The sequence below is a fragment of the Bacillus rossius genome, chromosome 8, assembly GCF_032445375.1.
Source record: "Bacillus rossius redtenbacheri isolate Brsri chromosome 8, Brsri_v3, whole genome shotgun sequence".
Taxonomy (NCBI): Eukaryota; Metazoa; Arthropoda; class Insecta; order Phasmatodea; family Bacillidae; genus Bacillus; species Bacillus rossius.
In genome coordinates, this window is record NC_086336.1 from 34,847,852 (window position 1) to 34,969,747 (window position 121,896).

The 121,896-nt window shown below is 37.0% G+C and overlaps 1 protein-coding gene across 1 annotated transcript; it reads left to right on the forward strand.

Moving 5' to 3' along the window:
* The first annotated feature begins 68,351 nt into the window (after positions 1 to 68,351).
* On the forward strand, positions 68,352 to 120,664 carry LOC134535356 (uncharacterized). The gene is made up of 6 exons (XM_063374426.1): positions 68,352 to 68,726; positions 69,135 to 69,465; positions 102,335 to 102,390; positions 103,935 to 103,988; positions 107,547 to 107,633; positions 120,473 to 120,664. Exons 1-6 carry the CDS (start codon positions 68,574 to 68,576, stop codon positions 120,662 to 120,664), a joined length of 873 nt encoding a protein of 290 aa, XP_063230496.1. The 5' UTR covers positions 68,352 to 68,573.
* The last annotated feature ends 1,232 nt before the right edge of the window (positions 120,665 to 121,896 follow it).

Consider the following 121,896-nt stretch of genomic DNA (forward strand, 5'->3'; position numbering starts at 1 on the left):
CCTCAGGTACAAACAGACTATGTAGGATATTTCTGGCGTAAAAATACTAACATCAAATAGTAATAGGCAATGCATGTATTAAATTATCTATTAAATAACACTTATTGAAGTGGTTTAACCATATATACATTTTCAAAAATAATAATGATATTTTCTTTGAATGATTCTTGCAATAGTAAAGCTTAATTTAAAAGATGTTCGTGGACGTACGCAATTTCTGGTTCATTCTTGTGGTTTCTCTATGACCAGCTATGACGTATGTTGATTGAAATCTTTTAAATATAATTATATCACTGAGTAGCTGATGCGCCTGTGCTGCGCTGCGGAAGTCTGCAGACAGAACACTCTCGCACTGCTCATTACACAAACTTTCCCCCTGAGTATGCCATTACCGCACCTAGAACAAAAAAAAAACTTAACCGAATGTTAAAAATCAACATATAAAAATATCATGTCATAAATAATTACAGAAATAATGGATTAAGATCCGAAAGAGAATGAAGCATTAACAATGCGATAGCCGTTGTCATTGAGGTAATAGGAAAACATTTGGTCAAAATTCGTTAGAAAAAAATAAGTTAAAAAACTTAAAATGATTTTTGAAAAAAACAAAATCTATTCCGCGTACTAAAACTAACGGCTCTAGGCCTTTTTATCAGCGCCATACGCGAGCTTTAAACAGGGACAGACAGAAAAACTCTCCCTTTTATTAATAAAGATTAGATTTAAGGGGGATTAGCCCTCGCAATCTTGAAATTTTAAATATTTTGATACTGCATGCGATAAAGAATGCGCGCTAATTATTATTATTATTGGTTTGACATGGCATAGGACATAGCTTTGGCTACTTGTAGAAGTCAACACTTGGTTCGATTACCGTGATAGTTGTATTCGCCCGCAAGAAATAACAAGTTATTTCCTTGTAGCGCTTACAGTTAGTAAATATGTGTTTGCAACAAGGTATAGAAGGTCTGAGAGATATGATTTATACCAGGACATGCTACAAATTTGGATAAATAGTTCAAAATTATAAATATAGCAGAAAAAAATGGAAAAGTCCAAGATGATGGGGTCTAATTCCCTTTAAATAACCGGTAAAAATACAAAATTATAAATGCAAAAGTGGTTTAGGAACTTAAACCCTTCGGCTAGCTCTCAGATAGTTTGATAGGGGGGCCTCTCCAGATGTAGACTATTACAGTTATGAACACACGCTGGCACGCAGACGCGCCATATTCAGTCATGAAAGTGACAGAGCGCGTTCTTGATTTGAGATAGCGCGGAAAATGACGAAGAAGCACAATTAATTTTTTTTCATTATTAGTCGCTTTATCTCGTATTGCTGTGATTCACTTACTTTTATAGGCACGCACAAAGCCTGGGGGTTTGGCACTAGCTGTTGAACGACGGCCGTCTAAAAAAAAACCTTTTCGCTTAATTTAGTTAACGTAGCACGTAATTAGTCGACGCTGTGTTGCATTGCATTAGTTTTACTTTGTTTACGATTTTTGGATTTTCATCACGTGATTAATTGCCATAGACATCGGAACGGTTATTAATTCAAAACTTTTTTTTACATTCAGTAAGACGATAGCTTATGCATAGAGCCACATATATTACACGGCTTCATTTGGTAGCCAAGTAGACTTGAAGCATAACATCTCGGACACGATGATGATTGGACTAATTGCTCTTGTCACGCCCTTGACGACCCAGAGCCAGATGTAAACAGGGAGAAGTGATTACCCTATCACGTGTAACCCGTCAAAGGACATGACCTTGCTATCGACGAATGACCACTCTGAATTATAAAAAGGCATGATTATATATCTGTACCTCGGAGGCATAAGACACCATGTCCACTTTTGGCCAAAATGCACTTTTAACCATAAACTTGACCACCGTTTGACGTTCTTTCTAATGGCGTATGTCAAATATTCACATATTTTGGGTAGGAAATAGTTTAGTAAATAAGTGAGGTACTATTTGAAATTATTTAAACTGCTTTAATGAAAAATATGGTTAACGTGACTTAGAGACTTATGCCTCTGAGGTGCATACACAGGCTAGCTGAGACTAGCCTGCAAATAAATGAATCCGCCAAATAATCGCTACTCCACTTACACAGGCTCAGGCTGAATGCGACTGACAAACGTGCTTGTTCATTATGTTTAAATATATTAAACGTGTAATACGACTTATGGTTTAAGGTGTTTCCCAAAGCTCATAGACGCCTTCGAATTGGAGCTAATGATATATTTTTATTCCAAATAATAGAGGAAGTCAGATGAATCACTGATTGTCTGGATAGTGTTTCATTAAAACAAATTTCTACAAACCAGAGCCAAACTCATCGCTATCGTGAAATGATTTCATTAAAATATTTTGGGGTAGCACCTTTATTTTCCAAACGTTATTGTGACGTTTTCAACTTTTTTCCATGACGAACCTGCAGCCGAAATTTGTCCTTCGAATTCTGACTCAACTTGCGTTACTTATTTTCCTGTGTGCTTTGTTGGTTGCCCATAGTGATTAGCAAATGAGTGGTGATATTTAGGTCAAGTACATTGTTCGTGATGCTTTGTTCATCAGCTATTAATACAATTATAATCATCCACATGAGTTGCTTCTGTCCATGTGTCCGGAGTTGGTTCACTGAAATCAAAGCCACGCTGTGCGAGTGGTTGGATCACTTCGCCGAAACAGGCCGAACCAGGGGTTGCAAACGGCCACTCCGGAAGTGGAGAAACGGGGCGGACGTGGCTGCGTGCCGGATGGGTTTCGTCGGAGTGGTTCCGTTTCCGTTCGCCAACGCATTCCGCTGCTTCTAGTTGTTTCACGCACGGGGGAAAATTTTTTTTTCTGTGCTGTTACAAAAGATTCCTTTGGAAACCGGTTGCCAAGAAATTGTTTGTACCAGAAATACTGTAACTTTGTACAACACACGGCTGTGGTTATTTTGGCATGTATGAAATACGTTTTTTCGAGATAATACCGAGTATTTCGTACGAGAATTGGCGCATAATTTTATATTTTTAATTTATCTTTCGTTCAAGCCATAGTTACTATCACTTTTACTCTACTCGTGTAATCGCTTAGTCAGGTGTGCATTCGTGTTAGTAAGGCTGTGGGATCTCCCTGACTCGTAGACTAGAGAATTCACAAGCTCAAAATACGTCTGAAGGTTGCACAAACTTTACATAACATTATTGATTAAAACAATTTCAAATCGCCCCGAATAGGTAAATTGCCAACATCGAAAATTAATAAATCTAAATTCAAATTAATATGCAGACGTAAACAATTACCAGTGAAGCGGATTGGTCTACAACTAAAAATAGGTAATTTTATACCAAAATATATTTTCTTTAAAATATCAAAAATGGTTTTCGCAACACCAAATACATCCATTGAGCTGAGCCTGTTGAAATTAAATCACCGCGGCGTTGCTAAATACTTAACACCACTAATACCTAAAATACTGATTATAAAGAAAAACATTAAATGTGGATAACCTATTTGATATAAATTACACATTATTTCGGTAACATATAGGGGAAGGTCGGGTAATACCGGACAGCGGGTGATACCGGACAGTACCAGTTTCCAGAGGTGCGCGCTAGGGGCAGCACCAGTCGGTCGTTTGTCTCGTAGGTCTCTGTGAAGGACACGCAGTGTCGCCATTATGAGTTCGTGCGTTGTCTGCTTGTTGAGTAGTGCTACGTTTTATTGATTTTAGGCCAAGATCTTCTGCACGAAGATAACTTTGCCGGGTTGTTACAACATAACAAGTAAGATATTTATAAGTTTAAGTATAGTAACTTGTGTACTAACCATTTATATATTACCATACAGTGTAACATCTGTGTGCGACAAATACTAAATATTTTATGACGTAATTTCGATGGCATGTCCGTCGGGTAATATCGGACAACCTGCTGGAGGGTTATATCGGACGGTTGCGGGTGGTATCGGACACAATGGTAGAGTAATTTCCCGTCTATTCTGATTCAAGTATTCTTTCTATTTGCAGAAAATGGAGAAAAGAAGGGGAAGGTGGAAAGAAGAAGATATGAAATTAGCAGTAGAGCATGTTATAAATAAAGAAATGAGCATTAGAGAAGCAAGTGAACAATTTTCTGTTCCGAAGAGTACACTAGGTGATCGACTCATTAAACTTGGTTCGGGAAATGAGGCAATTATGAAACCACACATGGGTACTTTCAGTAATACATTCAGTGATGCACACGAGGAGCAGTTATACAACCATGTTAAAGCTTTAGATAGACAACTCATGCCATTAACTCGAGATGAATTTCTTAAATTATCTTTTGACTTGGCAGAACACCTAAATATTGATCATCGCTTCAATAAGCAAAAAGAGAGGGCTGGGAAAGACTTCTATTATGAGTTCATGAAGAGGCACCCCGATTTGAGCCTAAGGTCTGCAGAATCCACAAGTTTGCAGCGAGCTGCAGGGTTTAATAAAGAACAAGTTGATCGGTTTTATGAAAAGCTGACTGAATTAATGGACAAATATTCATTTAGTCCATCGCGGATCTTTAATGCAGATGAAACTGGGGTATCCTGTGTTCACAACAATCAACTGAAAGTCATGACAATAAAGGGAAAGAAACAAGTGGGGAAATTAACATCAGGCGAAAGAGGAAGAAATGTAACTGTTCTCTTATGCATCAATGCTTCTGGAGACATGTTTGTTCCCCCACTCTTTGTTTTCCCCAGAGTTCGCATCGATAAGGATCTCACTAAAGATGCTCCTGTTGGAAGTGTGTTTGACGGACAACAAAGTGGTTGGATAACCAAAGATGGATTCCTAAAATGGTTCAAATTATTTGTTGAACGAGTTGTGCCAAGTGAAAAGAACCCTACACTGTTAATTGTTGATGGTCATTCAAGTCACAAGGACTTAGAAGTGATTCTGTTTGCTCGTTCCCACCACGTCCATATCCTGAGTTTACCACCTCATACAACTCACAAAATGCAACCACTGGACAGAGTAGTTATGAAGCCATTTAAGAATGCTTTCAATGAAGCATGTTCTTTGTGGATGCGAAAATATCCAAAGCTGAAAATTGCTCTCAAGGACATAGCTGGACTGGTTAACTATGCATTAGCAAAAGTCTGCAGAATGGAACTCGCTCAATCAGCATTCATGTGCACTGGAATTTACCCACTCAACGGTAGCATATTCACAGACTTGGATTTCCATACTAGTTTGAATGACTTACCAATCACTGTTCAAGAAGAATCTCCACCGTGTGTTCGAAGACAGAGTTCACCAGAGCCTTCAACTTCAGATCAAGCAGTAGGTCTAACAACACAGCAAATGTCAACTCCATCATGCTCCAGAATGGAAGGTTCTGAAAGCACTGTACTGCACACTTCAGCCTTCAATGTAGTAGAACAAATTTCTCCACTTCCTAGCAGTGCAGTTGCCAAGTTGGCCTCACGAAAACGACGGGGAGACAGAAGTGAAGTTCTAACATCTAGCCCATACAAAAATGAGCTTGAAGCAAAAAGATGCAAGTTGAATGTGAATCAAAAGTCGCAAACCACTAAGAAACTAAAAGGGAAACATCTCAGAAAAACATCAATGCATAGAACACCCCAACCAAAAGTTCCATGTGCAACAAACGAAGAGACTACTGACTGTATCATTTGCGGTGAAAATTTCAGTGAGGATTGGATACAATGTACCATATGTAAAGGATGGGCACATGAAAACTGTGCTGACCTTGAAGGGGATGCTGTATTTTATAAGTGTGATGTTTGTAAGAAAACCTAAATGTTATTTACAGGCGGTATTTTGTAAAAATCTGAAGGGGAAATGACTGTCCGATATAACCCTCCAGTTTACTGAAACTTCCAAATACCACTGTTTGTTCAAATGTAAAATACTAATATTTCTAAATGTTTTGGCCCATTTTCTTTATTAGGCATTATAAATAATTAAAGTACAATTCCAGAGACATATGTACATTTCATTTTTTGCAGTAAGTTATATTTTTATTAAAAGAAAACCTAAGGTGTCCGGTACTGCCCGACCTTCCCCTATCGTAGTTTAAAATTGACTAGAATTGAAAAAGAAACAGCTTTTTACTAGCTCTATTAAAAAATTCTAAGAGTCTTTTAGAAAGATATTATGAGCTGGAGAAATGAAGATAAAAGTGCCACGCAAGTCTCCCGAGTGCTTTCAAGAATCTGACCCGGGTGTTTCCGTGCCTTAAAAATTAATTATTTTTGAAAACAAGCGTTTACAGGTTTTTTTCCCCTCCTATGAAATTACAGTTTTTTAAAACGATGTGCGGAAACAGAACCTCGGCGAACTCTCTTAAATGCTCTTCGTGAACGAACACCACTCGGTTATCTCGAGCGTTCTTTCGAAGCGCGTGGTTCCTCGTGGAGCTCGTGCATGCGTGCCCGGGTAGGCGTAAGGGTGTAGGGGGAGGACGTGTGAGTGCATGGAGTAGAACAAGGACAACCCGCCTAGAGGTCTAGCGGACACTCGCTTAGGCGTAGCGTCGGCGGGGCGTCGTGGCGCTAGCCGGGTCTCTCTCGGCCAGTCGTCCTCTCCGCTGTGTGGTTACTGCCGTCGTCTGCGCGAGGCATTGGCGGATCCAGAAGGGGGGGGGGGGGGGGGCATAGTGGCATGCCCCCCCCCTTCCTGAACCCTGAATAATTTCTGATTTTCCTAATCATAGTTTTCCAAAATTACCAAAGTATTATTACACACACACACACACACACACACACACACACATATATATATATATATATATATATATAATAGCACAATCTTGAAACATAAATCAAATGCGCAGGACTAAATAAGAACTGAAACAATATTATTCAGCTTCCAAACCACTGTTTAATAGAGCAGCAATCTGATTAGGACCGTACTAAACTTACTGTTCGGTATTTCAAATTCTAAATAAACTAAAAATTTCTTAGAAAAAAAATTATTTGGCCCCTCCCTGAGCCTCGTTCTGGATCCGCCCCTTGGCGCGAGGCCGGCCGCCTCCGTCTGCCTTGCGGGCGGAACGGGAATAATCATGTAAAGTAAACATATACATTTGTAAATATGTAAATTTACATCGAAGCAACTGCATCGCCACAAAAGACGTGTTCCGCAGTAACACTGTGTTCGTGTTCTTGCCCGCGCATTTATGCTCTGCGTCGTCCCAGTGCCTACATCAGTTCAAGTTGTTTTTCTAAACCGTTCTCTTATTAACTGCGCACGATTTTTAGGCATAGCAAAACCAAATTAAAGTCCAATCGTTAGTGATTAAATTATCTTTTCGATGCTTAAAATTATTTGTACAATAATAAAAATTTAATATCATACTAAAATTTTTGCAAGCGCGTAAACAAAAATATTCAGAATTGTTTCCAAAATCTTTTTCATGTGTGCAAGAAAAAACCATAGAATATTGCTGTTTAAATTTACAATATTTTTATTGCAGTTTCACCAATTATTTCTTGAAAACTGGTTTCCAAAGGTACTGTACCTTTTGAAAAAGAACGATTTTTTTCATGTACCACAATCGCATTTAAAACATAATTAATAATCTTAATTTTTTAAGTATTTTTAGATTTTATGCAGATTATGTACACGTGTTGCTGAATCCGTAGCGCGATAACTTGACGTAGCGGTGCACTGGTGAGTCATTGCAAGAGACCTGCAAAATTCACGGATTAATTCGGTGATAGGCTAGAATTCAAACACATATACCTCTTAGATAATTTTGCTATTGGCGTACTGTTCATCTGGACGAATCTCAACCAGTTATAAACCCTCAACCAAACAAGGATCGAATCACAGACAAACCAGCTGAGACGACTTACAAGTCGGCAGACAATGAACTTGCGTTATTGTCCGAGTGTACAGGGGTATGTGCAGTCTATCCTGAAGGCCATCGAAACCGCGAATTTTGCAGGTCTCTACATTGGTCTGCCACTGCCTTCAGTTGTGTATGCAACTCAACACACAGTCTTAAACTCCAAAGCTGAAAGATCCGCTATCTGACAAGGAGTCGAGACCCCTTCCAGGATTTCATTTACAGCAGAGCAGCCTCTTCGTTCAGTTTGATAACTGTGGCGTTCGACAGCAATTTACTCTTGAAATTTAGTTCGATTCTATTGCGTGCAAACGTTGGATCGATTCTTATAGTCAGTTATCTGCAGCAGTTCATTGACACATTCAAAACATTCCAGAAAACAATTGATTGATTGAACGGATGGAATTTATTGCTTCGTCGGAATGCACAACTGATCAATAAATAAGCCCGATGGAAATATATCGGAGGCATTATTTTTATTTCAGGAATCAGAAGTCGAGCACGTCTGATTATAACCGCTCGTGTTTAATCTCTTCTCAGACGTAATTAGCGCTTCATCGTTCTGTAATTCTGATAACATATATATTTTATTCTGCGGAGAGACAAGCCGTCGTATTTTAAAATAAATTTTACATTTATTTTTGACTGTGCATGCCATACAGATAACAGATTTTTACCCTTATTTTGATCCCGGGAAAAAAAAGTTGCAGACGTAGTAACGTAGAGAAAGTGCCTCCCACTCAAACGGACAAGATTTTTTTTTTTTTTTGTGAAATCCGTCTATTGATGTTATCTCTAGGTACGAGTGCAATGTAAACAGTGATGTATTTTTTTTTTGGTGTGAATTAGAACCATTCGTGGAAACTGATTTGAATCACCGAATCTGTGTCCTCTAAGTTTTACTGTTCAGTGTTGCCTTGTAAAGATCGACTGTGTTCAGTTAGTTGGCACGTTTGCTTACATTATCTTCAAATTGAAACTGCTTGTTTTGAGGAGTGATCATATGCCAAACATAATGAGCACAGCCTGTACATTGCACGGACGTGGTGAGTGAAGCTTTGGTTCCTCATATTCGCGGGCAACACGTTGCTAGCTAGCTGCCTCTCTGTTTACGTCACGGGTATCTGATGTGGATCACAAAACTTCGTGCTGGCGAAACAAAACTTTAAACGCCACTTGCACAACTTATTTGCTGGGTCCTGCGTAGCCGACCGAACAGCAAGCATTTTTACTATCGGTTTATTTTTTATTTGCTAACCGAGTTCAATGAATTCTTCCGAGCCTCATACGAAAAAACATTCAACTTTTTTTTTTGCTTTAATCCCTGTAACACGTTCGCATGTTCTTTGATCACACGACCAACAACCACACGGTCGAATATTTTAGTGTCAAATTATTTTCCCAGTATGGAATTAACATAAATAAATGCTATGTAAGAAACAGATATCATTGGCAGGGACGTCTTGAACACTATGGACCCGGGAACAAATATTTTCGTCGGGCTCCCACAACGCTTCAAACCCCTTACAATTTAAAAAAAAAGCAGACCTCTAAGAAATTATAATGCTGTATAAATAAAACAACAGCATTTTAAGAAAAGCTGTTAAATGTTTCTTTCAATAAAAAAAAATTATTTTCATCCGATTATACCTTTGCAAAAAGTTTTACAAATTTTTGCCTTGTAAAACTTAACAATTTACGTAATAATAAACAACTTAAAATATAACATACTTAATATCGAAGAACTTCAAATCCAGTAACCATTTTAAATTAGTTTTTCGCGCTTTCGTATCATAGAACGTTTCAATAATAGAATCAAAATTCACAAATCAAATATGCACAAAATAGTTTTTTCTGAAGTTTTTTGGCAGTTTTTTTTATTATTGGTATCTTTCTTTCTGCTTTTAAACACCTGATTTATGTCGGTATTCCGTAATTACGGGAGGAATTTAACACATTAAATTTTACTTGACTTGCATTTTTAAATAAGTAGATAATTTTTTTAAAAAATGTCTTGTATTGATGAGTATAATAAATCGGCTCTCATAATTTTAACTCCGAACAAAATTAGATTAGATGTACTCGTATCTATACTAATATTATAAAGCTGAAGAGTTTGTTTGCTTGTTTGTTTGTTTGAACGCGCTAATCTCAGGAACCACTGGTCCGATTTGAAAAATTCTTCAGTGTTGGATAGTACATTTATCGATGAAGGCTATAGGCTATATAATATTATCAATAACATTAGGGATCCTTACTAAAAGTCCAATTTAGAATCAAATGCGTTGGAGGGGATTAGATACAACATGCAGTACACGTCCGAAGTGTGTGTTGACAATGCCGCAGGCGCATAGAAGTTTATTTCCTATTGCCTATTAACATTGTTGCCACGCACTAGATGCCTTATCATTCTTAATTTTCCCATACAAGTAAAAAACACCCGTATGATATTAACAACGAAGCAATCAGTACCCTCATAATAGTTCAATTAGTTTTTAAATACTTTTTATCACTTTAAATCGCAAACCTAAACTATTTTTTTTCTCTCTCTGTGTTTAATTGATTTTTTATTGCCCTTTTTTTTCAAGTATATATATTTTACAGACTTGAATCTTCACAGTAATGTTCCTTATGTTACGCAGGATGACATTTTCCGAAAATTAGATCCCATGGGTGGTTAAAACCAGGCAACAGTGGGTACTTTGTCTGCATGAGAACAGGATTTTGCATTGTTCATGCCTTCTGCGTCTCCATGGCAAACGGGCATCGCGTGGCAGTGGCGTAATCACAAGGAGGGGCATGTATAATGAGCGGCGCAAGAGTGATCTGCCTGTAGACTGCCGTAGCGAAGTACGGGTACATCAGTTGTACGTTGCGTGCACGAGTCGGAAAACCATCGGTGCTATTCATTTTCTCTCCGGTACATTATACAGCATTTTAATAAGTTTTCACTTAATTTTTTTTATTTACCATTACTGTAATTGGGAGATGTGGCTTAATTTTTTCCCATTAGTATAACCGTGTGAATCCGGGTCGGGCAGCTAGTAGTTAATATGTCGCATAACAAATATTTTTAAGTTAACTATTTACTATCTGCATGTTCAGCGATATACACCACTGCATCTTGCGCGAGATTTCGATCTTTGTACTTACAAGTAATTTAATTAATATTCCAAGCAAACTGGAAACAACGGGATCGAAAAAGAAAACACACACACATACACATATATATATATATATATATATATATATATATATATAACACGACTATGGTTCGACTTCTCTATTTGTGCGTTGTGCCCACTTTAGACAAGGTAGACTATTCAATGGGCGTAAATAAATCTAAGTTACTGGCTGCAACAGAAGCTGTCCTGCTCATTACTTCGAAATATCTCCCTCACACATCACCCACCCGTCGCGGCCTGCAAATTTTTCATTGCTCTATCACGTTTTTAAACATTCTGCCTCCCAGCTATAACAAAGCCTTCTCCTCATCTAACATGAAACTAAATATCTTATGGATATATATTTTGTCTGTCGCAGTCTGTTATCATAACTTTCTTTCAGGCTTATTTGCATGCACAAGTTACCATGGCCCTGTTTTCCTGGCCCCCAGGGTTCCCCCCCTTCCTCTTCCCCACAGACATGACAACCCTGATCATAGGTTGCAAATAATGAATGGGAAAATAACAATTACGAAAACAATAATTTCCTCCGCGATAATGGTATTGTGTATAATTATAAAATACTCAAGCATAGTACCACTCGTTGGCGGGTTGGATTCTAGCTGTGCCTCAGAGTGCTCTCACGCACTCAGCCATGTAGTGCTCTATTTTCTTCAGCTCCTACAAATCTTTGAGAAATAACTATTACTTAGAAAGTAAGAACCTAGTATTATTGTATGCAAAATGAAAATTTAACACTACAGAAACAAAGAAATATTAAAAATAGTAGATCTTTCATCTAGTTTTATCATATACGTTTTTAAAGCCCACAATTAAAGTTAATATATTTTAAAATAATATAACCTAAATATAGCGTTTAATGACTATGATAAATATCTTATTAATTTTGATATAAAACTTTTTGAAATAATGAAAACACAGATTAAATAAAAATAAAAATAATAATAGCGATCTCAGATGGCTTTGTTAGGCCTAATAAAAGTTATTTCTGTTGCGTATTTCCATCTCTAATGACCTCGCTGTTGGCCAGACGTGAAAACTCAGCAGAAACGAAATTCCTCTCGGCAGAAGCAGATTACTTCTGGAAAACTCGCGCGTCGTTTGCTCCGTGCCGACGCCGCGCCGTCAAAAGCTCTCCTCCTCGCGCGCGGCGCTCTCCAAAGAGATCTTCTTTTCTCTCTGCCCGCTCGCCGCTTCTCCCACCTCCCTTTTCCCTCTTCTTCCCCCCCACTCTCGTCAGGGTCGTTCGTTGCCATGGCGACCGGTTCTCTCCAACTGCCTGGCCCCCTCCTCCCCCCCGGCCCCTACAGCGACCGCTCGCTACCGCCGTCAACCCCAACTTCGCTTCATCCCTTCTTCACTACCTCCAATAATCTTAGTGTCAGCTGCGCGCAAAGTAGTTTACCGCTCTCCCGACCACCCGTTTTCTCCACACCCCTCCACACCCAGCACTCCACCCCCTAGTAGGTCCGCTGATAAGAAAGGGAAATAAATTACACTCCCTCTCCCCGGAATTATCCTCGAATGGAGACACTCGCCTTGGGAGGTCTAGTTCACGCTCGTCGATTTCTCCCGCGCTTTCCGTCACGGGGCGCTAATGCCGGGACCGCAATGGCGCCAGGGCGCGAGGTGAAGCCGAAATATCGCGTTTATGTGGACACGTGGTTTCACCCGCGCGACGAACAAAAAATAAAACAGTAAAATAAAATAAAATTCTTATAGTCTTTGAATGATTCTTGCCACGGGGAAATATATTTAAACTTTTGTTTCGGACGTATGCTGATTTTCACTGCATGTCATAAAGAAACCACAAGAATGGACGAGAAAGATGAGTACACAAAAGCGCACAGAAAAAACAAGCCAAAATAATGCATGTCAAACGTAAGAATTCCGTGAAAGGAATTAGTCGGAAAAAAAAATATCACGGCACAGACGAACACAGTATACAATGACGAGACGGCTGAAACAAGAACAGAAAATGCAGAAAAACAAAAAAAAAACATCAACCTTGGACAACACTGGTGAACCCATCGATGATACAAATAAAGATAATCTGGGCTACACAACAACACGGGTGACGCACAGGCGAACCCAGTGATGAAGCTAAACATGTATTCTGGAAAGAAAAAAAATAAAATAAAAAATGACGACGTCACAGACGAACAACCGTACGAAACATACGACAGCTCTCAATGCTTGCAGGTTTTAATTAAATTGATAATGTTTGTTGCAAATCTGATATTCAGCGTGAATACATTTCAGAGGTTGCACTGATAAATTAAGCGCACGAAACCTTGGGCAACACATGAATAATAATCCATTTGTCCAACCATCTTTCGAAAACAAAGTTCTAACTAACGCCCATTTCAGTCCGTCGAGTCCGCCATTAATGTTTCACTGACGTTGCAGACGTGTCGAAACGAGATTGGTATGGATCAGTGTTGGCGCCCGACGCGCTGTTGTGACACCGGCATGAGAGACTGGAAAAATTCGCGGTTTCAATAACCTCTAGGATAGACTCCATGTACTAGGACAAATTGCACCTGCTCATTGGATAATGACTCGTGACACGCGTTACATTGGATGCTTGTGATTTGATTCTTCTTTTGTTGAAGGTTTTTCACTGGCTTGGAGACCTTCAGGTAAACGGTGGTCCAATCACTGACTCAGAATGAAGGTGAACGAGTTTGGAGTCTAGCCTACCGCGAAATGAATCCGCGAATTTTTTCCGGTCTCTTAAGCATGACTGCATCTTGAGGGCTCGTCACTTGTCACCTCGCGCGCCGGTGCCTACCGAGGGAGTTGACTTGCGTCGGTGAGGACCGTGAGTTCGAATCCCGGTGCGCCCGTCACACACACACACACACACACACACATACACTCACTCTCTCTCTCTCTCTCTCTCTCGTGTTCCTACCCCCAGTTGGTTTTGTCAAAAAAAGTTTCTGACAAAGTCATTGAATCAAAACGTGTGCAAAATTTAAAGGTTCCATAGCTGTTATATAATTTAGCAAAAAAAAATAAAAATCAATGCCTTCATAGCAACTTTTTGAAATTTCCTTTTACAAAGCTCTAGGACGTTCACTTTTTGTTACCTATTTCTATCTAAGGTTTAACCGATGGAGATAGGACAAAACGTCGTAACTTGTAGATCTCTCAAAATCCGTTACTTCTATGCAATTATTTTGTGTACGACGTTTTAGCCACAAAACAACTAAAAAAAATAAAAATAAAAATAAAAATTCCGGACTTGACTTTAATGAATCAGTTCGCCTTTTTGAGTTTTTTTTTGGGCATTAATATTTAAAACTGTTTCACTATCCCGTCGATAACATATTATAAGCTATAGATAAATTTATAGATCATTAAAGGTTAAAAATTGTATAGTTGAATGAATCAATGCGCCGAAAATGCTGTATATGAGTTTATAAATATGTTTACATATAACTTGCTATGCTCATATATATATATGCATACACAGAGAGTGAGTAACTACTGATTGAGTGAGTTTCGATTACGGGAAGTTAGTCATACTTGCCAACTTGCTTAGTGCTTAGTGGTTGTTCTACAGTAGGTTATGTTTTTGTGGCGTAAAATAAGGAACTTTATCAATATTGCATTTTAGGCATGTTGTGGGTGCATCGAAATGCGCGCGCACGATGAAACGCAAATCATCAGATTGAAGTACAATGGGCATTTGCATTTCGCTCATATTATCTTTAAAATTTAACTAATAGCTACAACTACAAGTATCCAATTTTCTTTTAATATTCAAACTAGTGAACATGAAAACTCTCGCTGCAGTTTTTTTTCTTAGGCATAGTTATATATTTTTTTTTAGTAAAGAAAAACTACAAATACACGAATACGATAGTAAACAAATACAACATGGATTTATGTATATCATGGGGATATACATATCAGAAAGAACATTATGTCATACCAATGAGATATAAAAATGCGTATATAAAGTGTGTTAGAGGGATAGAGAGTGAGAGAGTGAGAGTGTGAAAGAGAGAGAGAGTGAGTGAGAGTGTATGTGTCTTTTTAAACATAATGTGGCGACTTAAAAATTTTTTTTCTTCGGTTTAGCTTCCAATTCATCACCTAAGAAAATTGTTTTAGAACATACATTTTGTCGATGGTAGTTATGAGTTTATTGGTTTTATTTATTATGACGAACGTTGCGTTATCTCTTCCCGTTGACGTTAAACTGCAAATCCCCCCCCCCCTTATCCACCATAAATTCGATCAAATGTTTTTCGAGACCTCAAAGACTCCTAAACACAAAGACGTTGACCAGCCTGATAAACAAGCTGCGGGGGCGAGGGAGCCCAACCTTCAACCTCGCTGGAGCAAGTATACGGTAATCATCGTACAGCATATGCTGATACTTTTACATTTTATTATTAACTAACTGCAATACCCGGCGTTGCCCGGGCTGAACACAGGGTGTAGTTAGTAATTGTCTTCTTAATTTGAATGTCAAGTGTGAAAATTAATTTATATCACTTTCAGATCCCGACAGACGTTGTTCGTCCAGTTTATAGTTATTTACCTGGTCTGTATGTAATTTAGACTTTATAAAACAATATAGAAAAAAGCTGAAAAATAAGATAATACTAATATTGAAAAGATTCCATTATCTAGCTAATGCTCGGCCTGCATTGCAATGACTCATTCAGTTTTGTTTTGTAATATGTTTGAAGTAGTTCCACATATACAAATCATCTATCCATCTCTATATATTTATCTCAATCTACATCTATATACATCTATGTATCTCTCTATCTATATTTATCTCTTTATATCTACATATATACTTCCCACTATCTCTATATCTTCTTTATCTAAGTCTCTATATAGCTCTTTACATCTATAGGTATATATCTTTATCTAACCCATTTTATTCTCTATACCTCGCTCTATCTCAACTTATCTCTCCGTCTCTATCTCCATCTATATATATATATATATATCACTCTATCTCTGTCTCTCCTTTATATTTAAATAAATCGTGTCATGCGTGTGCACGTATACAACAAAAACAGACGAAGTGCCGCTATATAAAATGAAATAAACACATTTTTTGACATGATTCGTGCTCCAACTATTGAAAAATAGTTATACCGTCTCATTAACCTTCATGGGCATGCGCATAACAAATCACCAAAATTTCATCGCAATCGGATGAATGGTATTAGGAACGCATACGGCACAAACAAACGAAAATTAAAGACATGACAAACGCATCAAACGATGGTGCGTTTAAAATTCAAGGCAACTCTATCTATTGACGAAGTTAAGAACAAAACTGTTATTAGTGCCTTTATTTTGTTAGACGCTGCGAGCTCCACTAAGCGGACTGGTCCCACCAAGGAGAAAAATATTAATTTGCCAGACCTTACTATGTGTATGATCGTGTGTCAGACATAGATAAATGACACTCACTCACTATTTGTATGTCTATGACCTATGATTTTTTCTGTTATAAAATGAAATTATCACTTTTTCACTCCCTTAGGGATGGAATTTCATATTAATATATGGTCTATGTGTTAATCCGGGTTATAAGCTAGCTGTAGGACAAATTTCTTTCAAATCCATTCAGTAGTTTTTACGTGAAAGAGTAACAAACATCCATCCATCCATACTTACAAACTTTCGAGTTTATAATATTAGTAGGATTTATTTTATTTACCATTACCATGGACGTTAAATGGAGTGTTGAGCCACCAGAACTCGTATGCTCTTATTCTGTATTCTCTTTGGATCACGCTTGTGATTATAACCCAGTATTACTGTTCTAAATTTATATAGAACTAGATAATGCCCGGCATGCGTTGCAATGCCTCAATCAAATTTTTTTGTAATTTTTTAAACGTATACTAAGCATCTCTCTTCATCTCTCTAATTCTCTATCTCTCTATGTATATCTCTATAACTCTCTATATCTTTCTATTTATATCTCTATCTCTCTATATATCTTTCTAGCGGACCCGACAGACATTGTCCTGCCCAAATGTACTTTTTGTGAGATATGGATATGGCGGTAAGTATTTCTACGCTGGACATTTTGTATCTTCTCATTATACATACCCCTCCTCTTGGGCACGCCACTGCCGTTACCAAAAACCTTTCCCATGGTTACGCAGAAGGCAACAACAATGCAAAAGCCCGTTGCCATGGAGGCTAATTACCAACAATGCTTAGTTTTTTTTCTTTTAAAGCGTGTCTTTTTAGTTTTTCTTAACTCAGAATCGAGATAAAATATCCAATTGTGAATCTAAACCATCCTCGAATCCCCGTGAACTCATACACAAAATTTCATCAAAATCGCGTACAAACAGACAGACAGAAAAAGTACCGTTTTATTATAGTAAGATAGATAGATTATTCTTACATGTTCGCATCCATGCAGTATATGAAAAATCAGCATGCATAGCCCCACACCTATAACTATACGTATCTGCTGCCCACGACTTTTTCCGCATGGAATTTTGTATTATCTTGCACCATTTAGAAATTAAAACATTATAACATAACATTTGATACAGTTGTAGTAGTTTTCTTATGTTCAAAAATGATAATTTTTCTCACCTCTATTTCAGTCTTTGCAATAAAAATATGTTACTACCAAAATTTTGAGTAAATATGTTTCTACTTTCAAATGTAATGACGGGAAGACACTTCATAAAATGTCTTTGTAAACCACATTTACTGTTTTTTCCGTCTCGAGCTAGAATGTAAAGATTGTCTGCATTACTGACCCGCGAGCAAGCTACATACATTTCAGAGAGAGAGAGAGTGAGAGAAAGACACCTATTGAATGTCTATCTAACTAATTTTTTTATGAGAGCATATTTTCATTAAATAAATCATGAAATATTCAACGATAAAAGCTGTTTATTTAATTAAGCGGACGGGTTCGCTCCAAGGAGAAAATTGACGTGGCGAGACCTCGTGGACATAGAGAAATGACACACACTCACTATTTGTGTGGCTATGAAACATGATTTTTTCCTGCAATTTAAATTGTAATATACAAAAAGAGTATTGAAAATTGAAACAAATATGGCGACACTATAAACTGTCAGGATCTTTATTTTTTTCTTACTCTCTACTTAGTTCCTTACAATAGCAAAACTTAATGGCTTCTAATAATGCGTTGCAATTTTTGCTTTTAAAGCATGTTTTTTTAGTTTTTACTAACTCAGAATCGAGATAAAATATCCAATTGTGAATCTAAACCATCCTCACTATTTGTGTGGCTATGAAACATGATTTTTTTTCTGCAATTTAAATTGTAATATACAAAAAGGGTATTGAAAATTGAAACAAATATGGCGACGCTATAAACTGTCAGGATATTAATTTTTTTCTTACTCTCTACTTAGTTCCTTACAATAGCAAAACTTAATGGCTTCTAATAATGCGTTGCAATTTTTGCTTTTAAAGCGTGTTTTTTTTAGTTTTTCTTAATTCAGAATCGAGATAAAATATCCAATTGTGAATCTAAACCATCCTCGAATCCCCGTGAACTCACACAGAAAATTTCATCAAAATCGGTCCAGCCGTCTAGGAGGAGTTCAGTGACATACACACGCACAGAAGAAATATATATATAAAGACTAGCATAACCAGGCAGATTTTATCCTGCCAGGTTTTATTTATTTACCTCTGTAAATCTAAAATGGATGGTTTGTATTTGTTCAAGAATCTATAAAGCGTTTGAAATTGTATTACTTTATAAACTCACTCACCAAATACTAATCACAGTCGCAAACACTATTTGTTGTTATTGGAGTTTAAGGACAGTACAAATTACAATATATCAATTTTCATGGCGATCGGTTGAACGGAATATAAGTTTATGCGCTAGAGCGCTACCTGGTGGCGAATTATAGCAAAATGGATAGTGGACAATATTCTCCGTGTTAAAATACCTGTACATAATAATTTTAATGGCGATCAGTTTGAACGGTATAGGAGTTGCTGCGCTGCAGCGCCATCTATTGGTGAGTTACTGCTAAATGGATAACGCGAGATTATTCTCCGTATTGAAATGTCTATGTACGTATATCATTTTCATGTTGATTGGTAAAACAGTGTCGGTGTTTATCAACGTCATACATACCAACATCCATTTTTATATATAGAAGATAATATTGTTTTGCAGCTTAATAAATATCAGTTTTAAGAACTACATATGTTAAAAATCTAAAAATTTACTTTACAGTTACTTTATGTACTTTGGGATACTGTTTTAGATATGCTAATCTCGCTTTCGTTATAGTGCACTGATTGGATGTGTTCCTTGACGGCGCCAATTTTGAATGTACTTAAAATCAATATTTTAATTGTTTAAGAGCAAAGGTTTGTAAAACCACGCGAACAAGGAGGTAGAGAGAGAATAAAAAAGAGTGACTCGGCAGCTAATACGTGGACTGGTTGCTATCTACATTGCTGACAAATTAATTGTGGAAATTCACCAATATCTTGGTGTGTTATATCTAGTTTAATATGATACTACAATATTTCCATGAGTCTCTGATTATCAGTTTATAAGTAGTAGTATCATGTTTGACGATATGTGTATTTTTGAGCAGTGGTAAATTCAGTGCCAACATATGCATTAGTGTATGCATGCCACGTTGGATATTTGGTGAGTTTGGTACTTACATAGTCATTACGACGCCAATTAAAGTTTAGCCATTTCAAATCATGCTTGGATATTGGAATAGTAGTTTATGATGACTTGAAAACCAAGTTAGTTTACCCCAGAATTTGCTGGTACATGTTTCTGTAGAGTTCAAAAATTTAATTATTGATGATTGCTGGTAGATATCGAAAATCCCATTAGGCGGATCTAGAGTATTTTGCTATATCGACTTAATGTTTAGTTGTGTGCAGTGTAAAACATTATCAGTTTTTTTATCCCTGAGAATATATTTTTTGTGTGCCACATATTTACATAGTGTATGTCGGACTAACAAAGCTTTTGAATATTCATGTGTCCCACCTAATCACCATATTACATCATAGTTAAGGGTTTTTAAAGTACTACGATCTCGGAATATATTTATGTTTATTTTTTTCTATAACAAGCTTGCTAATATATCATGGATTGAGATTATAGTTACGTGTGGTAATATGTAACGGTATATCAAGAGCTGTTTTGTTATGTACGTATGTGTCTATTTATATTACTCTAGTTATAATACAAAAACGATATTGGTAAACTATATCAATTTAGAGTTGACATATTTGTTCTTACTACTATTGTTAATACTTATGTAACGTAAAGAGTAATATATAACTAAAGCTTAGAGTATAAGTAGGAAAAAAGGGCAAATACAACACAGATTAGAGTTTCGTTAAGAGAATAGTAGGCCCTAAATAAATACAGCAATACACAAACACTGGGAGCAGCAAGTGGTTTCGCTAACGAGCAATTCACAGTTTTTTCGCGTTCTAACGAAGTTGTTTTTAAACCCCTACTTATCAGTTATCACATGCGTACAAACAATATATTTTTTCCGTCTTCCGTCATACGTCAAACCTGACGTTGGCGCGAGCATAGTAGCTGGTATCTCTGTGTCAACCAAGAGAAATGGGTAACTTGCCAGACACAAAAATTATAGAACCACTACGACGAGTCTTGATCAAAAATGTTCGAAAATAGAAGTTAAATTGGTCGTAAAATCAAACTTTACGCTTTAAAAAAAGGACGTCAATACATGAGAATTCATTCGTCATCACGCTATAAAAGTAACTGTAGTATATAACTTTGATAATTCTTTTTTCCAATACTTAGTACTTACGCGGTAGTAGACGCTTGTAACAATTATTTGTGGATCGCATGTAATTTATAACTTCTATGTACGTTGTCTTGTACTCGTAGATTTGTAACATGTATAATTGTACCGTCGTGGAATAGAACCCAGGGAGCGTATGCATGAATTTGTCCGCAGAAAGATAAGTGATTTATTGTCAGGTGGAGTGAAAACTGTTCACACAAGAGTTAATAGACTTTTAATTCAAATTACAAAATTTTAAAAACAATTGGGCTTATTTTTTTTAAGTTTTCAGATTTTGAAATTGTTTGGAGCGGTTTTAACAGTTTACTAGTGAAATTACACTGGTATTTACAATAGTTTTAACGTTTCCATATTTATAGTGCGTACGCACGCCCACCTCTATAACTAGCGTACATAAATAAATAACTAGATTCTGTTTGTTGATACGCGACGCTGTATTACATCCAGACAGCCAGCAAAATACTTTTAAAAAATACGTAAAAGCACGCTACTTGGTATCTGAAGGAGCTGGTTCCTGTGTTTCACGGAGTTAAAAAAAAAAATTAAAAAAAATAATAAAGTTTTATAATGTTGCCTTATTCGTGGAATAACAGGTTTGTTATTGTAGAGCAAATTTACGAAGGGTCATTCCACCCTCCAGCAAACTACGAGCGAATTTTTTTGCCCTCTCACGTTCAACTTCTATTAAATTGAAGCATTTTTCGTGCTTTTTTTTTTTTTTAACGAGAGGAAGTCAGCGAAGTATCGCGAGTTGAAAGCTGCTGCGGGTCGCGTCATCTCAGGAATCCTTTTACCGATATTCTAATCATTCCCGTGGAAAGTTATTCAAAGCAAAGAGGCGGACGGCAATATTGCCGAAAGACGAATAGAGGAGAAATTGGCGAAGTAGTAAGATACTTGCTGCTTCCACTCCCTTCATGCCGGTCGTCCGCCCAACTCCCAGTAGCTAAAGGTTTCCTCAAAATTAACCAAGTAGAGCTTGCCACGGATAACTAGCGTTGCGCGATACGAGAATATCAACCACAGGTGATCATAGCCGTGTTTTCTACTTTGTTTTTTTTTTTTATCTTCTGAAGAAACAACCGATCGACGCCGAGCAGGTATCGGAAGATATTTTTAAATCGGAGGCACAAACTGCTGGAGTGTTGCTCTATTAAAGGAACGCTGCGAGTTAATTTACAATGGTAATGCAATCATTCATCCGTAATACATCTTCAGCTGTAATGCAAAATTTTTTTTTTAATTTTTATAGCTACTATTTTTTTTCTTATATATAAATATGCAATCCGTAAAAGCGCTTAGTACACATTACTAAGGATTTATTTCATATTGCATTTGAACAGGTATGAAATGTTTCAAGTTTTTTTATATAGGTGATAATTTCAGGATATAATCGAAGTTAATTGATATTTTAGGCGATATTATACTTAGTACCTAATTACATCTAATGAATGTAATAATTTGATTTGAATCCATTAAAAATAATATCATCGAAATAAAGAAAGACTAATTTGATTAAAACCAACGGCAATAATGATCTGACTACGTTGTAGCTTTAAGTTTAATTACACTAATGGCTTTTACTCACCACAAATTGTTCATTATGAATTTCTCTTCTGGTAGAGTGTATTTTAACTATACGAAAACTTAAGAATAAATTTGCATTACAATTTTGGTACAAATACCTACTTATAGATGCTAATGCAACTGCCAGAATAATAACGAAAATATAACTTAAGCTGTGTTTGATGAATAAATTGTAAACTTAGGTTTAATTTAAAAATATCCCTGTAATTTATATTCTTACTTTAAACTAATTTATAAATCTTAATTAAATGCAAATTAATATGGTTAGCAAATTCAAGTATCAGGTACTATTTTTTTATAATGTCTATTACGCACAAAAATTCTCCTTTGAGTTTCGTTATCAGAATATTTAGGCCTATTGTGTTTCAACGTACGAAAATATAAGAAATGTATCCTGAATTATTAATGTTATGTCAATTCACTATCATATTACATTTTCTTATGGAAATTAAATATAATTTTTAGTACAGTTTTATTTTTGCATACGACCATTAATAATAATTTACACAATGTCAGATGTTACAGTGTTCCTATGTTAACTTCGAAATAGGCCCTACTTAAATATGTGCTAATTTCATAAGTGTTACAGTATTGTTCCAAATCAATTTAGTTATGAAATAAATTATTGTTTGGAGATTTTTCATAGTATTATATGACTTTTATATTATTCTTTTATAAATTAAATAAGTTGTGTTTGGCGCCTATTTGGGAATGTATGGGAATTTCTGTATGTTTTGTGTTTGTAACGGCACTACTCTATACGAAATTTATTCCACATCATACGTTGAATAGTCGCTCTAATCTCGGCGGCAGAACGCAAAATCTCTTTTCCACAGATACCATGTATATAAAAAATGCGCGAACTGTGCTTCAAATCTGACCGCAGCCTCTTTTCTCTGTTTTTTACGGGAGTCAACCGCATCCGAAACGGAGCCTATTATCTGTAAAGTAGTGCGCAGAATCTTAAGAAATGTCGCTTTTCTCGAAAACGGCATAGATATTTCGATAGAACAATTTATTAAGTTTTTTATTGTAATTTTGCTAATAAGTTTCTATTTTTAAAAATATATATATATTTTTTTTGTTTTGCAATCACGGTTGCAATACAAGTTTTAATTAACTGACTCTGCTCTGTGCAGATTTTATTTTTGAGGTAAAAATTAGTAGAAATTCGATCATTTTTTTTTGCGTTGCATTCACTCTTAATATATTCTAACCAATACATACGCGTTGTCAAATATAGAAGGAAAAAAAAGCTTCCAATAGTTATTAGTCATGGAAAAACTTCTTTTTTTTTTAGGCGTCAAGCTTAGTAAAATATTGGTAAACAGTCGGCAGTTGAATTCGAGCAGGGCGTGGAGATATCACGTTGGAAAAGTTACGCGGACAGGAAAAAAAAAATCTAAACAGGAGTGATTTAAAAAAAAAAAATCCATCGCCCGAGATCCGCGAGAGAGCCAGAAATCAAGACCACGGGGATATCGGCGGCTCTGGTCGCATGTGGCGAAGCATGAAATGTATTTGTCGCTTTTTTGTTTTTTAGTTTCTCTTCTATTCCACCTCCCCCTTTTTTTTTCTCATCGTCCTTCTCTCTCCCGGCGAGAGTGTAGCTTGCCCGCGCCGGCGGGTGAGGGGAGTAGATAAGGGAGGGAAAGAGGGGGGGGGGGAGAATGGTGGTGCTGTAGTGGACAAAAAGCCGCTAAAGGGCTTATAAACATGAAAGAGCTTGGCGCGAGCTTTGTGTTTGCTCAAAGCGGCGCTGTTGGTCGCTCTGGTTGCCTACGCGTCCAGAACTGCCGGCCGCGTAAAAAAAAAAAAAAAAAAAAAACCTCTTCGCCCACTTCACTATTTCTCTCTCTCTCTCTCTCTTCCTACTTTCCTCCATTCCTACGTTTCATAGTTCCTTATTAATCCGTTCGCGCTTTTTCCACCTGCGGACGGCCAACGTTTTCGTAACTGGGGAGGTCCGAAATAACTATAATTGTTTTGTTTTATTTCCCCTTGGGGTTCAAACGTCCTGTCTACATACAGCGAGGTCGTTAGAAAACGTGGTATATATAAACCGTCGCGTCGGCCTGTGGTAAGAAACCGCCCCAACATTTGCCTGCAGTGATTTGCCCGGCAAACCCACGCGAAACCCTGACGTCATGACGGCTGCACTGAGACTCAAGCCCGCTGCTCCACCTGGCTGCAATGAGCACCGTCAAACTTTTACAGTATCAGGATAAATTACCTGTAACATAAATGTGGCACCCAGCTGTTGGCATTATACAAATATATTTTTTCATCGTAACTCCTCCTTCAAAAAAAGAGATTAGCCCCCCGCCATCTTGTATATTTACATTTTTTGCTGTAATTATAATTTTTAAACATTTGTCACTACCTTTGGCATGTCAATACATAAAACATATTTTTTTTGTTAATTTTTTTAAATGACATATTTTTCGTTATTTTATTACTTGATACATATTTTATTTAGATATTAGTTACTGAACAGAACACCTAAGACATTAAAATATGGTTCTATAATTTCAATACGAACACGGATTAGTTTTAAAACACGAGGATTGCTGTACGCTAGCTTAAAGTCGCCTCAAACTGCGTGATCGGAAGATATAGCATCACGCAACTAAGAAAGTGCAAGACGCCTGTTGTCGGACAGGAATTGTGTCTACCGCAAGTATATGAAGGAGGCTGCAAGAGCAGTACCGTCAGCTGTCAAGCATTCATTTATTTATGAAGTCTCAGAGCTGGACGCGGTATCAAGCTGCATCGTGTGTACGAGGTATTGTGCAACTGGCCCTTTGCAACGAGTGAAGTCGCGCTTGAATTTCGAAATGGGATCGCGGCTACGTTTATCGTCGCTCATCGCAGGGCGTAAACGCGACGCCTTCGCTTCCCGTTTTCTCTCCGCGTCGTTCTCTGGGAAAAATTCGGGCTCGCGAGTCGTCGGCGAAAACACATTTCTTTCTCTTTCTCTTTCTCTTTCTCTTTCCCCGTGATCGTTCCGTAAATCTCCGTTTTCCTGTAAAACAAACATGTTGGCGCATGCCGGTGGGTATTTCTTATTTTCTCCCCCTTCTTGTTTTTATTTCTTTTTCGTCCTTCCTCCTGCGAGCCGAGACATCGAGTCATCGCCGAAGCGATACGAGGGCTTTTCCCGACGCCATGCGTGTCCGATGAAGAAGGGGAGTGAGGGGGAAGGGAGCGGAGGGGGGAAAATGGGAAGAACGGACGAACATGCTACGGGTAGAAGGACGAGGGGGAATCATAGAAGAAGGCGGTGCAGCAGGAGGAAAAGAAAATCGGAGGGAATAAGACGTCGAGGGGGTTAGATACACCTAGCACCGACGACGTAACACATTGTGCATATAATACTGCCTTGAGTTTATTGGCATATTTATTGAGGTACTTCTGAGGGTGAATTGTGGTGCGGTGGTTGTCAAGACGACGGGATTTTTACCTCTTTTTTTTTTTTTATTTTACCGGCTCAGGCACGCGACGATGTCTGTGACGCATCCCGGCAGGTTTACTTTCCCTGGCCACGGAGATGGATCATGGAATATAGGTAGGTTAGGCGTAAGTGAAATTGCCGTTTGTGCGTGCGATGTGTGCGTGTGCAAGCTTTCTTAGCTGCAGTTCTTATTTTTACAAAGTCGTGGGTAGTTGTGCAACGTTCTGAATGAATAGCATAGCTAATAAAGAAACTTATAATCCCATATTTCTTTATTGACTGAGATGGCGGAACTTTACATTTACCACCTTTTTTTTTTTTATTAAAGTCGAAGCAACGGATGAGAATGTGTGTTATAACTCATAATGAACAAATTAAAGGCGTATATAGCCTATTATTGTTTAAAATATTTTTAGGTTGTTCTGTTTCTCAAGTATAGAAATGTTTGATGCACAAGAATAATAAAAATTCTTAGAACACACTTCAAATTTATAGTGCCTTGTAGAGAATGGATATACAACAAACACAAACACCTAGTATTCAGTAATGGGCACACCAAAACACCAATACATCATTATCTGTTTAAAAAAAAAATTGAAAGGGCGCAGAGTCTTACATAATTTTTTAAAAAAAAGTAATAGGTTCGACCAATGAAATTATGACCTACTGGTATGAACATAAAATTATTATGACGCATATTTTCATTTTACTCTTTCTCAACGGCGGGAGTGTGTGACCAAGTTTTGAATGGGTGTCTTCAATCGACTAGTAACCAAACGTTTTGTTATATATCGGTTGTTTAATTTTTTGATTCAAACATTTGTATCAAGGTCACGTTGTTATGAAGTTTTTTTTAAGGTAGAAATAATTAGAGTTTGTAAAATTATTTTTTCTTTTAGACTTTTGTAGTGATTCGAGAGGTTTTTTTCCCTTGGAAGAGTACTAAATGTAAATTGATTTTAAAATGACTGTTGTTAAACTATAGTAATAAATCGCAAGTGGTTTTATGAACAAAAACATTGTCGAGAGGTTTTTGATATATTTAATAAATACACATGTAGCTTAGCTTCCAAAATCATTACTTTGATTTCCGGCTTGGAAAACTAAGTGGCTAGTGTCCATAGAGATCATGATATGCCACAAACTGAGCTAAATAAAAGAACAAACAATAAAAAATAGTGAATTACATCCACTACTTCTGTAAAAAATGTATTCGTTGCGTTAAATTTTAAAAATAAATTTCACAAGTATTTAGTTTCGTATTAATTAAATGTTATATTGCTAATTACTTGGAAAATATTATATACTAGTTATGTGGTTACAATTTACGAAGACACTTAGTAAAAATGGAATGGAACATAGGGGAAAGTTCGAGGCGAAACTCAACTAGTCGTTATCGACCGCTGTTTCGGATCGTTGACGCACTATGTAACATGCACAACTTGACTCCTTGAAGATACTGCCAGCTTAACAGAACATACATCGAGAAAGAAAATGGTACTTGTTTCCAATTAAGGAAGATCGCCCGCTAGCATCTGCTAACAGGTTATATTCCTTCTGATCGACAAACACACTGGAAACTGCCAGAAAAAAAATTATTCATTAAATTTTGAATTCCGACCATATATCTGTCCTCTGAACCAAAAATGATCAGGAGGGTAATAGGCCTACGTTCTTTTTTATTACGTATATGTTCGCAACAATCATCATATTTTGCTACTGTTCATAATGTTACATGTGTAAGACGATTACGGATCAGCTAGTATTTCTGTGTGGGAACTAAACTTCAATTTTAAAACTGATATATCAAATTCGAATATCTGTACAATCGTTGCGTTATATTCTGGTTCGCTGTTTGCGTATCACCATTTTTTTAATTTTTTTTTTAAGAAAAACAAGTGAGTAATTTTAAGTTTGAACTATAATTCATATATAACATTACAAGTAATATAAATTCGTACTTTTTTTTGGTATTGATAAGGCTAGGTTGAAACTGTTACAGAGGTTAGTTTTACATTTTATTGCGAACTATCAACAGATAACCAGTGTAATTTCCTGACTTTCGGTTTGCACCGGGATAAATATTTCCGTATTTGCAATTTTATTTTCCTAACCGAAAACCTCGATGCCAGGTGTTTTATTTGTTTTAATGTCTGTTTATTTACTGGGAGCCGTGAGAAAGGATAAGAAAGCAGATGAGAAAGGATTTATTTTGCTACATTATGCTCGCAGTCACAAATTGAATACATCCCTTGTGAGCGAAAGTATTCCTGCGCGTATCTGAACGTGAGACGCGGAAAAAAAATTCGTGGTATGAACCATTCGCTCGTGAAAACGAAATAAAATAAAACATTTCACGGTGAATACTACGTAGGTCTCTTTGTTCTACCTTCACAGTTAATTAACAGATTTCGCAACGATTGTCGTAAACACATCACAAAAACAGACAAAAAATATATATATTTTTGTTTGAACGTAATTAAATATCTATATCGATAAACTGGTGATTTAAACAATAATATGCTCCAAATTATTATTTTTTTCTTTCCCACGCCATTATCAAACACTACTTTGTGTTGTTTATACGAAGAAAATAGTATAGTAGCCACAGTAGTACGATATTGATTTTAAGATATGCGAAATGTAAGTTCAGCTTATAAATAGTCCTAGATTACTGCTTTTAGTTTTCAGTAAATTATTTTTACATAATTACTGTGTGTAGTTAGCTGCCTGTTTGCTGTTCTTTTGTCACACTGTAATCTTTTGTAAATTTACAAAATTACAGATATTTGTACATGAACATGAAAGAAACTGTATTATTTCAAAATAATGTACGTATTAATACTGTAATAAGGAATTTAGGCCCAGGCATTTATGTTTTGTCTTGGTACAGTACCTACACAATTAAAATAAAACGTTCAATTAATATCTTTCCAGTATTAACTGCGCATATAATAAGCATAATAAAACAAAATAAAGACCAAATGTTGAATATTCGAATATCTCTTCTGTTGTTTAAAAAAAATTATTGTTGTTTAATATATCAATCAAAATTTAAAATTTGTGCCAATTTTCGTAAACGCGACATGAAATATTAAGTGATCTTGTAGTGTGTTCAAATCATATACTAAAATTCTAAATTATATGGAACAATGAAACAAATTGATAACTAAATTCAATTCAAGAAACTTGTAAGGATACTACAAGTAGATAAATGATTTTATACCTTTATTTTCTTTAGGTCTCAACTGTGATAAAAATTATATTCATCTTCTTCAGCATTGTTATAAATTAAATCAGTTTTATATTAAAATATGAATTAAAATTGTATGTGTATGTTTTAAGTCAATTGCGATTTTTTTGATGAATTTGGTTCTTGCAGTCAATAGACCATATAAGTTTTCTTGTGAAAGGGTATAGTAATAGCAGACTACTTATGTAATATGTGACAAGCCCATAGCACGTAATCAAATTAAAAGAAAATTCCATTTCACTCATCAATTATATGTATATACACAGACGTATTAAATCTTTTTCCTTTCACATCACCGAACGTTTTTCAAAACGTAAACAAATAAAAAAAAGGTAGTCATGGGGACTGTTGACAGAAGAGAGAACTTACATATTTGTTTTTAAATGTTTAATATGTCATCATTTCAACGTCAAATTTACGCAAGAAAATTATTTTGGTATTATATCACTAGCATGTCGGTGACGCGAACCCGTAAGTTTTTCCCTTACCAATAATAACTTTAAAATTAGAAGAAATTAAGTTTTATCATGGAAAAAGAACTTAAATCCACAACATTATCTCTCATAAATCAATAACCTCACATTTGAAGAAATTCACTACTTAAATAAATAAACAAAAGAAAAAAACAACCTCAAGTTAACTACCTACTAAAAAAATAGCCAATACTCGCAATATGTACCACACAATAATGTTAAAATGTACTTGGAAAATAAAAATAAAATGAAAAACTTATAACTTTAAATTAGAATAAATGAAGTTTAATCATTGAAAAAAAAAATCAAATAGGTAATCAACATCCACTATTTAATAAAGAAGAGAAAATTACTCAACGCGGTCAATTTAACTTCACTTATTGCTACTACAGCATGTCGGTGTCTCAAACTCACAAGATTTTATACATCCAAAAAGGTTCCAACACGCACATGATGCAGTCGAGTATATACAATGTATTAGTGTATATATGTGTATACATGTACACAGGCCGCTGCGCGTCGCCAGTCTGGCGCAACACGTCACTAGCATGTCGGTGACGCGAACAATTAAGTTTTACCCCTACCAAAAATCGCTCAACGCGGCTAAAGAAGTTTTCACGTCAAACATTTTCTTTGTCCATTTTCTCTTCCGTAATGCTAACGGCTTTGTGATTGTGTAGTTTAATAAAATGTCATCAAATAAAATACTTCCTTCCTGTTTGTTACGCACACGCCTTACGTACTCTGTTTTCCACAGTGAAATAACATTTAGGTGTGTATTTTCAACACAAATATGCCGAGGGAAAAAGTCAGTTCACTCAATATATCAAATTCAGTTTGATGGAAAATAATTAAAAAGGGTTGTAATAATGTATTATAATTATTTCTTCACTTTTTTTTCCTCCTGCGACGTGTTTTCTATTAAATGAACCGACTGATGTTTGGTGAAGTTATTTTCTAGGAAGGGGTGTTATAATTAGCAGCGCAAGGAAACATGTCAAAAAGACGAAAGTATAGGTATCACTCGTTCACAGAAGATATGTTTTCATTTACTAGAATTATATAAAACTGGAAGTGAAATGAAAAAAAAAGAAGGGGGGGGGGTGCGAAGAAGAAACCGAAAATGGAATGCCACTTTATAAGGCAATTGTGTCAAATTCGTTTATTGCCATACAAATTACATAATGAATTTCAGGTAATCTGTTTTTTTTTTTTACACTCATCACAAAGGCAAGAGGGAAAAAGGGTGAATTAATGCTTTAAAAACATCACCAGTGTGTTGAAAAGGAAAGAAGGAAAAGACAGAGAGAGCGAAAAAGGTCATTCACTTAATTACCGCCGCGCGCGCCGCCTGATCATAAATAAAGCTGAAATGAAGGTCTCTCTTCCCTCCCCTCCATCGCTCCCCTCCTTGGGCGTTTCCATGGTTACTCAACGTGCTGGTGGTTGGGCCAGCTGTCGCTAGAGAGCAGCAGTACGCACGCTCTGGAAAAAAAGCGCAGGACTACCGTCTACTAAAAAGGCACATTCAACAAAGGTTATTAAAAAAAACCTTTAAAACTATATGTTAAAACAAATCTATTTTTATAGAGAATCTATTATTTAATCAATATGGCTTTATTAAAACAGTTGAAATAGAGCTGGCCAAATATATTGTGACACGTAAAAATCAGAAAACAATCAACGGAAGCATTTCACAAGCACAACACAGTATTATACTATTTATACATAGCAGTTAAACTTCACGCAGTTCAATGTTTCTAACCACAATCGTACATTCCAATAAGCAGTCCAAATTAAAAAAAAAAAAATGTTTATGGTGTATGTGTCCACATTCAAAATATCACACGAATAAACTTAGTCAACGAAACCTAAATAATACGTAAATGATAAACGTTCTTCAAAAACGAAATTTTAACTCTCATTATGGTGCGTGGTGGTTTAGAAACACAGAAACTTTCTAATCGGAAAGGTTATCGCGCCCGCAAATTTTGTCATGCTATCTCGGAAACGTTAAACTTGAATTTCGGCCTACATAATTTATTTTATGTTTAAAAAATTTACTTTTCTTGTAAAATTACTTCTTTTTGTCCATATCGCGAATCATGCTGGTTTTTAGCTTCAAGCTATAGATTTTGTTGTGGTATCGTTCTCTTTAGGCTTAGCGTCAGGAAAATTATCATTTCTCAAAATGACGTGGAATATTATATTCAATCACCTCTTCAAGTTTTCCAATAATTGCTATACAAATAAGCTACAGTGTTTTTATTATTATTATTATTATTATTATTATTTGAGCGGGACCTACCAAATATGTTAGGGAATATTTCATGGCCACCCATTCAGCACAAAATGTTACAGATATGTTTCAGAAATATAACTTTTGAAACATTGTAACATGTTTGAAACATTTCGCAACCTACCTGAAACATCTCGGATATATTTCAGAAACGTCAAAATGTCCGCCCTGTGAAATATTTCAATGAAACCTCCCTGCAACATCAAATGGTAATGTTTCTGAAATGTTTCCACTAATGTCCCATCAATATTTCTGAAACATTTAACCGAAATATTTCCATAAATGTTCTGAAATACGTATAAAATGTATCATGTGACCTAAAATACCTCTGGAAATTAGGACGACTGAGGGTATATTTATAATTTAAAAGAGTATTGCACTTTAACAGATACCATAATGTTACAGCTGCATTGGTCAGCTAGTTGCAGTGAAGTGCAGTGACTGTGTTCCAATTCATCACAGCATGCCCTCGTACACTTCCTCTTGATCACTTTTCGCATAATGCCCCTTGACCACTCCCTTAGAAAGTATTAATCGGTGGATTGATATGATCTTGTTCGTATCTTGTTTTCGTCAAGTTTTGCTTGTCCTTAGTAATGTGTCATTTTTTGATTATATAAAAAAATAGATATTGTAATATTATTTTGTTTGAAATTATTTTAAAGATGTGCTCTGGTAGGGCATAGAATGTAAATTTTTGTCGTTTTTAATGTAATGATAATTGATTATATTACTTAATAATTTGGCTTGTACAATTGCTAAAAAACCAATTAAAAATCTACTTATAATTTCTAATGTAAGATTAAAAAGGCCTGCCGAATTAGACATAGATGTGTTCCCAGGTCAGCGTACCAGACTTGCCTAACATTAATTTTATAAACTATTTTATTATTCTAAAAACAAATTATGGTCATGAAAGTAAAATTTAAATAAGTCTTCAGTATGCTTGCAAAGTGAATGAAACTTACATGAATGTCATAGGAAGCCCAGCACTGGTGTCCATGGTTCCTGTCCATTGCATTTTATTTTAATGGGGAATTTGAATGTGATATAGTGGCAGGCAGGCATGCATCTACATCACTAATATACCTATATACAATACACTAACATATTATAATAGAAAATTCCTACTTGTATGTTGCACAGGAAACCGGTATTAACATAATGAACAGCCATGAGACTTGACCTGTGCTCGTATTGTGATGTACTTTTCTCCTTATTAAATGCTATAGTAAGTATATATGGCTGGTGCTTGTGATTTGGACATTTGCAAGAAAAAAATGTGTGCTTGAAAACCCTCAAAAGACATGTAACAATTTTATGTTATAATTAATGTCTTTTTCTTCTTAAACACACATATACTAATTTACAGAGGGTCTAAATATGAAACAATGCAGTCTTAATACAAATTCATCATATAGCTTTATAATCGACATATTGTTTTCCATTTCACACAAGCTCAACATAAATGAGACTGGACTGGAATCGGCTGTCCTCACTAAACGAAAAACTTGTCTGACCAGCCTAAATGAAGTGAGATGGTGGTGTAGTAGTGGAATATAAATGGGAATGAAACAAACGTGCAATGAGAAATACTCTTTAACATTGCAATGTCACTTTCCCTAATTGAAAGACTTATTGTATCAGACAAGAGCTCAAATTGATCCAGCTTCCCTAACATTGAGTGGCCAGTGACTTGCTGAAGATACAATAGTGGCAGTCCATAAAAAATCTGGTTTCCTTAATTTTTTCTATAGAAAGCATGTTAATCTACCTAAAGTTCGTGGATTAAGCTAGGTTTTATATTTGTATTTTAATACTACCAAATTGACTAAATAGCCTAAGGATAAAAAAAAATACAATATGGCAATAGTATATAGGGTCTCTAAAATCTAAATTTTCAAAGTAAATACACGAAATAATATTAACACAACAGTACTTCCACACAAACTATATTCAAATTAGATCACAAATTTATTGTAAACAAATAATATAAATAATTTTTTAATATGCAGTACAAAATTTTAAAATAATATGCATGGCGAGTTATACTTTGTACAAAATAGAAGGTAGATAGTTTGGCCTAACTCGTCAACAATGAAATCATTAAAGATAGAGAAACTTATTCAAACAGACAATAGGGTTTTGGATTGTAACTTCTATGATCTATGTTATGAAACCAGCCAAGAATGCACCTGAAGTAAGTTAAGAACCATGTATAACCATAATCAGAAAGCCACACCAGGTCAAACCAGGTTCTTTCCATTTGAATACTTAACAATAGAGGCAAAGATGAAAAGGGGTATTTTCAATAACAAATAACAACGTAGTCTGAGAAGTATACTTTATTAAAAAAAACTATATATATATATATTATATACAATACATTAAATTTTTAACTGACTCTCTATGCAGATGTTCTTGGAGATTTTTGCTGAAAAAAAAAAGAAAAAAAAATTATTTTTAACTTGTTTCCGGTCAATTATGACATGTATGTGAGATTTTTAAACATGTAGACACTAAGTTGTTACATTATTTATTTTTAAATTACCATGCAAACAGAAAAAAAAAAGTTTCTGATGCCAATGATAAATTTCAAAACTGAAAGCATCTTAAAAGGGACAAATTGGTATTGCAACCTATGCATTTTTTTTTCAAACTTATTAAGCAGGAATACTTCTTCACTGGGAATTTCTTAACATGCTATTTACATTCCTAATAATCAATTTAATGGTGTCTGGTTAATGCAAAGAGGCCCATGACATTGTATAATAACACATTTTAAGCAAAGTTTTAAAAGAAAACTTAAATTTAAATCCTAATGATTTCCTAATAAGTGTCTGTGTGAACAGTGCCTGTGATGTTACATCATTACAATTCAGCCCATATTTTTGTGCAATAATACTCTAAAATTTCTAGTAATTTTTTGAGCAGATTCTCAATATTATCCTTTGTAGTGCACATTTAATGTTTATTTTCATTATTTAAATTACTACCACTACATAACTATACACATGTACCTAATCTAATAAATCATCACTAAATGTGTTTCCTTTATTGTCATATAATGGATGGAATTAGGTTTTGTCAAACTCTCCAAATCAAACATACTTGGTTACTACCATAATTTAGCATAAGAAAAACTAATTTAAATAGAAATACCAATGATGCTTATGCTTAGTACAACACAACTCGAAGACTTGTAACTTCTCTGCGATAAAGGACAAAATTTATTTCAATTATTTTGCGCTGCAATTCCAGCTCACCAATAAAATGAAGGCCAGATTGCAGAAATAACTTTGTTTATCGAAATGGCAATTAATGAAACCGCTGTCTAATTATATGTGTAGGCCTAGTGCATTCACTTACAATAAATTACATTTATGACAAGCCAGATATAATTGCAGGCTTTATTAAATTTCCGTTAATAGTAATACGTAGGCCTACAACATACGATGTAAGTACTACAGAGTGCGGAACATAATAAAAATAATTACTTAACCAGTAGAATAAATTGTAAATTATTTCAAATTAAACACTTCAATATTTATATTAAAATAAACACAACATAATTAATTTATGTGTTGTGCACAGTAAATAAACATAAATTACCCTTAACTACATATTATAGGTTATGAAATATATTTACTTAAGTATATTATAAAAGCCCGAAGGTGATAACTGAATAAAATAAATTGGTTTAATCAAATGCTATTAAAACCAAAATATTTAGGAACCTATTAGCCTATATTTGTGATTTTTAACTAAAGATAACATTAAAGGGACTAACCGATACATTAGTATTCGTGTTCTACAGTCAACGACCATATAGCGGCATAGCTACAGTAAGTAGAAAACTTGTTAGATGCTTTAGCAATTTTATTAAATCGCGAATATCCTGTTAATGCATCACATAAATTAAAAATCAGACTGAAAACAGCGCACATATAAATATGTCACGGGAATGTTTGAGCATAATAAGCATACCGACATTCCTTAACCTACAGCTTTACACATTTCGAAGACGCATAAAAGATTGTTTCTATACCGGTACTTGCTTAAGTGCGAAAGTAAAAACAAAAAATAGTAAACTAACATGAAATAAATAATGTACAAACTTACAATTTATTCACCACATATAAAAATCCAAGTACCAAAATACTGCGCCAAAACAAAAAATAATACACAAAGACAAAGATTTCTAAACTTCAGTGCCAACAAGCATGATGGGAAGTTTCAATATAATGTCTCAGATACATTTCAGAATCAACCACAATGTAATATTGCCAAAGGAATCTTGCTGAAATGTATCTGAAACTTCATTTATAGACATGAGTACTATGTGTCCAATGAAATGTTTATGAAATATTCCAGAAACATGACAGATGAAATGTAATCTATTCGAAACATAGTAATGTTACTGCAATATCACAGACATGTTACTGAAACATTGTGTGCTGTATGGGCATGGTAGCTATTCTAAACTTTGTGTGATAACATATTTGTTACTGAACTATATCGGTTATCATGTTCAAATAGGAAGAAAAATTTCCTTATTATGTACTTTTAGAGTTAGCTCGTGATATTGTGTAAGGGGGAAAATTACAATTTAAATACCTTGTAAAATAAGACAAGTTAAAGTTTTTTTTAAACATGCATATTTTACCTTCCACCACTCCTGTTTTTTTTCCCCCTCTTTTGTTAATAAGTGAATGTCCCAGATGAGAATTTCAGCACTTTTCAAAGGGAAACGCAAAAGCACGCGGGAAGAAGAAAAAAGGCGGACAAAAAAAATGAAACGACCCGTCCAGCACGAAGCAAATGGTTGTCAATTGATCGGTTTCCGAAAACGCTAATTAAATTATCCGCTGCCGTCGCTTCGACAGGGAGCGCTGTGAGGTCTCCGGCTATGGAAAGTTCTGCGGTATAGTCTGCGTCATGCAACATGTCCGAAATTAGACACTTCACAAAGTTGGCACCAGTTGTAGCTTCCCATTTCCCAACTGTCACTTGCAAAGCATCAAACGATGTGTGTTTTATTACGAACACCGACGACCGCATGCAGTTGCATATACAAACGCGTATACCATCGGCTCCTTTGGAGAACTGCCAAATTTGAGTCAAGTTACATGGCACAGATTATGTATATTATTGCATCCCGCCCGCCAACCTCTTCGCCAACTATACAGGGTTTGTCCTGCAAGTAATTGGACAAGCGCTACATATAGTTTCGCGCATGCGCCGTGGGTGGGGGAAATCTCTGGCTGGGTGGGGTGGTGGGGGGTGGTAGCTACGCGTTGCAACCAGTACCAGCTGTCGACAAGCGGTTGGAGCGTGCGGGGCGTGGAAGTAGTGAATCCTTGCAAGAGTGACGTGTCGTGAAGAGATTGGAACGTTCCATGTCGAACAGCACTACATCGAAGTACTCGAACGACTTGCTCGACGAATCCATCGCGTCCGTCCTGAGATTTCCGACAGATAGACCTCCCCCCCCCCCCCCCAATTACATAGCAGAGAGCCACACACCACATGACAACCAGGGCGTTTCTGGACAATAAAAAAAAATCCCAACCTTGCCACAGCCTACGTACAGCCCAGACCTGTCTTCGTGCGACTTTTTTTTCTCTGTTCCCCCGGCTGAAGAGGGTCGTGAAAGGACGCCATTTTCAGACCGTTCCAATCATTCAAGATGCCATGAAAACGTTCCTTCGCAGCATCTCAGAGAAGGAGTTCTAGGCAGGGGTATTTTGCCCCCCCCCTCTGAAACCTTGAAGTGGGGGCAAACGGGGGCAAAGAAAGTGCTGTGTACTCAATTTTTAGATAATAAAACTGCTTAAATAGCACCATTTTCCACCTTGAAATACAATAGGGGGGGGGGGATCGATGATTCTTTATAAAAAGTATATTGCCCCCCCCCCCCCCTTTGGAAATTTAGTTGTTGCGCCCCTGGTTCTAGGGGTTGTGTTCGAGCAATGAAAACAAACGTTGGCAGAGCTGTATGACTTCACAAGGGTCATACTTTGAAGATTTTTAAATGATAAGTCATGTTGTCTGTAATAAATTGTCTTTGCCAGTATCAATCCAATTACTTTCAGTACAAACCCCGTATAGTACGTTAGCAGATAGCTTGCTTGAACATTTTGTAATCGACTTCGGACAGCCACGTATGCCGACACACCACAAGGAGTCAGGCCTAGAAGTTCCACACTATAATTCTGAAGTTTCCAGATTATCTGGAACGAACTATAGTGCAGACATTTTTCATGTTAACACTCCAGAGCTCCAGAACTTCGAAAATACCTAAATAAATGTATAATATACACATACATGTAAATCAGAAGGACCATTTTAAAAATGTTTACTATTGGCTCAATATTAGTAAGATTTTTTTTTTAATATTAGTAATACATTTAATTACTTGCATGTATATGAAGGTAAATGTTTGATTATAGGCAGATAAAATCGTTTAATTATAAAACTAAAAACTATTGAAAATATTTTTTCCAATGTGGTTTCAGACTGATCCCTTAGAAGTCCTTTGTTTGTTGTGTTGTTGGTTTTATATTATTTTACTGTCTGATTGGTGTATACCTACATTGTACAACGATATTTTTTGTTATTACCACTATTCCAGAACTTATAATGTCTCATCTAATTGTAATAATAATGTCTAATTTAATGTTTTGAATCATTTACATCAAATTAAATTTCTTGACCTTTACAATTTCTAAGGGAAAACTAAGACAAAAAAATCCTCATTTTATAGATTAGATTATAATATTATATTGGTTTATTGGTAACTTAGTGTTTCAGTCTTTTTCTATTAATATTAGCATTTCGTTAGATTTTCATGCTTGTAATAACCTTTTCGCTGAGTCATAGTGATTGGCATGAAAACTGCTAGTCGCTCGTTACAGTGATAGTCGGCCGAACTTTTTTGTGTAACAGAACTCAGCCAGATTTGAATTGCTAGCAACTACGAGACGAATAATGCGTCAACAGTGGCGGAGCCCACAACGGATAAATCATATCTATGCGTGTTTGCCACGCAGTTGTTTTTTTTTGTATGTGGCGTCATCATACCAGTGTAGGCGTATTAGCGTGATTGTTACGAATTAGCTTTGTGTAAAATTATAAAATGGTGTAGCGCGGTAACGCGTTTAGCTTGTAAAGTAATTCGGATGTCACTGTGAAGAGCTTGTGGAGCACGACAACTTGAAGTCGATGCAATGTGTGTTCATTTAGCTACCACGGACCCTTGCTACATGCCATAAACTCGTGATTCATCTATTCTGTAACTGTAACAATTATACTACCCTGTGTGACTATTTTATTAAAGAGTTTGCTAATTAAATTAAATATTTATGAGATACACTGGTTATGATTTTATGCCGACGTTTTCACGAAATCCTACGGCGCAGAACGGAACTGCGCCTTTCTCTGGATTTTTATTTTCCTGTACTGTCTCACTTCCCGGGGACTATTTTCGGCGCGATTCATTGATAATGTGGTTGGTGGTCTACAAACTGAATGAGGGTTGGAAGAATTCGAAGCTGTGGAGTTGACTATGGGACAAGTCATCAGTGACGTCGTTGACTACTTAACGGAAATCTTGACGCTAAAGGCACGTTAAAGATATTTTTCTAACTTCTTGAACTCATCCGCATCGTTCTCACCTGACGTGCTTTTCTCTTAGGTTCTGAGCGTCAAACTTTTATCAGAAGTTGTGTACGTGGTAGTACAGAGGTTGAATAAAACGTTTTCATGAACTGCGAATTATTTTGTTTGCAAGATACAACCATCACAACCTCAGGGTAGCAAAAATTCTTCCATCCTCTCTCTTCCTCTCGCTCTCTCCCTCTAAAAAAAAAATCACGCTACATTCAATGTGGATTCTTATATAGGTACCTATCAGATATCGGTAAATTACCATTATTCAGTTCAGTTTATTGACTGTAAAATTAACTTAGTGAAATATGTTATCCACAGCAATTTTTAAAGAAACAATTTCGTTAAATATAACGATTCGAGCGTTGACTCACTGCCATTTCGCTGGGCTATTCATCATAGCAACCGCATGGAAAATGAGTTGTTTGTCTGCAACTAGGCCGTGCCGTGCGCCCGTATAGTTTCGCAAGCAAACGACTTCGTCAGCGTACAGTTGTGTCGAATATTGAGCAGGCTTTAAGGGGCCCGCCTGGTCAGGTGTGGGTTAGTGTCGGTGAGGCGGGATGATAAGTGCGACGCTGGCTGGTGCTTCTAGCGCGGTGTCGCCTCTAGGCGCAAGGCTCTGAACTGGCGCGCCCTATTCTCTTCGTGCATGGGACAACTATGAGATATGAGTGCCAACAATAACATTTTATAGTGAATGAATGAAGATGAAGGCGTAACGCAAGTCCCTTGAGTATTTTCAAGATTCTGTACAGGGGTGTTTCATGTTAAAGAAAAAAAAATAGCTGGAAACAGGTATTTTAGTCACTCTTCTAAAAAAACAGTTAAACAAACCCATGGAACCAGTAGGTACTACTTGTCCGACGTCAGCGTATTCTTAAATTCTTTTAGTAACAGACACCACTCGGATGTACTGAGCAGTTGTTAAATCGCGTGGTTTTGTATGATGCTCTGCACAACGAACGTGTGCACGGATAGGCGGGGTCTTTAGTTTACCGTCAATTGTCGCGGTCCTCGTCCCAGCCAGCTAGCTGAGCAGTGAAACTGTCCTTGTTTTAAGTTCTTCAAGTTCAGGAATCCACGCCGCTGTCCGGAAACTGGTCCCGCCGCGCGAACCTCGTGACATCGGACTACCGTATAGCTTCCGTTCCGACTGCGTAGTGCAAATAAGCACGAAGGTTATTTTCCTGCTGCCCCATGTAGCCGAGAAAAAAAAGAAGGAATTAATTTATGTTTTGAAAAATACACATACACGCACACGTATACACGTAGCTACAATATTTCCTAGAAATCACCGTCAAGCTGAGAATTGTTAATATGCCAATTAATTACGGTTCTGAGTTATGGAACAAAAACTATAAAAGTGTCGTAGATTTTGTTACAGAGTTTTTTTTTTTATTTTAAAATTCCCACCTTGCACCAAATCATTAGACAATGTGACTAAAATTAATAACTCTATAAATAATCATTAAATAATCACACATGCTATTCATTTTTTTTAGGAAAATTATTCTTTGAACGAATTTATGCAGAAAAAAATTTTAATCGGGTAACTAGAACTATTCATACCGTAAAAAAGGCAACACGAAGGTAGTTAGTTATTCGCTTAAAGAAAAAAAGTTTCCAAATAATTTGGTGTGTTGTTGAGATTTTAAAACTTTTTAAAGTGTCATAACTCGTAAACAACAATGATATTTTTTTTTTATTTGCGATTATAATTAATTGGCATAGAAATTGTTATCAGCTTGATGTTGAATCGTCGGACATTATATATGTGTGTGTGTGTATTTATATGATTTATGTGTCATCCAACAGTTGAAGGCCACTAACAGAATTACGTTAAACACATAAAACATACCGTGATATTAAAAACTCAGATACAAAAAAAAGTTAAAACAAAAATACAACACACGATCAAACACATAACTATGAACAAAGTTTATAACAAATTTGTAAAAAAAATTTTTTACTGCTTTCCCAAAATTATGACATGATAACAAATATATATATTTTTTTAATTTTTACGACAGAAACAATATTAAAATATATTTATATTTTAAAAATCCTTATGTTTAATTTTCTTTCCAGTGAAAGGTTCTGGTTTGTGACAGTATATACATACATATATATACACACACACTCTCTTAAGTTAGGCTTTTCATCTCATCTACAGCCAGGTGATTAAAGGCACTCTATGGAAACAGGTGAATGATACTTATGAAGGAGTCGGCCGTGGTATGTAATATTTGCCAAAAGTGGTTTTTGGGAAACTGCTGTAAACCGAAATCAGGATGGCCACATCCGGAATGCAAGTTCACCTTTTCTTTTAGTTTTTTTAAAGCTACGGGTTACTTTAATTTTTATGATTCAAGAACTTGTGAAATAATATTGTGGCCAAATAAAAATTTATATTCATGCTTTACCTGGGACTCGAACCCGTAAAGTCTCTCATCCGTCGTACATCAATTTTCCGCTACGGAGATCGGCTACACGTCTGTTAAAAAAAAATAAAAAAAAATCTGAATTACTGTGTTTGATATACGTTTACGACCGCATAACATACGCCACAGTAAACGAGGTCTTATAACAAGAAATATCACATACCAGATTTCTTGTGAATTATTTTAGTATATTCTGGCGAACGAAAAAAATATTATTTGATTGTTTTTAAAATGTATAATATTGCATAGTTGTTAAAAAATTGCCATCAAATATTAGAAATTTTTTATTAATGTTAATGATGTATTAAATTAAAAAGTAACTTGTATTTTATTTAATAAATAATTTAGAAATTATATTAATGTTGTTTTAAATATTACAAAACATTCTTTATATAACTATGAAAAATCTATATTTAATGTGTAATAATAACTCTAAAAAGGCTGTTTAGTCGTGATCCAGTTCAGCAAGCAATCAATGTAACTGATTTGGCCTTTTTATACATAGTGTGCCAGAACTCAACGTCAAGCCGAGAGAAAATGTAAGGCCAATTATTAGTTAGGTTTTTGTATTAAGAAACCAAAATTAAAATAAGGTCGTAGTTTTTTAGTCATAGGATAAGTATTTTTCAAGTTTTAAAATTCCCACTCGGCACCAAAATATTACATACTGTGATTACAGACTACAGTTACGCAATCCTACTATTGATAACAATTCGAAATAATATCAGACATGTTATGTCTTTGGAGGAAAATTTTTGTGCACTACTTATAGAAGAAAAATCTTTAATTGTGTAACTCTGTCTATTCATACTGTTACACTTAGCAAGTTATTTGCTTGACTGAGCCATCTTATGAGCAACGAATTTCTGTACCAACTCACTTGATTAGATTAAAAGTATATCAGTACTTGTTTGCAATGAATGAAGATGCTTGAAATCGTTCAATGTAATGTTAATGGATATTACTAAGCAAGTAGATTTAAAATGACGGATTGTGACATTAATACCGTAGTTTAGGGAAGATATTTAAAAGTGTGTTTGAGTATAAATTTTTTATATATTATTCATACGTTTGTTTATGTATGTATTTTAATGTTTGTCAATCAAACTAAAAGCTGAAAAACTGGACGTAACTAGACGTAGATATAGCACAAAAAGAAAACCAACAGAAAAAAAACTTAAAGAGTTAAAAGACATTACAAGGTGTGTGTGTGAGAGCGCGCGTTTCAATACACACGCATGTTTCTTCATCTGTAATACTCTTAAAGATCACATATGATTTAGTATAGATTAGACACACTTCATCGCGATTGATACAATAGTTAAATTTTTTTAAAGGTTGCTTTAAATTAGTAACGTTTTAAATAAGGAAATAAAATACCCACCCTACTTTTCTCTTTTCTTATTCTATTTTAATCACTATAAATTAAGGAAAGTGGTTCGCGTTTTCTAAAGGACAAGGGGAGAATTCCTGATCAGGGCAATTTAACTCGTGCAATTGTCTTTAGTCCCTCTCATCCACAACCCACCCCTTCCTAAGAAGTCGGTCTGCACTTTCCCGATCGAGCCTCTGCAAGTGACGTTTTTGCGCCCTTCCGCACCAACCCCCCCCCCCCCCCCCCCTCCTCGAGTAACACTTCCAAACACCATGCAAAACACTCCTGTTTTCATTACATTTTCCGCGAGCGCTCAGCTGTGGCTTTGCACGCTTCTGGTTCTCTCTCCTTCCCTCTCTCACCCCCTCACCCCCTCTCCCCATCGAAGTCCCTTCAAAAGCTGCTAGTAGCAAACCCTTACAAGCGAGGGGGCTTGCGAAGTCCGCGCTCCGCGAGCGAGAGAGAGAGAGAGAGAGCGGGGGGGAACAAGGGATGAAAGAGGGGTTAGGCGGGACCGCGGGAGGTAATTCCAGCAGCATCCCTCCAGGGAGAGCGCCTGGTAGCTCTCACACTCACGCTTAATTAAACGTATTGCGGGGCTCAGGGCCGACGGCGCCCCCGTGTGGGGCTCTTAACTCCCCCCCTCCCCCTCCCAACCCCTCTTAAACCAACCCGTTTTGACTGACGTCGGCTTCTTCGGCCGGGTTCCTCCCTTGAGGTTACGTTTCACACACAATCCTGTCATTTAAGGGATTTCCTTTGGAAAATTATTCCGACAGTTTCCCTTGTATTTGATTTCGGATCACAAATTTACTCGTCGGACATTTAGTAAACATTATTTTTTAAATGTTAAAAAATAACGTTAGGGATCATGATCATTTAAACTTGCCTGACTTTTTTTTTTACAGCTATTAGACAACATTTAGTAAATATAAGTAGAGGAAATTTGGAACAAAACATTAAATTCACAGGAATACCCTTAAATAATAGAAAATTTCGCTTCCAACATCTTTCAATAAATATTTTCAAATAATGTCTGAAGGTTTCCTACAACACCGAGAACCTCAACCAACGCAGCCACGTTTACGTGTAAATATAAATAGAGGAAATTTGGAACAAAACATTAAATTCACAGGAAAACCCTCAAATAATAGAAACCTTCGCTTCCAACATCTTCCAATAAATATTTTCAGATAATGTCTGGAGTCTTCCGTCAACACCGATAACCTCAACCAACGCAGCCACGTTTGCGTGAAAAGTTGGATGACTTGAGTTGTTGTCAGATACGTTGAATGTAGGACTGGGGCCTTTGTTGTACTGTCGAAGGAATGAGTCAATCATAACGGCCTACTTAGGTCATACCATCGGTAGTTATATCAAGGTTGTATTAAAAAGATGTATTTTAATAAAATGTATATTATTCGAAAGAAAAGGAAGTATGTTAAAGATATAGCAATGACACATGATCGTAGTTATTTTGAGGTTTTATTTAAAAATGTTATTTGAATGAAATAAGTTATTTTTTATAGGAATGAATAGGGCGTGTGTTAAAGATGTAACTATCAAAATGATGATTTATTAAGAATAACTTTTTATTAGGGGCTAAGGTCGAAAGACATAACTTTACTTGAAGATTGTGTAATAATTTTTATTCAAAACTTATTTATTAAAGGACTATTAATAATTATTTGATTTACGTGATATAATTATTTTGTATAAACCTAAGATTGTATTTATACTTATACACTGTATATATACTGTGGTCGAACAGTTAATATCGTATGTATTGCAATCTTGCGTTTTATTATTAACAGGTTATAGCTGTTCGTTCCCAACCCACCGTAAAAAAAAAAAAATTATTACACTAAACAAATAATAACACCGCGAAACTAGTGCTATCTCGTTATAATAACATGAACTGTTCATGACGTCACTGCGACCTCCAGCAAACCAGGTTTGGACCATCCCCCACCCTTCTATGCATCCTCCTCTCCCCCTTCTCGACCACCCTAGCTCAATCCCCCTGCCTAATTAGCATTTCAGCTCCCGGCTTTCACGCCTGTGCTTGACCTCTCATCTCGCATGTTAACATTTTCTATTCAACACTGTGACGCATTTATTAATATTGAAATAACATTCAAATTGTAGAGTTTGAGCTATCTCAGTTAAACAGAAAACTTTTGATAGTTCGACTTGCTTTGAAACATGTTTGAGTTCATCTAAACAACTTAATTTTAAGGGGAAATCGAAAGTCATATTTCGTCAATTTATACCACTCAAATTTTGTCAAGTATAGTCGGCGACGAATGTGTGTCAGTGTGACGGGGCCTTTAAGGCCCTCGACTACCCGGACACACACACGGTACGCAGAGCTTCAGGAGAACCACGAGATTTGAAAACTGCTCGAGCTATCCGAGTGGCATCGGTTTGCAAAAAGCATTTACGTAAGAATACGCTGATGGCGGTTGAGTGGTTGTTCCCTGTATTTCGTTTTTAAATGGTATTTTTAGAAGCGCGATAATTGCTAATAAACGCGTATTTTTAGAATACATTTTTAGGCATGAAACATCCGTTACAGATTCATGAAAGGACCCCAGGGACTTGCATTCCACTGGTTTCTTTATTTCTCCGCCATATAATGTCATGGTCACCACTCAAATCTCATAGTTGTTCCATGCACGACGAGGATACTGCGCGCCAGTTCAGAACGATGCCGCGCTAGAAGCACCAGGAGGTATGGATGTTTTTTACGTCACTAAGTCGTGCACGGAGGTGACAGGACGATGTAGATCACTGCGGGCTTCGAACAACTCGGCAACCGACTCTATGCACCTACGAGTATGTTGAGTCATGTGTTTTTATGTGAGTTGATGATGATAATCAGAGGTGCCCCCCCCCCAACACTATGACTCACCCCCCCCCTAACCTAATGATGCGCCCCCCCCCCCCGAAATTTTTTATGCCATTTTCTCAATGATTTACTCAATTATTTTATAATATTATACTTTTTTAGTATTATATTCTATCACATTTTGCATTAATTAAAACTGATTTTCTATTAATAATTTTGGTCATATCAGGTAATATTTCCATCCTGAACCGACAGATGGCAAACTGCTTTTGTTGAGGATAGTGCGGGGTTGACAATTTGATTTACAAGATCCCTTTCAATTATCAAAGCACCAGAAACGTATTTTCATATTAGAAGCTATAATTATGTAAATAATACATACATTTTTCTCGTCTTTTAACCACCCCCCCCCCCCCTGAAATTATAATGACGCAGTCTGCGTCGTTACCCCCCCCACCCCTTGTGGGCACCCCTGTGATAATGTTGATAAGGATACTTATGACTCGGGCCATGTAATTTTCGCGAAAAGATTTCCAGACCAGCTGTGTGTTAAAACTCTGTAACATTTTCTGTGTCTCGTGGTTGGCTGGGTTTATTCCAGGTGCATGTCTACTGTCGGCGCACCAATCACAGTCATCCAGTGCGGAAGCAAAAACTTCCTGAATGGCTCGGCCAAGCATGACAATGGCTTCTCTCGCAGACGGCCGCCAATCACAAGGGAGAAACCACTGCTGCGGATATACCTTGTTGCAGTCTAGTAGGTGTTCAGATCTTTTCGCGAAATCTGCATGCCCCTACTTATGACTAAGAAAATTTTGCTGGCGATGATAATGAAATAACGAAAATGAATTAAGACTATGAAAATGAAGATAAAAATATAATGATGAGTATGATTTTAAAGATAAAGGAGATTATATAGATAATGATGACGATGATTGGGTGATAAGCCCTTGGTTTATGTGGAGGTACAGCACGCGCCAAGAGCAGCTGGCGATGGCGTGGCCGGGGCAGACCAGGCTGAATGATTCATTCTGCGATGGCTAGCGATGGTCCTCCATCCGGGAAGAAAATTCTACTACACATTCTCGTCACAAACCCGTTATCTCTCATTGTGGTACAATTGTTTGTCGCGGCCGATCATAGATTGCAGCATAGTCGCTAAGACGATAAATGACATGTTGTAAAAAGTTAATTCTTTGGCGATATAAATACAAAAAACGCACTGATAGTCACAAAACTTAAACAGAATGCGTTAAAATATTATTCCAGTATTTCACTTCAAAAGCGCGAAGCAGCCACGAACGAACACATGATTATTTTTATGTTTGGTTTGTTAGTAATGACAATTTTCATACTAACCAGTTAACCAACTTTATGTAACTTGTTATTAACAGTTTGTTTTGACAGTTGCATTGACATAGTTTTTTTGTGACCAATTTAAACGATATAAATTTACAAACGTGCCTTACGTGTGACTCGAACCCAGAACCTTCACATCGAAAGACGGCGTGCATCCGACTATTCTTAGAAGGTGAACGTCTTTGGGCAAATCGGACTAACAAAACGAGCAAAACTTAAAAAAAGAAAAAACCAACTATTCGTAACGTAATTATGTAGCTACGAGTTACGACGAACCTTGTTTAAAAATTATCCCAGGGATCTTCGTAAATTTACGGCTATCTTTGTAAGTTTACGGATGTTGAGCTCATTTACTTTGGAAACGAAACAAGAATAATAATACTATTATATTTTTAAAAAAATCAGAATATCTTATGGGCTACATCAGTCTCCTTCTTTCGTTCTTCCGCGAGTGTGTTTATCTTGTTTACGAGGGAACACAGAACTCTGAAGTTGATTCCGACGTAGTCTCCACGAAGATACAGTTATCTGACATTATGAAGAATTCTTCGTTCATTTGAGGTTAATTCTTCGTTTAAAAGTGGTACATTCGAACAGTGTTGAGCGCACCTGAACTGCTGGCTCCGAGCGACTGCTGACCAGTGCTTTGTGTTCAAGGGCACAGTTTTATCAGGCGTGCGCGCCTTGTCCAGCGTCGCTTTCAGCGTCGCTTTTGGAGCCGGAGGCCGGCGTGTCAGCGGTCTCTGCCGGAAGCGCGAGGGTCGGTTACTGCGGTCAGGCAGGCGAGAGCGCGATTGGCTTTCCCCACGCACCACCGGTAGAGGAGGGTGGAGGGGGGGAGGCTGGTGTGTCGTGCGTCGCTCGCATCGCGCGTGCTTCTCCTCTGCTCGTTAGCGCGCGCAATTATTAATTTATGGGCTTGGCCTCGCATCTGTCTGCCTCTTCACCCCTGCCTCCCCCTTCCCAACCCTAAATTCTAACCAGCTTACCACGAATACTTTTTACAACGTTTGGTAATTGCTAGAGCCACGGTTATTTTGTGAAGTAGTTTCAACTCCAGGCTAGACTCAACTCGCCTATACCTTTGAATATATATACTGTATAGAAGTCGCGAGTGGATAGGATTTACTCTACGTTTTTCAGAAGCGTATGATGAGCAGCTTGGGAACTTCACCGCTGCAGTGCGCTGCCGTAACGCCCTGTATCGTCTTAGTTGTTATTTACACGTTAGAGCGCAGCGCTGTCGCCCGCTGTCATTCCCCGCACCCCTCATCCATCATTCACTGCAGCTCAACGTCGTTCAACGGGAGGGGGAAGGGGTGTTTTAAGAGTTCGGCACTTGTCCGCTAGGGACCACCACAAGTCGATGCCCTAGAGATGGTGGCGATTGCGGCGGTGAATTAACCAACTACACAGAGAAAAAGGTTTGTTTGAATCAAACAAATATTTGTTTATATATGGCAAAACAAATATTTACTTGGTGGAACTAAATATTTTGTTAGCTTAGCCAAACTCGGTAAGTAACAAAAATGATTTGTTACACCTAACCAAATATACATTTGAGTTGACAAAATCATTTTGTTGGGTCAACAGAATCTTTCCTACTACAAAATATTTGTTTGAATTAACAAAATATATTTATTTCGCCATATACAAACAAATATTTTGTTGAGGCAAACAAACCTTTCTCTCAGTGTACCTCAAAACCGTATTAGAAATTTTAACCTGGGCTGGCGACTTCTATACAGTATATATATTCAAAGCCTATACGTAACCAAGCCTTTACAGAGTGCTCATTAGTCGATAACGAGGTCACCGCAGCCTTTCGCGGGTTGCACGTGATTGGTAGGGGCAGGCATTTTTCGCGAATAAAAAAACTGAATACCTATTAGACTGCAACAATGTATATCCACATCAGGTGTTTCTTCCTTGTGATTGGCGGTCGTCTGCGAGATAAGTCGTTGCCTTATTTGACCGAGCCACTCAGGACGCGTTTACTTCCGAACTGAATTACTGTGATTGGTGTTCTAACAGCAGACATGCACCTGAAACTCACCCAATCACTAAACACAGACAATGCTACAGTGTTTTAACTTTCAGCTAGTCTTGAATCTTTTCGCGAAATATGCATGCCCCTAGTGATTGGGTAGGCACTTCTTCTTGTTTAGAACTGAGGGTCTTCAAGGTCGTGTCAAGAGCACAGTAGTCCAATAGTCAGTGACGTGTGTGTTTGCTTCAAGTATACTTTACCCCGGTAATTTACATTATCATATCATTAGTGGCGACATGAAAAATTCTCCCTATTGCTTGGAGACGAGACAGAACGTATGCCAGTGCACATTCAAATGGTATTTTAAACTAATCATGGGGATTCAGACACTACACGAATGACAAAAGTGCCATCAAGTAGAGACCCGTAAATTTTTGCGAATTCGTTTTTCGTCAGGCTAAAATTCAAAGCCTTATGTTTGCTCTACCAATGGCTCTTATCTTAGTAAGAACCTTTTTGTGCTTGCTAATCGGTACTACCTGATTCGTAGGGGCATGCAGATTTCGCGAAAAGATTTCGAGACTCGATGAAAGTTAAAACACTGTAGCACAGTCTGTGTTTCGTGATTGGGTGAGTTTCTCCCAGGTACATATCTAGTGTAACAACACCAATCACAGTGATTCAGTACGGAAGTAAAAACGTCTTGATTGGCTCGGTAAAATAAGGCAACGACTTCTCTCGCAGACGGCTGCCAATCACAAGGAAGAAAATGCTTGTGCGGGTGTACCTTGTGCAGTCTAATGAGTGTTCAGATCTTTTCGTGAAAAATGCCTGCCCCTTCTGATTTGCTTACTTCTCTCCTGGCTGGGTATATTTGGCTCACAGTCGTGGAAGGGCGTGTCCAAATAATTGCTGTCCAATCATGAACACAGTGCGAGGGTATGAAAGTTCAAACGAGTCAGCGAAATATGCGTACATATGCCAATAATAAAATAACAAAACTCATTCATCAACCGTATACAAACCGAACATAAAGTAAAAAAAGAGGCTGCAGACACTGAACAAAAGACATTGACGTGTTTTTATTCAAGTGTGTGGAGTTTGCAGGACTATACTCATTAGTTTGATTTATGGACAAGAATTTGTGCAAGAATTGCCTGTAATATTTTGTTGCATTATATGTAGAGACCTGAAAAATTCTCGGATTCATTTCGTGATAGTCTAGAATCAAAATACGTTTGCCTTTTACTGTATCAGTGATTGGGCCACAGTTTATCTGAATGACACTCGGCCAGTGAAAAACTTTCAACAAAATAAGTATCGAATCACTAGCGTCCCAGTTAACAGGTGTCACGAGTCAGTAGCCAATGAGCAAAAGTAATTTTCCCGCGTGATTAGCGGATCATGGAGTCTATCCTACAGGTCATTGAAATCGCGAATTTTTCCGGTCTCTAATTATATGTCGTCAGCTGAAAAAAAAATTATTAAAACGAAAGCGAGTCATTCAGTACTCGCTAGTGATGTGTAAACATCTAACCTCAGTTACGAGCAAACTTGTTTGTTCTCATATAATACGACACTCGGACTCGAAATCTAACGTAGGATTCCTAAAAATAATGCCTAGCTTGATAAATAAACAGATCAATAAAATATTCACTTTTCAAGTAGCCTACTAACCAAAATTTCGAGGCGCGATTCACAAACTTACTTTCTGCGCCCGCCGCTAGAATTAGCTGCCTGTATCGTAAACGTTGCTTTCCATCATCAAACGCACGTATAAATCAGAAGCAAGAAACCCTGGTCCGGCGCCTGGTTCCTGGTTGTGGATTGAGGATGGCGTCAATGGTACGCCAAGTCAGTGGCCAGACACGTCTATTCAGTGGCCAGAAACGCATTTCCAGTAGGTAGCCAGACCACATACAGTTGGTAGATCTATTTCATCGATACTTGGCGAACATTTTAAACAGTTAATGTACAATGTTAGGCGTTCAGATCCAGACATCTCCAAACTATGAGGTCTATCACAGACTTAACTACAGTCTTGACGATGAACATAAAAAAGCACATTTGGAAATAAATTTAAAAAAGGAAGCTAAATCGGAAAGACAATCAACGAAAAAGAACATTTAAAAGCACATTTAAAAAAGGAAGCACAATCAGAAACATAATCAAAGAAGGAAGAACAATCTGAAACACATTTAAGTTAAAGAAATACATACGTCAAAAAAGGAAGCACAATCGTTAGCACAATTTGAAAAAAAGTACAATCTGAAGCACAATCAACGAAACGGATGTACATTTGGAAGCACATTTAAAAAATGAATCACAATAAGAAGCACAATAAAAAAGAGAACACATTTACCCAAACAAAAATTGCATTGTTCTAGAATCCAATATGGCGGCCGTAACGAAAGTGCAACGATGCCGTCATACACATACACGATGGCGACCGTAACGAAAAATGCAACGTTATAGAATTCAAGATTGCGGGCGTAACAAAAAGTGTAACGTTCTAGAATCCAAGATGGCGGGCGAGGTCAATGTCAAGTTCAAATCTCCCCTCACTTTTTGGAGGCTTTCCAATGGGTAATTTAAGCTTCAATGGGAACATTTCGAAGTTCTGAATTTTTGTGGAATAAAACGGAAAATTTTCCCTCAAAACGGGAATTTTTCCCCCTCAAAATAGGCGAATTTCTAGGAATTTTGAGGAATTGTAAGTCATTTCTGAGGATTTTTGAGGAATTTTGAGTCCAAGCTGGCTGTCGTGATGTCAGAGGTCAGTCGGTAATTGACCCCATCCTCAATCCACAACCAGGAACCAGGCGCCGGACCGCCATTCCTATACAACTGACCTGATTTGCGACAAAGAGTTATATTAAAAGAATGCCGATCTTGTTAAAGTTGACTAAACAGTTAACATATTGATTTTCAGCTTACGTTACAAGATATACTTCTATGGAATTACTAAAATATTAACAGGAAACATTTTAAAACACATATTATAACACGAAGTACATGATTATATATTTGTTTTTGTTCAAACGACTGAAATCAGTCTTTTAATTATTCCTACAAACCATCACTAACCGTATTGAGCGCATTAAACATTATTATATTAGCATATTGTAATGTTCCTAATAAAAGTGAAAAAAAAAGTTTTATAGTGTAGAGATTTAAACCAAGTCCCTTGAGTTTACCAAGTGCGTGTTTTAAGGCTGTGCTAGTAAGCCTCTTGGGAATTTTTAAGGAGAATATGTTTTATAATCATTGTAATGCCTGTTTTCGTAGGTATTCTAAAATTGATTGATTTTTACTATGACTATTTTAATTTACCAAATATAGGCTATTCCAGGGTAGTTTTACTATCATAAAGTTTCATTTAGTATACCAATACGTTAGGTATTTCCTCTAATGTTTACAAAAGTGACGTTATACGGGTGGGTCTGCCATCTTTGTGAAACATTTACGTTCATCGACTTATGTTCCATTTTTACGAAATTACTCATACCAACTGCCGTAGGCCTATACTGAGAGCTAAAATGTTTACACTTCAAAAAAGTCAGACGGGCATTCATGACAACCCTTTTTGTGTTTGACTGAGTATGTCATAGCGACTCTCAATACATTATTTTTCTGGGTTTCTAGCTAGTAATACTAGCCATACAACTATTTTACCTCAGTAGTCACATTTTAAGCCGGTTTTATAAACTTCGCAAGAGAGACAATGGCGTAAGCACGCAAAACGCAACTAACAGATTCACGCTGCAAGGATTTCGGTCGTTTTGCCAACCTCCTTTTCTAACAAATTCTTCCCTGAGGGGCATACACAGTCGGCCAAGTAAGTGAGGATTTTGAAAATGGTTCTGTAAATGTCAGGAACTATTTTAAAAATGATTTTTTTGCATCCCGGACAATATAGACGACGAGGAGAAACGAGATGAGGATAAAGCGTTAACAGATTGAATGGGTAGGTTAAAACGAGAATACCTGAAAATACCCACAGGTCACTTTTCCCCAATTGCGAAAAACAAACTCTTAGTTTTTTCACGTTGGCAATTGAACCTGGGTAGTCTTGGCGGGAAGTGATAATCTGACAACTCAACTACGGTGACTCCATCTACATATATAATAAATAATCGTCAATCAAAAAGAATGTTGTGTAGCAACAAAACTAAAAGACAGAAAAACCGTAAATTTAATGCGTTATTGAGTTTCTCTACAAATTTATTTGCAAGCCGTTCCCTAAATAGCTTTCCAATATTAACTGCGCGCATGATAAGCACGATACAACAAAATACAGCCATATTGTTAAATTTTCTATTATCTTTTCCATGGTTTTAAAAAAAAAGTTTAAATGAAAGATCAATTAAAATATAAAATTAAACGCCAATTTTTGTAAAAAATATATATACTCAGTATTATCACAAAACTTACACTATTTTTCTTGTAGTATTAAAAACTATTTATTGGCAACTGGTTTGTAAAATGAATCATTTGTAAAAGTACAGACAAAATTTTTTTTATGCGTACTTAACATGTTTGGAAGATTAAAAATAAATTTTATTTCTCTGTTATAGTCTGTTAAGGTGTGAAATAGTCAGGGAAAATCAGGAATTTGATTAGTCATATTTTAAGGGAGAACCCTGATCTGGTGGTATTCGTCTCCTTGCGCTTCTCCGTCCCCCCCCCCCCTCCCTAACTCTCGCTCCCTTCTTGTCCTTCCGCAAGGGCGCAGAGCACCACAAACACATCAAATTACAAGAGGGAACTTCATGGAATGCGACGGGATATCGATTCCGGCTCTCCTCCCCTCCTCTCCTCTTCTTCACCCCCCTTCCACCATAAACCCTAACAAACCCACCTCGACCGAGCGCCGAGCGAGTTTCAGCTAATTTCCTCCGCGTCACTCGCCCCTTCCCCACATCCAACCCCCTTACCCCCCCCCCCCTCCCTGCTGCATACACACTGCCTGCGGCGAGAGCCACTTTGCTCGTCTCTCGTTGACGGCAAGGCCGAACCAACGTCTTCAGGAAACTAAATGAAGACGTGTTGGCCGGGGACGCGCAACCATAGCCTGGGCCATGTAACTGGACTGAAATTTCCAAAGTGAATTTCCTTGTGAAACTTAGCAAAGATGCATTTGGCGTTCATCAGCCTGAATACTACTACTTGAAGTGCTGCGCAATGTGTAACGTGTCTTATGCAGGATCGGGAATTCTCAGCCGAAGTAGGTGTCGTGCCTGGATATTAGTATGAAATGGACGTAGTTATGCAAAAAGGAACCAACCCACAATTTTATTATATTTTATTTGAATATAAATTAAAATAGTACAAGGTTGATTGTACCGTCGTTGCTATTATTATATCAGTTTTTATACTAGACCATTAAAATTATACCCACATTATATTATCAATAGGAGAATTACAACTTATAATTAACTTTAACTTCAAAATACTCAGAATAGGTTTCATGTGGGTTGGTTCCTTTTTGCATAACTACGTCCAAATATACTTACTGTTTATTTAGGCAAAGCGGAGAAGCAGAATTTGGGAACCATTATGGGCTTCCACTTCATATTTTAAATAATAAATCAATTTGAAGATTGAAGCGTTACTCTAATGACCGATATAAGCAACGGTGATACCAGATAACCAGCGATTTGCCAATATGGTATAACTCTCCTCTTCACGTAAATAAGTAATGCAAATATAAAGCCTGTGTCATTTAACTTGTCTCAAATTTGCCAGTTCTCAAAGTTTAGGATCGGTGGGACAAATTTCACCAACTCTCACTTGCAAAGCATAACGTGATGTTTGTTTACCACCACCAAAAATCATAATAAGTTGTTTATGAATACTTTTGGTAGAACAACAACAATGAAAGAAGAATATGTAGACAATTTAAACAGCTTTTGAAAACTGCCATATCTGTGACAAGTTACTTGGCACAAACTATGCCAACAACCTACACCGGATGGTTCAAACCAATACCAAAAACGCTTAGTTGTGCGGGAAGGGAAACATAATATTTTTCAAGAAGGGACCCATGTTAGGATGCTGTGGGGCATCGAAGGTTGAAAAGGTTCGAATATGATGATGTGTGGCGGTTTCACATTTTATCGAGGTACTTAACAATAGCATTTCATCTTGCAGTGAATTAAAAATTTTTTAGCTCCTGCTTGAATACAGACACTACATTGGCGTTGCAGAGATTCAAGTACGTAAGATTGAGTGTCCAGTACTGCGTGTATTCTTGCGATAACTTTTTCCTCTGATCTTAAAGGTTGAGTGTGGCCATACATGGATACTAAGTGAATTCGTTTTTTGTATTGCTGATTATCTGCGCTATATTTTCGGGGCACTCAAAACATTGTGTTAAGTTTAGCAGTGTTTGCATTGTGGAAACAGTTTCAAAGACTGTATTTTATGGGAATGATCTGAGTTTAATGAAGCATATTTCAATTGGTGATTATTTACCATCACCATTTCTACGATGTTTTGAGTGTAGCAATAAGCAATAAGTACTTGACACAACACCAGCCAGTTTCAAATCAATCTTCTCCATTGCATGAATCATTCAAAGAACGTACAAGCACTTTGGTTGTTTATCGTCCTTGAAAACGGCTGAAACATGGCAATCCGAAATGTCGGGCTTATTTTTTTTTTTCTCTGACGGGGTCTCAACCCAATAGCTAAGAAGTAGTCAAAAAGAACATTGACCACGAAAGCGTGCGATAAAGATTTAAAGTAAGTACTCCAAGTTTACGGTGTAGAACGAGTGAAACATAACTAAACGAAGGCTTCTTCGTACCTGCAGACAACTCGATCTTAGTATAGAAACAACGCCGTATTATGATTTCCGAGTCGTGTTCCGTGCATGTGGAAAGAAGAAGGCTTTTATTGCTATGGACGTTTCAAGTTTTCGAGTGTTTTGGTTTTGTATATGTACCAATATAATTCAGGTGAGTTTATTTTCAAAATGAGTGAAGATCCAGAAGCATAGTGGTGGTTTTTTTTTAGGCCTTTGGGGGGAGGGGGAGAAATTTAAGGAAGTGGAAGAGGATAAAACCACTTTTCTCCTTGTTTGCTTTCAAAATCTTTACCATTTTACTTTTTTTGGTGAAAACGATAGAGTTGATGTGTTATTTTGGTATAGGTTTTAATGGGAGATTAGAAATTGCCACACGTAATCTTCATTAAAAATAAATTTGTTTACGCATAACCAGTTCCTAAATCCAAAAACTAAATGATTTTGTTTTTGAATGACATTTCACTGTGTCATTTCTTTACTTACGTAGGTATGTTTGAATCGTTACAACATTAGTACTTTGCTGAGCGTAGTCGCGGGTGGTTTGCTAGTCGTAATGAAAATATCAGTTTGAGCTGTTTTGTTGAAATTAACATTATTTTGTGTCAGTGTTCTTTTATTGTAAGGATTACGTATCATTATCACAGCTCTCTTCCAGTTTCTACTACTGTATAGAGTGAGAGCTCATATATGTTACTTAGCAATACCAAAGCAGGGTATTTGGGTGGAAGGGGGGGTATTTCTTCCCCATCATATCCCCTTTCCATTAAGCACGCCCTGCCTAAATTTACGTATACTAGCGTGACTTTACGAACATTTCGGTATAGTTTGTAAGCCAGATTCTTCGTAAAAAAAATAATGTGAAAAATTTTAACAATGTGGTGCCCCCTCACCCACCCTCCTTGAAAATATTGTAAACCTGTGGCTCGCGAGATGTGAAACGTAACACGTGTTACAGTTGCCCGAAGGGAACGAAGTACAGCGTGTGTGAGAGAGATAGAGAGAGAGAGAGAGAGAGAGAGAGAGAGAGAGCATCTCCACACTAAGCATAGTTATTTTTTATTATCCCCCTCCCTCCACAATTGCCGTCGCGAGGGGAGAATAAACGACGCAAGACGATGAAGTAAAGTAGGCAGTGGGGGGTTGCACCGGCGCTGGAAGGAGCACATCCGAGGAAACACAGCGTCTCGAGTTACGTCGTTCTGTATTCACGGTCACGCGCCTCTGTGAACTGTGCGCCGCGTTCCCCGCGTGGGAAGCTGGGGGGCATCGACCGGTGGTTGTCGTACGTGCCATTGTCAACGGATATGTCTTTCTTTTTTAACATTGTGTACCATTATTTTGGGGTGAGTTCAGTTTTATGGAAACCAAAAAAAAAAAAAAAATTAAAAACATATCTCCGAACCTATATAGCAAGTGGTATGAAACATAGAATATATAACACGCACTGATTCCACTTAAAGTTTAAGACCATTGGGAAATTGTACTATAACGATATTTGGTTCGAAAAATCTGGTACAAAATGCTTACTAACCCCAATCAATCTTTTAAAAACTATTTTACGGTTTTTGAACACGCACTGATTTCACTTAAAGTTTAAGACCATTGGGAAATTTTATTATAACAATATTTGGTTCGAAAAAACTGGTACAAAATGTTTATTAACCCCAATAAATCTTTTAAAAACTATTTTACAATTTTTGACGCAGTTTCGGCAAATTTTATATAAAAAAAGATAATAAATTTTTCTCTTAAATGCTACTCGCTTACGTAAATTTCTTTACTAATTACGATTTTTAATACAAATCACCGTATTCTTTTTGCAAAAGTTTTTTTTACCGTATATAGGTTTTCAGATAATTTTGCATATCTACTATATAAAAATAAGTCGGGTTTTCCTTCCTGACGCTATAACTCCAGAACGCACGAACCGATTTCCACGGTTTTGCAGTCGTTGGAAAGGTCTCGGGCTCCGTGAGGTTTATAGCAAAGAAAATTCAGGAAAAATTCAGGACAAACCAACATTTTAAGTAGATGGCGCCGGTGCGTGATACATTGTTTGACAGCTACTCATTGTTCTCTGCTCAGTTAATTTCATGTGACAAACCGGTATTGTGTTTACTGTGAAATTGTGAAAAAAAAGTAAAAAAAAACATATAACGTACTAGCAAACCCGGCGAACTCCGTTTCGCCACCAAAGGAAAAATTTTATTTCATTTCACAACAGTAATGAATGAACAGTATTGCATCGCTTGCGCATTGTAACGAATAATCCTGACATCCAAATAACCGATGAAATCTACAATGAAGGATTGATTCTGATTGAGGATCAATGCTTGACTATTGCAAACAAGCTACTGATTGAAGTAGGAATGATTGCGCCAAATCGATCGATGCACGATGCATTCAACCAAGAATTAAATCGAGAGCTGCAATACAATGTTGATACATTGCAGGAATTCTTTCGAAATAATTTGAACAGCAAAAACAAGTATACGAAACATTAATGCAAGCGGTGGACAATAATACTGGTGGTCTATTCTTCCTGGACGCGCCTGGAGAAACAGGGAAAACATTTGTCATTTCATTGATTTTGGCCACTATTCGATCAAGATGTGACATAGCTTTGGCGTTAGCATCATCTGGAATTGCGGCGACTCTTCTAGATGGCGGTCGTACTGCACATTCTGCGCTTAAGTTGCCACTCAATTTAAACACAATTGATACTCCAACATGCAATATTTCCCGATCCAGTGCAATGGGAAAATTGTTGATGGAATGCAAGCTCATTGTTTGGGATGAGTGCACAATGGCACATAAGAAATCACTTGAAGCACTTAACTTCACACTGAAGGATCTTCGGCGAAATAACATCTTTGGCGGCTTGATGATATTGTTGGCAGGCGATTTCAGGCAGACGTTGCCAGTAATTTCCCGTGGAACGCCGGCAGATGAATTGAATGCTTGCCTGAAGGCATCACCTTTATGGAATAACGTAAAAACATCATCGCTAACCACTAATATGAGAGTTCAACTTCAAAATGATCAAAGTGCTGCACAATTTTCCAAACAATTGTTAGATGTTGGAAATGGTAAAGTCCCAGTTGATGCGACATCTGGATTAATTACTCTTACCAACGACTTTTGCCGATTTGTAGACTCTCAATTAGCTCTTATTGAAAATGTTTTCCCAAACATTAGTGAGAATTATCAGAATTATGCTTGGTTAAATCAACGAGCAATTCTTGCCGCAAAGAATAATGATGTACACGCACTGAATTTTACCATTCAATCAAAAATTTCTGGCGATTTGGTGACATACAAATCCGTTGATTCCATAACAAATCCCGATGATGTAGTAAATTATCCAACGGAGTTTTTGAACTCTCTGGAGTTACCAGGATTTCCACCACATAACTTGCTACTCAAAGTTGGTACAGTTATTATGATATTGCGTAATTTGAATCCACCGCGACTTTGCAACGGTACTCGACTTTCGGTAAAAAGACTTATGCCGAATTTGATTGAGGCAACCATTATTAACGGAAAGTACGCAGGTGAAAATGTATGTATTCCTCGAATACCAATGATTCCGACTGATCTTCCGTTTGACTTCAAACGATTGCAATTTCCAGTTCGCCTTGCGTTCGCAATGACAATTAACAAGTCGCAAGGCCAATCGCTTAGTGTTTGCGGAATAAATTTAGAAAATCATTGTTTTTCACATGGGCAGTTATACGTTGCGTGTTCACGAGTTGGGAAACCATCCGCTTTGTTTGTGTTAACGTCAGACCAAAAAACAAAAAATGTGGTTTACCAAAGAGCACTTCAATGAAACGGATAATTTGCGGACACGTATAACGCTTCGATTCCGTATTTACTTTGGATTCACTTTCATTTACTTAGAGAAGTTCAACTAATTAACACTTCATTTTTGTAATCGAAATGAATTCATTACTGTTGTGAAATGAAATAAAATTTTTTCCTTTTCAAATATAAAACAAAAAAAATTTTTCTTCATCTTTTAATCACCAAACGAAATGTTACATAAAACGAAGCCATTTGGTGGCGAAACGGAGTTCGCCGGGTTTGCTAGTTCAAATATAAATAGAAGTACTGTCGTGTGAGCTAGCGAGACCGTTTCAGCACCAATCAACAGTTTGTACAGTTTGCTATTAAATGGTGCCTACACGGTCTCTCTAGCTTACTTTAAAGAAATAATCGTTTTATACAAACTTCATTGTTTAAAGAACTTAAATAAACGTAACTTCTTCTGTAGTGAAAATTTTCTAGAACACTAATTATATTTTGTTTAACAATTTGTTACTAAAATTAGGAATAATTTATCACTTATTTAAAATGTATTAATTGAGGACTTTAAGAGTTATTAAAATCAATAAGTAACTTCTACCAGACGTTTATAACCAAAACATTTATTATATTTAATCTACCGATATCTTAAACTTTTGGCGGGGCCTGTATTAAGTGTTGTGTTTCTTCCATTTTTTTTTGTAATTAGACTGCTAACATTTCTTATACTAAGAAGTTATATTTATATTACCGAAGCTAATTAAGCATGAGGTAATAAATATAATAGAGAAAAAACCAAAACAATCAACTCTTTTATTTTCCGAAATTGCCTAAGTAAAGTAAAATCCTATCACCGAATCTTCTTACGTTAAAGGTATATAAAAATAGGCATGCATAATACACCAAAGAAAACTAGGCGTACCTATTGTGTGTTTTACCAATTTAGGTTTTTAAAGCGTGAAATGGGGTTCGGTGAAAGCATAATTTACATTAAAAAGAATGAAAAACGTGTTTTACCACTTATTCATTAAATTGCTCTCTAATGGAGTGAAATGAGGAAAGCGTTTGTTTTATAGAGGTTACAATGGGAAATTAAAAATTGGACATGTAAATAAATATGTCCTAACCAGTTTCTAAATTCCAAAACTAAAGAATTTTGTTTGTGAATGACATTTCATTATTGTGTACATCGTTTAACTTAAGGATGTTTAAATCGTTTCAATATTAACACTATCCTGAACGAGTGTAGTCGCAGGTGGTTTGCTAGTCGTAATTAAAATATCAGTTATGTTGAAATGAACATTATTTTGTGACGATGTTCTCGTATTGTGAGGATTAAGTATCATTATTATAGTACTCTTTCGGTATCTACCATACACTGACAGCTTGGACTTGTTTAGTCAGCAATACCGCAGCAAATGTATGCTGTATACTACATCGTCATAGCAGCTATTGCTTACTTCAGCTGATTTTGTCAGTTAGATGGGCTTTCTCTTACGCGTAGGAGACCATAATTTGTCCATGGTTTAGACTTCCTGCATGTTCATCAAAAGACTATGACAAGATTCATACACCTAGTCTGATCATTTCAAAATCCTAGCTGAAAGTGTTCCATTTTTGTGAATAAAAAATTAAAATACGATAAATTTTTTGCTAATCCGTTTCCGGGTGGAATACATCTCTGTCGCGCTATTTTCATTTTTAATTCTGTACAGTTGTAAATAGGATGAATTTCGGAAGTAAATTTTAAACGTTGAGATTATTTTTAACACGAAATATACGCCAACGCGGCCATACTGCTACAAATACTACGCAAGTATAAGCCAAATAATGCGTGCATCTTTACGGGCATCCCAAGATGCAGCCGCCTGGCATGGCGGTCAGCATAAAAATACACAAGGATCGACTCTATACTACTCGAATCGTTTGCAGTGTAATATGTTTGAGTTTTGGCGTTTTTTTTTCAGATGGGTATTTCATTACATGCTACAAGCTATAATCATAACAAATTATTTCTGTATTGCAATGCAAATAAATAAAACGAATCACTTCAGAAAATTTATTTAGCTGTTTGATGTATCTGCTGCTGCATGATTCGCGTGCGGCCATATTTTTAACTATGGTTTGTTGACGTCAAACCCGCCAACGACAAGCAAGCGTAGGAGATAAGTTGCTCTAAAGTACCTGGAAAAAAATCTGTTTAGTTCGAATGATGAACAATCCTGATAGAATTTTGTTCAGAATACATGCAAGCAGTCGCTGAGTTAAAACTATTCCAATGAAGTTGTTCAAAGTGATGTTTAATCGAGGCCTGAGTTATCCTATTGCCATATTGTTATTGTAATAGTGAAAACGCTGAGAAATACATTTATGCAACTCGAGAGTGTAGGGAGGAAATAAAAAAGGGCGTTTCAGGGAGTCATTAAGGGCGCGAGACTTGTGGCGAGGGTACTCGAGTTGTATGTGTAACGAGCTTGGACGGGATATTTTTGGTGGAGGCGCCGGGAAAGGTTTGTTCTCGGGGAGGGATGGATAACTCAGCCACACACGACCGCCTTAGCCCGAGATGCAGGGATGAAACGTCATCTACGGCATTGTACTGCCTTGTTGAGATACAACCATAACCTAACTCGCAGGCCGTATTCCATGTGCCCAAACCGAATCCCAGTAAGGTAACAAATCTGCAACCATTTTAATTAACTGTACCTTTCGCGAGGCTAGAAACTGGTTCCAATGCATTCTAGCGGAAGTTTCGCATCCATCGATACAATTGTTACGGCAAAATTCCTAGAGACAGCAGTACCATCTCGCAAAAATGGAATCAACTTTCTAATTTTCTCAAGTACTTTTAAGTTGCGATTATTTCTTGTTATGAACATTATAATGTACAAAATGTATTCCAGGATAGTTTCGCTACTATAAAGTATCATTTGGCATACCAGTACGATTGATATATCCCCCGATGTTCACGAAAGTGACTATATAAGCGGTAAATGGCACCAGACGCGGGTCCGCCATCTGAACAAAATCACCGAAAAAGTTACCTATGTTCATGCGCGGAAGTTTGTGTAACAGATAGGTCACGGATAAGGGATTGGCCGTGTCTTATCTTAAGTGTTTGGGAGCGGTTTCGTGTACTTGGAATATGTTTAGGGTACAGACAAGCATATTCAACACCTAAACCCTTATTTTGGTCTCTTGAAATACCGGCCCTAGTGTGGTATCACCGTTCGGGGACATTCGAATTAATAGTACAGTGCCTCCGTGTTTCTAAAGGGAAAATCAATTTTTATATAATTAATATAAATTATAAAAAAGAAAATCAGGAAATAATACTGGAATCGATAAAAAAATGTAAAAATGAAATACGGCCTGTTTTATACTGACAATAGTAATTAGAAAACGCGTTCTTAGAGGGGAGAAAAAAACATTGAATTTTTATTTTCATTGCAATCGAATAATGGAACACAAGTTTGGACTATGTTCATTACTGCATCATCATGATACATGGTACACAAGACAAGTATATTGTGATAGCGGTACAAGTACATTGCGATGATGGTAGATTTCACAGCTCTGGCAAGGCCCACATCGCAGGCTTGGGAGGCCGCGATGACGTGGGAAGTCGAGAGATGGCTAGGTGGAGGGGGAAGCGATGTGACGTCAGAGCTTCGCACTGAAGGGGACGAGGAAAATTGAAACAGGAGGAGGGAGAAAAAAAACGCGATTTAAAAAAATGCATCGCAGAGGAAAAAAAGGAAGGGGAAAAAAAAACGAAACGAGAGAAAATCTCTTCCGTGAAGCGATAAAATTCATACCATTACGCATCCACTTTGTGCGCCTGTGCTTTCATAATGATCCACGCAAGAAAATAAAAAAAAGTTTTAGATGTTTGTTTGGGTCCTTTTAAGCGAAAACATACCTAACCCTTCTCGCTTTACTTAAAAGAAACATTTTAAATTAGTATATGTACATTATTTTGAGGGCGTTATTAAAAACAAGACTCCTCATTTTTTATATATTTATTGGCATATGAGAAATAAAAAAACTTGTTGACTTTTTCAAAAACTTGAAACAAGACAAGGATTATTTTTAGTTGAACGCAGGTTTATATTTGTAGAAAAGACTATGTTTAAGGTTCGGTCTCACATACCATGTTGTATTTTTTATTTTTTTCTTCATTACTTTTTATTTACATAATCACTTAGTGTAATTTCATAGGTGTTAAGAAGTCTTCGTAATTATTGTTACGATTTATTAAAAATGAAATAAATCGTTGTGGGAAACTACTAGGTTCGTAAAGGATAGCCCAATTAAAGATTTTATTACACACACAGTTTTATTTATTGCCACTATTTACATTACTAGCAAATAATCTAAAAATGCCAATTAATCAATTGTACTTAAAAATGTTGCTTCCCCAGTCACTCGATTTTACACACCGCACACCTCGCTGGGCCGCACCTCTGGCGTAACTCTCGCCGCAGCACCCCTCGTGGACCTCCGTCGCAGGACTACGTCGCCGCACTCCGCCGCCGCAATCCGCCGCCGCCGTCGCACTTCCCTTTACCGAGATCCCACTCGATGCCTCGCTCGGAACTTCGCTAGGAACTCCGCCGCGCCTGCGACACTATCTCCCGGAACTGAACTCTTCGCCCTGGAACCTTCGTCCAGGGATCTCGCCGCTTTATCGCCCCGGAAACTCAACCGCGGGAGAACTTCCGACTGAACACTGACTCTGAACTCGCTCCGGAGGCCGGCGTCCCGGGCATACATATCAGCCCAGGCGCCTTCTCGAATTCACGAGCGCGGCTGGGGCTAGTCGCGTCATTCCGCGGCGACCCGACGGCAGAAATCTCTCGAAACACGTGTCGGCGGCTGCCAGGTGGCGCGCGGGACTCCCCAGGTGCGAGATGTCAGGTGTCAGGTGTCTATCAGCGCCGCGTGGGGAGCGGAGGGAAGGAGGGGGGAAAGCGACAATCCTTGTAATATTCCAGCACGCGTGGCGCGTCTCATGTTGCGGCGGCCGCCAGCCAGCTCTGCACCTGCACGTGTCGCGGCTTTGCTCTCGTCCGTAACAATATTATCACTTGCCCAACTTTATGCATCCATTATTATATTACACAAACTCAAAATCTGCTGTTTTTTTTTTTTTTTTTGCGAGACAACACGTTCAAGGGAAGGTTCGAGTTGAAATTCTAGAAATAGCCACTGGAAAAAAAAGTAAAGGATCAATCAACATGCACGGCGAGTGAGATCGAGCCTTAAGGGGCCCCATCCACCTTAAGACGCAAGGCTCTGAATTGGCGCGCAGTCTTCTCGTGCATGGTGAAGCTTCAAATTATGGGCGGAGAAATAAAGATAAAATTGTAATGCAAGTCCATCGTTTATGTTCCAATCATATGTACCGGGGGGTTTCGTGCCTAAAATTTATTCTGAAAAAAAAAATTGCCTTGTTAGCAAATTTAACATTTCTAAAAAAAATTAAAAAAAACCATGTACGGAAACAAAACTTCTTAAAGCCCTCAGCGCGTTCTTAAAATTGTTTTCGCAAACAGGACTTGTTGACAGGAATGACCGGCATAGAACGAGGACTTGCAGACAAGCCGCGAGGCACTCCACATGCGCGCACGTGCCAGGTCGAGGCTTCTCAACTTCACCGCGCGCTACGTGGGGGGGGGGGGGGGGGGGGGTGGGGAGGGAGGGGAGGGTGCCACCCGAAGAGGACGTGGGAGCGTCATCAAAACCCTTTTCCTCCCTTCTCCCAAACCCCACCCACCACCCCCTCAGCGCATTTTCTGCGGAGGCGGTCGCGTAAATTTCCGCGAGACCTCCGACAAGCTCTCGTGCGCCAGTTTGCCGGCCGTGGGAGTTCCCTCCCCCCTCATCCGAGACAGCCCCTTCACGGCCACCCACCCCCGCGAGCTCTCCCCCCCCCCCCCCATCCTTCTGCAGGAAATTACCGCCGTGTTTTACGTCCTCCGCTTCCTATCTTTCACTCCCTCTCTCCCTCTTGCCGGCCCACACCCCTTGCCCGTCTACACAGTTAGCCCCCTAACACATCTGCCCGACACCCAGTCCTCTCGCACAAACACTTTATCTCTCTCTTTCCTCCGGCGCACTGTCGATCCTTCTCTCTCTATCTCTCTTTCTCTCTCTCTCTCACACACACACACACACACACACACACTCTCTCTCTCTCTCTCACGAGACTGACGAGGTTTACAAAACAACCCCTTCTACCCCCGCTCTTCCCGTCAGCACCTATCCTCACCGTGCCCTGCCTTTTTTTGTTTTTATTTTGGTTAGTCATTTTTTTTTTTTAATCTATTAAACGAACCACAGCCCTCTGCCGCTAACTTACCAATTGTTACGATCGGGATTCTTATGGGGGAAAAAAAATCATCGTGACAGGATGAAAATTAATTCAATACGTCGTCAGAGTTATTCTGTTATTTTCGTTCGTCCCTTTTTAACTACCAGCGATTTAAATATTTCGTTTATTTAGATAGTTTACTTATACGATCAACCTGTGAAGGTAGGTATATTATTTTTCTTTTGTCGCAACATGGTTTCTAATAGAATTTAATAGTTGTAACAGTCGAACTTGATATGCGCAATGATTTTATCGTAATTCATAATATTCCTTTCCCAAATTTCTAAAAACTACATCTGACGAAAAAGATTCTAAAAAATTTATGTTATTAATTCTGTCACTTTTATTGCTGTGTTATTATGCTATGTTATTAAAACTTATTGAGTCAAACTATAACTGCCGAGGAAAAAAAAATTATTCATGCCATTAGCGAGCTTTTCAATAACAGATTAAAAATAGTTAATTATGACATAATATTTGCAAAACATTCAAAACATGAACGGTATATCTCTGTGCAGCGTGAAGCGAATTTACCGTGCTCTGTTATAAATATATATTTTTTAATGGTATGATTTGTAAACAATACGTTTTATAGGTAAAATAGAACAATATCGAAGTCTAGTTTAGGCCCCCACACACTTACACACACAAACACACTCACAAACCAACGGGTCTCACTGTTCCAATGTCCCTGCAAACTGCTACAAATCTGTCTACGACAAGGCATAAACATCGCTAAATAATTCGTACACACGCATTCACTTACAAGCATACAACCAGAGAATGAGCTAGCCAAGAGTGTACCAGACGGTCAACTTTGTTTAAGAGTCAATATTTTTGGGTTCCATAGTACAAGGAAGGGTTCACTTACCCAGAGGAGCGGAAAAAACGTGAACCTGAACGCTCATTAGACTGCAGTAAGGCATGGCTGCGCCAGCGAATTCTTCCTTGTTACTGGTGGCTGTCTGCAAGAGAAGCCGTTGCCTTATATAGCCAAGTCATTCAGGATGCGCTTGTTTCCGCCATAATATTAATGACCCCGACAGTGTTCTTGCACCCGAAAGAAACTCAACCAATCACGAAACACAGACTTTGCTACAGTGTGTTAACACACAACTAGCCTCGAAATATTTTCGCAAAAAAAAAAAAAACACTTCCCCGTACTTATACACGAACTATATTTATCAGTAATGCTAAAGAATAGTACATACTTATTTAAATACTATAATGTTGCAGTGACACTGAAGTAGTTTTTATTTTAATGAAGAAACATTCTGAGGCAAGTTTAATCTGTTGTGTGAATCAGGTGATTTCGAGTAACATTTAATTTTAATGCTATTTAATATGTTTTGTCATTATTAGTAACATTAGGGGAAAGGAGTATAAGAGTGCGCAGTCGGGTAAGAGTACGCAGATCATTTTTATTATGTTGGTATCACTGCAAGCTAATGCCAGTGCGGTGTTTAGGTGTGTATGCGTGAACGCTGTTTCCTACTAAGTTGTTTCGAGTTACGTGTATTTTGCCTGGAAGTTATAGAGGAATAAGTGATTTACTGTAAAAGGTATGTAATTTTTTTAATAAACAATTTAGTGTTTTTGAACTCTTTAAGATTTGTTATTTCGTTTAAAGTTTATTTCATAATAAAGTACGTCATGTCGAGAACAACATGGCGTGGTTAGCAGTTCTCTATGTGTACTGTACTGCTATCTGTTGACGATGTAACGAAACACTACGTATGTGGCTAAGAGTGCGCACTGGGTTTGTGAATGCGTACTCTTAGCCTCCCACATTTGTTCCACTGTTATCAAAAGAAACTTTTCTCTATGGAAATGTATCATATTACTTTAAGTGTAGTGATAACAGCAATACTAAATAATACATAAATACTTGTTTCTATTAACATTATTTATTATTTTGATGTGAATTTACCTTCATTGTTGCAGATATGATATCTTTATGAATGGCTCCATACAAGCGAAAAAGTGAGAGGGTTCTGACCACACAGGACATCTTAGATGAAGCAAAACGGAAAATAGAGGCTGGTGACAGTAAAAGGAAAGTGGCCAGAGATTTGGGAATTAAGGAAAGCACATTAAGGAAAAGACTCAAAGCAGTAAGTAAATTTTGTTTGCATGGCTGCATGAAAAAATGAAACAGTTTTTTGAAGGCCATTAAATATTATGTGTAGACATCGTGGTGTAGACCTACATACATTCCAGTAGGCTACCATAGATATGCCTACAATTGTTTAATGATAAATTATTTGTAGTGTTAAGTAAACATGTTTTCTGTAAATGTATTAGGGCCTATTTCTTAGTTGCACAAAGCATTTAAATACTTTGCCATTAAAAACATTTAGTAGGGCCTATTTCAAACGAAACATTTGACAGGGTAAAAAACCTAACCACATATTTTGTGCTTTCTTCAAAACAGTTCCTTTTCTTTTAGCCTAGGGATTCCGTTTTATTTTAGTTTTTATTTTGTGGTCTAGGCTACAAAGTTATGGCTCTGTTTGTTGCAGGGGACGGTTCCGGTATCACTTGGGCGCTTTAAAAATGCTTTGTCAGATGAAATGGAAAAAGAACTTGCACAGCATTGTAAAGATTTGGACAACAGGTTCTACGGCCTTACAAGAAAGCACATAATGAAAGTAGCTTTTGATTTTGCAGAGAAGAATGGAGTTTCTGAAAGATTCAACCAAGAAAAAAAGTTGGCAGGAAAAGATTGGTTAAAAGGGTTTTGCAAACGCCACAAACTTTCTGTTCGTGCGCCAGAATTATGCAGTGTTGCAAGAGCGGTGGGTTTCAATAAAGTTCAAGTTTCAAGATTTTTTGAAAACTTGAAGCAGTGTCGTCTCAAAAAAAAGTTTCCACCGCACAGGATCTTCAATATGGACGAAACAGGGGTCACTACGGTTCCCAACAAAACACCCAAGATAATTAGCCCCAAAGGAAAAAAAAACTGTTTGCAAGGTGTCTAGCGCAGAAAGGGGGCAAACTGTAACTGCTGTATGCTCCATTGGCGCTACAGGTTTTTATGTGCCACCTGCACTAATTTTTCCCAGAAAAAGAATGAATAACATGCTCTACAAAGATGCTCCGACAGGAACTTTGCCTCTGATCAGTGACACAGGATACATGACCACAGATCTTTTTATTGAATGGCTCAAACACTTTGCAATGTATGTCAAACCATCACTAGACGATCCAGTTCTCTTAATAGCAGATAACCACTCAACTCACTGTTCTCTCGGTGCAGTTTTATTTTGCAGGGAAAACCACATAACATTTTTAACCCTACCCCCACATGGTAGTCATCTTACCCAGCCTCTGGATAGGGTTGTTTTTGCACCACTGAAGACAGCATATGCAACTGAAGCAGAAAAGTGGCTAGTACAAAATCCAGGAAAGGTGATAACTCTTTACCAAGTTGCAGGCATTTTTGGTGCTGCGTACAGTGCCACTGCGAGTGTAAAACTTGCTGAAAGAGCATTCAAAGCTACTGGAATAGAGCCATATGATCCTGATGTCATAAGCGAAGATATGTTTGCTCCATCATTGGTGACTGCTCAAATTTCTAATGAAGAGGGCTTAGGGCTAGCCCTACATCAACCTGAAACCATGTCTACTGAAGTTGAGAAGAACTGTGATTCCAATAATTTGAATAACGATCAAGAAAATGGCAATTTGCTTTCTTCAGAACCCACAACATCTGGCACAATACGCATTCAAATTCAGTCAGTTCTGCCACTTCCACAACATAAGCGGCAAGAAAGCAAAAACAAAAGACCAGCTCAAAAATCAAATATCATAACTTCATCCCCTTACAAAAATATATTAGAAGAGAAAGAGAAGGCAAAGCAAGAAATAGAGAAGGCAAAAGCTGATCGAGCTCTACTGAAAACAAGGCATGAGGCCGAGACAAAGAATGCGAATACAAAGAAATTAAGTCAAAAAATAAACTTAGAGCCAATTTTGAAACTGTTCAAAGTCAAGGTCCCTCTACAAGTCATGGTGAACCATCCACTGAAGTAACTACCTGCCCTGCTTGTAAAGAATCCTATGACGAAGACTGGATCCAGTGTGGAATATGCAACGACTGGTGGCATGAAGGATGTTCCAGTTATGAAGGCTATGGACCTTTTGTGTGCGACTACTGTTGATGCGGACTCTTACCCTCACTGATGCGGACTCTTACCCGCATAGTAGGCCAAGAGTACGCATTTGGCATTATTTTGTAAAAAATTTTTATTCGTCTCATGTTTAAATCATAATTGCTAGAAAAAAATTCTGATGTTTCCTGATTGAGTAAAGCATGTTCTGTAAAATTTGTGTTTAGATATCATTTCAATTACTGCCCTAAAAAATTACCAACTTTCTAAGTGCGCACTCTTATACTCCTTTCCCCTACATGTGTGTAGCCTACATAAATATAGCAAACAGTAGTGATTTAAGTTTTTAGGGCATTTAACAAAATTTATATGCGAGGAAAATAAAATGCTTATAGTAATTTTTGAGGAAATGAAATCCAGCACAAAATTTTTGAACATTGGTATTGTGTGCCTTTCTTCACTTTATGATAGAGCTTAGGGCCCAACCGTTTACATGAAAAGAGCGGTAGGGTAGATTTTGTAATGAAGTGAAATGAGAAATTACTGTAAAATACTCAAAATATTACTTAAACGAAGAATTGGTAATTTTCTATTTTGTCGCTTTATTTTTTAAAAAAAAGTAAAGTAGGTGCAATTTTAGACAAATATTTCTATAAAACCGAATAGTGATACTCACTTCAGTAAAAAAAAAAAAAAAAAAAAAAACAAGAATTTTCTGATTTTATTAAAATAACTAACTTAGTAGATGCATAGATAAAATTTCACATATAACAAGTGTTAATTTAATCAATTTTTGGTTGTTCAGTAAGTACACTTTACGTTTAGTACACTGTACCCATATTTCATTTTGAAATCAAAAAACATTTGTCAGAGTAAATTTTCAACTTACAAGGAACTGCAAAAAAAAAAAATTATTTTGATATTTATAATAAAAAAAAACATTTATTTTACATTAAGTCATGAAAATATTCTTTCCATAACGATTCACAATGGTTGCCTATGAAAAGGTATACTAACTATCAAAAGGTAATGAATTCGATATTTCTGCAATTCAGAATTCGTGAATTCAGATATAAATATTTACTTAAACAGTTATAGGTGATTAAATAAATTTAAAAAATCGTTCTAAATTAAACATTGTTCACTAAGATATTTAAGGTACAAAAAAAATTTAGGAAGTAGTACATATGAACATGTTTATTGTTTATGTTAATTTATTCAACGATGCGGACAAAATTAACTGACAGTTGTGGTAAAAATATACGTGAATGCATATGTAAATTTATATACCAGACCAGAGAGGTCTTACTTTTATTTTTTTCATGGTTACTTTTTTCCTTGAACACAAGCGTAAAAACAAATCAACATATGTAGGTGTAAAATTACACTAACATCAGTGGCCACTCTGATGCCACATATATTTTGGTGAAATAAGTATTAAGAAATATTTTAGTTTATGTATGTTGAATAATACACTTTTTTAATCAATAAAGACAACATATAAAATTAAAATCATTAACTTCGAAATCTCCTGTTTTACAAATAAATTTTTTCCCTAAAAATAAAACCAAAAAATCTTGTAGCTACTAATGACCATCTGTCGATACGACGCGAATCCCACATAAAAAAAAAGAAACTACACAACATTTGCAAGTTATTGACTGGGTTAACTGTTTATTTAAACAAGTTGTGATCTTAATAGATAAAAGACGCAGCACGAACGGTTCGGACAATAAACATCTCGTTATACGATTGTAAATGAACTTCGTCACGCGAAGGTGCGTGATACCCCGAGAGCTACAACGCCAAGAGGTGGATAAAATAAAGACACAGGCTAAAAAAAAATGTTTGGTTGGTATCCCTGTAGTCAGTTCTTACGTTTCGGACCACGACCGCAAATAAATTAATTCTGTGTAGTACATTTTTCACCGGTCGCAATAACAATCCATTTCTTTGAAATACGCAGGACAGGATGGATATGTCGTCTGGATTTATGAGGCTTTCGGATGGAAACAGACTTTTACCGCTCGCTCACTGTTCACGGGTCCGCGCTGATCGAACAAGATTTTGTTTCTTCGCGAGGGATGCATGACCTCAACGCTAGCTTAAAGCTGTTTGAACACTTTCAGCGTAACGCATAATTTACTCGGTGGTATTTGCTTCCACGGTATTTTCCCGGCTCCTTTGCCTTTATGACCACAATTCATTATAAACAGAAACAAAATTCAGTACTTCGCTCTTTGCTTAACGATTAGTGAGATCGGTTCTTGAAAACAACGCTCAGGTTTTTCTCCCACAAGGTGGATACCAAGAAAAATTTTACGCGGGCCATTTCTACAAGTACGTAAAATCCCAAATACGTAGGGCCATGCATATTTCGCGAAAAGATTCCGACACTAGTTATAAGTTAAAACACTGTAGCACCTGTCTGTGCTTCGTGATTGCGTGAAGTTCTTTGTGGCCCCCGGGCCACATTTATATTATTTTTATATTTTTGCTTTTATTGATTTTACGGATTTATTTTCCATTTTTGTTATTTTTGTTTAATTATTTAATTATTGTGATTATTTCTTTTCTTGGTTATTCTTTGTTTGGTTTCGTTCTAGTTTTGTTAGTATTCAATATATCGATTGTGTTTCAATGGCCGGCTACTGGGAGCGATACTTCGATTCGCCGATGACGTCATCAGCGCCTGAGTGCCGGCGGTGGCGATGTGAACTGTGGGCCGCGGGACTGCTGGACTGGGAGTCGCCGCGGCTGGACATGTGGAGGGACCACGCCGCGAGACAAGCATAGCCGCTTCGACTGTGCACCTGCCAGCCCGTGCCGGGACCACCAGCGATGGGGCTTTGCCTTGCCCGGTGGCGTATTGAGCTGCAATACCTTCAAGAATGACGCTAGGGGTAAAGAGGCGACACGTAGCATTTGATGTAGCGGTTGTGGATCAAGAATATAATATTCGTAAGAAGCATAGCTTTGTAATGGGCGCTCATCTACGAAGCACGTTTTACAGTGAACTGTTACTGATTAGACTTACCCATTAGATATGCTGAAAACATAACGAGTGAAAGCTACTTAGCATGACTTTGATTAATTTTCAGTGCGCCACAAATTTGTATGAATTTACGTCATTACGTCAAGATATTTGTAATTTAAATTTGGATTCCTTTTTTTGCCCACGGAACTAAACATTTTCAGTGAGGGCCCCCCGCCCCGACGTAAAGAGTGACAATACACGGCACCTTTGACTGAACTGTATATATTTTGTGAAGGTCACGGCTAACAGCTGATCGTCTTTAAGCAGCAAGAAGTGAAAGTATTTATCGACGTGCGCAAATATAAATCCGGCTCCCAGTAGGACACTTGAACTTCCATAATAATACAGTTTTTTTATACTGCATTTTGTCATATTTATTCCTATGGTATCAGTATTTTCTGATTATTTATTAGTAGGGACCGGAAAAATTCGCGGATTCATTCGGCGACAGGCTAGAAGTCAAATACATATATATTTTAGATGATTTTGCTATTGGCTTACTGTTCATATAGACGAATCTCAACCAATTATAAACCCTCAACCAAAGAAGGAATTAATCACAGACAAATCAGCTGAGACGACTTACAAGTCAGCAGCCAATGAACAGGCGTTATTTGCCCGAGTGTACAGGGGAATGTGCAGTCTATCCTGAAGGCCATTGAAACCACGATTTTTTCCGGTCTCTATTTATTAGCGTTATATTTTCGTTATATTAATGTTAAAGTAGATTCTTTAATTCTTTTATGAGGCCTGCAAATGATGTTGCCGATATTAAAACCTTTCTTACTATTACTCTGCTTTTTCATTTTAATAAGCCAAAGTCTTGCCGTGTACTTTTGTGAATATAATCCTTTTGATGGCTCGACCACTCGGGTGGACTTCCGGGAGCTTTATGCATATTTCAGCTTTTCTTTTTTTTTTTTAGTTTTGATAGTTACCTAGGGTGAGTCGAGGACGGTTCCCCCTTCCTATTTGATCGGAAGGCGGGTTTCATCTTCCAGGTACAAGTCGATTGATGCAACATCAATCACAGTGATTCAGTGCGGAAGCAAATACGTCCTGAGTGGCTCGGTCAAACAAGGCAACGACTTCTTTCTCAGACGGCCGCCAATCACAAGGAAGAAACCTCTGGTGCATGTATAGCTAGTTGCAGTCTAATAGGCGTTCAGATTTATTCGCGATAAATGCCTGCCCCTACAAATACAAAATTGTGGGAAAAATGTATATTAGTTAAAAACTAATTTCAAAAACATCGCTTTTAACAGCGTTTGAATAGAATCGTAGGATGCAACACTTTGAGAGTTACCATTGGTTCGTTGTTTAGCTCGCTTAAATCTGGACTCACAATAATCCGACCCACCCGTCTGTCCCCGTCCGCCAATCACGTGACATACAGCCAATCAGATGACCCCAAAAAATTCCATCTAACCGTCCGTAAAAACCTTGCTAAGCTTTCACTTTCGACGGACGGGCGAATGAAATTTTAACCTCAAAAAGCATTATCTTTATTTTAAAAAGTTTTTTTTAGTATGCTTATATGTTAAGCTGTTTACGTATTATGTTCTTAACTTACCTATGAACACGTTTTCAGTTTGATATTTGAAACAATAATAATTGTCTAATTCACAAAAGTAATTAATAATGCACGGTAACTCAAAAATATATTTAAATAAATATTTTAGAGTTTGTTTATTCATTTATAAGTGCTTAGCTTGCATGATCGTCAAACTGGTATGCCCTTTCAAGAGAAATTTCCTCGAAAATATAAGCCTTAATAGTTTTAGGCAACGTTCAAGTAGAAAAATATTATGACGGAAGAGCGGATCATTGTGAATCGCTTGGCTTGTTGACGGACTGACGCATGACGGAGGCACGGGTGACGGACGGACGCACGGCGGATGACGAACAGACGCGACGGATCATTGTGAGTCCAGCTTTAGGCTTCATGATGGACATTCACCAAACAGGCTGTAAGACTTGGGTTTGGCTGCTCAGTTGCTAGAATTATAAATTCCTGTGTGCTAACACTGTACATGTACCTACGAAAGAAATGGTTTGCTCATATTTTGACGGTGTTACGCAAAAATTAGCTAACCAGCAAAAGTAAAAAAAAAAGAGTTATCGACCTAGTTATGTAGATAAAACTACACTATTATTTTTAGCAAAAAAGATTTAACCGGGATTTCATGTTACTGTGCAATCTAGCGACTAAACGTTTAACCCACTGTCACAATACGGGCCATCGTGTGTTCAACTTTGAGTTCAATTTACTCAGACTTAATGTTTGTAAACTAACGCATTTTTATATAACCCAGTTCATTTAACTTTCGAGCACATAACGTTATGGAACCTGGTACAGCGTCTTACTTTCAAGAGAGACGATTTCATATTTGTTTAGTGGTGACTTGATGTAAGTTTTTGGACATACGCCATTGCTATTTGGTTAGTGGTGAAAGTAAGATGCACATTGATGGACAATCAAGATTTGAAAACTGTTGCTATTTATTTAGTGTTGCTGCAAATGCTGTTGGAACTGATGAATTAATAACAATTAGTTTGGAACAGTTTAGAATTCTTCTCCTGTGAAATGCCACTGACTTTTAACAGTTTTGATTGAACAGTTCCATATGGTCGCCGCAAAAAGTACAATTTTCTGCTCATGAAAATGACGAAGTATCTTTATTTTTTGTATGGGGCAGATGCCATCAGCTTTAAGTGAAAAGGTGGGCCGGGGGGGGGGGGGGTGGTTTTCATACGATTATTGATACTCGTATGTCGCTGGTTGATCCTGAGGCCACAGTTTTCACAATTAGGAGGCACAGAAGATGTGAACGACCATATTTCCCATTAACCAACAACGTTAAAATCATAGTCCATTTACAACCACATGTCAGTTTATCACACGGAAATCTACTTTGATTGTTCTGTGATTTCATAATTTGAGTTCGGGAAACCTTTTTTTGGAATTGACTTCTGTGCAGCCTGTCATACACCTGTTCCAACAGACTACATATTAGGACAAATTTTATAATTTTTAACTTATTTTGGCAGAAAGAAAAAAAGGTTAGCAAAAAAATTAAAAATTATCAGCTTAGCTGGAATGCACTATACATCATTACAAAAAACAATGCAAATAAATGAAATTGATGTGAATATCTGTAATTTACCAGCTATCACATATCAAATACATTTCTTGTTAGAACATTAAGCTGTCCAAACAAAATTCAACGTTTCCGAAACTTCGGAACTGTTGTCTTAGGAAGCTTTCTGTGTTCATCTGTGCTGTCGTCGTTGTGGTGACCAGAACATCTGTTCTATCTGGGCTCGCCTGTGTGTCTCCGTGTTGTTGTGTTATCCACATTATCTATTTTGTATCATCGTTAGATTCTTCTGTTTGTCGCTGAGTTGTTCAAGGTAGTTTTTATGTCTTTATTTACTGTTATTGTTGCTACTGTCACGTCGTTATTTGCCCACTGTATCCATCTGTGTTGAAATTATTATTTTGACTAATTCCTTCCATGGATATTTCTGTGCTGTCTATGTTTGAAATATTTTGACATCGCCCGGTTTTTGGTTTTTTTTCTGTGTGTTTTTGCATATTCATCTTTTTACCATATATATATAATTTAGTCTTTATAAGTTGTGATATCTCAAATAGTTTAGAAGATAGGATACTCGTATACGAAAAATTTATTTTACCTTTAACATTAAAATGTGTAGTTATAACTTCACTAATTCTTATTTTTTTTATACGTGTGGTAATAATGACATTATTTTAAAACATTTGCGTTCGTAATTAATTCGACAGAAACACATAAATAAAAAAAATAATTTAAAATTTACTGCGTACATTAATAAACAACACAATTTTTTCTAACTAAATAACCTGCTTGAAATATTCTGTCCTGGCGGAAGAAGTCGCAGACATAGCCACGTGGTGTATGTAATGATCTCGCAGGGCTGGTTGATAGGCCTGTTCCTATCACCCCAAAAATCCTCGGGATTACGGGAAAAAAAAATCAAAATTACCAGGCGGAGTTTAAAAACCGCTTGCGCGCTTTTGCCGACACCGATGTGCGAGTGGTTGTACCCAGGAGTGGGTACGAGGTAACTGTTCTCGTGTTTGCACGCGGTGGGGAGGGGGGGGGGGGCGCGGCTTGCGGTAAAGGGTAGCATTCTGGCAGATTAAGTAGCGCGGTCGGCTGTGTGCGGCCTCTACCTCTACCTCCCCTTTCCCTCCACAACCCTCCCCTTTTCAATCGCATGCCGGGGCGCTCCGAGAGCTTCGCGGGCGGAGAGGCGAGGCAGAAAGTGCGATGGAGTGAGAGTTGGGTGGGAGTTTGAAAACTGCTTTTCCACAGAGATGGCAGCCCTCCTTCCCCCCCCCCCCTACCCAGGGCTGCCTCCGACGGTTGCCATGGCGACCCCTCAGTCGCTTCTCCCCTCCCCCCTTACCATCTCTATCGCAACGAACAACCTTCACCCTCCCTCCGGCAGACTTGCTTCGCCCTGCCGTGCTTCTGCTTTTACTGCACGCGCCTCGGACTACCTTGAAGAGGGGGGGGGGGGGGGGGGTACCGGCTGGAAAGTAGCTCGCGCATTTAATTTCGTTTCGGATTTCCGACCGCTCGGCCAACTCGCTGCAGTCGGCGGCAATCTTCATCCCACCCGGCATTTCGCGTCCGTGTGGGTGTTTCCGATCAAACACTCCAGACATGTTCTCAGGGGAAACTGGTCTCCTGCTCTACGAAATGAACACCGAGGAAAAAATAATAATTCGTAAATTTCGTATCTACTAAACAAGGGCGTCTAATGTACTGACTTCTAGGAGGGATGCCTCAAGTCTCCTTTTTTCAAATACATCTGGAGAACGAGTTTTAATATGTAGATACTAATAGTCTAGATATTAGATTAATACTAACATTTTTTACACCCGTCTTTGATAAGTATTTAATTTTAAAATAGCGCAAAATTTACTTCAGGAGTCTTTTTATCGATTGCATATATATATTTTTTCCTTCTGGGGTTGGAGCTTGGGGTGGCACATGCAACTGTAAACCCCCCCCCCCCCCCCCTTACTTTCTGGATCTTCTTCTGTCTACAAATGTTTACTTTTGTAGAGCAATTAAAAATAAAAGTACAAGTTGATGTGAAATTACACAAATAATTTTTTTTTTTAAAAAAAAAGACAGTGTTCTAGTCTTCGGTTTAATTGTACGAATGTATGTATTAAATTACAATAACTTACGTTTTAAATTACACATTTGAATTTATACATGAAAATGCACACTCGATAAGTGTTTTTTTTTATTAGACACGGTAGTCATTAAAAGACACATACATAAGTCAATGTAATAGTGCCTTATTCGTCCGAGTTAATTTACATTGACCAAACAGCTGTAAAAACTCATATGTATACAAAAATATATCATAAAAATAACATAGCTTTCTTCATTAAATATTATTCAAGCACAGATTCTCAGGTTTTCAGCACGGAACCTGTCGAACTTGTCACAATGAATATGCACGCACTGACAGAGTTTAGGCTTATTTCGTTCCTTGCAGTGCGGGTGTTCGTCTACACTTATTATTCCATAAAAATTGTTATTTTTGACCTCTACATGATAAAAAAAAATTTGACAAATTATACTACTTACAGAGAAATCAAATTATTTTGATTTTTTTTGCCTATCTTTAATCTAAGGTGTCGGCCGTGATAATACGAGTAAATAAAGTGGCGAATTTGCACGAATTACGAATGCTTTCATAATTTTTTTTTAATTTGGTAATTGGCGTTAGTTAGGTTATTAGTGACGTTTATAAATGTTATCTGTTTGTATAGCCAAATGTTTATGTAGAGTATTAAAAAAAGGAACCAGGAAAAAAAAGTATTGGGCTTTCTAATGAGTGTATTTTTTTAGGCCTAAACTACACCTGAGATCTTTCAGATCAGTATGTATCCTTTCATATGATTTAGAAATCATCGCCGATGCGAGGTTGACGACTATCCAACTAGCGCTAAGGAGCCCGCCAAGTCAGGGGCGTATCTGTGTTATCAAGGCGGGATGATAAAGTCAAGCGTCCGTCCGTCAACAAGTCAAGTGTTTCACAATGATCCGCATGTCCATCATAATATTTTTATACTTGGACGCTGCGAACAACTACTAAGGCTTGCCTATAATTTTGAGGAAATTTTCAGTTTTAAAGGTTTACCCGTCTTGACGATCAGATACAGTAAGAACCTATAAACGATAAAACAAACTTTAAAATTATAATTGAATTTCTTTAGTTACCGTGCATTATTAATTAATTTTGTGTCCAGATAATTTTTGTTCCAAATATTAAACTTAAGACGATTCATTGTAGGGAGATTTTTTGTGCTGTTCCTTTTCGATGGTATTCGTACGTGGAGGGAAGGGAGTAAGGAAAAGAAAGGCGAGGATGAGTTGTTAAATCAGCGGGAGGTCTGGGAAGGAGGGTTGAGGAGGTTTCCACAGTCTACAATGACAAGAGTAAAGTTGCTGAAGAGTATGGGCAGGGGGCAAAGGTACCGGTATTTCGAAAACCAGAATACAGTTTTCAGACAAATGAGTTAACTTGAACATAACAATTTTTTAGTTAGTAAAAATGTTTGGGCTAATCACGAATATAACAATGTTGCTATCGAAATAAGCTAGGTTAATATTCCCAATAGCGTTAAAGGTTAACTGCTGAACTTCATGATCACTTTATAAATTAGTTTATGTAGTTTCTATTCTAGCTTATATTTATCAACACTGTGAAAAGCATTCTTAGTCTAGGAAATAAATGTTTTAACCTGTAAAAAAATTTGTCCAAAGGTACAGTAGTATAGTCGACCATACTTCGTAAAATATCAAAAGTTCGCTGTCAAAAAAACAGTTTGTCCCACACGTAAATAAATGTATACGCATATATATATATATATATATATATATATATATATATATATATATATATATATATATAAAATAGCCTTTTACACCTCCCGACAAATTAATTTCGTAAATGCAATTATTACAGTGAACTGTCAGATCTATTGAATCGCTAGAGCGGTCCAAACGTCGCAGTGTCTAGCTTTTCAATAACAGGAAACAAAAAGTTTGACTAAATAAGTAAAAAAAAATCGCTAGTAAATTGCTTCAGTTAGGTGTTGTTAGGTTGGTAGATATGCGCCGAACTCTTGTTCGTCTCAGCGAGCCTTCGGCTGTCTTCGGCCTTCGTCGGCGTTAGTGTCGTGTTCCTACCCCCTCCCATATTTCGTAACGAAATGCCTAGTTTGTAAGTCATTTATCTGTTTTCTGTCTTAGTTTCTTAGTTTTTTAGGTGCTGACTGGTGGCGGAGTGAGTGGTCAGTGCAACCACTCACCACCAGGGGCGCTTGCGTTCCTGGTCACTAAATCCAGTACTGGACAATTAGCAAAGCGGACCACGAGTCCAAGTGCCCAACCCCCACATAGTAGACTCTTTTCTACTCTGTCCAACACTTCATCCAGACCATCCTCTGTCTCCTGTAAATTCTTACAAGTAATGCATGCCAATTTGCATCCCGCATGAATGTGCCCAGGGTTTTCCCTGCGTCTATGCAGGTTTTACCTGGGCCCAACCTATCTCTAGTTATAGTCTAGATTTAAGAGTGAGGGGAGTTAGTCATGGCGCCAATCGCTGCCATGGCTGGCCAATCCCCTCCTAGCACATGATGCATGCGACCCTCTCCCTGCATGGCTAATCCCAGCATGACTAGGCGTATAGGCTTCAGCCTGAGACGCACCTAGGTCCCTCCCTAACCCGGACCCCTCCAAAATACACTTAGTTTTAGTTAGGTTAGAAAAAAATATATACCCCCTCCTGCCCACTCCAGTTTTCTTGTGACCCTTAGGAACTATTTTTTGCTTGCGGATTTATATCCCGCTTAATTTATATGAGCTCTTGCTCACTTGCCTCTCGAATCTCTTCACTAAAGTTCCCCGGACGAGCTTGTTGTCACGGCTTGTCTAGGGGTCGATCATGGGTAAGTGTCTTTGTTCAAATTCGCGAGTAATGTAGCTCAGTGGCATATTGACCCGTGTTAGTTCTTGTATACTGTTCAAATTTTGTTTCGTTAACACGTTCTAAATTGAGGTTTGGATTTACGGGTCTCTTAGCATTGGTTTATCTGGTTATACTACCCATGATCGGCACTTCGTTGACACGCATCGCATATTATTTATGTAAACTTAAATGATGCACTAGCCTTGCTTTGCAGAACCCTAACTTTAGAGTATGTATAGTTAATCTCATGCTCTCATATTGCTTGTACCTTGCACACGTAATTTCGCATAATGTTTATTCTCTAATTATAAGTGTTGCGTTTACTTATTAATAACTAACATCCACTAATTACTTACGTTTCATTCATACGTTCCTTATGTTGTGCGTGCTGTACACACTTGTATTGTACACACACTACGTCATTACGTCTGTTACGTCTATTACGTTTAACATACTGTATATACTTATAGATATTGAACACATATTTACACTATTTGTTTATACGTTCACTACGTTTCTAGGCACCTATCCTTTGCAGATACAAAAACGGGTTTGATATTTATCACATTACATTAGAATATACCAATATTTCCATACTGTATAAAATAAATACATATCTTCATTGGCCCTATCATAATTATTAATGTTTTTTTTTTCATTGACCACATAGCCTGGATATATTTAAATTAGATATAAACTACGTAACTAAAGAAATAGAAAGATTCAGTATCTTATATTAATATTTGATCATTAGAATTGGTATAATTTAAGTAGTTAGTTTTTTTAATCATGGTTTTTACTCTCCAGATTTACTATATTTCTTGCTAATTTACATATTGAAATCATAATCTAACATAATTTAATTCCTTATCCACATCCTAGAGTATATGACTAACCTCATTAGCAATTATTTTTTCTTAACGTGGGTAAAGTGATTAAAATATATTCTACTTACGTTAATACAACTTAGGTAAATATACTCTATCGAATATATTTAACATATTTGCAGCAATTCCTAAGCCCAGTAAACACTGTAACTTCTAAAACAAACATCGCACGGGCTGGACTCCAGGCCTGCTCTGTAAGGCTGGGAGGCGTGTGACGTCAGCAGGAGTGCCAGGCCTCCCTGGTCGGCAAGGGTCGAGCCAAGCGCGCTCATGTTTCCCCCCTTCTGTAGCTCGTCAGAGGTCAGGTCCTGTCGTGATATCGTACTGAACGGCAAGTTAACATGTCGCATGGCTGTTTTCTTGCAGGTTGTAACAGAAATATATATGATAATGAGCCTCGAGTTCGGGTAGTATTCCGTTTTTTTTTTTTTTTAAAAAAATGAAGACCAGATGACTATCCCTGGTGTTCAAAATCATTCGTGACAATTTCTAACCATCAGACTCTTCCAGGATAGGTTAATGTTCTATGAAAAATATTAATACATTACATATTTAATAAAAACATAATACAAACCAGTGTTACTCCTGTTATTGTTTTATACAGTAAATAAATAACATTCGTTTAAAATTTTAGTTTCCCAGTTCTTTAAATAATATTGTATGCATAACAGATCAAACTAAGCATTTTTTACCAATGCATTTGCTATTCCAATAGTTGCTTCGTAATTTATGAGGGGCGGCTCACGCTCTCTGCTTCTCTTCTTCTCTTCTTCTCTTCTTCTCTTCTTCTCTTCCTTAGCTCCCACCCTGATGTCCGAGTACGCAACATTTATTCGCCCAGCAATGTGTGCATTACTTTAGAAAAATTAATTTTCTCAAAAATTTCTCAGTGAAGACAATGAGGGGAACCTGATTAATCGTTTCATAAAGAGCTAAATAAAGCTTTATAAAGACATAATTTGAGAAATATTTAATTATAACTTATGAAAATAAGACTGAATACAGCTTATAAACAGTACTTTCATCGACGAATAAAATATATTTAAATATGAAAATTATAACATTTTGTCCACAAGAATCACTGGTTATTCAGCTTTCTATAAAAAGGTTTTTAAATTTTTAAAAATTATAAACAATTATGCAAATTATTGAGAAAATTCCGAGACTCTACAATACCCAGGTTCAGTAGCTGTGATTGATCCTCTTAAGACATGTTCATAAGCAAGATAAAGAAAGGAAACAGCTTAACATATAAATAAAAACTTTTAAAATAAAGATAATGCCTTCCAGACTCTTTTAGGTTATAATTTTATCCACCCATCCGTGGAAAGTTAAAGCTTGGCAAGGTTTTGGCAGCTGAGCGGGATTTTGAGCGCCATCTGATTGGCTGCATGTCTTGTGATTGACAGACGGACGGGTGACTGGCAGATGAGAAAGATCTTTATGAGTAAGTGTATGTTGGTGTTTCTAGTGCGGTATCTCCTCTAAGTGCAAGGCTCTGGACAGGCGCGCAGTCTTCTCGTCGTACACGGGGAAACTTTGAGGTTTGAGGGTTAACTATACAATTAGTGCGCGAATAATTCAAGATAAAGTGTCCCTAATGCAAGGGCCTTGGGTGCTTTCAAGAATATTTACCCGGCTTGTCATGTCTAAAAATTATTCTGAAAACACGCGTTTAAGCCAAGTTCACTCTCCTAAAAATACAGTACAAAAATCAATTGCGAAAACAGAACTACCCATCCACCCTCGGCGAATTCCAAAATGCCTTACGTAAACTGACTTCTCTCGGGTATCGCGAGCAGTTTTCAACTGTACATACCCAGGTAGGCGGAGCCCTTAAGAAGGCACTGTTTTTAAACGGGTTTATGCCTCGTCGTTAACGAAGTCGTCACAGAGAGCGACGACACCGCAAATCTGCTGAACAGTTTCAATTTAGATCAAATTCGTTAGAAGGTCTTAGGCTGGTGCCACATTAAGCGATTCTGCCACTGCAGCTAAAACATCACGCAGTGTTTTATGGCTGAATATTCAGTTGACAGCTTTTATTAGAGTGCACTTTGCATGCATCTCTATAATGCACGAAGTAAACTTATCCAAACCGAACATGTAAACTATTGCTCTAGAAGAAAATCACTTAGTAAAATCTAGCAACTACGCCGGTCCAACCACATGGCATGACATCGGTATTACAGGCTCAAAAACATTGACAATACCAGTAATGAAATTGAAGCCAAAGTCTTCGCGCAAAGCCAGTAAAAAAAACTTGCCCTACTTACACGTACAGTATTATTGACGATTATATCGTCAGTAAATCTGGTCACTACCGCTCTTTATTTCTCCAAGAGATTCTTGCAATGGGAAAGATAAGATTTAAAAAGACATACACCATTGCTAGTTTACACTGGTTCTCACAGAAGAACCCTCAACAGATAACGGTGTTTATCAGCGCTGTTGTTGTGTTGTCCAGATGATATGTTAAGTATCACCCTTGGGTTCGCTTGTGCGTCGCTGTATTGTCTGAAAAGGGAAAGCCACGATTCGGGAAATTCAATTCGGGACGAGACTGTGTATTAGTAGTGTACCTTTAGGAAGTTCACTCCTTAAAATAATAAAGTGCACTGCCCAGTCAATTCCAAGAAAAAAAGCCTTTGAAAAACTAAGCCCAGTTGGGAGCGCGTCGATTGGCCTAAAATATTTGGCCTAAAACTGTTTCAGAACATTCACTTGGCCTAAACTTGTTTTACCTAAACTGATTAGGCCAAAAATTATTTGGCCTAAACATATTTGGCCTAAAACCATTTGACATAAATTTGTTTGGCCTAAAGTCATTTGACCTAAAATTGTTTGACATAAAGTCACTTGGCCTAAAATAATTTTGTGAAACTTATTTTACCTAAAATTATTTGTCCTAAAGACGTTTGGCCTAAAGGTATTTGGCCTAAAGTCATTTGACCTAAACGTATTTGGCCTAAAGTAATTTGACATTAAATTATTTCCTCTAAAGTCGTTTGGCATAAATAATTTATCTTGAAGGTATTTGGCCAAAACAGTTTTTAGAATAATTAACTCTGATCTTTTAACAGGTACTTCTAGCAAATAGTAGAATGTTTTAGTTACTTCCAGCTATGCTATATGTTGAGCTGTAGCGTTTATAGAGCAATAATTCACAACCCTTCATTTAAACATACAAAAATTTCTAAAATGCACACAGAATTGCAGTTTACAATATTATTATAGCTGTAAATTGCAAAATTGCTCACTAATATAAAACTTGTTTTGCGTTTGTAAAAAGAAACAATGTAGGTGATAGAATATTGGTAGAGATGATGGAAAATAGCATTTATAAATCAGACTCATAGCATAATGTTTTGAATTAAATAATATATGTAAACTACTATAATTTATTATACTAAACAATAAATTAAACAAAAAGCAATTTATTTAACAAACAGTTGAGTCAGTTTTTGGAAAACAAATCTGTGATACTACATCAGATCACAGAACACTGAAACTTTAATTTAAAATAATTTATTTATGTTTTTCAGTATTTGTTTACATTTTTATTTGTCACAAATTTATATATCTTTCATGTTAATTAACTTCTATATTTGTTTTGGATAATTGCTTTGAGCTTCGCAACCTTTCTCTATGTTAATAATGTTAAATGTAATATCTTTTAAATGCTTAATTCAAGGATAGTGATTGGCCGATAGATCGGCGGATCTTAAAGACATTGTTGGTTATACCCGCTATTAATTTTGTAAGAAGGAGAAGAGAAAAAAACTTCGGTGTGCCATCTTGTGGCTTGTGTGTGTTTTCGCGTCGGGCCTTGCCGACGTGACATTTTAAATATATACGCATCGCTACGTCTCTCAAATTGGCGAGGAAAATACGCCCGAGCTTCGGCGAAGCTCTGAGAGTAATGGTTTTATCGGGGCTTTATCTAAAACCATATATCATAAAATCTTCAGGTATGACTATATGCTATGTTGAATCCTGAGCAGTCGCGTCACCGAATCATAGCACTATTTGAGGTAGTGATCATCTGCTGTATGATTATCATAATTGTTTTAAATCTATCGCCTTTCAATAATACTAAAGCCTCTAGTTTTCTTGGAATTATGGCACGATTAATATGTTGTACGACTTCACTCAGAAGTCTCGAAGGATATTGAATTTCATGCGATCCGACGAATACTGAACTAGCTAAATTTATTTTTATCTCCTAACAAATGAACTTTTGTATCTGTTGTGCCCAACGTAATTTTATTAGCTACTTAATATGTTGTTTTCTTTTTATTCGCAAGTGTAAGCAACCGTATTTGTCATTTTATTTTTTAAGGTTAAACAATAAAAGTATTATAATTAGTATTAAATTTATTTTTCTATCTAATAAATAATTAAGTTGGGTACCTTCGGGTACTGGCGCCCATTAAAGATTCAGAAGCGCATGACAGGGAGAATTTATTAATCTGTAATTGTGAAAGGGCTCTTTTACTGTGACAGTAAATTGTGTACTCAGCAGGGGGCACTACAATTTTTTTTGCACAAATTCTTTGTTATTTTTAAGTACTATCCTACACTGTGTTTATATAGATTATTATTGTTTTGGTTACAAGAAAACACTAAGTAATGTGAAATTACTAGTGCGTGAATAAAATACATTTTCAATAAATCTAAAAGAAATTATTTTGGAGATGATTTGGGTAAATTATAGCTGGTAATGTTTGCAGTTAATTATTGTACTGTCATTTAGATGAGATTTTATTACGATTATCTGTTGTCTTTTATTCTTAAAATTATCGCTGTTACAGTGTGTGCACAACAGAACATTTGAATTACCGACATAAAGTAACAAGATAAATTTTCTGTGCCCTACAGTTGATAATGGCAACATGCATTTTAACAATCACTACTGATGAAACCTATGTGTCGCTTAGAAAGTAGCGCCAGTTTGTTCTCCATGTCACAACTGGTTCCCATTTACGTGTTAAAATAATTTGTCGAGTTAAGCAAATAGTGCATGCACTCAGTATGACGAAAAATTTAAATACACAAAAAATACTGGATGAGTGAAAGTTTTTTTTTTACAAGTTGGTGCATCTCACTTGGAAAAAAGTTGGCTACCAAGTCATTTTTGTGTGGCAATCACATTTTTCTGCTTTAAAGCCTGATTGGTGCATTTTATAGCTAATTAGCAGAACCCGGTAGATATGGTTCTGCCAGTGTAAGATAGAAGTTGATGCTTTGCAGCGCCATCTAGTTGATACGCTACTAAACTTGACAGGATCACCCGCTGGACCGAACCAGAGATCGCCAGATGGTAGACCAAAGATAGTTTCCATATTGTTTTTTGATGTTATGTTTACAGTTGGTTTTATGTATTCAGTTAGGTACTGGATACTGATACTGTTAGTTCTTTATTAGGGAAATTTACCTATCGCTTAAGTAAAATATAGTTAAGCAAGTCTTACTCATTTTATTTATTAATTTATTCTGGTTCACTCAACTCGAACCACACAAATGTGATAAGGACAGTATGACAAGACACTCACATAAAACATGTGGTGCACATTATTGGACTTTTCCAGGGACGGGGTATTTATTAAACGAATTAACCAAAAAATAAAATAATCATTCACTAATTTCGCTTATTAAAATAACCGCCAGAGAAGCAATATGTAAATAACAAGCAAACAAAAAACTTGCAAACAGAAAAGTTCATCAGTGTTTAATCCGCTAAACTTATTTTAAGTTTTCTAGCCATATTGAATGTTCGAAGAGTATGGTAGATAGATAGAGATAGAGAGAGCTAAATATGCAAGCACTTCCTTTTGCCAGAAATAAAGTTACTTTCTACCAAATGACCAAAAATTGTTTAGCCTAAAATCATTTGACCTAAAATAATTTTCGGAAACTTATTTGAACTAAAATAATTTGGCCTAAAGCCATTTGACATAAATTTGTTTGGCATAAAGTCATTTGACCTAAAATTATTTCGCCTAAAGTCGTTTGGCATAAAGATATTTGACCTAAAGTCATTTGACCTAATATTGTTTGACATAAAGTCACATGGCCTAAAAATATTTAGCCTAATTTTAGGCCAAATTATTTTAGGCCTATTGGTGGGTACCCGCACAGTTTATACCTATACGTATAAAGATACATTCTGGATTGCGACGCCTGGTCTAGGGGGAATTGTAGGTACTTGCTTGCCACCCAGAATTTCGAGTTTCGATTCTTTCTTACGGTCACGTTTTTATTTAATAATTTTTTTAAAAATAATCTACTGTTTACAATTATTATTAATTTAAATGTAATAAAATTTATTTGTTAATTTTTGATGTGTAAACATCTTAGCTCTCGGTATATGGCATTTTTTGGTAGGAGTCATTTCGTGAAAATGGAACGGATGTTGATGAACGGAAATGTGGGACGAAGATGGCGGGCCTACGTGTAACAACATAAACCCGTAAATAGTCATTTCGTAAAAATTAGGGCACGTACCAAACGTATTGTTGTGCCAATATTATACTTAGGTAAAGTAAACTAGTCATATTAAAAAGTATTCCGAAGTTTTAAAATACCTTAGGAAAATGGCATTACACTGTTGATAATACGTAGTCTCCCCCCTAAACATAAGTAGTCCCAATAGCTTAGTGGTAGAACGTGCGCTTGTTAACCTGAAGGGATGAGATTCAAAGTCGTCTCTGGGAATCTTTTTAAAAAATTTTAAATATTATTATACTATATAATATTATATAATATTGAATCAGCTCAACGAAATTTAATTTTGTTTGTATGAAGTATTTACAGACTGATTTCAGTCGTTTAAGCAAAAATAAATTTACAAACATGTAAGTTACTTATTGTTATAATATTGTTTTTATAATGTTTAAGGTTATATATTTTTTAATGCCATAGAAGTATAACTTCTAACGTGTGCGGAAAATTTATAATATTAACTATTTAATTGATTTTAACAACATGGGCAGTAGTTTAACAAAATTCACTGTTGAAAATCAAGTAAAAAAACCGGGATCTCTTGGACTGAAACTTTTAGTTTGAATAATACCTGATTGATAGCGCCACGTTTGTAGTGATTTAGAGAACCAACAAAATTTTAAATATCTTTTATGCCATTTTCGTTCCTACACAATCATCCGTCGCAGCCGTCCATCACCCATCCATCCGTCAATAACGTGACCTGCAGCCAATTCTATGCCCCAAAAAATTACATCTGTCCTTCTATCAAAACCTTTCCAAGCATAAAGGTTGAACGTACGTTCGGAACAATTTATAATCTTGAAAGTGTCTGAAAAATATTGACTTTATTTTAATTTTTTTTTTAAGTTTGTTTATTTGTTTAGCTGCTATAATAGTACGTGTTAAATTTGCGTTTGTTTAACGTTTGATATTTGAAACAAAAATTGACCGAGACACAAAAGTGTAATTATTTACGTATAATAAATATAAAATACGCATATTAAAATTAATGTTAGATCGAAAAAAATTGGTTTAATAATTTTTAAGTCAAACTAATAAATATTTGCAAGAGAAATTGTCTCAAAAATTTAAGCCTTCTAGTAAGTTGGCAGAATCAGAGCGGAAAATATTGTGACGGACGTGACGGATCATTGTGAATCGCTCGGCTTGACGGATGGACGGATGACGGACAGACGGATGACGGACGGACGCGACGCACCATCGAGAGTTTAACTTTACTGTGAACATACCACTCGACTAATTTTTTTATTTTTCTTCCAAGTAAATTTGAGGTCTTCGGTATAATTATTTTATAAGTCTTTCATCAAACTAAACCTCTTTGTTTGCAAGGTCATCCAGCTTGTCTTATCTCTGTTCACTTGTAGAATTTCGGAGTACAGATAAGTTTTTATCAGACGTTGCTGGGTCAATGTCAGATACCAGAAGGCAAAAAAAAAAAAATCTTTTCGAACAAATAAAAAATACGAGATCGTATCACGGCATATCTTGGACGCACAGACTTGAAATATGGCCAAACAACTAATTGTATGTTTGTTGCCAGACGTCATTGTTCTCAGGTGTACATGTAACATTTCTCCTCACAAGGAATGCTATTACTTACACATATGTGATGTAAGGTTTCCGAACTAACCATGATATACTAAAAGTACAAAGGAATATTATAACGAAGAATGTCAGTGCGTATATTTATCTCTTCCCAACAACTTGAGTAAACTTTTATAACTATTAATCAAAATATTATAAAATAAATATCATTATTAAGAAAAACGGAAGAATATACTTACGTTTGAATTCGCTGCGAGAAAATAATAGCGAACAAAGAAACAGAAGTGTCTTCTAAAGGAACAAAAAATTGCATATGCTGAACTTAAACAATATAGATTTAATACTACATCTAGAATTGTGGTGTCAATTGGCAAATTTACCGAATAACAAATAAAACTACTATAAGTAAATAATATTGCTACGTCATTTTTCACACTTAAAAATGTAAACAGAGGCCGTGTGTGTAATATTTTTGGAAGATAAAAAAATATGTCACTGCATGTAACTACTACTAATTGTAATTAACTGCTATATTTGGTTTATATAATCTTAACTGTAACCTAACTTAAACAAAAAATAATATTTTAGCATTAAATAAATTTTGATAAGAATTTATAAAATTTATTTTAAATCTTGATATGTACAAATTTATTTTAAAATGTAACATTATCCAGCTGAATTAACATCTGGAACAGTCGAAATATCTTGATGAAAGTTACGTAATTTGTGTTTCCCTACATTTTACGATTGGTGTAAAACAGTACATGGTTGCAACGTAACCTCAGAGAGCGTGCATTAGTAGTCTGATCTGCCTGCCATCTAGCAGGGAGCAGAGGAACTCAGAGAGAACCAATATGTACGTGCTGCTCTCTGGCGTGGCACTATTGAACCACACCTCGAACACTACCTGGAAGAGCGTCATAAGTACATACAGTGAATTTCAACCATGCAGGGAAAAGTGCATGAAGCTGGAATAGTAGTTGAGTGAAGTGAAGAGGGGGGATGATAAGAGGGGAGAAGTAAGCGTATTACGCTTCAATAAATTTTTTTTTTTGCCCAAGAGAAAGCCGTATTGAAGAGATAGATATTGTTCGGCCTTTGCCTGGAAATGGTCTACTTTGTTTGCCTTCAACTTCGCTGAAACACATGCTCCCTCGTAACACTGCTAATATATTTGATTTCAACAGTTTAAATTGCATTTCCATAATCATTTTTTTCTAACCTATTATGAAACTATCGTGTAGTGATTTTTGGAGAGGAGAAGGGATCTTGATCCACCGGATGCTACTAAGTAATATCGATTTAGAATTCCCTAATTTTATTCCCTTTATTTGCATATCTTTTATCACATTTACATCAGCAGGGATGCTACTAAGCAATATCGATTTCACATTCCATATTTTTATTCCCTTTATTTACATATCTTTTATCACAATTACATCAGCAAGTACATCCTTACATGCTATGTATGGAAGTTCTGCAACATTAGAAGCTTTCGTGAAAATTACAAAAGGAAATTAAGATTTTAGTGTAAATAAACGTTTAAATGCTATTTAATAAATTAAGGTATGTTTTTAAAGATTATTTTGCGATATTTTAAATTTTTAACTGACAATAATGTGTTGTTTACAGGCCAAGATAATATAAATCAGCTTTGACTGAAAAAAAAATGTTTGAGAAGCTAGGGTGTTCTTTTTTTTAAATAATTGTACTTCCTTATCACCAGCGCAATATGCAATCAAGTGACGATCTAAGCGTTCCAATTGAAAGTTTTAACCAAAACAAAACGCAAAATAAAAATTAACAAATGCCAGACCATTTTTAACACAGCATAAATATTTGGGAGGGTCGAAAAATAAATTATTATTTTTTTTACGAGCCGCTACAAGATAAAACAGGTTGAGTTGGAGCACCGGCTGAGATGGCGCAGTTGCTGTAGTTATTTTGCTAACATATAGCGATATGTTACTACTGTGTGTTGTAAGTGTTCGTAAGGTACACAGCTTGAACGTAGCCGTTCTTACTCCGCCGTAAATCGCTCTTACACGCGTGGAATACTGAATACTTCTGGAAATGTACCCTGTTATAGCCTTTGATTTATAATTCCATAGTCTTTAAACCTGTACTTCACGAACATACTGCTATTTACGATGATAAATACAACTTTAACAGGTTCATTTTTTAACAAAATGCATTTCAGGGTGCATTTTTGGCTTAATTCGGTTTTCTGTGCACTACGAGCAACTTAATGCGCCATGCCATCCTGAAAATTGGCACAAGACAGCGCACCTAGTTTCAGGGAGAGATGTCGCCAAATTAATGTCTAAATGTTATTCAATAAATATGTTTTTCACTGAAAGATATTAACAATGATTGTATTGTTAGAATAATTTATGTTGAAAAAATTAAGACCGGGAAAGCAGACCAGAGTAAGTGTTCTAAGAGCGTGAAGTGTTTGCACGAGACGTACACTGTCTACGCGAGTGTCTGGAACGAGTGGTGGGAATAAAATGAGCAATCCAAGGGAAAAAGAAAACATTGATTTTTAATGGTCCAAATGTCTACAAAATAAAATTTATTTACATGTTACTGTACGCTACATCAAACTAAAAATTGGCTTGGATAATGCCAACATTTTTTTTTTATTGAAGTAGGAATATATCTACTTTGCTCTCGTTCTTAAGCCAAGTTAATGTTTAATTATTACTAAGAAATATTTTTTAATTCAGTTAAATTTTACATCTTTTTTATGTTGCTATCAAAGACAACAATTTTTTTTGTATGTGACTGTGTTCAGATATAAATATTAAGCGGTGTTTTGATAAATATTAATGTTTGCGCCATCTGTCCCACTTCGTGTGCAATCCAGCACAAACGTTCTGGGAGAGATGACGCATAACACTGATTTTGGAAACATGCATAACATATTAATTTCTTTCCATTTATTTTACTTGAAAGGCTTTTTTTTATATAGAAATTAAGAATGAAAGTAACAAGTCACGTATACTGTTGCAATTATTTTTATGAACATGCAATTTGCAGTGGAAATTGAAACGAATTGTGCGCCAACCCATCCTATTTTATTCTAGAGTTGAAAAGTTGCCTCGAATAATAATAATAATAATAATAATAATAATAAATACGTAAACTAAAACAAAACCGGTTGACATCGTCGTACTTAAAACGTTTGTAGAAATTTTAGAATTGAAGTTTTTGCGCAATGGACGTGATTAAAAAACAACAAACAACATCAACTTGCAACATTTGAATAAAGGATCGCCGACAATTCCGGTTCAGTTGCGAAAGTCGTTGGAGTGTATTTTGACCAGCAACTGTGTAAACGAACAAAACAGCAAGTCGCGGGGCCGCGGGAAACCCTTTTGCGATCAATGCGCGGGTCCAAGCTGTGAGTAGCAGCTCGGCGCGGTGTTTGTTTGTTTGTACGTGTGTGTGTGTGTGTGTGTGTGCGTGCGTGCGTGCGCGCGGACGGCATGAACCACCCCCTCCTGCCGGGCTGGCGGTGGAAACGTTGTTTTTGTCAGTTTGTAAATGATACCGTCGCTTGCCCGAGTCCTTTCCTCGATGGCGACGGCGAGGGAAAAGCGAGAGAGAGAGAGAGAGAGAGAGACAGACAGAAAGACAGAGAGAGGGACAGAAAGACAGAGGGACAGAAAGACAGAGAGACAGACAAGCAGACACTCAGAGACAGACAGAGAGAGACAAGGAGAGACACAGAGGCAGACAGAGAGAGACAAGGAGAGATACAGAGGCAGACAGAGAGAATAGGTTAGAGAGAAAGAGACATACAGACAGAAAGAGAGAGAGACAGAGAGATACAAAGAGATAGAGGGAGAAAGAAAGTCGGTTTATGATTTTGTCAGGATAGAGCGAAACGCAAAAATGCTGGGGGAAATGATAGTACTAAATGGTTAAATATATGTTAAAATGAGTATTTTTACAAACGCAAAGAAGGTCTTGTTGGGTGAGAGGTCATTAAGAACGGAAACCCAGTATAATTCAAATCATGGATATACAGAAAAAAAATATTGGTCACGAACTATACACAGCGAGTTTGAACTTGTCTGACGAACTTCGGCTGATGGTACACAAAGAAAAAAAAAAAAAAAAAAAAAAGGTTGAAAACACACAACCGGCTTCTCAAGCCCGCTGTTCCACTTTGAAATTGCAGCAGAAAAAAAAGGTTCATTACAAGTATACAGAAAATATTTAAGATGGGATCTCACAAGCCATGCTAATACTTTTTTTATATTCTCGTCATTACTATAGTTAAAGGCTATTTCTATTGATGTAATGTGTTGCATTCGTTGTTCTGTCACAAAATTTTGAATGGATATTAACTGAGTGTGATGTAATTACTGTAAAAATTCGCGCAAGTGATAGCAATTACAAAACATTACATGACTATTTTACAAAATTTATATAACACTTAATAAATATCTGTTGAGAGTATTTGTGACAGAACCACAAATGCAAAATAGATATAGTATTAAATTTACAGAAATATTCCTTAACTAATATGAATTACGAGAAAATGACAACAAAGATTAATATGGCATGCAAAACCCCACCTGAAGAAGAAAAAATAAGCATCGGGATTATGTTTATTAGAAGAAATGTATGTAACGCCTGGCAGGTATGCAGCACGCACAACAGCCAGTATGCTGAAGTTGCTACAGATTAGGGGCACTGATTGCTAAGTCAGGTAAACGCATTAGAAGGTATTTTCAGGACTACATTTAATTAATAATAAAAGTTAAGTTTTCACATGCGGTAAAGTCATCCGCCATTGAAAATCACATTATACTTCCGTGTCACACAAATTGATGGGAAGTATGGGTGTTACACCTAAATGTTTTAATGAAATAATTTCATGACAGCGACAAGTTTTGTGGTGTTTGTAAAACTTTTTTGACGTGACAACGTCTAATAAATCGATGAACGCCGGCTGCACGCACGAAAAAGTGTCCCGTTACGCACATTGTCCCGTTACGATGTGTCCCGTTACGCTCATTGTACGCTTGCGCCGCATCTATATCTCTTCCACTCGATTGGAACAACCATCGATTTGACTTTTTCAAGGCACTTTAAACTTGAAACACTCCTATTCGGTTCCTACTTTTCCTATCATCGCCCTATCTTTAACAGAATAACACAGATTGGAAGAAGTTAAATAGCAAACATGTATAAACGTTATAGTTAAAATAATCTCTTCGTTAAATTAATAAACATATTTGAATTAATGAGTGCAAATAAAAGTAAATTTATCAATTAAATTGTAGATTTCATTTCACTCCTTCTTTGTATCCATACAAAATAGTGATAATTCAATAAAAATAATTCAATTTTATTCATAAAAGTATGCAATCATTTTATCAATATTTTGTTATGACGTTGTCACGTTAAACTATCGTCCGTAAACCGACTTTACAGACAACCAATTTTTTGACGTGACAACGTCTAATAAATCGATGAACGCCGGCTGCACGCACGAAAAAGTGTCCCACTACGGATGTCCCACTACGGATGTGTTCTGTTTGCTCATTGTACGCATGCGTGGCATCTCTCTTCCACTCGATTGGAACAACCATCGATTTGACTTGCAATGGGAGTGCATGACTTGATGTAAGATTTTCGACATACGCCATTGCTAAGCACATGTATGTCTGTAGAAGAAAACTACAAAAAACCAAAAAGACAAAAAACACAAACTAAGCAAAAAATTGCTGTTGTCAACAGGATATAAACACCACGTAATATTCCATAACAGGAATATGGTGAGAGTTTTACCGCCATATAATGGTACGGTTACCACCCTAGGCAGGAGAAGACTGCGCGCCAGTCAACAGTCAACAGTCAACCCGTCATCCCGCCTCGCTGGCACAGACACGCGCCTGACGAGGCGAGGCTCTTAACGTCTCGACGACGACGATGTCATTGAAGTCACCGGACAGGGAAGGGGGGGGGGGGGGCTGGAGTGATTAGAGTGGAACAAAGCATTTAAGGAACGCTTGGATTGGAGAAGCGGGAATACCCGGAGAAAAAACTCTACTCTCCGGGACACAGCAACGTCCGCTACGTTTCCGCGCGATTGCGGGCCCCTCCGGAGATCGAACCCGGACCACATTGGTGGGAGGCGAGTGATTAACATCTCTACCACCGTCACCACGGCTTGGAGCAGTCCCAGGTAGCTGTAATATTTTTTTTTTGTAAATGGCACAGAAATAGTCATGTAAAAATTCAGATATTTGTATTTTTGTACATTTTAAAGAAAATAACTTAATTGCTGCAAAGTAGTATTTGCTGTAATACTGGTTTTGGATTTTTACCCGGGCATTTATGCTTTGTGTTTTCACAGTAACTCCAATAGTTAAAGTTAACCTGAAAACATTTTCCTGAATAGCTTTCCGATATTAACTGTGCACATTAATGAGCATTATGAAAAAAAAAATAAAGTCCAATTATTGAATATTCGATTATATTGTCCATGGTTAAAAAATTATGCTTAGTTAAAATATAAAATGGTCCTCCTATTTTCGTAAGAAATACTCAGTAGTATCTCGTAAAACATACTACCATAGCTACGTCTTATACTAAGTCATAATATATTTCTTGGTGTTTTACAAACTATTTCTTGGCAACTGGTTTCTGAAGGAATCTTTTGCAAAAGTAAAGATTTTTTTTTGTGCGAAGGACAGAAATTACGAAAGTCGGACTAAGATTCGCACCTTGCGCCACTTTTCGCTTGCTGGTTAAATAAGTTGTATTTCCCATGGCGATCTCACGCCATTGTGTTTCAAGCTGCGGGAAGTGGCATTTGCGTTTATTTACTTTGATAAGGCCTAAACGGGACCTTTTTTCAATGGGGACTGGACTATGGTTCAATGTTAGGAATAATCCACGTGACAAGCACAATGCGATGGTCCAGTGGGTTTCCATCTGGAACAGTGATGGCCAACTTAATTATTTTCGAGGCCGGATAATCGTTTGTTAAAACATCCCGAGGGCGAGACACACAAGAATGAACATTAACACAATTTTTTAAAAGTTGTATTACTCTGTTGATTATCAGATTAATGCAATATGTGGAAATGTAATTAAAAAACGATAAATAATCCTTTAAAAAAAATGTGAGTGATTCTTTCAGTGCTCGCGAGAGTTGTTTAACATGTAACCTCGGTAACGAGCAGATTCGTGTGTTATCATGGTGCAAGAACAGTACACGAAACTCGGACACGGAATTTAACGTAGAATTCTTTAAAATAATGCCGAGCGTGATAAATATACGCAAATTGTGTTTTCAACTCCATTTCTCGACACGAATCATGCGTAGTTTCCGCAATATAATTCCGCAGCTACAATTCGCTGCCAGAGCAGCTATGTCGACTATTGAGTCATTTGATTAATAGACTGAAATTTTAAACGAGGCAATATAATGAAAAGGCTCCGAATAAAGTGAAAAAGACTTGAAAAAAATACTCAGACCCTTCTTTGGAACCAATTTTTGACAAGGAATTGAATTAAAATACTGAATAGCTTGTTAAAATTAATTAAACAGTTAATACTATAAATTGATATTGGACTTTCTGAACTTTGGTGCTTGTCATCCGCCACAGATGGCAGCACCGTGGTTACACATTTCCGTTCCATGCAACTTCCTTTCCATTCACGAAATTACTTGCACCAAATGCCGTACACCGAGAGCTCAGAAGTTACACGTAAAAAAAGAAGAATACCATGAAACAATAAATAATTAAAAAAAAAAAGAATTCTTTTAATAGTTCTGTGAGAATATAGCTGCTGTGTAAAAGTGTCTGCTGTCAGTTTGTTTTGTTTATGCAAACAAACAAAAGTATACCTGATAATACTTATTTGTTGAAGCGAAAAGACGTCGTGGCCCGCCAATTGGTCATCGCTGATCGAGAATATTGCCGCAAATCCACTAAGTCGCAAATAATTTAAACCATTAACTAAAGCAATTTAATGCACATTAAAAAGCAACGTGTAGTCAGAAAAGCAAGTGGTAGTGTACTTTTACGTAAAACGTTTGAGAGTATTTGGTCATGATGTAAAAACCACCCATTGCTTAGTTGCTTACTTACTAGCGTACCAAGAATTTTCCTTGGGAATCAGTTGTACACATGTAAAAGCCTCACACTGTATATTTTAAAAAGTTAAAATTGCTTCAATTGAATCAGTGTAGTCTTGAAATTTATTCCAGTAACGGTATGTCACTGATTTAACAGTTTAAAATTTATTTTCCAACGTATTATACTCTTAAGGCACAGATTTTCAGTTACACCCTCTGATTAAACTATTATTATTTTTTCACTTCAGCAGGTTCAGAGTGATTATAACTTAAGTTATTCAAATCAGTGACTTAAGATTCACTATGTCTCTACAGCAATGAGCTGCGGTGTCACCGTGACATCAATGATACGACTGCCAAAAAATTTAAAAGGCCTATGCCTTCACTCATATTTTAAAGAACTGAAATTTTCGATGTTTGTATACTATAATGAGCCCTTAGAAGTTAGCGCATGTACAATTTTCATACATAATATGTATTTCAATATTTTTATGTGCGCAATGTGTGCGACCTAAAATATTAATGTTGTTTTGATTTATTTAACATTTATGAACCATGAAATAATCAAAACACAATTTGGCGGTTCATCGTAGAATTTTAAGTGATATAAACATTTACCAAAATGTTTAATTCTTTATGATCTGTCAAACATTAATACGAAGCGCGGTCCGTTATGTCAATCTATTTTTATGTCGTTTCTTCTTATTGAAAGAGGCCACTGTTCCATTCTACAATGATTCAGAAAAAATTTAAATTTATTTTTGGATTTACTTTTTTACATACTAGGCTAATCTAACTAAATAATTATAACTGATTTTCGAAGTTATCTTAAGCACCCAGTTAGGTTTAAAACTTTTTTTTACCTATTTCTTTATATGCAGACATTCGTTTTTCACTTTCTGCAACAAAATTATTGCATATAACTTAAGATATGCCCAGATAATTAAATTTTAGGTCTAAATAGTTAAATATTTCAAGCTTAGAAAACCATTTTATTTATATATATATAATTTTGTTGATGTAAAGTTAATTTTTATTTACTTAGCTAAGCAAAAAAAAATCGTTGTTACAGCTGCTGGAAAAAAGTCACCAAAGAATATTTTTGAGTGAAATGAAGTTCTAGTATGATGGAACAATTGTCGTTATTTCGTACTTTTGGCACATAGAAAAAATGTGACGTAGCTTAAATTTTAAGTATAACGAAACAAAATAATTGTAATATTTTAGGGTTTTATTGTTAAATGACTGAAAAATAATGGAAAGCTGATTTATCTAATACCAACGATATAGTTTTTTTTACTCCGTTATTGCTCAAATTTTAAAATGTGTGTAGACTATAAAAATAATTTAAAGATTTATGAAGTAGTTTTATAATTATTTAATGAAGTTAATAACTTGGTTCAAATATAATAAATAGGTGCTTCTACATTGTGATAAAACTAATATCAAGAACTTGCTGTGCCCGCAAATTAGTTTCCGTGGAATTAAGGAATTCCTTATAGAACTATGCGTGCAAAAAAAAGACACGCATCATGTGGAAATTATGTACCTTATCGGGATAAAAAATGTCCTAAATATTACATTATTACTTGCATTATTGTTATTATCGTGCTAAAGTTCATCAGAATCCAATCGTTACAGACGCGATTCTTATTACAGTTTTATAAAACACACATATATATTATGCATACATACACACACAAACATTTTCATGGAATCTCATAAATTAATCCGTCACTTAAAAGGCGTCTTTAAATAAGCTAAGTTGGAAACTATTTTCAAGATTTCCATGACTAATTTCACTGATCACGTATCAATGTCTTTGTTCAGCCAGTACTAGGTACAGGTTTGGTCAAAATAAATGAACAGTCGACAAGGTTTGAAGGCAATAGCGTTGCATGTAGGTAATTTCTTCAGCATCTGCACTACGTTTCCGAAATTGCAAATCTACGGACGTTTTGAGTTCGATACTTAAGCGGAAAAACAACTAATAAAAAAGAGTATCTGTGAAACACAGTCAACGAGTGGAAAAAACAAAAACAAACTAGAAATGGAATGAGAAATATAAATCGCCCCAGCGCATAAAAAAGGAAAACAAATGCGGTGAGATATTCCGTTGGAGTTGTACATCGCATATCCGAGTTCATCTTTTATATATTTTTTTTGAATCTGCAGTTTCCGCAATGCTAAATTTAAATTGGATTTTGGAGGCACGATATTTTCGTTATCGTTATCCTATAGCCATGTGAACGCAAGGGTGACCAACGTTTTCGTTCGTGAAAATACATTCGCGTCCCTGACTTATTCAGGTCTGAAACAGAATGGACGATTAATCAATACAGGAGAGCCAGAAATATCAAACATCGCCTTTTGTACTTACCTGTCACAAAAAAATAATGATTTGTTTCACCACAATAAAATGAGATAACTTAAATAGATGTTAAAAGAAACGGTACACTGTACTTTTAAAGTTAAGTACATACACCCCTAATTCAAAACCTAATATTTAAAACAGAAATATTTAAGGTAAAAAAATGTAATTCCATGTAAGTGCATGTCTAATCACGAAACTATAGTTAAGTTAAAATAATGATAAGAGTAAAGAATAAAAATTACGTCTTCTGCTATCAAAGCGTTAGTTTTGTGCAATTCAAATATAAATAATTATGTTAATAATATACCAGACTTTTTGTACTTTTACAAATCTAGGCAAAACCGTTAAATGTACAAAAGCATACGTGCCTAACCTGTCTTAAAATAAATTTAAAAGAAACACTAATTTTGATTGTCTCTACTAATACGTGGTTTTTGTCGTGGCTACAAAAGTATTTGGCTGTCCCTGACGTATTCAGGTCTGAAACAGAATGGACGATTTATCAATACAGGAGATCCATAAATATCAAACATCGCCTGAATGATGTTTCATAGGGTGTCTATTTCACCAAATATGTCTTGTGGCGGGAACCAAACATTTTCCAGAGTAGTCCTTTGCGGAAGATCCCAGGCGAGGCAGCACATCGACTCCTGGTCGCCGGTGCTTCCAGCACTGTCATCTCCTCCGGAGTGGCGCGCAGTCTTCTTTCTATTCGTAACATACTAGGGCGAACACGATTTTTAAGTGCTGACCATAACATCATATGGCGGGGAAATGAAGATGAAGGTGTAGTGCAAGTCCCTCGAGTGCTCTCAAGAATTTTTCACGTCGAAAAATTATTCTGAAAACACGCGTTTTTTTTTTTTTTTTCATTTTCAACTTACAGCTTAAAAACGAAATATGGAAACAAGAGTTAATAATTCGCCCTCGGCGTAATCTTAAATGATTTTCGTAAACAAACACCGCTCAGATATTTCGAACAATTATCAAATCCCTGAAGCTGTGCAGCTCGCACGAGCGACTGGGAGGGAGGGAGCGGGGGCAGGGGAGGTGGTAGTTAATAACTAAGGCAACTGTCGGACGGCCGGGGCGTGTCTGCAGCAGGCGCCGCCGAGCTGGAAGACAGCCAGCCAGCGGGGCGCCGCGCCAAGCCGGGCCGAGTCCGCGCGCGTCGCCGTCCTCGTCCTGGGGACACGGCGGCCATATTTCATTAACTAGACATTAAAGTTGACCTAGACCTTCAAAATTTACCAAAATTCGATAAAATTCGCCAAAATTTCCAGTTTTTAGGGGAAAAAAATCTCCCCAAAAAATTTAAAAAATTCTGAAAAATAAAAAATTCAATTTCAGAGGGAAAAAATCATGAATTTGAAATGCCTCATAATACTTTTGCACTTAAAAAAACGAAATTCCCCAATCAGGCTTAAATTCCCCATCGTCAAGTATCGTCAATGAGCCTCTGGAGGGGAGCTTTGACTTCGACCTTACCCCTGCCGCAGTCTTGGATTATGATGTCACTACCGCCATTTTGAAAATCCGTAATTTTATTGAGAAAAACTTGGAAAACATTTTTAATTATATAAAAAAATTATATATCAAAATTTATTTTATAAAACCGTACTTATTTCATGGAGTCCTCGGTTCAAACCCGGCGAGGTCATTCTATTAAAATTGGAGAAGGTTCCTTCCTCCACGGAAGCCACCGACAGACTGACCTACCACTACTTATGCCAAGACAGATATTGCGTCAGCCAGTATATAGTCATTACAGCCATCTTGTTTTCATCTTCTACAGACCACCATCTTGGATCAGGCATATATTTTTCGTCTGCTAGAGGGCGCTCCCGCCATATTAGTTTAATTTGTACCCGCTAGTTTGCAGTATTATTTATTAACATGCCGCAAACTGTCAAGATATCTGACATATTGCTGGACATTTTGCTGCTATTTTGGAAATCTGTAATTATTGAGCTGGATATTCGGAAAAGAATCCCAATAATCACAAAAAAAAAACCTATTAAAATAATAATTGACTCGATCGCATACAAAGCTTGGTTAGATTTTGGATCAATACAGAAAAGGTAATTTAATTAAAAATACCATAGAAGTGAAAGGTTTAAAAAATAAAACATTACAATTAAAAAAAATTGTTACAAGATTTTCTTCTCTACTACAAGAACATAAACAAACAGATAACTGGAGTTTTTCGATTCATACAGTCTTTTCAAGAGTACGAAGCAAGTCATTTGCATACCTTGGAATATAATTTCAGGGCATCTCTACATGATAGTTGATTACCACATACAGCTCACAGCACAGAGTTCTCAGTTTCATTTAGAGGACAGTGATATATTTGATGATGCCTCACACTGCCACAGAAGAAAATTTGGGTCCCGATGAATGCGAAACCAGTCCATCACAATTCCTGAATTGATTTTAATCTTCCATAGCGTATAAACTGACTACAACACCGGTTGCACTGCTATTTAATGAGTTCACAGATATTTATTACAATCGTGTACTATGTAATCATGAATTTTCAAGTTTTTGATATTGGATGATGGAACACTGTTAGTGCTGCGTCCTTTATTGATGCCACTGACACTGTTGACAACTATTGTTCTGCTACTGAAGTCACTGCATACATCAAAATATCCTGCTCTGCTGGAACAGTAGGTGCAACTGTTGACGCCGTTGCTAACAGGTTTGCGTCGTCACCATCGGGAACTCAGGAGGTGTCAACAACGCTGTCATCGGGGTCTGCACTGTTGATTATACAACTTCCATCGAGACTGTCATTAAAGATTGTAAAGACATCATCGAATTCTCAAGAATAGACGATTACGTGTTTTATGCATTAGACTATTCAAACAATACGATCCGCACTGCACCAGAGCCAGAGATGTACTGAGAGTCGCATCGTCAAGTCCTCACTTATATACTCGCAGCGACTGGCATGAGATACGAGTCAAAACAACAGCCTGTTTAGTTATAGCAAACAGGTTCTTGCTTGCGCTTAACTGACCCAGTGTAGATTTCATATTATCGATTTAGACTATCTAGTTATGAAAGTAGTTTACTACATTTGTTGCACCAAAACAGTATTCTTTGCGCATTATTCCGATTTGCGACTTTTTCATGTCTGCGAGCGTTTGAAGTGTTAGTGAATTACGTAGCACACACAGTGTATACACTGACGCGAAGAAAATCCGTCTTTCATTGAGGTATCCGATGTTGTTGGTGGAACTTAAACTGATGGAACAGCACATAATAATTTTTCCTCTTCAGTCGGTATCACAGATGACAATGAGATCCGTATCTTCGTCGGTGTCGCTGCCATCGAGGTTTCTACTGCCAATGAGATCTCCGCTGCCGTCGCAGTCGCAGTCATCTGTGTCCCTGGCTTCGATGCTAGACCTTGCACCAAGATCTCTGCAGTTGTTGACATCGTTACCATTGAGGTCTGCGCTGCTGATGGTAGAATGTCCATCAAGGTTGTCTTTGGAAAATCCACTTAATATCAGGAAACGTACTGAAGAGAGCCGATCCGCACTGCACCACGGTCAGAGATGGACTGAGGAACCTGTCGTCTGGGACTCACTTATACACCCACGGCCGCTGGAATAATATGCGAGACAAAACACGAACATTTCCCAAGTCAATAAAATGTGACATATATGTAGGGCCTACATATAAATATATTTATAAACTTTTGAGATGAAGATGATTTTGGTGTCGATGGACCATGAAACGAAAAACTATATAAACGTTTTCCGGAAGTCACATCACGGTAACGGCTACAATAGGTAGTCTTTCTTCGAAATCTACTTAAAATTGACTGACTTTAAAGGATATGTTCATCCTGGATTAGATATTTTTTATATCCCTTCGGTGTTTTATAGTTTGAGGGGTTGGATAGTTGGGAGAAAGGAGGGGACGATAGCCCCTATCGCCCCTTGCCATAGGACCGCCACTAGGCGGTAGGCCAAGTGGTTCTGAGTCCTGTCCGGATCGCCCCAAAGCCCCTGTGCGTGATCGTCAGACGTGAAGTGCTGCGTCTCCGGACCTCTTCCAGGCGAGGCGACTAGTCGACTGCACTGGTTGGACGGACGGGCGCGAAGGAGTGCAGCGATGCAGCAGATGACTGGGAACCGTGCGAACCCCTTTCACACGCGGTCAACTCGTCTGCTCCGGTGACTGTGCCGCCAATCTTCTCATCTCCACCAGTAGACAACACTCGGCATTCGTCCTTCACACACAGTCCCCTGGTTGAGTCCACCGAGGTCATAATGGAGGGAGTTCCACCCGTCGGTTTCAATGTGAATAAGTTTATAGTAGTCCCGCGATATGGGATATCAGGCGTGAGTAATACATAGAGAACTGCAAAATTCGCGGATTCATTCGGTGATAGACTAGAATTCAAACACATATACCTCCTAGATAATATTTCTATTGGCTTACTGTTCATCTGGACCAATCTCAACCAGTTATAAACAAGAAGGATCGAATCACAGACAAACCAGCTGAGACGACTTACAAGTCGGCAGCCAATGAACTTGCGTTATTTGTCCGAGTGTACAGGGGTATGTGCAGTCTATCCTGAAGGCCATCGAAACCGCGATTTTTGCAGGTCTCTAGTAATACAGCTTAGTTGTGGATATACCTAGTAGTTAGATAGCTCCTATTTCCCGATTTTGTAACAACGGATGAACCCTTACTTTTCTGCGACTGTGTTTCTCCTTTATTGCTTCTCTACTCGCAGGAAAGCAGTACAAGTAGCGCTGCTGCTTCGTCGGGTTCTAACATCGCACCGACCTCCCGCTGGGAAGAGAAGTTGATTCCACAAGTTACCTTGTGTGAAACCAGCCCAAAAGTATTCAACTAGTTGAAGAGGCAATCAGGCATCTTCGTTGAATCAACTAAACCACCTCGTCTAAAAGGGGCCTTATCGTGTTCTGACACTCGTGATTACGCCACTGTTCATCGAGACCCTGCAAATAGTTCCACAGAACCAGACACAATTGCGGAACTTTACAAGAGAGAGAGAGAGAGAGAGAGAGAGAGAGAATAAACCTGTCACTCTTTCAATGGTACTATGTTTTCCATCAACCTCCACATATATGTTGCTGGCATAAGAAGAAACTTATAATTAATTTCTTCTAAATTTAGGAATTTTTTTCTAACAGCCACAGTTACATAACAATGTCACTGTAAATAGTGTGTGTTTAACTCAGATTTTGTTTTACTAAGGCTCTAAAAACTCTTACTAAAAATGTTATAGAAAACATTTTCAGTAAGTTTTGTTATAGTTTCATAGAAAACTAACTTGACATATCCGCAATAAAACAAAAATAGCTGACTTTGGCTCGTTTGCCCTGAGTTCCTGAGCAACATATTTTATTGCAGATATACGACTTATGACTTGAAATCAACATCAACATACGCATCGTCTATGTAAAACACATCTGATAAATTTTACGCAGAGATTAGACAAATATAGCTTTATTTTTTTACAGGAGATCTTTGTAACTAAACTTAATACAGAAGTCGTGAGTTACTCTGGACGTTTGTGCGTTTTTTTTTTTGGTTCGTCACGCCCAATCTATCTGGGCACACAAAAGTTGCGCAACAGAGCTTCAGAAGAAACCACGCAGATATGAAACCTGCTCGAGATACCTGAGTTGGGTTCTGTTTGCGAAAATCATTTAATAATACGCTGAAGGCGGACGAGTAGTTATGTTTCTGTATTTTTTTTTTTAAAAAAACTGCGTTTTAGGCATGCAACACGCGAGGGACTTGCATTACACCTTATTTTAATTTACCCGCCATAATATATCACGGTCACCGCTCAAATCTCACAGTTGCTCCACGCACGACGAGAAGACTGCGTGCCATTCCACAGGCGATACCGCGCTAGAAGCACCAGCGAGCGTCTCACTAACACTGGGCCGGACCCATTTAACAAATTTGGCTTCGTCAGGTGTTTGTGTGCGAAGGATAATGTTCAGAAGACAAAAGTTTCCTGGTAACAGAGACGTTGCCCCGGGAGCTTCCCCCACCACCCGTTTTTTTTCCCCCATTTTCTCGAGGCTTTTGTCTGCGGCCGGTAGCACGAAGGCGAAGTGGACGTCAACTGCATCGAGCTCCCTCCATTCTTCAAACAAACGGGAGGCGGGCGTGTGGGTTGGGGGAGTTTCGGGACTCATGGTCCGTGTGCGGGGGTTGATTTCATTAAGCCATTACCGGTGGGGCGAGGGCGGGCTCCAATTACCGCCTTTCCCAGGGCAGAGAACAGCCCCGACGGTGCTGCCGGCAGCGGAGCTACCGTCAGACTCCCAGCGACGAGAGCGACAGGCAAGACTTGGACAGACGTCTGCCCCCGTGCGATGTTGGAGACAAGCACGTTACCATCTTTCCTTTTGCAGAACGACACCATCTTGATTTCTATAGTTTTTAGACAATAACAATTATCAGTCGTTTTTAAGAATTTGGTTTTGTAAAAGCATACATATTATATACTTTAATTTAATGCTTGAAGTTAAAAGTGGCTAGATGCCGTGAAGTCATTGACGTTTAGTAGTTAATTAATTTTTTTTTGGGGGGGGGATGACCACAACTGTAATAATACTTTGACAACTTGATATCAATATTGGCTATGTAAATACCTTAAAGTGTGATATATGCTCTAGAGAAAGCAAATTTCAATATTAAACAGTAACAAATTTGTCACTGGATAGAAACTTTTCATACCAATATCTTCACGCTCGCTGGTTCTTCTGGCAAGGTATCGCCTCTAAGCGCAAGACTGTGGCCTGGAGCACAGTCTTATTCTAATATTTAGTACAGTGCCACTGAGAGATTTCAAAATCGTGTGGTTTTAATATGAAAGAGGCATATGAAAAATTAATTATTCAGTATTTCTAAAACTAGCATGAGAGAACCTGTTAAAATTGAGTTACTGGATTCATAACATTATGAAATTTTCGTAGGGTCAATATCAAATAATTCTTATCTACAGTTATGCATTCTATATTGTAATTTTTTTTGTAAATGAACTGAAATATTCATGTAAAATTACATATATTTGTAAATTGGTTCGTTTGCATTATACTATTCGCAGAAATACTTGGCTTAGATACCCGGGAATTTGTGCATAGTGTTGTCCCAGTACCTCCAATAGTTAAAGTTATTTGCAAACCGTTCTCTGAATAGCTTTGCAGTGTTAACCGTGCCCATTAATACAAAGAGGGAGTGAAATGAAATCTACAATTTAATTGATAAATGTACTTTTATTTGCACTCATTAATTCAAATAAATAAAAATAGTTAAGTATTCGATTATATTTTACATGATTTAAAAAAAATGGTGCGCCAATTTTCTTAAAAAATACTCAGTATTATCTCGGAAAACATATATATATATATATATTTATGCTAAAATAGCCATAGCCTTATGTACAAAGTGACAAGTTACAATATATTTCATGTAGTATTACAAAATATTTATTGGTAGCTGGTTTCCAAAGGAATCTTTTGTAAAAGTGGATAATTTCTTTTTCTGTGTACTACAGACAAAAGGCAGTCGTTCCAAGTTTTTAAGAACTTGTAAACCAAATAAATTTGCTGACATTCGATTAATTTATAAACTTGTTTGACAATGTGTCTCTAGATCGAAAGTTTTTTTAAAAAAGACCACATGTAATGCATTTATTCTCTGTTTGTATTTTGTCATTGTGTACCCTGAATAGGCACAGGTCACCCCATTAAACCTTTTATGCTTTTTGAGTATGGTTTTTAGGCATTTCTAAGTTTTTTTCTGTTATAAGATCCTTTCAGAGCCCAAGTGAATAACGTTTCTGGATATCACACTTTCCTACATTAATTCGTTCTATTTGCCTAAAAATTTAATTCCTCTAACCTAATCGTTGAGCTATCCTTGATTTCTAAGATTTGTTTTAGCAAGGGTGCTTGATGGCTAACTCAATTTAACTTAGCCTTAATTGATTATTATGAATTTTAAGTCAAAACTTTGGTTGAAACAAAATTGGTGTAAGGTGGATTGGCATGGTGATTCTCCGGTTGCAAATTAGGACAAAAATTACCACCATCAGATCATGAAGGTTAGAAGTTAGAGAGTGATTGTACGCAATCTTTGCCATAATTATAGGCCAAATACAGAGCGATACCACACCACCCTGTCCTATCTAGATATCAATATATATATATATATATTTTTCATATTTAAGTTTAACGCTAATTCCTTGCTGACGTGTCGTTAAAATCTTTATACAGCAATACTCTCTCTATGATGGCATTTTTAAGATTCTTCCTAACGAGTTCGTTTCAGATTATTTAACCAACTTCTAGAATTAACCTTCATACAGTTACGTTTTGTTCCGCGAGCTAGATAATAACCATAGCGACTTTATAAGACACTCTGTCCATAAACTAATACTAATCAGATTGTTTTATAATTTTTGCAATTTCTTCTTTGTTACAACTTTAAAGGGGACTGACTGAATAAAGTGAAATAATTGCAGTGTTTACTTTCGGGCTTATGAATGATAATCTTAAAAAAAAGTACTAGGGTATCATTAATACCGGAGATGCTCTTTCAAAGCTCCAAATCTGTTTGCCGCAAGCCTTTTGACCGAAGTACCCTTTGCCGCTATATATTTTTCTTTTTTCGTGCTGCCTTGCCTCCCCTACAGTAAATTGCCGTTGTTCAACCCCTACAACACCCCCTTCCTTGTAGCTTATACTTGCTTTATAACAACCTTTAGACCTCCCCCCTCTCCGCTCCCATCCATTCAGCCATCATTTTCAATTTCCACTACAATAACTTGATTACTCGCCCCCGTCGCAGCTGTAAACAAGCCCTTGCGACGCGCATGTGTTGGGGTGGGGGGAGGGGGAGACACGACGGCGCAAAGAAAGCAGAGTTTAGGGGAAATAATGAGTGCTGAATCCACCTCTTTTTTTCCCTGCGACCCTAAGTAGGCCGATGAAGTTATTGTCATTAAAAATATATAAAATATTTGCACGGATATTGCTGTGTGTATCGCGTCACGATTTGTTATTCGGAAAAAATTTTGAGTCTAGCGATATATTAAAAAAAAAAACTATTGGTGGTTGACTCTTAAGGGGGATAAGGCCTTGTCATATTGCAATCTAAAATATTTTGATACTGCTCGCAATAAATCTCCCGTGCTGAATTTTTTTCGTTTGCGATGACATAGGAACTTAGCTTTGACTACATGTTTAAGTCAGCACTTGTGAACTGGTGTGAATATCCTGATAGTTGTATTCGCCCGCGAGAAATAATAAGTTATTTCCCTTCGGCCCTTACAGACTGGAGACTGTTAGTAAATGTGTGGTTGCAACAACGTATAGAAGGTCTGGGAGATATGATTTACGCCTTGACATGCAAAAAAATTGAGATGAATAATTAAAAATTTGAATTAGAGCAAAAATATGGAAAAATCCAAGATGGCGGGGCCTTACACCCGTAATTCTTCGGTAACAAAATTGGAAAGTGGATCAAAGAGTAGTGCCTGGAAGAAATGGCATGTTTACTTATATTCTTGGTATCCATAAACGTCAAGCGAGGGGACTATACCTACGAAGGTTTATACTTATTACGATGATTTCGCAAGAGAGAATTTTCAGTTTTGGTACACCTGAGTCTCTTGACTAATTTTACAGCGAATTTTGTTCTGAGAACCTTCGTGTACCATACTAGCCAGTGCGTTGTCTGAAGATTATAAATTAAGTTGTTCTCAATGGCTCTTAATATATTTGTTTCTGTTTTACTTTCTTAATCATGGTTGATTCATTTACATTTTGAAAATGAAATTCTGGTTTAAAATTTCTTTGGTTCCCTGAAATCGTTTCACATAAATTCTTAAATGCTGTGATTGCTCCTTATCATGAGCGATGGCCAATTTTTTTCTCAATTTTCCTTACTAGTTGTTTGTGTTTACATCGTTAAGGATATCGTAAGCGAGAAATATCAAATCAAAAAATAAATTTTAAAAAATCCCCGATTTTTTTCATAAAATCGCACAAATAATAAAATATGAGTTTTATTTTTGTAAATTAATCACAAAATAATCGTATGTCTCCAGGTATTTTATTTTCTTTGCCGCAGGAATGGGCCAATCCCCAAATAAAGAGAGCAACATAAAAAAAACCACTTCCTGAAAATAGAGGGCACAATTTTGCTTCTGCTTAAAACTTATTCAGCTCATGTTTGTTGTAAATAATTTTTTTTGTTCATTCAGAAATGGTGTGTTTGTAAAGGTGCATTTTATTGTGCGAAAAAAGTTTGAGATTGGCCGCGATTCGTGTCTTTCCTTTTTTGAATTGGTTTCTACGGAATGCTTGGCCTTTCGCGACAGAAGCACTGACAATCGTGTTCGTATTGCTAGAAATAAACAGTAGTGAGAGGCCGCCAGATGTATTCATATAAAACCTTTAGGGAAATTTACGTTTTATTATTCATTCTGACGCCCCATGCGATACTTAGTTGAAATTTATTCTTACTGGCGCGTTTTGTGCCGTTGTTATAAGAGATGTTTTTTTAAGTGTTTGAATATTTGCGAATCCGAATTCCAAGAAAATTTAGCGACACAGTCGAATGGAATCGAGTTTTCGCGGAGTGAAAATACAACTTTGCATGAAATGTTAAAGTTACGTGCTCTTATTGTGCACAGTAAGACGAAAATATCCCTAACCTATAGTCTCCGAGACTAGTGTTGATCAAGGGGTGGCTTTATTTTACTTTTAAAAACCACAAAAAAACAGTAAAAAAAGTTTTTTTGCATGAGCAGGTCACGTATTTAAACAACTTAATATTTTGCCTCAACGCCATGTTTTTTTCTGGTCATTACTATTTTTAAAGGCTTTTCCTTTAAAATCAAAACTATAGCTCTGTTACATTTTAAGTTTTTTCTCAATATTTCTCAACGTTATTTAATTAATATTATCTACTAGCTGCCCGACCCGGCTTCGCACGGCTATACTAATGGGAAAAAAATTAAGCCACATCTCCCATTTACAATAATGGTAAATAAAAAAACATTCAGTGAAAAATTATTACAATGCTGTATAATGTACCGGAGAGAAAATGAATAGCACCGATGGTTTCCCGACTCGTGCACGCAACGTACAACTGATGTACTCGTACTTCGCTACGGCAGTCTACAGGCAGATCACTCTTGCGCCGCTCATTATACATGCCCCTCCTTGTGAGTACGCCACTGCCGCGCGATGCCCGTTGCCATGGAGACGCAGAAGGCATGAACAATGCAAAATCCTGTTCTCATGCAGACAAAGTACCCACTGTTGCCTGGTTTTAACCACCCATGGGATCTAATTTTCGGAAAATGTCATTCTTCGCAACATAAGGAACATTACTGTGAAGTTTCAAGTCTGTAAAATATATATACTTGAAAAAAAGGGCAATAAAAAACAAATTAAAGACAGAGAGAGGAAAAAAAATAACATTTTAGGTTTGCGATTTAAAGTGATAAATAGTATTTAAATACTAATTGAACTCTTATGAGGGTACTGATTGCTTCGTTGCTAATATAACACGGGTGTTTTTTACTTGTATGGGAAAATTAAGAATGATAAGGCATCTAGTGCGTGGCAACAATGTTAATAGGCAATAGGAAATAAACTTCTAGCGCCTGCGGCATTGTCAACACACACTTCGTACGTGTACTGCATGTTGTATCTAACCCCCTCCAACGCATTTGATTCTAAATTGGACTTTTAGTAAGGATCCCTAATGTTATTGATAATATAATATAGCCTATATATAGCCTTCCTCGATAAATGTACTATCCAACACTGAAAGAATTGTTCAAATCGGACCAGTGGTTTCTGAGATTAGCGCGTTCAAAAAAACAAACAAACTCTTCAGCTTTATAATATTAGTATAGTATAGATTAGCGGTATAAATCCACGCAATTGTTTATTATTATGATCACTTTCGAAACCTTTTGTAGCTCGATAGTAACGTTCAGTAATATCCGTTGACAACAAAAAATGTAAGAATATTACAGGTGTAAATTATCAGAACAATCCCATAATTAATTGTAATAAAAAGGAAATCAAAAAAAGAACTCCTTGTGTGAGATAGTGTCTTAGGTAAATTCGCAGCGTGAATGTTTTTTTTTGTAAGCCGAGGTGGAATAAATGCCAAGTATTAAAGAGTGAATTTTCTATTATAAAAAGTAGTCACAAAGTAATTCCATTGCCCTTATGTTTTTTAATTAGCTAAAAAATTTATTCTAAACAATTTTCTAAGAAGGCGTTCAAAACAATAATGTAAAACCAAGAACGATATCCATAAAGATAACGGAAGAAACATTTAATCAAAGGGCAATTTGTGTAAATCGTATTATGTCAAAAACTGAAAGAAGGGGCTAATGGATTCATCCCATTTCCGTGCGAATAACGCGTCACTTCCAGCGCTACTGTCGTTAAAGTCTCGCTCTGGTAGCTTTCACGGACGTTAGGCCCATTGATGGATGTCACCAGCATGCACGACTGATGGGCCGCTATTTCGGTCGAAACCTCCCACATTCCCTTCTCTCTCTCTCTCTTTCTCTCTCTCGCACTCAACATCTACACATTATCTAACCCTCTTTTGTGTCCGACCCGTGGCACTGAGTTGTGACATTTCCGAAATTTAGAATTGAACCCGATGCCAAATTTACGCAGAAAAAAAGTTTAATTTTACGTTAGGGTTAGTTACATCGCGTTTGTTTGAAAGTCCAGCAACATTCGAACACAAATTGCAATGAATTGTTTTCATTGAAAATAACTGTATTGTGTGACTGTTACGAAAAAAAAAAATGATGTCAGGTTTACAGATCGTCTTGGATAACTTTAAACCGGCTTCAACAATGTTGCCGGTGCTTAAATCTCTTTCGTTTTAAGGTTTTTAAGCGCTGGTTCATTTGTGCAAAATTAAAGCTATGACGTTGCACTAGCCTTTGTAAATACCACCTTTCAAATAATACTATAACTATAGACTTTACAGCAGTACGTGGATGAGTTGAGTTACAGCCAGGGCCATCGGGAAAAACCATGGACCCAGGGGCAGACATTTTTTTTTTGGACTTCTCCGCCCCTCAATTACTCAATTTGAAACGTTAAAAAAACCAAAATCAAAAATATCTGAAAACTGTAAAAGTTACCATCTACATAACTCTAAACGTGATCGGTGCATATAACATTAAAAGTAAGGTTTCCTAATAATTCCATAAACAATAGATTTGTAATTATAGTCATATCAGAATAAACTTAAGCATTAAAAAAATACTCAGTAATCAATATTAATATAAACATGTATATAAAATAAATTATTTAATTTAGTAAAAAACTTGATACATTTTGATTAAAATTGAAAATCAATAAATATGCGGAATGTTTATTCTTATTTATTAATTTTAATTATTTATTAAATAATAATATAATAATTTATATTTTAAATTTGTAGTTACATTATACATACGGTAACATAAAATCACTTATATAAATACACTTGACAAATTTATAAACACAATTTCTATTACATATACTCACAATAAATTAATCCTTTTAATTATATGGACCAGTATTCAATATCAATCACTAAATTTCTGAACGCGACTCACACAAGTCCCTCAGCCACCTCTAGAATTCGCTACCGGAGCAGCTACGTCGAATCATCCGATTTTCCGAGCGAAAGGTTAAACTATAATGAAATTTCTCCGATAAAAACGAAAAAGACTTGTATAAGTACCAAACCTCGGCTTGGACCTCATTTTTGACAAGGAATTTTATTAACATTCATCAAAAGTTTAATTCTATATAGTTCACGCACACGTTAGATGACTATAAATTACTAAGTATTAAAGGATAGTTTTACTATTATAAAGTTTTCTTTTTATTACCTATGAAAATACATGGCTATTCATTTCCAATCATAGGTAAATAATTTAATATTACTTTAAGTAAAAATAGAGGATATAGGCCTACCTAGTATGAAAAAATCAATCCAGCTATGTATTTAATAATATTATAGCTATACGATCAACAAATAAAATTTATTTGCTTAAAGCACAATAATTAGTATAATCCAGTAATCTGCAATTTAAAAAAGTAATCATTTTCCACTGCCAAGTTTTAACTACGTTCCTTTAGTTTATTAAGCGCGCACTATAAAAACTGCGCTACAAAGCCTGAAAGAAGATTGCAAGGAGAATACAAATAATTGTTTTAATACCAGTATTCCTAGTTTTCTTAAAACTTGAAATTACTCCTTACTATGACTATATTAGTGTACCAAATATATATTCCCGGGTATTTTCACTGATATAATGTTTCATATGCTAGACCAAGACGTCTGGTACCTCCCCTAATTTTTACTGAAAGTATATTTGCGGGATCGCCAATTTTCTGTGAAAATTTCGTTGCATGGTGCGCACGCATCGTAAAAACTCACTGTCATCATTTTTTTCATAACGCACTTAAAGAAATACAACTTCATAAATCTCGAAAATCAACCCCCTCTCCCCTACTTCACCCCTTCCTTCTTGACGAGCATGATCATAGATAACATTAATTATGTAGCAATAATGATATTATAAGTAGGACAATGCTTGATATCAAATGATGCACTTTCGGTCTTTGAAGTAGATATGAAAGCCTTGTTCGTTGATTTAAGACACAGATTCAATAGGTATTTTTTGTACTTGAGAACTCTTAGATTATTTTATTTATTTAGAAATAACTTGGAAATTCTATCATTTATGTACACTCTATAGTTTTGATGAAAGTAATTATCTTAAAGTGTATTAGGTGAAATATTTTAGATCGAAAACGTTGATGACAATCACGCTCAAGTCTTCTCGAAAAAATTTCATTTGCCAACTACTGCAAGTTTTCATAGAAAGTATAAGGCATGATTCATGAGCCATCCAGAAGAGTTCACATTTTTACGAGCCCCGGTGTATTACCAAGCTCGAATCAGCATGAATGTCACGATGGAATTTGCACGCGGAGATAAGCAGGGCCTTGGGTCTAGTACCGAGTGTTCGCCTTCGCAACTGAATTACGAAGGTCACTCGCGTGCACTCGAGGAGGGGTTTCATGGAAAATAAATAGCGCAGTTTTAAGCTGCTCGGAGCTGTTGACCAACGCAGCTCGGAGGGAAGCGAGTGCAGAAATAAAAGAAGGCAATAAAGAAGCGGGGCGAGGGAAGATAGAGATCCCGCCAGGGGAAGGAGCAGTTGGCAGCGCTGGAGCGCAGATGAACTGCCGCGAGGGGTGGGGGGGGGAGGGGTGACTCTGGCGGGATGGACGCGGGTAATGAGAGGGAAAGGCAAGTTATGGAGGTAATAAAACAAGGAAGGGCCAGCGAGGGTTGAGGAGGGCGGAGATCATGTTCCGACGAGGGTTGTGGATGCGACGAGGCTAGCAGCTGGATTGCATGGTCGTTCCTCCTCGTGTCTTCAAGTCTCGGGAGTTGGCTTGTTCTTCTACTGACAGTGGCTGGTCAGTGTCCCTCAACACCTTTCCTTTCAGGCTGGTATTCCAAGACACAAAACTAAGGGTGTAGGTGTTGAATATGCTACACCTGTACCCTAACAGTATTCCAAGTGCACGATAGGACACCACCATATCCTTATTTTTAGGGGACGGATTTTGGTGTCCTAACCGTTGCTGATCTGTTGCCCAAATTCCGCGCATGCGCAGAGTTCACTGTTTCGTTGATTTCGTCCAGATGGTGGACGCGCATCTGGTGACATTAACTCGTATTAGGGTTGCCAACCGTCCCGTATTGTACGGGATTTCCCGTATTCTGTGACTAAAAGAATTATCCCGTACGTAGGCAGGATGGGACGTGATATTTCCCGTATCTTGTTTAAAGTTCAGTTCACACACCCGCATTAAATTGAAAAGTATTTTCCCGCCTGCGCCGCACCACCTGTTATATGTATTGCGACATTGCGAGGCTCCGTTTACTCCGCAGTTCACTGGCCACCAAATAGTTAATGTTGACGCCGACAGGTGGCAAGTTGTTGCCAAGTTAAGTTTTTTTGTGAAACATTGCTTTTTGTGTCTTGCATGTTGTATATTGTGTACTATATACCCGAGATGACATTTAATTTAAAGTTGGGTTTGTTTGGTGGAATGAAAAATGAGAAAATATATGTTAGGCATACATTTATTAAAATATATTTTTTTAAGTTGCTTGTTATGGTGTCTCTAGGGGTGGTTCTAATCTAAGGGGGGCGGGGGAAAGGCTAAGTGGGTTTAGCAAACCTCCCCTTCCCACACTTTTTTCCTGATCACATTTTGCATTGGAGAGAGTTGAAGTTAGTTTACCAATGTTCAATCACATATGAGATATCTGGAATTTTTATACTTTGTTAACTTAAAATATCTTTATGTATTAAATTCATCACTCAAAAAAATTATTAGGTCAATACAAAAATTTTTAATATTTCAACCAGGTGCATAATTTATTTTCAGATACAAAAACTTCTAAAATAGCACCAATTTGCATCTAGAAATTCCAATTTTTCCGGGGGAGGACCCCCGGACCCCACGTTCTATTAGGTGGAGTTCAGAGTCCCTTATGCTCAGGGTGAAATAGTTGGTAACCCTAACTCGTATATAGTCACTTTTGTGATCATCGGGAGACGTACCAAGCGAGTTGGTGTGCCAAATGAAACTTTATGATAGCGAAACTATTCTGGAATACATTTGGTACATTTTAATGGTTATAACAAGAAATAATAGCAACGAAAAATATAAAGGCTGTTATATTTTTGTGCGGAGGTGCTAACTGTAATATTTTTGCCGTAACAATTTCATCGGTGGTTGCAAAACGTCGGCTAGAATGCGTTGAAACCAGTTTCTAGTCTCCCGTAGAACTAAGTTTATTCAAACTGTTGCCGATGTTTCCTTTCTGGGATCCGGTTCGAACACGTTCTGGAACAAGGCCCGTGAGTTAGGTTACGGCTGTACCCCAAAAAGGCAGTGCTTATTCGCTATTTTACCCGAACGTCTTTCAATACCGTCCTTAAACATTGTTGTTTTTGTGCTCAAGTAAATGAGAGAGTATTGTGCTGGTAAATATACTTTTTTTTCAGAGTAAAATTACTAATTGAAATAAAACACCAGAAAGCCACGTAGGTGGTATCCGCAGATTAAAAAATAATTAATTTTATATTATGAACTAAGTATCAAAATTAAATTTATTTCGTACTAATCATTACGTCTTGTCTGTGCAGGTCAGTTAAAGCATCTTCGTAGATGCTATTGCGTTCATTGGGTTGCTATTCTTCACATTTTCATTGTAGTATGGACTGCAGAGTAACCTTTTGTAAAGGTCCCTGTGCTTTGTGTGAACCACTGAAGTTATAATCTTATTTCACTCTAGCAAATAACACATCTATGAATTTATCATGTGTACACCCAAGATTGGTCTTTAAATGTTATATAAGAATGCGAGTGTTTATCATATTTACATTTAATATTTTTATCTAAAGTGGAACAAGGATACACTTATTAAATGCTATTGGTGACATATATTCATTTCTTACCTTTCTTTCTTAAAAGAATGGCTGGTTTCGCCCTTGTACCGTAAACACAATTTACCGTAAAATTAATCAGTATTGGTGTTACCATAACTGTTAGTGTCTTAACATGTGTATATTTGTAAATATTTTACAAGAATTTACATATAATTGAAATAGAGGTAAACATAGATTGACCCAACACAATAATTATTGTGGTATATGTATGGAGTAGTTCTGGAAGACTAAGGCAAATGTAAGTAAAGGTACCTGAGCTGAGATCTGGGATATGAATGCAAATCCACGTACCTCATTGTATAAGCTCAAAACTATATATATAAAATAAACAGGTATTGTTATAAATTTTCAGTTTTCTCCACAACCACTCACCGCCTTCCACTCGCGGTTGTGGTCTAACATCAGTTCTAAGAGGGTTTGGTGGAGGAAGTTGTGCGTCTTTGTTTTTATTTTTTATTTATGACCACGTTTTTTCCATAATCTTCATCATGCAATGTTGATGCCTCCTTGCGAAATTTTGAATTCGTTAGGTATGCCAGAAATGCCTTTTCACTGCCTCAAACTGAAAGTTGACTCGCCAATAATTTTGCCGCGGAATCTGGATTCGCCAAAATTATGCAATGGCACAAGACTCTGTATTTAACTTCTGGCGTGTGCTAGGACTGTTACCATGTTGGTAACTGCCTCAACCATGTGTGATTACTTACTGGTCACTATATTTAATTGTTTTATATTTATTCAATTTCTTGTTACATTTAATTACTTTTATTTACTTTTTGGTAATTTAATTGGTAAAATTAATTACTTGAACTTTTATGAATTTGCACTGTCGAGCTAGCGAGAGTTAAGTTGGTACACTAGACTGCACGCTTTCGGTAATGTTCGGGCCGAGCCGAAGATTTCCGAGTGGAATACTCCGTGTGAAGACCGCGAGGAAGACAAGAGTCTAGCGGCAGCAATGCTACCTTCCTGCAACTGGCTGCAAAAGCCGATCCTCTCCGAAGTTGGCCGATCGGGAGCGCCTACCCCCTGGATGTTTTTTTATTTTTACGCGCGCGCGTTTTTTCTCTCCAGTATAAAAATGCCACATAGACTGTTTAGTGGATGGTTGGTTATATTAGGTAAGTATAGCTACATTAAAAATTACTGTAAAATCATTTTATGGTTGCTTAGCAAATCTTTTTAATATGTAGCTATCCAGCGCTAGGAAACCGTTTACATGATTTCCAAGTATCTTTAATGTAACTATCATAACCAAATCAACCGTCCACAAAGTTTTAAAGTATTTATAATGTAGCTAACCTAACCTAATTGACCATTAGTTATCATGTCCTTACCTGAAAATTACAATTTAATTAATAAATTTACTTTTATTTGCATTCATTATTCAAATATATTTATTACTTTTGAAATGTTACGTACTCGTATTTTTTTTTACAAGTACAAAAAAAATTCGCACCTGCCGAGATTCGAACCGTCAGCCTTTTGATTAAATGCCAGCGCCGCTGAGCGCTCAGCCACGTGGCCCTATGTGTTAATTAAAATTTCAGATGATATATATGATCGTGCCGCCGGCCCCGGAACGAGCGTGAGCGGTGCGGCATTTGCAGCCAGTTGCAGGAAGGTAGAATTGCTGCCGCTAGACTCTTCTCGAGGAAGAGGGACTGCTCGATGTGACGCCGGGGTGGACGGACCGCAAGGGACGAGTGCCTGCGCTGAACGAGCGTGGAGGTTTCGACGGCCGGGCCGCGTTGGAGAGACGCGAGGCGATGGACATCGCTGGTGCCCCGGGGTGGTCAAGTGCCACGGCAGCGGCGGACTTGCTGCGACTCTGAAAGTAACACTAGAGACCCTTATTTATTTTCTGGTGATGGTTCACCTGCACGGAAGGTGGAAAAAGAAAATTGCAATTTGACTTAATGCTACGTAAAACGATCGTGACTGCGTTTAACGCCTGGCGCTAACGTGATCAATACCCTCAAGAACTTATAACTACTTCTGAAGCGTGCTCGATATAGCTCGATATGTTGCTACAAAAACAATGTGGAAAATACCGTTCGGTAAAAATGGCCATACAAACGTTTTTTTGAACTTTCATAATAATAGTTCATAATAATATTCCTTTTTTAGTAAATCCATGCGCATGGTGGTGTTGCGATTATATTCCCTGTATCACTTATTAATTTTTCATGTCAGTGCTAAATGTATATTATTATTATTATTGTACGCGTCATCACTCGCAGTTACAGTATTGCATTAAATTCATACTCCGTACGTCTGTTTGCTTCATATGTGACGTCCCATCGATCCCACTTCAATTTGTTGCTTATAGAATCTTTTTCGAATCCCATACACACAAGACAGGGGAAGGGTACATATAATATTTTTTTATTATTTTCCTTTGCTTCCCTGTGGCGGTGTGTGTAGAAGGTTTTTTGTAGACCCCGGTAGCGATCAAGGTTTTTGAGATTGCTGGAGGCCGGGGTTACAGGACTCTATCCTTGCTGAACAAATATGAAGTTCACAAGCTGACAGAAGTTGTATGTAATATTTTTAAAAATAATTTTTCGTGATTTACTGAGTTTGATTTAGCAAGAAGTATGTTGGTTTTCTCCATGTGCTCCTGATTATTTTTGTCAATATTTGGTTTGTTTTCTCCAAGTGCTTCTGGTTTTTCCAGGAGAGACTTCTTTTGGATTTATCCGTGTGCTCCTCTCTCTCTCTCTCATTCTCTCTCTCTCTCTCTCTCTCTCTCTATATATATATATATATATATAAGAGACGTAGAGACATGAAATTTTTTCAGAGTTACGTATAAATTGGTGAATTCCTGTTACTAAATCAGCACTTATATTATAATCAGGTGGAATTCACACAAAAAACAATTCATTTCTCAGTCGAATACTATGACTTAAAACAGCTGAGAAACACTATCATGCAAGACAATTGACCTTCTCCTTGATGTCTAGCGAAGCCCTTCTTCTCTTGCGATCGTAAGAGAGAATCCTGCATCCCACATAAAAAATAAATAATATTTACGTCAACACAACATGTGACGACATCTGTT

What these genes read in the sequence shown, in the direction of transcription:
- LOC134535356 (XM_063374426.1), top strand. Translation starts at nt 68,574, where the DNA reads ATGGCTCCATACAAGCGAAAAAGTGAGAGGGTTCTGACCACACAGGAC. An exon ending in GCCGCGCCAAGCCGGGCCGA is followed by an intron (nt 102,391 to 103,934) that starts GTCCGCGCGCGT and finishes CGTTGCTAACAG; the next exon opens with GTTTGCGTCGTCACCATCGG. An exon ending in GCGATGTTGGAGACAAGCAC is followed by an intron (nt 107,634 to 120,472) that starts GTTACCATCTTT and finishes TGCTGCCGCTAG; the next exon opens with ACTCTTCTCGAGGAAGAGGG.